Source organism: Phascolarctos cinereus, unplaced genomic scaffold (genome assembly GCF_003287225.1).
Source record: "Phascolarctos cinereus isolate Bilbo 61053 unplaced genomic scaffold, phaCin_HiC Scaffold_2;HRSCAF=192, whole genome shotgun sequence".
Classification (NCBI taxonomy): Eukaryota; Metazoa; Chordata; class Mammalia; order Diprotodontia; family Phascolarctidae; genus Phascolarctos; species Phascolarctos cinereus.
In genome coordinates this window covers 302564852-302691907 of record NW_027555625.1, presented here as the reverse complement: position 1 = coordinate 302691907, position 127056 = coordinate 302564852, and the positions used below count along the sequence as shown (strand labels likewise).

At 41.1% G+C, this 127056-nt stretch overlaps 2 protein-coding genes and 1 pseudogene across 6 annotated transcripts; 2 read left to right on the top strand and 1 right to left on the bottom strand.

Moving 5' to 3' along the window:
* Positions 1-11012: 11012 nt before the first annotated feature.
* On the bottom strand, positions 11013-36493 carry RBM18 (RNA binding motif protein 18). 4 transcript variants are annotated; one of them, XM_078150145.1, is made up of 7 exons: positions 36316-36406; positions 33849-33967; positions 26976-27066; positions 23675-23801; positions 21390-21476; positions 18719-18804; positions 11013-13198 (listed from the first exon to the last, which is right to left on the bottom strand). In XM_078150145.1, exons 2-7 carry the CDS (start codon positions 33925-33927, stop codon positions 13039-13041), a joined length of 630 nt encoding a protein of 209 aa, XP_078006271.1. In that variant the 5' UTR covers positions 33928-33967; positions 36316-36406; the 3' UTR covers positions 11013-13038. The 4 variants fall into 4 exon arrangements, with proteins under 4 accessions (XP_078006271.1, XP_020823279.1, XP_078006272.1 ...); XM_078150147.1 differs by lacking the exon at positions 11013-13198 and adding an exon at positions 18113-18195; XM_020967620.2 differs by lacking the exon at positions 26976-27066.
* Positions 36484-91920, top strand: MRRF (mitochondrial ribosome recycling factor). Of its 2 annotated transcripts, none has more exons than XM_020967618.2 (7): positions 36484-36559; positions 43504-43714; positions 45180-45335; positions 51292-51410; positions 61240-61331; positions 77601-77760; positions 91167-91920. In XM_020967618.2, the coding sequence occupies exons 2-7, from the start codon at positions 43531-43533 to the stop codon at positions 91242-91244; spliced, it is 789 nt and encodes a 262-aa protein (XP_020823277.1). In that variant the 5' UTR covers positions 36484-36559; positions 43504-43530; the 3' UTR covers positions 91245-91920. The 2 variants fall into 2 exon arrangements, with proteins under 2 accessions (XP_020823277.1, XP_020823278.1); XM_020967619.2 differs by lacking the exon at positions 36484-36559 and adding an exon at positions 36700-36780.
* A 24117-nt stretch (positions 91921-116037) lies between these two features.
* Positions 116038-116438, top strand: LOC110194987 (large ribosomal subunit protein P1 pseudogene; annotated as a pseudogene).
* Positions 116439-127056: the final 10618 nt, after the last annotated feature.

Sequence of the window (127056 nt, the reverse complement as noted above, 5' to 3'; positions counted from 1 at the left end):
TCAGGACTCACATCCAATGTGAGTTCAGGCCCAGGAGAACTCTTTGTTATCTTCACTCCCTAGAACCATCAGATCTCCAGTCTTTGGAGTAACAATTGAGGGAAGCTGATGTCACTGTACCTGGACTGCTGCTGTTTTCAGTCATCATAAGCCCCCTGCAGGACAGGTCCATAATCAACTGGCTATTTCCCCATACACGGCCGGCAAACTCCCACATCTTGTTTCCCAAATCCTTGTGGTTCCAGAGTCACCATCTACTAAGGTAAAAATCCTTTGGTTCCTGCCATCTCTCCCCATCTTCTGTAGTTATCAACTCTAGTCACCTCAGCCCTGCCCCTTCAAACACCATATTCTTCTCAGCTCCTCCATTAAAAAAAAGTACTGCTAACTTTTGTTTTACATCACCTTCATTTTCAAATACATACCTCTTCTTCTGCTACCCAGAGGACCCAGACAACTTGAAACAAAGAATAAAAAAGAAAGGAGAGGGTGAAACAGATCAGCAAAACTAACCAATTGTCAGCCTGATTTTACACTCTACTCAATATTCCACACCTGTGGTTCCCCAACTCTTCAAAGAAGGGAGGGAGGGAGGGAAGTATAATTCTCTTTTTTCTTCTTTGGGGCCAAGTTTGATGTTTCTTGTTCTTTCCATTTATGAAGCTGTAGTCATTGGGTATATTGTTTTCCTGTTTCTGCTAACTTTACTGAGTCTTTTTGTGCTTCTCTCTATTTTTCATATTTATACTTTCTTATAGCATAGTAATCATTTATCACTTCTTGCTCGATCTCCAGTCTGCATTACCTCTACATCAGCTGCCTTGGCCACTTAAGTATGATTCTGTCCTGAGGTATCCCTGCTGATTACAGGGCCCTGCCTGGGACCACCATATCTTAAGGAGACACAGTCACACTGCCCACTTCATTCCCCACCCCCAGTTTTCAGCTCCCCTTTATGTATTTTTCCTTTTTAGAATGTAAGCTCCTTGATAGTAGGGACTCTTGTTTTCTTGATTTCGAATCTCCAGTGCTTAGCACATCGTAAGATCATAATAAATGCTGTAGCATTAATAATCTGTATCTATCTCTATCTGTCTGTCTTTCTTTCTTTTAAAGTTTAATTTTATTTGTTACATTTTAAATTCTGAATTGTCTCCCTCCCCCCTAGTGGCCTAGAGAAGGCCACCACTTGACACAGATATATAAATATATGTAAAACCATACATACTATGCATACTTCTATTTCTCAGTTCTTTCTCTGGAGGTGGATAGCATTTTCCTTCATAGGTTCTTTGTAGTTGATTTGAATATTTATAATACTCAGAATAACTTGGTTGTTCACAGTTATTCTTTGAACAATATTGCTGTTACTGCATATATTGTTCTCTTGGTTCTGCTCATTTCACTCTTCATTATTTCATGCAGGTCTTTCTATATTTTTCTAAAATCAACTAGCTCATTATTTCTTACAGGCCAGTAATATTCCATCACAATCATATACCATAACTTCCTTCCTTCCTTCCTTCCTTCCTTCCTTCCTTCCTTCCTTCCTTCCTTCCTTCCTTCCTTCCTTCTCCAATCTCTCTCTCTCTCTCTCTCTTCTCTCTCTCTCTCTCTCTCTCTCTCTCTCTCTCTCTCTCTCTCTCTCCTACTACAAAAAATAAACTCTAAATATTTTGGTGTATATGGAACCTTTTCTTCTATCTTTGGTCTCCCAGAGGCATATGACTAGCAATGGGTTCTTTGGGTCAAAGGGTATAGACATTTTAGTCACTCTCTTAGGATAATTTCAAATTGCTTTCCAGAACAGTTAATCCAATTCACAGCTGTCTTCCCAACCTATACCCCCATTGTAAACAAACGCCCCTCCATCTAGGTCTCTTCATGTCACACTCTGTCTATCCATCTTCTGATCCTCATGGAAATATGGCTCCCTCTGAAAGATATTCTATCCCTGGACACCTTTTCCAGTGCTTCTTTGCTTATGTTCCCAGACATGCTGAGCCAGAAGGAAGAGTAGGCACATATTTTGTTCCACATTGCCAGTTTCGATCTGTTCCTTTGCCACTTTCATTCAACTCTTTCCCTCTGATACACATTCCATTTGTCAACATCATCTATCCCCAAACCTTGCCATAATTATTATTTACTGGCCTCCATACTACCTTTCCTTCATTCTTAAGGAGCTAGCTCAATCTTCTTCATTCCAATATCTGCTCTTATACTTGGAGGCTTTGATCTCTCTCTCTCTCTCTCTCTCTCTCTCTCTCTCTCTCTCTCTCTCTCTCTCTCTCTCTCTCTCTCTCTCTCTCTTTCTCTCTCCCCCTCCTCCATCTGAACATTCTAGTGTCGTAGTTCAACAGCTTCCTCAGGTCCCATGACCTACATTTAATCTACTCTAGCCACTCACAGGGATGGTTACATCTTAGATCTCACCATTATCCATAACTGTGCTACTTACTACCTGAATTACCCGCAATGCTGAAACTTTTCTAACCTCCTGCCTTCTCATTTATCTCTCTGCCTCATTCCTCTTAAATCTTTCACTGATTGCAATCTCCAGTTCCTCCATTCCTCTCATGAATCAGAGTCCACCACTTCTGCTTTGTTTTCACTGTACTTTCTTCAATCTTGGATCCTACCATTGACCAGCTCAACTATATACATCACCCTGAGTTTTAGTTTCCTTATCTGGAAAATGAAGGGATTAGACTAGATGTTCTAGGGTCTTTCCAGCTCTACATCTACGATCCTATCATCTATACTTGAGTTCCTCGATTCTTTGTTCTATCATTGCTCATACCTTGCCAAACACCAGCCTGGCGTTACCATCTATCAACTGCTTTCTCTGTTCCTATGTGTGTGCTGTTGAATTCACTGAAGAAATATTTGATCATCTTCCTGGGCCCACTATAAATTTTTCTAATCTAATCTTAATTTGCATCTCACTGATGCATAATCTTTCCATGACTTACTTTCTATCACACTACCCAAAGTAGTTATTCAAAACCTTCTAATTCAGGTAGCAAAGGAGCTAGCCATCCTCACCAGCTGTTGACCAACTACCCTCTATTGGGCAAACAAGCTGGCCTAGCTGAAAAAGCAAGGAACCCTGAGGGAGAGATAGGAAGCAGCTTGTGCTATAGGCCCTACCTTCTCAGCAGCCATGGCTACTGAAGACTGAAGGAAAAAAAGTCTAACCACTAAAGTCCTTGGAATTGTATCTATCAGTGGAAATGGTACTCAGAAAGACGCATTACCATATACTTTTTTTCTGTACCGTAAGGACCACAGGACCTTTCCATGTGACTTTCCATATGTCCCAATAGGGGCAGCTTGGTGGTACAACGGATAGAACATTGGGTCTAGAGTCAGAAGGACATGAGTTCAAATCCAGCCTCTGATGATTACTGCTGTGTGAATCTGGGAAGTTACTTTACCCCTCTGCCTCAGTCTCCTTGGCTGTAAAATAAGGGTAATAATAGCATCCACCTCCCAGAGTTGTGAGGCTCAAATGAGATAACAATTACAAAGCATTTAGCACAATGCCTGGCACATAGTACACACTACACAAACATTAGCTATTATTATTATTAAATGAAACTTCTAATATGTGTTGCCTCCTCCATTAGAATATGAATTCCTTAAGAGCAGAGACTCTTACTTTTCTATTTGTATTTCCAGAGCTTACCATCATGCTTTGCACATAGTAAGCACTTAATAAATGTGCATTCATTCATTTTCTTTTCTCTTAGAGTTTCCTGTACAACACATATCCCTTAGTTCTCAGCAGAGGACTTAGCCTCTTTACTGAGAAAATAGAGGCCATGCTCTTTGACCTTCCTCTTCTCCTATTCTTCACACCTCAAAATCTCTCCACCTTGTCCCTGATTCTTCCTTTGTTTTAGTTTCTAATAAAGAGGACTCTTCTTCTTGCTAAGGTCAACTTTATACTTTCACCATTGATCCTATTCCTTCCTTTCTCCTCCGGGAGCTGGACTTTTAAAATTATCCCCTCTCTCTTTCTCATCTTTAGTCTCTTATCTACAGTTGCCAACAAACATGTCCAGGATTCCCTCATCCCTAAAAATTCTTTATTTCACTCTGCTATGCCTTCACGTTAATCACTCTATACCTTATCTACCTTTCACTGACAAACTCTGAGGGAAAAAAATATCAAACTCTTAGCTCACTCTTTTTTTTTTAATAGGTTAGGCAATTGGGGTTAATGACTTTCCCAGGGTCACACAACTAGTAAGTCAAGTGTCTGAGGCTGGATTTGAACTCAGGTCCTCCTGACTTCAGGGCCAGTGCTCTATCTTATCCTACTCTTTTTTGTCTTCTTCTTACTTCTTAACCTCTTTAAATCTGGCTTTTCACCTCACCACTTGTCTGCAACTGCTTTCCCCAAGATTTCTAATATCTCACCTGCTAAATTCTGCATCTTTTTTTAAAAAAAAATCAGTTCCCACCTTTCTTGCCACACTGGCAGTTGTCAGTGTCAATCACCTCTGTCTCCTGGATACAATCGGCACCTTTGGCTTCTATGATACAGCAGTCTCTTTGCTCTTTTCCTATGTGACGATCCTTCTTCGTCTCTTCTGTTTCGTCATCCCCATCCTGCACCCTAACTGGAGGTATTTCTTAAGTCTCTGCATGCTCTTCTCTTTTTCTGCACCCTCTCACTAGTTGATCTCATTAGCTTCCATAGGTTTAATTATCATTGCAATACAAATCTGTCTATCCAGCACTAGTCTCTCTCTTTGAGTTTCATACCTACATCACTTGGCTGGTGGACCTTTCTTCATGGATGGCCCATAACAACTCGAGCCTAACATTTTCAAAATAGAACTTGTCATCTTGCCCCTGAAACCCATCGTTGCTTCAGTCTTCCTTATTTCTGTTGAGAGTGCCACTGTCTTTCTAGTCACTTAAGTTCTCAATCTCTCTGAGACATCCTTGACTTGCTTCCTTTTCTCTACTCCCCCCAAATCCCAACAGTTGCCAAATCTTGTCAATTCTATCTCCATAATATCTCCCACACATGTCCCTTTCTCTCTACTTACTCAGTTATTACCCTAGTTCAGGCCCACATTGGCTCTCATCTGGATTATTACAATGTATTCCTAATTGTGTTTTTCTCTTCTACAATCTATCCTCCACACAGCTGGCAAATTACTACTACTAAAATACATGCCTGACCATACCAGTCCTCTGTTCAATAATAATTATTAACATTTAATTTAAAATTCTTAAAACAGTTAACATGCATTATCTCATTTGACCCTCACAACAACCCTTGAGGTAGGTACTACAAAACATTACCTCCAATTTTCAGAAGAAGAAACTAAGATGTAGAGATTAATTGACTTGACATGGTCATGCTATCAGAAATAGTATCTGAACCTAGGTCTTCTTATGTCAATATTCAGCACCCTATTCCCTAATAATAGCTAGCATTCATATAATACTTTAAGGTTTATTAAACACGTTATAAATATTATCTTATTTTATCTTCATGGCAACCCTGAGAGGTAGATATTATAAACATCTCCATTTTACAGATGAAGAAACTGAGGCAGAGACAGTGATTTGTCCAGAGTCACACAGCTACTAGTTCTCTAAAGTCAGATTTGAGCTCAGGTTTTCCTTTCAGGATTTGAACTCAGGTCCTCCTGAATCCAGCGCCGGTGCTCTATCCACTGCGCCATCTAGCTGCCCCTTGGCAAAATTCTATAACAGATTCTTAACCACAAGGTTACTAAACATTGGGAAGAAGCAGTGAGCATAAAGAGTCAGCCTGGCTGACTGTGTTTATTGTGCCACTTAGCTGTTCACTATACCACTTGAGTGGGTCCATATCACATCTTCTCAGCTTGGTATTTAGAGTCCTTTATAACTGGATTCTTACCTTCTCTTTTAGACTTATTTTATTTTATTCCTCTCAACACATCATACATCTAGCTAAACTGGACCACTAGTTTATTTAACAAACTTGGCATTCCACCTCTCATTTCCAGGCCTTTGCTCAGGCTCTCCCTTCTTGCCTGGAATGCATTTATTTCACAGAATTACTCACAGATTGTAGAGTTTGAAGGGATCTCAGTAGCCATTCATTCCAATCCATAACCCTAAAAACATTCCTACAACACATTCAACAAATGTTCATCCATCTTTGATTAAAGGACTACAGTGAAGGAGAGCCCCATCTTCCAAAGGCAGCTCATTTCATTTATGGGTAGTTCTAAATAAATCATCAGAGCATTTTTCTTCAAGATCAAACCTAAATATGCTTTTTTGTAACTTCTCCTCATGGCTCCTAATTCTGTTTTCTGGAGCCAAACAAAATATGTATAATCCCTCTTCCATATGATGACGCTTCAAATATTTGGAGATAGCTATCATGTCCCCCTTAAGTTTTCTCTTTTCCAGGCTAAACAATTACTCAAACTGAGCCTCATTTGGTGTGGACTCAAGGACATTCACCATTCTTGTTCTTGGATCCTCTGGAGCTCATCAACTCTGGCACCTAGAACTAACATGATGCTCCAGGTGTGAACGGACCAGGACAGAGTACAGTAGGACTATCACCTCCTTTCTTGCAAGCTCTCCAGCTCAGTGTATTCCAAGCACAGTGTAGGTACAGTATTTAATAAATGCTTCCCAATTGCTTGATTCCCCTGACTTTCTAGTTTAGTAACTGTTCAAAAAAGGAGAGGAGGTTAGTGTGGCATGACCTGTTAAAGCCAGGCTGACTCTTTATGCTCACTGCTTCTTCCCAATGTTTAGTAACCTTGTGGTTAAGAATCTGTTATAGAATTTTGCCAAGGGGCAGCTAGATGGCGCAGTGGATAGAGCACCGGCCCTGGATTCAGGAGGACCTGAGTTCAAATCCGACCTCAGACACATAACGTATACTAGCTGTGTGACCCTGGGCAAGTCACTTAACCCCATTGCCTAGCCGGGAAAAAAAAAAGAATTTTGCCAAGAATTTGAAGTCAAGTTCATTGGCTATAGTTCATAATCTCTATTCTCTTTTTCTCTCTTTTAAAATGAAAATTAGGTACTAGTTTTTCTCCAACCCTGCAGTTGCTCACCTGTAGTTTAGGATCTTCCAGTTTTCATTGACAGTAGATCAGTGATTATATCCCCCAGTTCTTCCTATCTCCAATAAAATAGTTTATTTTTGCCAGGGCACTTGAATCTAGAAAAACTATCTTTGGACTATTTAAAGGCAAGAAGTTTTATTTGCAGTGCTGAACACATTGAGGGAGAAATTTCATTGTCATAAAGACCTTGATGCGGTAATTTCCCTAATGATGCAGTCAGTGGTGCCTCAGCCATAACTTCAAGTCTTAGACAGTTGTCTGCAGATGCTTAGAGGTTAAATGACTTACCTAAGATCATACAGTTAATGTGTCAGAGTCAGGACTTGGATCCAGGTTTTCCTAACTCCAAGGCCTGTCCATTAGGTGTATTTCCTTTCATCTGGTTGGATCTTAATAAAAACTTGTTGAACTGAACTGAATGAAGGGCAGATACATACTTACTACTGTGGCCTTACTAGCCTTAGATATGCCCTCCCTTTAGCTCTTTTTATTTTTGTCCTTTTTGGACTAAAGGAAAGGCATCTTCTTAGCATAAAAAAACACAATCACAGGAAGAATTGATCAGCTCTGTTGTCAGTTATCATGGTCCCTCCACTTTCAGCAATGTGGTCTGTATCTTCTTTGATCCTTCTTCTTCCCCCAATAAGGCATCAAACAGATCAACTTTCCTGGTCTGCCTCAGGTCTTTCTGGACCTTAGCAGTCCTAATGCCATTCTTACAGGATCAAGCCAGGCCTCTAGATTTCATTCTGTTTATCTACCACTGCTTCTGTCTCCTAAACATATCTTCAAAAAAAAAATCTAAGTTGCTTGGCAAGTTCTCTGTGTATCCATATCTGGTCTCTTCAGACAATTATTATTTTTCCTTCACATAGGAATTGTTTCTCTTTGTCTTCAGAATTTCCTTCTTAAAAGTTTCCTATCCTCCCTCATCTGACTTCTCTAGTATTTTGGTCCATGGAATCCCACTTGTCAATCCTCTTCTCAAACCTTTGAAAGCTGCTTTTCCCAAATCTTGAATGTATCACACACATTGCTTGGCTTTCTTGTCCTCTCTCACAAACTCCAGGAGAGACTGGTCAGTTCTCCATAAATTTTCCTTCATTTCCCCTCCAGCAACATTTCTCCTTGTTGATTTCACCGACTTTGGCAAGATGAAATTATTATTATTAAGGCTAGTCAAGAAGTGACTAGAGCTGCTCTGATTTGGGCAGTGGGAAAGCTCCAGCAGATGCCTGCATAATTGAACTCCTCCCCCCACCCCCATCACTACCCCTACTGTGTGCCAGAGGCTTGTAATATTTCCCAAACTCCTCATCTATTTCTTGATTTTGACCAGGTGGTCTGTAGCATATACAGATGACAAAGTTACTTTTGTTTCCTTCCATAGATTTTCACCTGAGTGGTCTTCATTATGCTTTCCCTCTCTGCTTCCTGGATTTCTTCATCTTTTTACTAGTTATCCTAACCCCATTACTTGTACTGCCTCTTGTGGTATATACCCACCCAGAACCATATTCCAGCCATGGGTTTCATCCTATAGAATCTTAGTTATCTACGAGGTCAAATCTGTCTTCTTGTTTCAGGATCTCTTCGATGCTTAACCTTTGGGTATTTGTGTCTGGACACTTCCTCCCTCCTTTTGCCTCTTAGAATCCTTGGCTTCCTTCAGGTTTAGCTCAGGTACCACTTCTTTTAGGAAACATTTCCTGGTGATTCTTTTTCAGTGCTCTTTTCTTCCTCAAATTTCCAATTCATCTGTGTATACATTGTACCTGCCAAAAGAATTCAAGCTCCTTCAGAGGAGAGACTTTTTCACTTTTGTCTTTTTATCTCCAGATCCTAGAACATAGAAGGTACTTGATGTTTATTCAAGTGAATTTCCACTGGCAACATCTTAGTACTATTCACATGACCTACTACACTGAAATTCTAAAAGGTTTTTTCCCACCTCCACAATTTTTATTTTGGCAGATCTTTCTTATCCATAGATCTGGTCATTTCATTACTGTGCTCAAACAACTTAGGTGACTCCTTTTTGCTTCCCCATTAAGGTTCAGATTCCTCAGCCTGACTCCACAATTTGGCACCATCTTCCCTTTCCAGCCTCACGTTCCCCTCCATATAGTCTACATCCCAGCAATACTGGTCAGCATTTTGCCTACTGTGTACCATCTTACACCTCCACGCGCCTTTATGCAGAGTGCTCCCTATGCCTGGAATGTCTTCTTTCTCTCTTCTCTTATTGGATTCCTACCCAACCTTTAAAGCTCATCTCAAACACTAAGCCTGCAAGCCTTTCTTGATCTGAGTCTAGAGCTAAGTCTTTACCCTTAGGCCTCACATAGCACTTAGCTTTGCATTCTTTAATGGGCTCATGTAATTTTGAGCACAATGGCAATCTGTATCGGTGTGTCTTCCCTTTACAAAGTCATAAGCTCCAAGAGGAAAGGGATCATTTTTATCTAAATTTATCACCTCCCACACTGTAGCTAGCACAGTACCCTTCACATAGTTACTTTAAAAATGTTTGCTGAAACAATTCTGAATGTTTGATCTGAAAAATGAAGACAATAGTACTTTTACTACCTTACAAAGTTAAAAAACACTTTGGATATTTTCAGGCACTATAGAAACAACCTGTCATTCAGAAAAGGGCCTTACACAGTGGATACTCATGCCCGAATTAATATTGGCACTACTACAATACTACTACTGTTAGGCTTAAATGTGATAAAAGAATTTGAAAAGTGCTTTGATAAAAGTTTTTGAAGAACCTTACCAGAAGATGATCAAGGCAACCACAATTCACAGGAGGCAGCCAAGAGATTTCCTTTTTAGCTACTGCTCCTAATCAAGGATTAGGTTGCATTGTGCAAAGGAACAAGTATGGTGCTCCAGCATAGTTTCAGCCCCACACATGGAACTTTTCTATGGTGAGGCCAAGATAGAAATAGAATCAATCCACTGAAGCTGCTAGGCAAGGTTGTTATGCCCGAGTATCAGTAATAAAGTTTTGTCCTCTACACTAGCAATCAGAACAGAATGGCAGAGCTAGAAGGAAACAGAATGTTAGATTACAATCCACAGAATGGGAGAGCTGCAGAGATCCCACTACTACAATACTACTACTATTAGGCTTAAATGTGATAAAAGAATTTGAAAAGGTCCCCACAACGTTGGGACCTAAAACTAAGTGTTCTTCCTTTGCAGCCTGGAAGTTATCTGTGTGTAACAGAAAGTAGGCAAAAGGGATCTCGTTTCTAGCATTCTTTTTTTTTTTTTTAGGCAATTGGGGTTAAGTGACTTGCTCAGGGATCACACAGCTAGTAAGTATTAAGTGTTTGGTCTGAGGCCAGATTTGAACTTAAGTCTTTCTGACTTCAGGGCTGGTGCTCTGTCCATTGTGCCACCTAGCTGCCCCTCATTTCTAGCATTCTTGACCAAGCAGGAGGTAGGGGAGACAGAACCCAGTACGGACTCAAGTCTGAATTTTGAGTCTAAATGTGTTGTGCTTCCAGCACCAGGGTCCCAGCTGTTAACACCAGTTAATACCAGTCCCATGTAGTATAACAGAAGGACCAGAGAATTTGAGATAGAGGATATGGGTTTGAACCCTGGCTCTGCTCAACATTTGTGTGACCTTGGCCAAGTCACTTAACCTCTGGGCCTCAGGTTCTTCATCTTTAAAATGAGGCTGGACTGACTAGATGATCTTTATGGTCCCTTTCCAGTCTTGTTCTCTTAGGAAGTGGTGGCAGTGGAAGCATTTGAGTTGAGCTTTAAAAGATAGGTAAGAATTTAAAAGGCATGGGAGATAGAATGGGAGTATTGGGGGTGGGGGAGACAACTTCAGTTTCACAATCTTGATTCCAGTGACCCAAGTGAAAAAGAAACTGTATCAACATTTTCTCGCATTTATTCACATAGAGAAATAAGAGTTGCTATAAATCATAACATTGCCTTCAATACAAATAAATAGCTCTGGTTTCTAAAGAAAACAGCTCTATATAATTCAAAGTCAAATATTCTCAAAATTCCTATTAAAAATAGAAGACCGGTTTGCACTAAGTCCTACTTCATCCCAAACCTGCTGGGGATACCATCCATAAGACAATGGCCAGGCAAGCCCTCCCATCTTTCTGAACAGAAAAGGATATCACTTGCACCAAAGAGGTGTCTTTATTAATTGCCAATACGTGCTACCCCTAAAGATAGCTCAAGAGAGACACTTAACCAGGAAGCAAACAAATAAACCCCGCCCCCATACACAAGGTTTTTCTAAATCCAATACTTCCTAAAGCTATACTATACCATGATGCAGTGAAATTGCCAAGCTTCATTTCTGATATTCAACAAATATAGGAAGGCTTATGTTGCTTTAGAGAAAGAGCATGCTTTATTACAAAGAAACAGAGGGAAGCTCTTGACCATAAAGTTAGGTGTCACCCAGAATAAATCAGTGACTTAGAGGAGTGAACAAGCTACCCAATGAAGCACTTGGCCAACATTTACCCTAAATAACTAAAATTGTGGTGGTAGAAACCCCATCCCCCATTGGCTTCAAGGTTACTTAACTTTCTATCTTTTACCATGAGGGCTTTTCAAAGCCAAATAAAATAGAAAACAAGCAGGTGGGTTCTATGTATGAAAATTAAGCATATTTGCCAGAAGAGGCTGCCCTCCTAGAAGGAGACTTCTTCTAAACTTAAAATAAAAAAACCCCAACCTGGATTATAGGCTGTGCTCTAGGTTTAAAGGGAAAAGTACAGCTTATTCAGACCAATACAATAAATTTTAAGTCATATGGCACTTCTTATCAAAGAAAATCCCTAAATTACTAGGCCAATGACTAAAATACCTATTATACAAACTCCCTACTCCTACTCCTTCCACTTTCTCTACCCCAACTCCCTTTCCCCACAATACAGTTTAATCTCTGCTACTGAATTAAAAGCAACAGATTAGGAGAAAGGGTGTTTGACAAGGGCTATCTTGGCCTTCTTGTTTGCTAAAAGAACTAATTCATTTTACTGCTCATGAAGATGGCCAAAATATAGTTCTGAAGAAGGTATCCTCATGCTATAAAACTCCCCTGGCAGACTTCTAATTTCTAAAAGTTTCTCACTAACATTCTTACAGGTTTATTAGTTCATTGTGCTAAACAATATTTTTAAAAAGGTGCATCCTTAGTTTGACAAAAGGTTTTCAAGACTGAATTGTTATCTTGGTGAAAAAAGATCAATGAGCTCTATAGATTTATCTTCTTTAAAATAGTTTTCAGACATCCACCATACCTTCCTATTTGGAATTTTAAATATAAGAAAAGGAATGTTGAAACAAATTAAGGACCTGCTCTCTCTGGCAAAGAATTTTTCCTTTTCATTCCTTATCTGAGGATTTCCATACTGTAAAACTTTGGGGACATTTCTGAACACAATTAAAAAACAGAACAACAAAAGTAGACTCTGGCCATCTTTCACCACCCACCCTGGCTGCTGCCCTTAGGTGTTGAAGGCATTTAGGCAAAGCAGAATACACATTTTTCCACCCCATCCCATTCCTACTTCTTTAGAAAATGACCACTTTGACAAATTTTGTTTTCCAGGTTAAAAAAGTCAGCTTCTCTTTGTCTCTTATACTGAATAACATTTTTGGACTCACAAAATGCAAACAGTTCAGTCAACTAGAGCATCCCTGTGTTAAAGTCAGAGCTCTGGACGCAATCCAATTTATTCTGGATGGTGTTCAATTCTATACATACTTTGGGCAAGGAATAGCCATAAGAAAAGTTTAAAATGCCATGTTACAAAACTCTAACGTTGTGATTGTGCTCTTGGATAGTACCATTTAAATCTACAAAGTACAAAGGCAGAGGATTTTAGGTGTATCAAGCAGCTTTCTTTGCTGATACAGCTCTTCCCAACCATCATCTTCGAGACTTCCAAGCAGTTCGGGAGTAAGGACTAGTCCTTTTTTTATCTGGTGGTTTAAAGTAGGAATAGACAGGGGCTGCTGAGTACTCAGCATCAGGGTTTTCGGCCATCATTTTCAGTTTGGCTTCGATTGCTTTTATCTTTGCACTGACACTGGAAAAAGAGCAAAGAGTTCGTGAGTCAGCGATGTAATGATAATAATAAGAGCTATGATTTCCATAATAACCCAAGCTTATAAAATGCTTTCATCACAGGAAGGATTAGCATTCCCATTTTACAGATGTCAAAAACTGAGGCAAAGAGAGATAAAGTGATGTGCCCAGGGTCAGGCATATAGAGAGAGGCGTAGTGTGCTGTAGTAAATAGAGAACTGGTTTCAGAGCTAAGAAAAACCTGGGTTCAAGTCCTACTTCTTAAACATGCTAGCTACTGGACCTCCAACAAGTCACTTACCCCTCAGTGATCTAAGCAGAGGAACTTCTTCCTCAAAGGGAACTCTCCATATGAATGAGATCATTACTTTAGTTCCTAGTCCCAAGAAGATACTGAGTGTCGGAGCTGAAGCCTCAACTCAGGTTTTGGTACTGCAACTCCAGTTTTCTTTTCACTTTACTCTGTTGCTTCTGCTATCTGGAAAAGGGGCTCAAATTTTACTGCTTCCTCTCAATGGAGAGTAAAGCACATGTGTAGAGGACAGGACTGAGTCTGAAATCCACAGACCCAGGATGGAGTACTGGTTTGGACATTTACTAGTTTCATAAACAAGATTAACTCATTTGTTTGTTCTAAGTCTCAGTTCTCGCTCTATAAAACAGAGATAATAATTTCTCTCTGACCTACCTCTTAATGTTGTGAGGAAATCCCTTTGTAAACTTCAAGTACTATAGAAATATGGTAGTTATTATAAGCAATGGAATTTTTTGATAGGAAGACTTTATATAGGTACATGTAAAACAAGATGTTATCAGAGTAGGAATACCGTACTTTGGACAGGGATAATGATACACCATGTTACTTGACCTGAGAGTCAGGAAAAATTGAAAATGTGGCCAGCAAAACAAGAGTTATCATGATATGATGATCAAAGGCAGAAACTGTTGATATGACATAGCAGAGTGAGATAGAATACCATTATCCTTTGCACCACTGTCAAAATAATATTCCCTATGAAGAGATGTGGCTGTCAGTCCTCTGCTTAAAAATCTTTAGTGCCTCCCTAGTAAAAGTCAAACCATTCTTCTTGGCATTCAAGCCCTCCACAATCTGGTGCCATCCCACATTTCTAGCTTTCTCCCTCCTCTCTGCCTTTTTATCCGTCCAAGCAAACTGGATAAGACTGTCCCTGGAACATTTCCTCTTCTCTCTTGCCTCAAGCTTTACTAATGCTACTGACTAAGCCTAATTCAAATGCCATGTTCTCCAGGAAGCCTCCTGTGATTTCCCATTAGCTAGCAACCTTTTACCATTCAGATCTTACATGAGATTTTCATATCTCTTTAATGAACTTATGTAATACTGCATATAACAAAATATTTATACTTAGAGGTGTAGATAGATGTGTATATGTAATATATTTTTACTATTATTTGCATAACATCCTATCTCCCTACTAGATGATAAACTTTATTATCTTAACTAGCATCTAGCAGTGTTCTGCACATAGGACCTATAAATATTTGTTGGATGAATTACTTTAATTGTCTTAAGATGGTCTCTTCCAGAGTCAACAAGCAAGTCAACATACTGGAGCCCCTCTGAAGAATTTCTAATTCATTTTCTCATCTTCCTGTGTGCCTGGCCACCTCTCCTCCTTTTGCTGTTAGCAGATTACTCCTATGTAAGAAACAGAGGAAGATCGTGTGGTGCTAACTTCTTGCAGTCTGTGGATTTCCTTCCAAATCTGGGACTCTGCTTCCCTGGATCTGACAAGTCAAAACACTATGCCTCATAATAAGCCTCTTTGGGATATCTGCCACTTCCATCCTTAGAGCTTGGGTCATACTCCTTCATTTCCACTTACTAAAAAAACTCTTTCTCTCTCTTCTTTCAAGGTCCAGCTCAGGTGCCACCTCCTCCAAGAAGCTTTCCTGTACTCACTAGGTTAAAATCACCTCTTCTTCCTCAAATTTGCTTAGAGCACTTTGTCGAACCTCTCCTCTTTATATTGATCACACTTACTCGTGCACATGTCATTATCATCCCTACTAGACTGTACGCTCTTTGTGTCATCCTAGGCAAATCACAGACATCCTAAGCTTCAGATTTTTATCTGTAACATGAGTATAATAATAATTATGCTACTTCCCATAGAGTTGTAAAGAAAGTGCTTTGTAAACTTTAAAGTGCTTTCTAAATGTGAGTCATTTATCCAGTACTTGGCCCTTAGCAGGTACTTAATACTGAACTTAATACTCTACAAATGCCAAGAGTTCTGGGAGAGACCAGAAAGACAATCTATTCATTGTCTTTGTTGAGCTTCCAAATGAGATACAGCTTAAGATAGAAACCGATCTTCAGCTCATATGAGCCTACATGGAGAGGAAATACAATCTTGTGAACTGAAAAAAAATCTTTGATATTATATAAATCTGTAATAGGTCTACAAAAATCCATGGACAATCATGGAATGTCATTTCCCTGGAACTTCTGCCACTTGGATACAAAGTGCAGGCAAATGATTCTCCATAAATAGACATGCATCTTAATGAGAGATAAAGTTGATGTTTTCTGTGTAGAAAAAAAATCATATGGTAACTACATATTAGTGTAATGTATGGATGATAACAGCTCACCCCGACATTGCTCTTTACAGTGACAAAGCACTTCCCTGGAAGTGGGAGATCTAGGACTCTTGATTCCTGGCACTGATCTTTCCCTCTCACCTTATTCCCTCCCTCTAAGGAAATCTAAAAGAAAGTAAACATGACTGGGAGATTGAAAAACAGGGGAGACATTTATGAGAATGATAGCCTGGGATAATGGGAAGGCCACTGGATTCAGAATCTCGGGACAGGGGTTGAATTCAAGTTCTGCTCCTTATTAACTACGTGATCTTAGGAACTCAATTTCCTTATATGTAAAATGAGCAACTTGGACAAATTCCATCAAGCTGTAAATTAATTCTATGATACTAGAATGCCTCACATTTACATAGCATTTTTATAGTTTATAATGTGCTTTTTGGGAAGCTAGTAAGTAGCAGAGCCAATACTCAAGTTCAGGGTTCTTTTCAGTATCAATCTGGCTGTTTCTCAAGAAACTAGAGACAAATTATTTTTAAAAAATTTGACAATACACAAGAAACCACTCTTTTTTAAACTTTGTATCCCTAATGTCTAGCACTACACATGAGGTGCTTAAGAATATTTCTGAATTGAATTATAACATAAAAGAGATGGTGTTCTACTTGGGGAACTTGTATACTGTAGGGAAATTTAAAATAAACACATGGGGCTAGGTGTTGGAAATACAAATACAAAGTAAGATAGTCCTTGCCCTCAAGGAGCTTACATTCTACTGGAGAGGGACAACATGACATAACATGATCTCAAATTAGTAAATATTTGAACACATATAGAATAAATACATGTAGAATGAATACAAAGTGATTTATCTTATGAGTAGAGGGGAGGGCACTAACAACTGGGGGAATGAGGAAAGGCCTTGGGAAGATGACATGCAGATGCATATGGGAGATGGGATGTGAAAAGACACAGAAATGGGATGAGGACAACAGCAAGTAATCCAGGATGAAGGAGTCAAGGATACTGCTGAAGTTATGAGCCTAGGTTACTGGAATAATTAGCAGTATGCTTCCGACAGAAAAAGGGAAGGCTGAAAGAAGGGTGGTCTTTAGGGAATTTTGGACATGTTGACTTTGAGATGTCTCCCGAACAATCAGTTTGAAATATCTGATAGCCAACTAATGAAGTGAAACTGAAATTCAGGGGGAACACTGGAGGAATTATTGATATAAAGATGGTATTTATGGCAATGGGAGCTAAAGAGGTCACCACCACAGAGAAGGTGGAGAGAGAAGAGTGGGAGGCAGAGCCTAGAGGAACACTTATGGTTAGGAGTGTGATATGGATGATGAACCAACAAAGGAGTTGGAAGAGTGGTTAAACGGGTAGGAGGAAAACCAGGAGAGTGGTGTCATGAAAACCCAGAAAGAAGAGAATATCCAGGGGGGCAGCTAGGTGGCATAGTGGATAAAGCACCAGCCCTGGATTCAGGAGGACCTGAGTTCAAACTTGGCCTCAGACACATAACACTCACTAGCTGTGTGATCCTGGGCAAATCACTTAACCCCACTGCCTAACCAAAAAAAAAAAAAAAAGAAGAAGAGCATATCCAGGAGGATGAGGTACTTAAAAGTTTCAAATAGCTTAAGAAGGATGAGGACTGGGAAAAGACCATCATACATAGCAATCAGGAGATCATTAGGAACACTGGAAAGAGAAGTTTCAGTCAAATGATGAGGTCTGAAACCAGGTTGCAAAAGGCTAACGAGTAAATGAAAGAATCACAGACATCTTTTTCTAAGAGTTTGGCTGAGAAACGGGAGTGAGGTATAGGATATGAAAATTTGAGGGGACAGTAGAGCCTAGTGAAGGTTTTTTTAAGGATGAGGGTGACCTGGGCATATTTGAAAGTAGCAGGAAAGGAACCAGTAGATAGAAGTTGAATATTTGGGGGGAGGGGTGTGATTGAAGTTGAAATTTGTTAAAGAAGAGGGTTTGGCTTTGGCAAAAAGAAGGGCCTCTTCTTTTTCAGAGCCTGGGGCAAGGAGGTGGGACTAGAAGACAATGTCAAGGGGTTTTGAGATCCTGAAAAGTGGATGAAAGGCTCTTGTTGAATGGCCTCAATTTTCTCAGCAAAATAAGAGGAAAGGTCCTTACCTGAGACAGAGATAGGGAGAAGAAAAGGTATGAGAAGTCTGAGGAGAGAAAAGGTTTGGAAAAGCTTTTGCAGGGAGTAAGGGAAGCTATTAGAAAGGAATAAATGGATTAACTTGCTTCAGTTAGGGCCCAGTTAAAGTTGGATAAAATACATTTAATAAGGTACCTAGTCAGCATGGTTGAGTGACTTCATCCAGTTCCAATTACAGCATGTGTGTAGGAGTAGAAGCAATGGAAGGCAGGAGAAAGCTAGGAATAAGGTATGACAAGGGATGAGAATTGATAGGACCCTGAGTTGAGGAATTTCAGAATAGAGGGCAGTATAGCATCAAATTAGCTAACTATAGGGTCATGGCTGGAGAGAGAGGGAAGAGAAAGTAGTAATGGGTAATAGATAGAAAAATTACTGAGGGGTGGAGGGATTAGTGGTTTAATGATAGGTTTTAGGACAGTCTAGAGTCAGAATGTGAGGCAACAGGAAGCTACTGAAGCTTCTTGAGCAGTGAAGTGACGAGCCCAGTCCTATGTCTTGGGACTATCAATTTTGTTTCTATGTGGAAGATGGATTGAGAGGGGAAAGAGTAGACACAAAGAGACCAATCTGGACATCTTTATATTCACCGAACAGTTACCAACATGGACAGGAGACAGTTCCTTCTTTTTGATGAGGTGGAAAGTTTACTTTGTCATGAACAAAGTCATGAACAAATATCAAAGACAGACTACAACATGGGGATGATATTTTGTAAAAATGTGAAATATAAAGCCTTACCTTAAGTTGGACTGAGTGGGTTCAGTGCTTGATGACGGCTCAAGACTGATTGGAAGGATTTTGTCATTCTTGTTATGATCATATCTCTGAAAGTAAGGAAAAAAAGGAATTATTTTAGCAATGATTAGCATATAATACTAATACTAATTAGCATGTATATAATGCTTCAAGGTTTGCAAAGCACTTGCACACATTATTTCATTTAAATCTCACAACTCTCTGAGGTATGTGCTATTATTAGCCTACTTTACAGGTAAAGAAACTGAGGCTGAGAGGCTAAGTCACTTGTCCAGGAGCACACAATTAGTGTCTGAGGTAGGATTTGAACTCAGTCTTCCTGACTCCAAGTCCAACAATTCATTTATTATGCCCACCTTGCTGCCTTTAATTTGAAGCCTAAAACTAAGAAGTTCCCAGCCCATATGCTAGTTAAATTTAAAATTCTTTCACATTTTGACTAGGTGCAAAACAATACACTGCTCTGGCTCCAAACCATTAAGTTTTAGAAACAAGACGAAAAGCTGATTTTGATATGGGCCGTCTTCTTTTGGCAGGAAGTTAGGAAGTTTTAGTTTCAGATTCACAGATGATACCAATAAACCAATATGGGCATCTCTTATACTCTATACTTAAATTCTAATTTTACTATTTCAACTTTAATATGCTGTTACACCTGGATTCTTTTCACATTCATTTTGTCTATTCACAGCTCACCTCAAAATCATGGTCACAAATATTATGCTTGGAATTTTACCTATGTTTGCTGAATCCTGAAGTCTCCACTGGTTTGAGATGTGTGGAGAGGAACAAGAAATAGGCCTGTAGTTACTGATCTAGAAAAAGTTCTACGGTGAAAGAGAAATCAGACCATCAGAGTTGAGAGGGACTTATAACAGAAAATACTTTGAGCTGGAAGGGACCTTACAATGTTACAACAGGAAAAGACCTTAGCACATAGATGCTGGAGCATACATTGTTACAGCTGGTAGGGATCTTATGACAAAAAATACGGGAACACAATATGAGCTCTTGGAAAGAATCTCAGAATATAGCATATTAGTGCTGGAGGTCTCCTAAGAGGTCATGGAGTCTCAATTTCACATTGTTTCTGGTCTGACCAGCACTTAACAGAGTCTCTTACATATAGCAGATGCTTAATAATACTTATTGAATTGAATTTTTATAGCTCGGGAAACCAGTTCCGAGGGAAATCTGATAGCAGAAGAACTTTCATATGAAAATAAGTAAAGTTTTCCCATGAATAGTAAACATAGCATGGTATAGTAGACAGTATGCTGGACTCAGGAGTCAGGAATACCTGGTTTAAATCTGGCCTTTGACATGTATGTGGCTTATATGACAGTGGGTAATTCACTCTCTGGGCCTCAGTTTTCTCATCTGTGCAATAAGGGGATTGGACTAAATGGCCTCTAAGGTCCTTTTCAGCTCTAAGTTTATGATCCTAAAATGTGAAACAGTAAACCAGGAGTCCTTGGAGCTTTTTGTTGTGGGGAGACAATGCAGAAAAAGCAATGCTATGAAGCAGTCTTTCAACTGAAACAGAGAAATGACAAATTCCCTTGTTAGCATTTTTTTAGTAGGATGCAGAACATGGACATAACCACTAGTCCAACAAATGTGCTCTAGTGAAGAGCACAATGTCTAGCCTCAAGGAGTTAAAATTCTATGAGAGGAGGGCAAGAACAACACACAGATAAGTAAATATGAAATATAACAATTTAAGGGACAAGGAGTGCGTGCACAAACAAATGGGTGATCAGGAAACACCTCATGTAGGGGATGGCGCTTGAGCTGAACCTAAAGGGAGGGGGCTAGTCCAAGGAGTGGAGGTTATGATAGCTGTCAGGGCACTGAAGGCACGGGAGACAGTTTGTGCTAAGGCACAAAGACGAGAGACCGAACGTTGTGTAAAGGGAACATCAGGGTCAGCTTGGCTGCAATATAGAGTATGTGGGAGAAAGGAACATGAAATCAGTCTAGAAAGATAGGTTAGAGATATTGTAAAAGCCCTTAAATGTCAAAGAGAGAAGTTTATATTTAAGCCTAGAACTAAAAGGGAGTCAGCGAAGCTTGTTGAGCAGGGGAGTGGAATGGTCATGTTGTTACCTCAGTTTTCTCATACATAAAATGGGGCTAACAATACTTGCTATAAATCCTGAAGTGCTATGGAAATGCAAGCTGTTATTATAATGTGCCCTCCTCACCCTTGTGAGGAGGCATAGTAAATATCATTATGCCTATTTAACAGATGACGGAACCAGGGCTCTGAGATGTGAACTGACTGGATCATGGCAAAAAGACAGTGTCTGAAATGGAATCTGAACCATATCTCCTGATTCCAAGTCTAGCTGTGCTTTCTGGGAGCCAGGTACGGTGCTAAGCACTGGGAATACAAATACAAGGAGAAACAAAGACAGTCCCTGCCCCCAGGAGCTGACATTATTAACATCAAGGACAAAAGCTTAATTAAGAGGTTAATGGTGTATTCCTAAATAGGAATGAATGGCTTGGGCCCTTTCTTTTTCTGCACCAATAACTGGCTAGATTGAATGGTAAAATCTGTCCTTGCTGTCCAAGTGCCTGACCATTGTTTTCAGTCTCCTACATCTGAGATGCTTATTATTTTTTGTTTCTATTGAATGGGATTCACCTTGACTTGGGCATGTGCCCACCGTACCACCAGCTTCTTAGATAGGGCCAGCTTGCCATTGAGACACTGGATCGCTTGCTCTGCTTCCTATACAGGAGAAAGACCCATGTTAGTAAATAAAGTGAATGTAGGTTTGGTTAGATCTATTATCATAGGGTGACTTCAATTTGGGGAGCTGAGGATGACCTGCTTTTAACAAGCAACTGACCAATGGCAAAATGATATAGTGGAGAGAACATTGACCTGGGACTCAGGGAACCTGGGATCTAGCCCAGGCTCCGCTGCAAACTTCCTTTGTGACCACAGGCAAGTCACACTGCCCCCACTCCACCCCCCGCGCCTCCCCCAGGCTTGAGTTTCCCCATCTGTAAAATGAAGGAATTGGATTAGTTTCTAAAGTTCTTTTCAGCAGTAACATTCCATATTCTAAGGTCTCTTTCAGCATTGAAAATCTAGGCTTCAAGGTTGCATCAAAAAACAAAAACAAATGCCATGCATTTTTATCATGAGGCCCTTCACAGACTATAGGCCAACATTTCCTAGGGGGCCAGGGAACTCTGTCATGGAGCTGGACCCATACTTTGCACTCTAGTAGTGCTTTCAGATTCTGTGGGAGTCAAGGAAACTCTGGGCAGGAAAAAGCAGGAGTCAGTCAAGGAGACTAGGCAAGAAGGTGGTTGTGTGAGTCAATCTTTGCACCTGGTTTTCAGAAACAAATGCTTTCAACTAATGAAAACACCCTTCCTTTTCAAGGAGCAAAGGAGTTGAAAGGAATTCCTGAACCTGGATATTAGCTGGCCTAGGTCACCCCCAGGAAACCTGGCTGTATGTTCCTGCTCTACCAAACATCCTTGCCCAATCTGTGTTGACCAAGTTAAGATCTGAAGGGCAATCAGCCAAGTGCCTATTCCATGTATGTACTGGGGATGAAAAATCTACTGAGTGAAGGGAAACTATCGAGAAAGGAGAGGTTATGATACAGCATCAGAAGAGTTTTTTTTTTGTTTATGTCCCAGTTCTGCCTTCCTGGGTGTCTGAAGTACTGTCCACCATCTGGAGTTGGCCAATGCTACTCCCTTCCTGCCCCATCACATAGCACACATGGCTAGACAGAGACCCAAGGGAAACTTTGTTTTTCATTTCTACTTCATAATGTGAATGGCTCCCGTGCTCTGCCTACTTCTATGCTATACTATTGTGCAGGTCCTTTGGGACATGGCAGAGGCATACTGTATTGAAAATACAGATATTAACGCTTTCATTGATCACTGATATGAAAGTAGTTTCATATCCACTGTCTCATTTTACAGTCCTAAGTAGTAGTAAACAGCAGTCAAAGTGGGTATTACCTCTATTTTATGGATGAGGGGCAAAGAGAGAAAGGGGCTTGGTCCTGGTCACATAGTTAAAGCAATGAGTCACAGAATGTATGGTTGGCACAACCCTGGAGTGGTCACCTAGTCTACCCTTCATTTTACACAAGGGGAAACTGACTCCTGGAAAGGGAAGATGACTTGCCCACCGTCTTGGGCTCTTACCTGAGTCCCAGATTTCCAGGTCAGAACTCTTTCCACTACACCACACTGTCAATAAGTCATGCAGTATGTCCTCTGAACACTGAGACAGTGCTCTCTCCAGCTTCCTTGCCAAAATGGTGGCCGTTTTCAGTGATTCCGAATCAAAGAAAGTACCCATCACATTCTAATATCTGGGAAAAGTCAAGAAGAGACCTAGAGTATACTCCTTTTTAGGAATAACTGCTAAAAGGTAAATTTTTTTTAGTTCAGCTCACTTAAAAAACTACTTAGCAAAGTCCCTTGTGCGGCAACATTGTAATGTGTAGTGTTTCTATTTGCAAAGTTCATGATCTAAGCTAGCCCTCTCAAAGGAATGATGATTTAACATAGTGGAAAAAAAGTATCATGGCTAAAATTAAGATTGTTTCTTGCTCTCCATATACTCACATTTGTGCATGTTTCTAGAGGGTTTAGGGGTAAGAAATGAATGATGAACCAATCATAGTACAATAAGGTTTGTGGGTGGCCCCCGACAGAGCTCTAATACCCCAAGGCCCAAAAGCAAAACTAGCTTTGTTGGCCAGCCCTCCAAGGGATGACTGAGACTGCCTCAACACTGGAAAAGACAGTTTTATGCCAAACACTAACACCCTCTGGCACTCAACTTGGAAAATAGGTCAGTAGCCTTAGACCTTGGTCTAAAACGTGCCCCTGCAGGAAGTGAATGAATTAGTTTCAATGAACACACTGGAGAGACAGCACAGGTACCTGTTTGGTTTCAAAGTTGACAAAACAGTACCCTCGGGGCTGTCCTTCCAAAGCACCAGATTTGTGGAAAAGAAAGTCAAATTGCTTTACTTTGCCAAATTTCTGAAGGAGTTTGAGGAGGTGATACCTGTTGAGAGAAGAATAACAGTCAGGGACAACATGCAAAGAATGTGTCACACTTTGGCTAGCTACTTATTATAAAATGGAAAAGGCCAAGGGGGCTGAGAGGAAGATCATTTACTCCACAGATGCTCAATTGTAACAACCTTAATCCACAGTGGAAGTCTGTTTCTGTAGTGCTTTCCTCATGACAAATCTTAGAAAGGTGGTGTGGGAATACAAAGAGGCTAGACTTCTGAGTCAGAAGACCTAGGTTCAAGCGTTGACTCTGCCACCTACTGCCTGTGTGACCTAGGGAAAATCATTTCAGTTTTCTGAGTCTCAATTTCCTCACAGAAAGGCATTTTCTAAATGCCTATTATGTGTCAGGTGCTGGGCTAAGACTGGAGATACAAAGACAGAAGTCCCAGGCCTCAAGGAGCTGACATTCTAACGGGGGAGACTGCCTGTACCCATAGAAGTAATAAAGAATAGATACAAAATGAATCCAACAGAGTTCATAGCAGGGGTTCACTAAAATGAGGGAGAAAGAACATGACTTAAAGGAAGAGTACGTGGGTTAAACTCCTGGCTGTTATCTACTATGTGTATAATTGTGAGCAAATCATTTCCCTTCTCCAGGTTTAGTTTCTCTCGTCTAGAAAATGAGATCTAGACAAAATGATTTCTAGTCCCTTTCAGCTATAAATGTTATGATTCTATGATTTTCCTTTATTATATAAATGACTATATAATCTTTAGCTCTGATATTTTGTAATTCTAGTCCAAGTATTATGCTTATTTTACTGACAAAGAAACTGAGACCCAGAAAGGTGTGGCCTTGAAGCCTTAACTTGAACCCACAACTTCTGATGCTACGTTCAGCCCTACCACACCCTTCTGACTCTTAACATTCCACACTCACCCAATGATGTCCTATTTTGTTTGGCAACCAAAGTTGTTTGCCTCTACTTGGAATCATGACTAAAATTATTGTAGTTCTAACATAAAAACAACCCCCTCCCCCACCCGCAACCAACAGCTGTCTGGCCTGCAAACTCCATTTGTTTTCCTTTTGGACAAGGACTCAAAAATAGTGTCGATTTATTTATTTTTAATTTCTTGGCAGTAGAGTGATATTTGTAAATAACTACAATACCACCAAGAACAAAACAAAACAAAACAGCTTCACTCTCCTACACCCCCACATACCCCTAGAAAGCTTTTCCCATCAGATAAGGACTCTTCTAAAAGTCCAACCACCATCAGTAGCATTTTCATAATGGCTTGAGTGCTATTCCCTGATGTGAATGAACACCAGGACAATGGTGAGCCTCAAACTGAGTGGCTGGCCTGGTGTCGAGCTAGGGAACAGTGCCAGTCCCTTTGAATCATCCCTGAACAATCAGCCAGATACATGGGCTGTTGAAGAGCTGAGATCATGGAGAGCCAATGAAGAAATTTAATCCAGACAAGGGTGTTCACCCCCAAGCTCCTGCTTGCCTCTTCTGCCCCTCACCCCCTCTCTCTGGACTCCTTACTCCAGAAACTGTTTGGTTTCTATAGAGCTTTTTAAGTTATTCAAACAGATGTGGCCTCAACAGGTTGCCTCGGCCAAGCTCAATTTCCACTTCCTGTCATCTGATGTCGAGGGTGAGACAAACCAACAGCTCTCCCATTTCCTTTTCCGTTGGTCTTCCTCCTGGCACCCTCCACGCTATTCAAACTGAGAGTCAAGGCTCTCTCTAAACAATGCTGTCCCTGGGATACTAAAAAGGTATCAGACCACATGCTAAATCTGTTATTACTGGGAATTCTACCCCATAGGGAGCTAGTAATGTTGTCATAGCCTCATTTATGTTCATATTTTTTTTTCTAGGCAAAACTCATCAAAAAAAAAAGGTTCTTAAGTAAGGGTCCCTTTAGGGAGGGTGGAAGATACAAAATGGAATTTTGTCCTTTGCATAATCTGACACTGACAGACATGAACAGCACATTTTCCTGCATTCCCAGGGGGCAAGGAGACATAACACAGGCCTGGTACTGGATTTCAAGCTCCCAAGGCACACTGCTGCTCCAGGTCACCTTTCCAGCCTAGTATAGTATTTCTTTTCACATTGTTCTACAATCTAGCCAATGAACAACAGTCTAGTTTCCAATCAGGCTTTGTATTATCTCTGTCTCTATGTATTCACATAGGCCATAGCCCATTCCTGGCACGCCATACCTCATCACCTCAAACTTTGGGGATTCTTTTCTTTTAACATTCCTCAGGTGCTTCCTCTTCTATGAAGCTTTCACTGATCCACTAGGATAGAAATGAGCTTCTTCTCCTCATTTTTTTCCTAGAGCACTTTCTATCAACCTCCTTCCCCCCTTACACTCACCTTTCTATTTTGCTTGTTTGTTTTCCTCAACTCACAAGTAGACCACAAACTACTAAGGGGACTATATCCATTTGGCCTTTGTTGGTCAGTACCTAATAAGGACTCTGCACATAGCAGGCACTTGAACATTCTCCGCTGAATTGAACCAGTATTAACCCATCCTCTTTTAGGGTACTTGGGAAAGGCGACACAACGAGTGAGCCCTCTTTTCTCAATTGCCCTTTCGATAGTACATGCTAGTGAGAATGTGGGAGCTAAGTTCCTATGAGGAAGGAAAGGGTTATTATACACACTAAGTATAAGTAGTGGTTTTACTCATTTTTCTAGAAAGGTAAATCGTATGTGGAGTTTGCAGACTTCACGGACAAGCTATAAAAGCCTCCAAAATGCCTTGGCTTTCAGCTACAGCCTCTATATATGACAACCATTCAAACCACTGCCTATCCAGTAACTCTCTATTTTGTGCCAGCAGTTGCATAGTCAGGTCAAAGCAGTTTTTTTTTTGTAGGTTTGTAACTGACCCAAGAGCTACTATAGGTGGGTCATCTTTTCTTTAGCTCTGTTCTGCTTAGTAGCAGGAAGGTAAGGTGACGGGCATTTCCTAGGAAATGAATTTTATTCTAATCAGAAAGAAACATGCCGACAGATTATTCTTTGAAAAGCTGTAACAAACACATTTTGCCCAAGGAGTAAGACCTTAAGAGTTCAGGAACATCTGTGAGGTCTATGTCTTTCAACTGCTCCAGGATCCTTTTCTTGTCTGATTATTTCTCGAAATTATCAGAACACTGGAACAAAAGGAATTAACTGTTTACCATTTAGCTTCCTGGAGATGGGGACTGCAAACCCTGATAGTGGACAAAGCCTGAAGAGGCTCATTCTCACATCTGCAAGCACTTCTATCTGCTGATGAAGTGGGGAGGGGGGAAGGGGAGAAGGAGAGCTCATTAGTCATCAGAAACTGGCTCCATTTAATGAACTGTGGTCATCACAGTATTTAGCTACAGAATTACAACAGAAGATAGCCCTGTGTCACCACCTTAGACAACGTTTCTCTCACCCTGTGGTGACAATATTGGCACTTTCTTAATATACAATTGTGGGGCTAGATGTAGAAGTTTCTGTGATATTGTACAACCTGGAAGCAGTCTTAGCCCACACAAATTCTCAAATGTTCTCTGGTCCAACCAAACTGGATTACTTGCTGATTCCAGAACACAAACCTATATATGTGCTTTTGGGCCTCAGTACCCCTCAATACCTGCCCCTTGAACCCCAATCGATGCTTGGTGACATTTTACTGTCCCCTTCAAGGCCTAACTCAAATGACACCTCCATGGTGTCTTCCTTGATTTCTCACAATGGAAGATGATTTTTCCCTCACGTGACTGATTTTATAGTACTCTGTATTCTATTTATATTATAATTTGTCTCATATCTATTCATATAGATGTCTCATCCTCCTTCCTATTAGAAAGTAACTGTGTCCTGTTTATTGTATTTCCCTTACAGTGTGTGGGTCCATAAACAGTCAATATCTTGGTGTAGTGGAAGGTTGCCAGGGCACAGAATGAGGATTTCTGGGTTCAAATTCACCATATTCTAGCTGCTAACCTGAGCAAGGCACAACATCACTGAACCACATTTTCCTCACGTAAGATAGGGATAATATGTGGTATAGGAGAAGAGTTTGGAGGTTAAGAATCAGAATACCTGGGTTTGAATCCTGGTCCTAAAACTGATTACTAGGTGACTTTGGGAAAGTTTACCTAAATTTCCCTGAGCTTCAGTTTCCTCACATATAATGGCCTCAGTTTCCGTCATTTCCTGAAGCTTTAAAATAAAATTTCAACCACACTAAATTTTTGGGATACTCTACGTACATACATTCACATAAATATAGACACACAAGGCAATAGATGACAAAGTCTGGGGGGAAGATAAAGTTGAGATACTGCATCTTTCTTCCTACTTTATTGTAGATTTGGAGGACTAGGGATATGTATATACTGTCAAACCCAGTTGTTAAAAAGAGATGCCCTGATGGGCAGAGGAGAGGGACCATAGGATCACAGGATCAAAGATTTAGAGCTAGAAGGCCAACTCCGTCACTTTATAGATGAAGAAATTAAGGTTCAGAGACGCAGGGTCACAAAAGTACTAAGTGGTAGGGGTAGCTTTTGAATTCAGGTCTTTCTGACTCTGAGACCAATGCTTTATCTATTATACTATCATGTTCAGAAATGAACAAAAGACATCAATAAAAATTTTAAAAATGTTATGGGAGGTCCCTGGGGTGGGTGGGTGTTTGTGGGTAGGAGGCAATTTTCTATATTGGACATCAAAGGTGGCTTCATAGAGGAGGTAGCATTTCAAAGAATTGTAGTTTAAAAGTGAGGTCTCTGAGGTCATTCAATCCCACTCAAAAGTGAAGCAATAAAAGTTCTCTACAACTGAAGTGTCAAATTAGGGGCCCTCAAAACTCCCTGACCTGGCCAAAACCAGATTAAAATGTGATAAGGAAATGTTTAACAAAATAAAAAAAAATACAATACAGCATAGATAATGTTAATTTGTGGTTTTCTAAGTCAATATGAAGGCTGCAGGGATCTGTTTCTATTTGGATTTGACACCATTGCTCTACAACATCCTCCAAATGTTATTCAACCATTACTTTTAAGCTTCCAGGAAAAGAATACTCCATTCTTCACGTGGAAGCCCACTCCAATTTCGAGCAGATCTGGTTATTAGTACGGTTTGTCCCTTTACTGGGCCCAAATCTACTTCCACTGTAATTTCTGCACACTGCTCCTAGTTCTGCTCCCTGGGGCTAAGCAAAACAACTATACTCCCTTGTCCATATGACTTGAGCTTTAAAAATATGGGTAGGATTTCAACAGAGCTTTTGAGGGTGGAGCTTAGGGGACTATCACAGCCATTTTACATGCCACAGTTTATAAGATATGCTAGAATAATGACAGGCAGGGAGCCAAAACTCAATGAGAAGGGGCATCTGTCATGGTTCATGTAAAAGAGGAGGAAGAGGTGTGGAAAAGATCAAGGATATGAGTAGGGAATCAAGATAAGAAGAGGATGTGGAAGGATAATACAGCAGGAATTAGCCAGTGATTTGTGGGTGACAAGGGAAAACTTCACGCAGGGCAAAACTGAGTATGAGGCTCAAAGAAAGTATCAGCAGGAAAAATCTGGGAATGAATGCATTAACTAGGCCAATCAGACCCCAAGTTGTACAGGTGACTAAGTAATTAATATTATCAGCTGGAAGGAAGGGGAACTAGGGTGCAAAGATGGGAAAGTGGCAAATCCGCATCATTGATGCTAGCTGAATTAATGGATGGGAACACTCAATGACTCAAGAGTACCACCTAACACAATCCTGGTTGGATATTACATTAACTGAACTAATAGGTCAATAAAGCACAAGAAGAAATAGCAACAGAGATGGAAAAATCAGATAAAAAGATTCAGTGCTGTAAGGAACCTTAGACATCATCTGGTCCAACCTTCTCATTTTACAGATGAAGAAACCGAGGCCCAAAAATGAGTCAAGAACTTGCCTAAGGTGAGAGGTCACAGTAAAGTATAGAGCTAAGATTAGAATCTGAGGTATCTGACTTCATATCTAGTATGCTTCCTATAGTACCATATTACATCTCTGCATCCATGTTAGGGTCTTGATAAATGAAGTTAAGCCACAAGACCAACTGACACTGAAACTACCATGGCTTTTACAGTGGTTTAGTGATAGCTAGGACTGATCAATTTTGAGCTAGGGCAAGTTACAAGAAGTAAAATCAGAAAGGCGGCATAGTGTAGTGGTAAACACAATGGTGTCTGAATCTTCTTTGAATTGAATCGGCATTTGATTCCTTCAAAGCTCAACTCAAGTGCCACCTCCTTCAAAAGGCTTTTCCCAATTCCCTCTGTTGTCAATACCCATTGCCCAATCAGGATCATGTTGTATTTCCCCGGCAGAATGCAATCTTCCTGAGGGCAGAGATTGTCTCACTTTTGTCTCTGTATCCCCAATGCATAGCATATAGGTGCTTAGTAAGTGCTAGCTGCATTCTCCTGTCATTACATAGTTGCTCTCCCCACCCTACCACCTCACCATTAATAGAAAACACAACTTCCTCATCTGTCTTATGAAACCCTCTTTAAAACAGAGCAATGTCACCTAAAACTTATGTTATCTAATCTCAGCTGGGTTCTCACTGTAGCAAGGCAATCCCTCTATTCCTCTCTAGTTGATCTCATCCCACTCAGCAAAGCAACTCTAAATTTTCTCTTCTCTCCTTAAGCCTTCCCATCCTCTCAACTGAGGACCTCAACTAATACTTCATCAAAGAACTGAGGCCATATGACATGATCTTTCTTTTCTCCCCATCTCACAACCACTTGAAATTAGACTGCGAGATCCCCAAGAGCAAGGGCTGTTTTTTGCCTTTCATCTTGTCCTCAGGATTAGCATAGCGCAAGGCACATAATAGGTGTTCAATAAATACTTGCTGATCTGACATTATCCCTCACTGTCTCCTCTTTTACTCCAGTCTTTGAGGAAGAAGTAGTCATTCTCCCTGCCAATGCTAACCCTTTTATACTTACTTTTGATTCTATTTCCTCTCTCTCTTTTTTTTTTTCTGATTGGTCCCCACTGGCATACCCACTCTTCTTTAATCTTTCCCTATCAACCAGTTCCTTCTTGTATGTCCCAAAATAGAACTCTTGCCCCCCTTAACCCACTCCTCTTTTGAACTTTCCTATTCCTGTCAATGGCATCATCCTTCCAAACACCTGGGATTCACAACCTTTGTGCCATCCTTGACTCTTCACTTTCATCTCAGCTATCCAACTAGTTTCCAAATCTTGCTTCTATCTCCATGACCTCTCGAAGTTAGTTGTCCCTTTCTCTACACTTCCACTGCCACCACCTTAATCCAGACCCTCACTACCTCTCTCCTGGAGTAGTGAAATAGCTTCCTAATTGGTCTCCTTGCCTCAAATCTTTCCCTACTCTAGCTATCCTTCACACAGTTGCCAAAGTAATTTCTTGAAGTGCAGGTCTGACCACCTTCTCACTCCACTGGTACCCTTTTCCATCGAGGACAAAATATACACATTCTGTATAAGCTCTTCATAACCTAGCTGCATTCTCTCTTTTCAGCCTCATGACATTACTCCACTCCACATACTTTAAAGTGAAGCCAAACTGGCTTTCCTGCTGTTCCTCACAGGTGACACTCTGTTTCCCATCTCTCTCTGCTCCCCCTCTGCTCCCCTCCACTCTTTGTTGTCCATGCCTTGAATGCTCTCCCTCCCTCACCTCCAGCTCTTAGAATCCTGGGTTTCCTTCTGCAGGAGGCCTTTTCTGATCTCTTCACCTTCTAATGCCTGCTCCAACCAGAGTTACTTTGTATGTGCTTTATCATATACTGATATCTGTGAAATGTTTGTCAATTGATATTTGAAAGACTGTTATGTGGTAGATGGATTAGCTTTGCTCTGTATGGCACCTGAGGGCACACTTGACTCAGTGGGTGGAAGTTGAGAAGGAGGTATGTAAATATGTTAGGACAAACTTCCAAAGTCAGAGTTATCCAGGGTTATCCAAAAGTTGAACGGACTGCTTCTGGAAGTGGTAGGTTCTCCCTAACTGGAGGACTTTAAGGAAGGTCTTAATAACCACTTGTTGCATGTATTGCCATGTGGATTCTTTTTCACCAAGGGATTGGACTAGATAGCTGCCGAGGTCCCTAAAAGCTCTAAAATTCTGTGGCTGAAATTGCTACAGAAATGAAAATGGATCCTGACCCATATTCAGTCACTTCCTAGCCATTTGTACCTTTGATTCTGGCTCAAATCCTGGCTGCAGTATGGCCCTCTTCTGTTTCACCCTTCTCCTCCTCCTACTCTCCTTACTGTGGGACCCTTTTCCAATGGGAGCTGTTTGTCCCTCAGAGTATGATCTGAACTCACCCCTCCTCCCCATTATCTATCATGACAACCAAAGGGTCCCTTATGGGGGAAAAAGTCTCCCTCTTTCTCAGTTTCCCCATCTGCAAAACAAGGGAATTGGAGCCTATCGTTTCTCAGGTCCTCTACAACACCTTGTATGTACACGAGCAAGTCATTTCTTATCCCCAGGTCTCAATTTCTTCCACTGTAAAACAAGGAAATTGGATTCTATGGTTTCCCAGGCCTTCTACAACTCTATGATCTAAGACTCTTTTCCAACTCTAACTTTTTAATGTTCTGTATTCTAACAGAATGTAATTTTATCCTTGTTCCATACACAACTATGAGGTAACAAGGCCCATTTCCACTTCATATAAAAGGAGCATTTCCTTTTGGAAATGATTTCATTACCTAGGGCATATTTCTGGAAGAATAGTTCACTTTAACTACAGAGTAATAAATATTCTTTTTTCCTGAGTAGCAGAACTAGGGAGAAAACCTTTAGAAAGAGTAACATAAAATTAAAAAAGAAAAGTTCAGTAATATAAAATAGATCACAAGAACACCAGTTGAAGTCATGTGTCCCAAACCAAACCATGCAAAAGATCTGTAACATATCCAAATTCTCTAAGACAATAAGGGCATCAAGAATGGAAAGAATAAGATACAAGGGTGAAAAATGTGTTAGTTTTTGAAGTTTACTGGCTTCAAAGACCTTCGGAAGTAAAGACTTTTCAAAGAATTAACAATTTGCCACAGTGTGCCAGTTGGGATGCATTGTGTGGTGTGGAAAGAACATTTTATTTGGTATCAGAAAACCTGGTTGTGAATTTTGACTCTGCTACTTACTAGTTGTGACCTGGGACAAGCCACTTCATCTCTTTAGGCCTCAGTTTCCTCATCTGTAAAATGAAAAGTTTGGACTAAATGACCTCTAAGGCTTATTTCCACTTTAAATCATAATGAACCTATAGTTTTAAGGATTCCTATCCTGCTGGCTTGCCACTGAAAACTCCAAATTTACACAAAGAGATAGGATTAATAAACATGCCAAATGTATATATTAAATCTTCAAAGCTGCTGGGGGCCAGGGGCGGGAGAAGAAGACGTACCCTCAGAAAACCAAAATGCTTATTTTTCTTCAAAAAAATTCATTAATATTTCTGCCTCTGCACCTTTACTCATGTTGTTCTCTCCATGTCTGGATTGCCCATTTCTTCCTTTTCCAGTTCCCCTCCCCTACTCCAATTCCAATTTTATATTCTATTTATACTTAGAAGAGTACAGCAAATGCCACATCTTCTAGGAAACCTTTCCAACTCTACCAGCTAGAAAGGATTTTTCTTTTATCAGATCTAGCATTTTATACTCTGCTTATGCACTTACCAGATTTGAGTATGTGGTGTTTTCACAGAATCACTGATTTAGAGCTGCAAGAAAGCTGCAAGAGTTGACCTAGTCCAACTCCCTCATTTTATAAATAAGGAAGCTGAGGCCCAGACATGTAAAATCTAGTGATTTATATCCACGTTTCATTTTCCCATTAGATGCAAACTCCTTCAGGGCAGAAACTGACTTATCTTTATGATTTCCCAGTGCCCAGCAGCGTGTTATGCACACAGCAGGCTCAAAACTCATTTATTCAATGAATATCCCTTCCTCACATTAATATCACCACTTATAGTTGTTGGGAGAAAGACATTTAGACTCACTCTGTGATCTTGGGGTCCAGGTTGCCAATCCATAGCCGATGCCCCTCTTGCAGGGAACCCTCTGAAAGGATAGATGCATTCTCCAGGGGAAGAGTTTTGGTTTCTGCCTCCATCAATCCCTGCAGAATTTCAGATCAAAGAAAGGGAGGATATTCAGTCAGGAAACTAAGATTGGGGGGAGGGTGGGGAAGGTGAAAGTGGGGTGGGGAGAAGGGAGGGTGAAGAGAGAGATAGACTCTTCTCTCCTGATCCGTTGGTAAGTCCCTCTAAGATTATTGTCATAGGAGCAAAGGATTTAGTCCTAGAAGGACTTTAAAGATCACAGGATCACTAATCTAAGCCTTGAAGGGATCTTAATAATCACTTAGTCCAACTCCTTTCTTTAAAGGAAGAGGCAACATAAGTCCAGAGCAGAAAAGTGATTAACTCAAGGTCACATAGTTTCAGAACTGGGATTTGAATCCTGGTCCTCTGACTCCGTATCAGTCTTCTTTTCACTATAACATACTGCTTTCAAAACAAGGTGGTAAGACCAGATGACTTCTTGAAGTTCCCTCTCAACTCTTAGGAGTTATGACTGACTGACTGATTGAGCTACTTCTAACCACAAGGCCTCAGCACTAATACCCCAGGGACAGCTCCTTTGTTAGCCCTGGCAAAGAAACTCCATATGAAGTACTGAGAGTGAATAGGTAGAATGTCAATAGAACTTATGGAGGCAGCTCAGTGCACTGGCCTGGAGTCAGGAAGACCTGAGTTCAAATTTGACCTCAGACACCTACTAGCTGTGTGGTCTAGGCAAGTTATTCTGTTTGCCTTAATCCGCTGAAGAAAGAAATGGCAAACTACTCCAGTATCTTTGCCAAGAAAACCCCATGGACAGCATAGTCCATGGGCTCACGAAGAGTCAGGCATGACTGAATAACAACAACAAATCAGACATGATTGAACAACTTAAGCTTGGTGTTTGGAGTAGGTTAGTTGGGCAGTTAATTTCAGTTCAACAAGTGTCACTTAAAACAAATGTGAAGGATTTGGCATGGGGATTTGGGGAAGCTTCTTCCAGATGAGACTGCATAATGGGGCATTTGAAGGGAAAATTAATCAACAAACATTTATTAAGTGTCTACTATTTCTCAGGCATTGTCCTAAGCACCAGGGCAAAAAACAGTCCCTGACCTTATATAGCTTACATTCTAACGACGAAGACAACATGTAAATAGCTACATACAAGACACACATAGAGTAGTTGGAGGATAACTTTATAGAAGAAAGCTCTACCAACTTGGGGGGGGGGGAAGGGACCAGGAAAGGCCTCCTGAAGAAAGTGGGCTTTTGAGTTAAGCCCATCGAAACCTTTAAGCTTTGAAAGAAGCCAGGGATTTAAGAGTTGGAGGTGAGGTGAAAGACCATTCCAGGAATTGAGGACAGCCAGTACCAAAGTACAGAGGTGGGAGATGGAATGTTGTGTTCCAGGAATAGCAAGAAGGCCAGTATGACTGGATTATAAAGTCTGTGGAGGGGAGTAAAGTGTATAAAGTCTGGAAAGACAGGAAGAGGCCAGGTTGTGAATAACTTTAAATGCTAAACAAGGTGTTTATACTTGATCCTAGAAATTAATAGGGGGTGTGTGTGTGTGTGTGTGTGTGTGTGTGTGTGTGTGACATAGTCACTCTTTCACCTAAGGAGAGATGGGGGAATGGCCTTGCTCTTTGCCCTTGCCTCAGTCCTTGAAATGTCCCATATGTTACCCAAGGCTGTACATCCTTCAAGATCACTGGAAACTTCCTGGTAGATGTGAGAACACATAGGCCACTTCTGGGAACTAAAAAGGTGATTGACACACCCCACATTTCAAGCAAGAAGGCTGTGGTTCTCAGCAGTATGTAAACTCTCCCCCCCCCCCCTTTATCCAAAGAGCCTTGCACCACTCCAGCCACAAAGCAGGCAATTAAACGTGACTGTGGACTTGAATTGGTTTATGGAAATCTTCGAAGAAATGTGGTGTTTACATTGGAGATGGATTTTTAAGGATGGTTAGAATTAAAAAAAAAAAGGATGATGTAAAAAGGGCCAAGACCATTCAGAGCAGTGTGCCATATTAGGGAGATTGGGAACAGCATTTGAAGGGTAGGAAAGTGTAGGAGAACACAGCAGTAATAAAGGCGGGGGTGGCACAGAGGTGGGGAGGGTGGAGAAAAGGTGTATATATAATAAATGCTTGGGGAACTGAACTGAAGAGAAGGGGAGGAGGTGAAGATGGAGTGGGAAAAGGAACTGCGTGTGGAATCCGCCATAAGGGGGTACAGGAGGGGCAGAGGACAGGGGGATAAGCCGAGGCGGGGTAGAAGTGTGGGGGAATAGGGCTGGCTGGCAAGGGGGCAAGGAGGAGCAGTCGGTATGGGAAGGGCAGGGGGAGGAGGTGGCTGACAACGAGCGGGGGAGCTCCCGGCGGGCCTCAACTCACCCTCTGGCCTCAGGCTTGATCTCCTCGGCTCCTCCCGCCGCAAGGCGGCTGCGGCTCGGGATTCCACCACCTGACTCCAACCGCCAGGCCTGGACCCGACCTCCCTTCTTCCCCTCTTTGACTTCGCCACAGCCACCAGAGATGCGCCTGCGCAAGCTGCGCCGCTTCGTGATGTCATAAGCCTGCGTTGATGACGTGCGACCAGCACCGAAGCCCGTTTCCCCGGCAGCGGAAGCCACAGCCGGTGAGTCCGAGCCACGGCTCACCTTTGCTTTTCGGCAGGTGGGATCGCGGCCGAGGCAGAGAGGCAGGGATGCGCTTGCAGGAGCCCAAGCCCCGAAAGGAGCGGGCTTCAGGGTCCAAAGCATTACGACTCCCAATCTCCCGGTCTTTCCCCCCCCCCCACCTCGACCCACAAGAGTTCGATTTGACCTTTGCTTGAGGGGCGGAGCTTGTCGCTCTAAAGTGAGGCTGGTAGTGTGGGCGGGGCTTCGCCTGAATAGACAAGACTCCTGGGCTGGGGGCGGGGCCTGTTATTTCAGATAGAGGCTGGGGCGGGGCCTGCTTGTTCTCTAGGGAGGGTCTAGGGAGAAGGGGGCGGTGTTTGTCACTCCGGAACTAGGCTGAAGGCTATAGGAGTGGGTTTTAATACTAATCCGTGACCTAGAGAAACGGTTCTCAAAACATTTTACACTCTTAAAAATTATTGAGGACCGAGAAGATCTTTTATTTATGTGGGTTATGTCTGTCGATACTTATTGTATTAGAAGTTAAAAGAAAATTTAAAAATATCTAATTCATTTCAAAACAGCAATAACAAACCCATTATGTATTAGCATAAGTAATATTAATGCAAAATATATTTTCCAAAACAAAAAAAAATCTAGTGAGAAGAATGGCATTGTTTTGCGTAGTTTCTGCAAATCTAATATCTGGCTTAATTGAAGACAGCTGGATTCTCATATCTGTCTCTGCCTTCAATCTGCCAGGATATGTTGTGGTTGTAGTATTTGAAGAAAATCTTGCTTCAAACAGATGCATAGTTGGAAAAAGGAAGAGCATTTTAATAGGAAAATAACATCTTAGTATTATTATAAAAATAGTTTTGACCTGGGAGACACCTTCCCCTCCAGGGGAACCACATTTTGAGAACCTCTGACCTAAAGCGCTGAAATCCAAGAAAGTTATAATTTTCTACCAGTCTCTAGTAAGGATCTTAGAATCATGTGATTGGTGCTGGAAATGAGACTCTCTCATTTAGTTAACATTAAATGCCTACTATGTGCTGAGCTCTGGGAATACTAAAAAAGAGGTTTAAAAGATAGTCCCTGCCCTCAAGGAGTTCACTGTCTAATGGAGGAAGCAATAGATATATATACAAGCAAGCTATGTGCAAGAGAAATAGGAAATAATTAGCAGAAGGAAGGCATTAGAATTAAGAGGGATTGGGAAAGGCTTCCTATCAAAGATGAGATTTTAGTTGAGACTTAAAGGAACCCAAGGAAGATAGTAGATGGAGATGAGGAAGGAGAACATTCTGGTGTAGGGGACAGCCCAAGAAAATGTGCACGTGTGAAAGATGGAATGTGTTGTTCAGCAAACAGTCAAGAGGCCAATGTCACTGAATTGAAGAGTACATGTTGGGAAGTAAGGTATAAGAAAACTGGAAAGATAGTAGGGGACTAGGATATAAAGAGCTTTGAACAGCAGGAAGAGGATTTTGTATTCGATGCTGAAGGTGATAGGGAGCTACTGGAGTTTATTGAGTAGTGATGGTTACATTGTTGGACCTGTGCTTCAGGAAAATCACTGAATGGAGGATGGATTGGAATAGGGAGAGACCACTGGGCAGACAGACCTACCAGCAGGCTATTGCAGTAATCCAGGTATGAGGTGACTAAGGGCCTTCACCGAAGTGGAGGAAAGTGTCAGAGAAAAGAAAGGGGTGAGAGATATGCAAAGGTGAAATCTGTAGACCTTGGCAACAAAATTGGATATAGGCAGTGAGAGATAGTGAAAAGCTTAGGCTGATTCCTAAGTTTCAAGCCTGAGGGACTAGGAGCATGATGGTTCCCTTTACAATAATAGAGAAAGTAGAAGGGAGGGAGAGTTTAGGTGGAAAGATTTCTGTTTTGGACATGTTGAGTTTAAGATGTTTCTGAATATCTAGTTTGAGATGTCTGAAAGGCAGTTGGAGGTGAAAGTCTGGAGGTCAACAGAGAGGTTGGTGCAGACTAGGTGGATCTGAGAATCATCAGCATAGGGGTAGTCATTAAATCCATAGGAGCTGATGAAATCACTAAGTGAAGTAGTATAGGGGAAGAAGAGAAGAGGACTCAGGATAGAACCTTGTGGGACACCTTTGGTTAGAGGGCGTGATCTGGAGGAGGATCCAGCAAAGGAGACTGAGAAGGAGCAGTCAGATAGGTAAAAGGAGAACCAGGAGAGAGTGGTGTCTGGAAAACCTAGAAAGAAGAGAGTATCAAGGAGAAGAGTGATTAATAGCGTCAAAAGCTATAGAGAGGTTAAAGTGAATGAAGACTGAGAAAAGGCTATTGGATTTTGGCCACCTCTTCATGTGAGACAAAGGTAAAGAAGGAGATTGTGACAGAAGGTCAGTATATGAGTGATAGGAGATGATGAAGAAGGGAGAAGAGGGAGCTCACAGTGAATGGCCTTAATTTTTTTCTGTAAAATATGAATCAGGGTTCTCAGTTGAGAGTGTGAGGAGGGGAAGCCATGGGGGTTTGAGGAGGGATGAAAAGGTTTGGAAGTCTCTGTGGAAAGTGGGGTAGTGAGTTGATAAGGCAGGTATGGAAGGATTATCTAGCAGCAGTGAGGGCCCAGTTGAAGATGTGTAACATAAATTTGTAGTGGACCCACTCAGATTGGTTGCATGATTCTTTTCACCTCTAGGGCTCATCCAGTTCAATCCCATCATTTAAATTATTAGAGAGGCAATGTAGTGCCAAGTGTGCTGGTCTGGGAGTCAGGAGAGATCTGGTTTGAAATTACGCCTCTGATACTTATTTGGTGTGTGGATAAGTTACTCAGGTAGTTACTTGGACCTTCCTTCACCTTAGCTTTCTCACCTGTGAAATGGAGATGATGATACCTACCCTACCTCTAGTTCTACAGTAATGTATGTAAAGTCCTTTGTAAACCTTAAAGTGATGTATTAGCTGTTATTATTGACCTTGTTGTCCAAAGCCGTATACTTTGACTCCAAATTCTTTGCTTTAGATAGCAGGGACCTTGGAGATAATGAAGTCTAGTACCCTCATTTTATATGTGGGGAGATTAAAGCCAATGGAGGTGATCATTTTTCATACTCCAACGTACCTTTGCAGACTTCTTATATGTTATTCATATGTTCATTCACTCTGCTGCAGCCAAACACATCTTGCTGTTCCTCAAAACTGCCTAGGCCAGACATCTTATTTCTTTTTTTTTTTTAAATGACCATCTATTTTAAAGCACTGTCAGAAACATAGATACATTTAAAACATTTTAAAGCATTGTCAGATACATAGAAACAATTTCAATCATACTGTTTACAAGGATGGTAGCCTTCTTTAAAGCATATTTTTTCTTTTTTAATTTTTTTTAATCCCCCTATTGTCAGAATTTCTCCCAGTATTTCTTCTCCACACCCTCAGAGAGGCATTCCACATAATAAATGATATTTATTATGGAGGGACAAAAATTGGCAAAGAAAAAAAATCAGCAAAACTGATTAGTATATAAAAACAAATCTGTAAATATGTTCAATATACCACTTCCATTGGCCTCCTACCTCTGCAACCAACCTAGGTTGAGTTGTCTTCTCAAATCTCTTCTTCAGATCCATTCAGAATGGATCCAAAAAGCCTTGTTGATATGAAATTGGCAGTGGTGCCCTGAGGACAGGGACTATTTCATTTTTGTCTTTTTTTTTTTTGGTTTGTTTTTTTTTTTTTGGCTAGGCAATGGGGTTAAGTGACTTGCCCAGGGTTCAGTGTCTGAGGCCGGATTTGAATTCAGGTCCGCCTAGCTCCAGGGCTGGTGCTGTATCCACTGTTCCACCTAGCTGCCTCTTATTTTTATCTTTGTAACTTCAGGGCCTAACAAAGTGCCTCTTGCCTAGGTAGGCATTTAATATTATTTTGTTGATTAGTCACGAACTTTTCCCCTCCAACGGACCCTGACTTACTTCCTTTACTGATTGCTCAGAAACTTAGAAAAACTACCATTAGCAGAGTCTTTCTGATGAGAACTTGTGTCTTAGTTGGGAACTAAAATTGGATAATCCTAATGATGCTCAGAAGACAACTTGATTGCCTGGGTTCTTTTGGCCACCTTGTTATTTGTCTCTTCCTGTTTTCTTAACTTATTGAACACTTCATTGGAAAATGAGGGAAAGGAAGAGGGTGAAACTTGAGTCAGGCAGTGATATAGGTCCACATCTGCCCTGTTGGGAAAAAGGATTAGGAGAGGAAGAAGAATGATTTAGGGATAACGATTTTAGAGATGAGTTTTTTGAAAGTTGGTCTTAATTTTTTTTAAATGTATAAAGAAAAGACTATGTGTAGCAAAATGGTAACAAGTTGAACTTTTTTGGAAGTGACACCTGGAAAGCAGAGAAGTATAATAGAAAGATCATTAGCTTATGGAATGGGAGGCATGGGATCTTGCCAAGTAGCTGTGAGGCCTTGGGTAAGCTTCTTCACTTATGTGGACTTCCATTTCTTTTAAAATACAAAGGGACTGAAGGGGATGATTCCGGCTCTAAATCTGTGAACCTAACCTCCTGTGTTCTGAGATCCCTTTCAGATGTGACATTTACTTTTTCTGACATTTTATGTCTAAGGGCATTTCCAGCTCTAAAGTTCTAATGTTCTATGTTCTGAGATCCCATTAGCTCTATTTTCCCCCCAAGATCCCTTCCAGATTTAACACTGTTTTTAAGGTTATTTCCATCTCTTATATTAAATTTCACAGGCTTTGAAGTTGGAAGGGACCTTAGAAATAATTTGAGAGGAAAACACTGAGGCTCAATGAAATGGCTTCCTTGTTCAGTGTTACACAGACAAGAAGTAGATAGCACAGCTGAGATTTGAGTCAAGGTGTTTAGACTCCTCAGCCAGTGCTTGTTCTGTTTTCTAAAATGTTATTACAGGGTCTCTTTTAATTCTGATACACTGTTTAAAAAAAAAACTCCTACAATTCTTTTTCTTTGCATGGGTAATTAAACACTGTTTTTAGTCTGCTATATAATAATGTGTCATTGTATACTCGACAAGCTAGTAACATTATTGGAATTCTGCTTTCAAATTTCTTGACTTATGTGCAATTAAAATCTTAGCCTTAAATGTTGGAGTAACGCAGGTTATTTATAGAGGCTATTTTCCGGTTCTCTTGTACCAGTTCTGCTTTTGGGCTCTGCTTTTTCTTTCAAAGGTTGTTTATTTCTAACCCAATTCTAGTTTGTATTGCTATACTGCATTCTATTATGATTCATAAATAGGGAGACCAGGAAGCTTGTCTCAAATTGAGCAGGCAGATTGTGGCACGTGGTAGATTAAAAATATTCAAACAATTTTTTTTTTACTAACATCTCCCCCCCAAAAAAAAAACCCACCCCTGCACATAATTAGAAGCCCATATATGGACATGGGTATGGGTTAACAGTGACCACATTTGGCAGAAGCCCAGATATAGAAAGCTCACCCAAAGCCAACCTTTTACATAGAGCTCTGCCAAAATAGAGCAGGGTTACTGCTAGTACCTGGTAATATAAATTCCCAACAGAATTTGGTCCTATTGGCTCCTTGTATAGCTGGGCAAGATCCTGCATCCTTTGTGCTAATTACTTTTACAAAACTCACGTGTTCATAGTAACAGGAGGAGAAACTATTCATGTTTAACTCATTAGTTTGCATTTCTGGAAAGGCCATGCAATTAAAAAAATATTTTTTAATTAATGGTGACTATTAAAAGCAGCGTGGCAGAGAGGATAGAGTGTTGGGCTTGAAATCAGGAGGACCTAGGGTCATATCGCGACTCTTGACTCTGGCTTTGTGAATCTGTGCGTGTTACTAAAATGTCTATGTTCCTCAGGCAGCAAGCTCTTAAGGACTTAGCTACTAAGTCATAGATGGATTGCCATCCAAGAATCTCCCACTCTGAAATCATAGATCTGTATGACTTGTACTTCACTTACACTGAAATATGAGGCTTTGAAAGAAAAAACCCCGGGGCATTATACAAAGTTCTAAATAGAAGGGACTTCAGAATATGACATGTTGGAACAGAGAATGTTAAAACTGAAAGTTACCTTAGAGATCATCTTACGGGTAAGGAGCCTTCAGCCCTGGGAAGGGGAATGGCTGTTAGGGGGACATAATTAGTGAGTGGCATAACCAGGACTCGAACCCAGGTTACCCAATTGTCATCCTTTTACACTGTATCACATTCCTTCTTTAGAGAGACTCATTTATTTTGAGAGGGTGTCTATAGATGAAAACTGGAACTAATTGGTAAAGATAGCAGACTCAGGGTGTTGGCTAATTTATTCATCTAAAACAGTGCCTTACACATAGCAGGTGCTCAAGAAATATTTGTCGAATGAACAAAATACCCACTAAGTTATATTATCTCCCTGCCTTCCCCAGCTGTGTGAGAGAGCCCCCTTTTCTCTCTGAAGCTATGAATACAGCATTGCTATTCAACAATTATGTAGTTCTATCACAGAGGTAGCTGCAGGCTGGAAAATCTTTGAGGGTTTAAAACTATAGAAATATAATGAGTAACTTGTGTTCACACAGAGGAGAATGGTATCTTCCAGAGCTCTAGCACCAGTAACATTAAAAGCCTCGGATCTGATCCATGCTTTAGACTCGCAGCAAAGAAAAGTACATTCTAATTTGTAATCAGTGCATATGGAGCAGAAGACAATTTTAATTAAAATCTGTCATGTAATTTTTCCCATCATTTTGTGCCTGTTGAGGGTTTTAAAAAAATCAGCTTAAAACCTAGCTCCTATAATCTGTACTCTCTGTTTACAGTACAGCATGGTTACAATTTTGTATATTTTTTCCACATAAGCATTTCATTATAGTCAACAAGGTTCAGGTTGCTGGAATGGCCTCTTACTTCAGTGTTCACTGCTTATTTCATATCTGTGAAAGGCTTTTCTTTCTTTCATAGGTGATTTCTCAAGGACTGTTTTGAACCATGGCTTTGGGACTAAGATGCTTTCGTTGGGTGCAGCCTGGATTTTGCAACTCTCTTTCAGTCTTGACAAGGCCTGTTTCACAAGTTAGGCTGAGGAATACGAGTGTGACCTGGAATGACTGCCGGCAATGTGGGGCCTATCTAACTGTGCCCATCCGACATTTTGCTACCAAGAAAGCCAAAGGTATGGAAACCATACCTTAATCCTCCTCCTCCTTCTCCTTCTTCTTCGTCTTTGTCTTCTTCTTCTTCTTTGTTTTCAGATACAGTCATAGAAATAACACAGAAGAACAGAGTTGGAAAGGACCATAGCTCATGATGATAATTATAGTTCATTATTTATAGAGTTAGAACAGAGTCTGTTAGAACTGAGAGAGACCTTAGCATATAAAATATTGGAGCAATAGAACATAGTATATTAAAATGGAAAGCAATCCTACAACACACAGTGTTAGAGTTGGAAGGGACCCTAAGCCACAGAATGTTAGAATAATCAAATACAGAACAGCTTTTATGTGAAGTCTCACATCTTAATAACAGCTAACATTTATATAGCCCTTACAATATGTGCCAGGCACTATGCCAAGAGCTTTACATTTATGATCCCATTTTATCCTCACAGTGACCCTTCGAGGTAGGTACTGTTGTTATCCCCTATTTTTACAGATGAGGAAACTGAGGTAAACATGATTAAGTGACTTGCCCAGGGTTACACAGCTAGTAAGTATCTGAGGCCAGATTTGAAGTCAGGTCTTCCTGACTCTGGGCCCATATCTGAACAAAAATCACCTCTAGATCATCCCTGACAAGAAATGAAATTTCTGTTGTACTTTGTTGTTTACTAAGTGTTTTCTTTACCAAAAATCCCTGGGAGGTGGGGAGGACGGTTATTTTATTTTATTTTATTTTATTTTTTTTACCTGGAGCTGTGGTTTTACTGGTATAGGGAGCTCTGTTATGTAAACTCACTGCTTCAACTAGTAGCCATCAGTAAATGTTTGGCAATTTAAAGTCCTAGAGAGTTCCCTGGGGCACTAAAAGGGGGAGTGCCATGTCCAGGGTCCCAGCCAGGAAGTGTCATTGGTGGGACTTGAATCCAGGTTTTCCCGACTCTGAGTTTGACTCTCTGTCTGCCATACCACAGTGCTTCTTGGGCAGGTTATTACCATCCTTATTTAGCAGGTAAAGAAACTGAGGCTCAGGGAGGGGAAATGATTTGCTTAATATATAGATATTAAGGGGCAGAGTTGAAACTCAGACTAGGTCTGAGGTCTCTCAAGGTCAATGGATTCTGAGCCCAGTCAACCAATTAACAAGCATTTATTAAGGGATTACTATATGTCAGGAACTGTTCTAAGCACTGAAGGTACAAAGAAAAAGCAAAATCAATTCCTGCCCTCAAGGAACTTACATTCTTTTTTTTTTTGTAAGGCAATTAGGGTTAAGTGACTTGCCCAGAGTCACACAGCTAGTGAGTGTTCTGTGTCTGAGGCCAGATTTGAACTCAGGTCCTCCTGACACCAGGGCCAGTGCTCTATCCACTGCACCACCTAGCTGCTCCAGAATTTACATTCTAAAGGAATAAAAGTCCAGTGTTTGTTGATGTTAGTGCTGCTGCCGCCTGTGTTCATTGTGTGTTTGATTCCTAGCCAAAGGTAAAGGGCATCCCCAACCCCGAGTCAACATTAATGCATCCTTGGTGGAGGACATAATCCGTCTGGAAGAGGTAAATGTGGAAATGAAGTCTGTGGTAGAAGCCCTTAAGGATAATTTCAACAAAAATCTCAATATAAGGACTTCTCCAGGTTAGTAACATATATATTGCTATCCATTATTATAATATGTTATTGCTGTAAATTGAATACATAAGGATAGGGACTAAACCTGTGGTTTCATTGATATAGGGAACTCTGGGATGAGAAAACTTTCTCCACCTTTGCAATTTCTAGTATTAGGGAGCTGCCCAGACCACTGAAAAGTTGAGTTACTTGACCCTACAACCAGTATGTTTCAGATATAAGATTTGAACTCAGGTTTTCTTGTCTCTGATGCCAGCTTTCTATCTGTTGTGCCACACAATATGTAATTAGAACCAGGAGCTTTGATCTGCATCCTCAGATTTCTTCTGGTTTATTATTTTTCATCACACACTGGGAGCTGAATGACTATAACCCTGAAATTTCCAACTAAAGAGTTTTTACATCCTGGGCTTGACCAGGAAGAATCCGTTTGGGTTAATAACTTCCTGAAAATGGCTTTTTTTAAGTGGGAAATGTCAGAAATGTCTATGAGAATGTTTGCAGATGTGACGAAGAGGCAAGTTGTCAGCTTACACGTCAGCAAGGCAGGAAAAATCCAATTTCCACTAAATGAGCCTTTTGGAAATTGTCATCAGCCTAGTGTAAGGCTCATTGGCATCTCTGGAGGTGAGGGAGTTTGGGCAGGAATCCCTCCTTCCATTCCCCTTCAGGATAGGCTGTTTTATATAAGAAATTTGAAAATATTTTAATACGTTGCTCTTGAGCAAACAAAGAGAAAAACATATGGTTCCATTTGTAAACATCATTATATACACACTGAGCTGTAAGATACAACCAGCATTAAGCAAGAAGACCATTCTTCTCCTTTGTCAACCTTTGTCAGCTGGGACATAGCTGTCTTTGCTGACAGGAGAGCATGCCATTCAGTCTCTTTAACTGTTTATTTTAACCCTGCTTATTGTTTTTGGTATGAAATGAATAAAAGGTGGCCCCTTCCCCTGGTGTGTTTTATCTGCTAACATTCTGTAGTTAAAACCAGAGAGCAAGTAGAGAAGGAGTTCTGGGAGAAATATGATACCTAAAATTGGCCAGTAAATTCTACTCCACTTGACCAGAAAAGATCTGCTGGACTGGCAGAGAGAGGCCATTGAGTGCAGTTTGTTAAATGTTAACCTCAGGGAATGTGAAGGACAGAAAAGAGGAGTAAGTGAGCAAGATCCTTGCTGGGGACCGATGAGAGGGAAAAAGTTTAACATGCTATGGATAGGCATTAAGGGGTGATAACTGTCGTCAATGTACACTAAAAACTACACTTGTTTGTATGGTACTTTAAAGTTTATAAAGTGCTTTCCTTTCACCAGACCTTTGAGGTAAGGGGACAAGGATTATTATCCCTGTCTGCAAGTGGGAAAATTAAGGTCTGTTGAAATTAAGTGACTTGTCACTGATGTCACAACTAGTTTGTGTTGGAGCTGGGACTTGAATCCAGGTCTTCTGACTCCAAATTCCTTAGTTTTCTCACCACACCATGCTGCTTAAAAAGACTTCCACCAAGATCACAGAAGTACTTTCTTTGGCAAAGAATCTCATGACAAATAAGCAGAGTGGAATTAAGATGTATCAGAAAGCATTTCTCCCTTTGTCTTCTTAATTTTCTGACTGATTTTTGTGTAGTAATAATAATAATAATAATGATAATAGCTCACACTGACACCAGCTTGACAGTTTATAGTTTTTTCCTCAAAGTACTCCTATGAGGTAAGATCATAGGTTTTAGAGCCAAAAGGAATCTTAAAAGATCATTCTCGACTCTCATTTTAGATGAGAAAATGAGTGCAAGAGAGGTGAATTGACTTACTCAAGATGACATAAAGCATTTGAACTCAAGCTCTGACTTACAGAGGGAACAATTCTGACGTACATGCATATTGGTCTCTTCAGACAACCAGTATGGGTGCACAGAGAACCTACTAATCAACTTAGATTTTAAAAAGTTTTTGAGAGGATAGATACAAGGACAGGTGATTAATACAGAGAATTAATGCAGAGTAAGAAATGAATGAATGAATGAATGAATGAATGAATGAATGAATGAAAAATTAGCAAGTTGCTTACTATGTGCTGAGTGCTGGAGATACAAATATAAAAGCAAAGATAGTCCCTGCCCTCAAGTCAAGTAAACCAGCATTTATTAAGCACCTACTATGGTCTACAGGACATCCAGTTCTTGATGTCTGATGAGCAGTTAGAGATGGGAAACTGGAGGTCAAGAGAGAGGAGATGAGGCTGGAGAAAGGTTATGGCTGGATAAATAGATCTGACAGTAGTCTGCATGGAGATGATAATTAAATCAGTGGGAGTTGATGACCAAGCAAAATCATATAGAGGGAAAAGAGGGTTCAGGACAAAGCTTTTATGAACTCTCACACTTATTGGGCATGGCCTGGATAAGGATCCAGCAAAGGAGAAAGAGGAGTGGCCGGATAGGAAGGAGGAAAACTAGAAGAGAGCAGTGTCATGAAAACCTAGAGCGAAGAGAGTGATCCACAGTGTCAAAGGCTGGCAGAGAGGTCAAGGAGAATGAGCATTTAGGAAAGGCCATTAGATGTTAGTCTGGGGGAGAAAAAACATCTAGGAGAGTGGTGGTCAGGGAGGGATATTTTGTTTTGAAAATGGCAGGAATGGGGAGTGGAGCCACAAAGGCTTTAGATGGACACATCCTGTTTAGGACCAGTGACAGAATTGATTTGATTATATTCTAGAACTGAACAGGAGAGGAGTAAAGGGTAGGCATTCAGTAGCATGACAGCTGATAGGCAGACAGCCAGGAAGTGACCTTATGGCACTGTAACAGCAGGTTTAGAGGTACCAAAGCTCAGAATGAGCTGATGATGCAGGCAAGGAAAAAATAAGGACATGAGTAAGTTGTTCTTGTTGTTGTTTTAAAAGTGATATTGGACAAAAGAGAAGAACCATTGCTTGGAGTGGATGGGACAAGGGTAACTGACTACCTAAAGAAAGTATAGTTGCCTAATTCTTATTTGGTTTGTTTTCTCTGCCAAGGAAAGTGATCTTTGCACTGGAGAAGGCAGGACAGAAATGACTTAAAAGATGTGAATAAAGAAATAATAAAGAAATAATTAGAGATGTTATCAGCCTTTAATGAATTCAGGACACCTGACCCAGATAAACTACCTCCTCCACTCCTGAAAGAACTAGCATATGTGATTTCTGAGCCACTGTTAATAATATTTGAATGACTTTGGAGAACAGGAAAGGGGCTGCAGGACTGGAGAAGGTTAGATGTTCCAGTTTTCAAAAAAGGGAAGAAAATGAAGTCTGTAAACCATAGGACAGTGACCTTAACTTCAATTCCTGGCAGATTTCTAGAACATTATTAGAGATAAGGTTAGCCAACATCTGTAAAAGAAAGATGTGATGCAGCCTTGCATCAAGAACACATCCTAGGCCTCATTACTTTTTTCAAAAGAGTTATTAATCTAGAACATTGAAGATGTAGCTGACCTTTTTTTTTTAACAAAACATTTGATAAAATCTTTCCTCCTGTTCTTGTGGAAAAGATGGGCAGAGGTAGACTAGAGAATAGTAAAGTTAGATTGAACTGGAGTTTGGTAGGTGACCAGACTCAAAGAGCAGCCCTTAGTGGTTCAGTGACAGCTTGGCAGGAGGTCTCCAGTGAAGTGCCACAGAGATCTGTGCTTCTCTTGGGGCTGTTTAACATTTGTATTAATGACTTGGATAAAGGCTTATATGACACAAAGCTTGGAGGATAGCTAACTCCCTGGATGACAGAGCCAGGATCCAAAAAGATCTCAACAGACTAGATCACTGGGCTGAACGTAATAAGATAAAATATAATAGGAATAAGTGTAAAGTCTTACATTTGGATTCAAAAAAGCAGACTTTCGAGGCAGCTAGGTGGTGCAGTGGATAGAGCACCATCTCTGGCATCAGGAAGACCAAAGTTCAGATTTGACCTTGGATACTTACTAACTGTGTGACCCAGGGCAAGTCACTTAACCCCAATTGCTTCAAAAAAAAAAAGAGTGGACTTTACAAGAACTGTGTGGAAGGAGTCATGGTTAGCAATTTGTCTGAAAAAGATCTAGGGGTTTTAGTGGATTGTAAGCTCAGTACAAGTCACTAGTGCTGTGTCATCAAGAAAAGCTAATTCAGTCTTGGGCTACATTAAGACAAGTTTCTGAGAAGACGAAGGTGATATCCTGCTGTATTCTGTTTTGATCAGACCACAACTAGAGTATCATGTTTGTTTCTTGGCATCACAATTTAGTAAGGTCAGTGATAAGCTGGAAGGGGTCCAGAGAAGGGCAGCCAGGATGGGTGAAAGGCCTGGAGCTTATGCTGTAAAAGGACTGGTTGAAAGAATGGGATAAGAACAGTCTCAGTGGAGGGGGAACATGACAGTTGTCTTCCAGGGTTTGAAGCATTGTCTTGTGGAAGAGAGTAGTTAGACTTGTTCTCTGTGACCACAGTAGTCAGAAGTAGGAGCAGTGGGTGGAAGATGAAGAGGCAGATTTAGGCTTGATACAAGGAGGATCTTCTTAACAATTAGAGCTATTCAGAAGTGGAATGGACTGTCTTGGAAGGGGTGCCTTCTCAAATAGAACATAGATAGCCAACTATTATACTGTGGTTGGTATTATTTGGCAGGTATGGGCTGGACTAGATAGCATCTGAAATTCCTTTTATCTCTGAAATTCTGTGATTCTGTATTTCCCAGTTCTGTACCTTCTACTACACCATGGGCACGTGCTTAGATAATTATCTCAATTTTACAGCTGAGGAAGCTAAGGGAGAAGTCAGTTGCTCACTATTCATAGGACTGGTGATGGCAGAGCTCTTGATTCTGAGTATGGCATTTTTTTGGTTTCACCATGATATTCAATTAGCCTAGTGGAATTGGAGCCCCTCAATGCATAGGGTACATTCAAACCCCTTTTCATCATCAGTCTATTGACCAGATTTTTTTTTCTCCTTCATTTCCTTTTATACTAGCAAAGTCCTTTGTCATGGCTAAACTCACTCAGAGTAGTGGTCCCCATTCTTTTGCTTTTGGTAGTTCAATTAAGCAGTTTCCAACAGACTTACATTTGATGAAAGCAACAATTTCAGATTACGTCTTCAGCTCAGATCATATGTCCCTGGCAAGGTATTGAATTATAATAACATAAGGGGACCAGAGTAGTCTAAAATTTAGTTGCATGTGACCTTTTATTTATTTTTGCTTTGTTCGGTTCTGAGTCACAAGAGATGTCAACAGCAAGTGATCCCTGCTATAAGTCTTGTAGTTGTATTTTGCACAGGAAATCAGGGAATTTGGAAAAACATTTTTTCTGGCTTTTGATTATAGATGTACTTCTATCAAAAAAAACCCTATCTTTGATGCTTTACAGCTGTGCCAGCAAAGTATAAGTTTGGGTAGGTCAATCCAAGGTAGAAGGACTTTGGGGATATGCTCAGTGACAGACGAAGGCTGGTGTCTGAGGACCAGTTAAAGTTTGGAGAGAAATCACCGGAAGGCTGGCCAAAATTGGAGAAACCATGATCTATGTTGGGGGAGAGAACCCCAGTCCTAATGGAATCACCAGTCTGTGAAGAACTAAAGTATAAATAATTGTGATGGTTTTTGACATTGTCAGGCTTTGCACTGGTATTTTCCAAAATTGAGCTTGGTGGTGACTCAGTACAGAGATCAGTTTCAAGTGGCAAAAATTCAGTTTAATTCAGACTTTTCTCTTGTCTGTTATGTTCAAAAAACTGTGCTGAATGCTAGGGGGGATACAAAGCTCAAATCAAAATAGTCCCTGCCTTTTAGGAGTTTATATTGGTTTTTTTTTCTTTTGGGGGGGGTGTGGAGAGGAGTGAGGGAAGGGGCTACAACATGTATAAAAGTAAGTGAAAATAAAGCCTACACCAAGTAATACAAGGTAATAGAGAAATGTGGAATGTTCTCTCTCAGGGTCCCTGGATCACATAACTGTGACAACTGGTGATGGGAAGTTTGCTCTAAATCAGATCGGCCAAATCTCCCTGAAATCGCCTCAGCTGATTTTAGTAAACATGACCAATTTCCCAGAGGTAAGATTGCATTGCTCAAAAGTTCCACACGGCCTGAAGGTGGAGTGGGGAGGAAGGCAGAAAGGCTGGGTCAAGAGGAGAAGGAAGCATTTCTTTCCCTGCCCCCACCATTTTCTCAGGGTCAAGTAGAAGACAGAGTAGAAAAAACATTTAGAGAAAATGTTAACCTGAATGGGTCGGGGGGAACAAAGAAAAATATTCTTGTTGCTGCTTGGTTTCCATTTGGTTGATTATAGGGCAGTGTAGTGGTGCGAAGTACATCATTAATTGTTGTTCAGTTGTGTCTAACTCTTCGTGACCAAATGGACCATACTGTCCATGGAGTTTTCTTGGCAAACTACTGGAGTGGTACTAAGGCAAACAGAAGTTAAATGACTTGCCCCAGGGTCATACAGCTAGTAAGTATCTGAGGCCAAATTTGAATTCACAAAGACTGACTCCAGGCCCAGCACTCTATTGAGTCCTCTAGCTGTCTCTGTATCATTAATACTGCCTTCTAACTGGACTAAATGGACCGTTTGAAAATAGAAAGAGGGCATGGGTCTTTTTGAGGCCAAGCAAGGAAACTGGCACTGACTATGGAGTCAGAAGACGTAGTTCTAAGTCCTAGCTCTGCTACTTACTAATTGTGCCTCTTTTGGCAAGTCCCTTCACTCTTTTAGGTCCCACTTTCCTTGTTTATAAAATGAGAGTTCCTTACACCTTCAGATTTCCCCTTTTTAGGTCTAAATTCTATAGAACTCTTTACTCCTTCACTCCCTAAATTCCATTGTCATCTCCACGGTATGAATCCAACCCATGTGGAACACCAGGCCCATTCATTATATAACATATTGAAAATCATAGATTCATAGAATTGGATGAGACCTTCGAACAGAGGTGTCAGCCTCCTCCCTGCCCCCATCCCCTTCTCCAACCAGATTAAAATGTAATTGGGAAATATTTAACGAAGTAAAGTATAGCATAGAGAAATGTTAATTTGTGGATTTCTAAGTCAGTATGGGGCTCACGGGGATCAGGTTTCTATTCAAGTTTGACACCACTGCCTTAGAGAATGTCTAATCTAAGCCATGCATTCGACTGAAGGGAGAATGAAAACACAAAGAGTTGGAAGTCATTTGCTCCATTGAGTTAGTAGCAGGGATAGGAATAAACCCAGAGTCTCCTGACTCCAAGACTTTCTACTACACCTTCTTACCTATACCTGTACCCTCCTCAATCTTTACTATGATGTGGGGTAGGAGAGTTAGTTTAAGAAAACAACCAAAAGTCACGTGGAGCCAAATCAGTTAAATAAGATATCTGCTCAAAATCAACAATTTGCAGGGGGGAATATAAGAAGACAGTTGTCCTATAATTGAAAAGGCCCTTAATTTGGAGCCAGAAGATGTGGATTTAAAATCTGGTTGTGCCTGTTTGCCATGTGACTTAGGACAAGGCACTTAACCTCTTAGTATAATCATATGTAAAATAAGAAGGTTGGACTAGATAATTTATATCATCCTCTCTGTGTTCTAAAACCCTTTTCTCTTCTTCCCTTTCCACCCTTTCCCCCACAAAAAAAAGTCCTCTAGGTAAAAAAAAAAAACACCCCAAGACATTTTGATTATAAATCAATGAATCTCATTTTCTTTTGTGAGTTATAATTTGGTTCTAAAGGCAGTTGTGATATCATTGGAACACGTGTCCAGCTTGTTGAGCCAGAGAACATTTGACAGGCTCAATTATAGAAGGAAGTTTCTATACCATTCCCCACCCTTTCCCACCCCAACCCCAAAGCCTTTGCTTGATGGCCACCCCTGGAGCCTATAAAACCAATGCTGCTGAAGAAGACATGGGAGGTGGAATATAATCCAGCACTTGTGTGGAGGTGAGCCTTTTCATGAGCACCATCTGCCCCTTTGAGACAAGAATATGAAGACTCAGAGGTGGTAACTATGTTCTATATCTGCTTCCTCTGGGCCCCTCAGCCATATCTAGCTAGTTTATTTTATACCAGCGATACTACAGAGCCAATTTAGGGAATGGCCTCCTAATTGCACAGCTTGAAGACCTCATCAGTGGGATTGCTTCACATTTCCAGCCACTTCTGTTATTAAATATAAAATGGCATTCACAAAAGAAGAACCTGATTGGCCACTGCAGGGTGATAGAAGGCAAGAAGAGGACCCATAGAAATTAAAGCGCTTAATTTTTTTTTGAAGTCAGACTGTCTTTATCTTTTCCTACTGCTGGATCACTCTCATTTTCTGCTCATTACAACTCGATGACTTTAGAAGCACTTGTGATGACTTGGAACAGAAGTTCATTGCCAAGGGCATCATGAGGAAATTTACTTGTTCCTTTTGTGATTCCTTTGTGTTGTCTGGTGTTATCTGGGGAACAGTATTGCTGTAACTAAACATTTCCTTCCTATAGCTTAGGAACAGTATATAAAGGACTGAACTCCCCAGCTTCAACATGCTGACCTATCCTCCATCTGTTGACTTCATTTCTTTTCAAATTCAAGGATGTTTGTTGATGCAACACAAATTTATATACACATAGCATCATAGAGTCAGAATTCATAGGATTTAGAGCTGAAAGAGACCTTCAAGGGCATCTGTCCCAGCCTTCTTATTTTACACAGGAGGACACTGAGGCCCAGAGCTGCTCGGTGATCTGCCCAAGTCACCCCAAATAGAAATAGAAGAGCTCGGATCCTCACTTACATCCTTTGATTCGAAACCCTGTGCTCTTTACAGTATGTGATGCTCATTAGAATTGGAAGGTACTTTTGAGATCATCTAATGCTAATTCTTTATTTTTCAAGGGAAAATTGAGGCCTAGAGAGGGGAAGTAATTCTCCCTAAGTCACACAGTGGGTTTGTGTCAGGATTGTGACTTGAATCCAGGTCTTGTGATTTTCAACCCTGCATTCTTTCCACTGCACCATGAAAACAAACAAACAAAAAAAAACCACCTCTTTTGCATTTGTTTAACATGTGTCTTGGCTGATAAATGATACAAGCTTGTAGCTGCCACGGACAGACTTGCCTGCAGCTAGAGTTAATGATGGGAAAAGAGAGGAATAGAAACCACAGCATGATTTTAACAAAACAAAGCAAGTAGGAAAAAAAAATACAATCAGTTCTTACCCTCTTGCTGCAATGAAATTAACTAGAAATAGTGGGAAAAGCACTGGATTTGGAGTCTGAAGACCTGGGTTCCAATCTCTGCTTAGCTGATCACTAGCTTGTGACCTTTGACATACTGCTTCACCTCACGGAACCTCATGATACTTGTACTGTTTGCTATAAGGGGTTGTGAGGAAAGTTCTTTGTAAACCTTTGAATGTTATCGAAACATGGGTGCACACATATACACAATGTGATAGAGCACTAGATTGAGTCAGGAAACCTGGGCTCTAGTCTTGACTCTGCTACTGATATACTGTGCTATATTGGGCAAGTCAGATTCCTTAACTCAGCCTCAGTTTCCTCCTCTGTCAAGTAAAACGTTTTCACTAGGTTTTTTCTGAAGTCTCCATCCAGCTCGATGACCCTAAGAGTTGGACAGACTTCAGACGACTTGAAATGAATGTCATCTGTTTAAGGTGGTGAAATCCCTGAGAGCTGTCCACCTGCACTGACCTGTGGAAGTCTGTGTGCAGTCTGCCTTCCTTTGGCGTGGGGTGGCTTGGGCTCATCACTCACCCTTGGCTGGAATACTACTCCACCAGCAGGTGTAGGCTGCCCCAGTGCCACACTTGGAGGTTTTTCAGCTTGGAAGGAGCTCCCAGCACTTACCATCTATTGTCATGACCTTCAGTAGAGCCCAGTTTTGCGTCTATACCGTGACGAGGCATTGGAGGAAGATTTTAGTGGAGGCTGTTGGTAAGAACTCCAGTAGACCCATGACCTCATCAGTTTGTGTCTTCCCTCTGCAGTACACATTGTCTCTCCTTAGCACTCTTACTCTGTGCGGTCCTTGTTCAAGTCTTTCCATGATTCCTCCCAGATGGATCCCACTAATGTGATCCATGAAACATATATGTAAGTAGGGACAAGAGCATTTAAATAGGGCAATACAGTGTGAGGGAATTTGGCTGAGAGTCAGAGGACCTATGTACTAGTCTCTGCCCTGCCATTTACTAGCTCTGTGACTTTGGGCAAATCACCTTCCCTGCCTATGTGTTAGTTTCCTCATATGTCAAACGTGGTACGGGCTAAATTCCTTCTAGCTGTGTGTGAATGTGATCAAATTCCAAGTATTATGTGTGTAAATGGTAAATTGTACTTTATGTGTGAAAAATGAGTTGTCCAAATACCATATTGTATAAAACCTTCCTCTTGCTCTTTGAAGGTACTGAGTTCTGCCACAATAGACTTAAAAACAATTTTCAAGAATATTTCAGTAAAACCATCTACATATTTTGCAATAAGTATCTTTCTCAAGTAGAAAGTTTTTTTTTATTGTTTTTCCCTGTTTGTGAAATCAGAGTACTTTCATTGGAGTATTGAAAACTGGAACCAGAAATGACAAGATTCACTTTATTTGGTGCTGCACAGATGAAGCATAAAGTCATCCATGTTTTTTAAGCCAGCATGTCAGAATCTTTAAAAACAATCATTGCTGCTATTTGCTTTTATGTTATAATTCTTTTTCAAAGTACCCCACTCTTCAGTTCTCACCATGTTCCCTGTCCTACACAGGAAAACACTTAAGCAAAGCCAGTTGACCCAGAAGCCACTTCTGATAGTATGTACAGCTTTTTGTACCCTTAGTCCTCCACTCCTCTGTTGAGAGGAGGAGAATCTGTTTCAGCATCTCTTCTCTGGAATCAAGATGGTCATTGAATTGAACCTAAATTTTAATGTTTTCATTGACATTATTATAAGCATTATGTGTCTTGTACTCCTGATTCAGTTTTCCTCTTTCTGCATCAGTTTACCCAAAGTCTTCCCATGCTTCCCTGAATTCCTCATATTTGTCATTTCTGCAGTGCAGTAGAATGCTAGTACATTCGTGTTCTACAGCTTGTTTAGGCATTCTCCAATCAATTGGTACCCACATTGTTTTCAGATTTTTGCTGCTACTACTACAAGAGCATTTGTTGAAAAGTGCTATCATGAGTATTTTTTTATGTGGAAATTTTCTGTCTTACCCTCTTTGGGATTTGTCCCAGCATTGGAATTGCTGGGTCAAAGGGTATTTACAGTTTAGTGGCTTTCCTCACACAATTCCAAGTGATTTTGTAGAACTTTGTAATAGCTCACAGCTCTGTCAGCTGTATTAATTTCCCTTTCTTTTCAGAGCCCTTCTAATATTGACTGTTTTTATTGTTTATCATCTTTGCCAATCTGATGGATAATGTGATGTGAAACCTCACAGATGTTAAAATATGCATTTTCCTTATTAATAGTGATTTGGAGCATTTTTTCCCTCTTAAAATGTTTTTGTTGATTTTTTTTGAACATTCCCCCACCCCAATATATCCCTCCTCCCAGAGAGCCATCTTCTATAGCAAAGAACAAAATAGAGAGGAAAAAAGCAATTCAGCAAAACTAACTAAGACATGGCATATGTGATGTTTTCACTTCTACAGCCCTCCACCTCTGCAAAGCAAAAAGCAATGTGCATTTTCTCATCTCTCTCTCTCTTTTTTTTTTTTGGCCAAATTTGGTCATCATAATTATATAGCATTCATTCTCGATTTGTTTTCTTTCCATTTTACATATTGTAGTCATTGTGTATATTATTTATCTGGTTGTGCTTACTTACATTTTATGCAAGTTTTCCCATGCTTTTCCACATTCTTCATATTTATCATTTTTACAGTGATGCAGTATTCCCTTACATTCATATGTCACGGTTTGTTTAGCCATTCCTTAGTCAGTGGGCATCTACCCTAATTCTTGTTTTTGCTGCTATGCAAAGTGCCACTATAAATATTTTGTTGCATGTGTGACCTTTGTCTCTTTTACTTTTGGGGGAGTATATGCCTAGCAGTGGGATCTCTGGGTCAAAGGATATGGACAGTTTAATCACTTTCCCAAACTACTTTCCAGAATGGTTGGCCCAATCATAGATAGCCCTACCAATAGTGTGTTCATGTACCTTATGGTTGATTGGAGTGTTTTTCATATGGTTGTTGATAGTAATAATTGATATAGCTCTTTAAGATTTGAAAAGCACTTTAAATACATTATCTCATTTGATTCTCACAACAACCTTGTGAGGTGAGTGCTACTGATATTATTCCCATTTTAAAAATGAGAAGTTGCCCTGAGAGTAAGTGTCTGGGGGTGGACTTCCAGCCTAGGGCTTTAGGCTTCTCTGAACCATACTTTTTGCAATTAATCTTTTGTAAACTGTTTATTCATATCCCTTGACCGCCATCTATTGGGAAATGACACTGGGGAGACTTTAAAAAAGAATAACCAGGGACATGAACACAATAATATAAAGAAAAGGAACTTCGAGAGATTTCAGAGCTCTGATTGACACAGTGATCAGTCATGACTTTAGAAAACTAAGAATGTAGCGGGCCAGAGTGCATCAGACATGACCCGTATGTTGGTGGGCTTTGTTTGACAGTATCTGTCATATTGTGAAGCTCCTCTTGGGAGGAGGATGTGTTAGTAAGTGGTGACAGAGGTGCAATAAAAAAAAGATAGGAAGGAACATCAATAAGAAATTAAAAATACACAGAAGGAAGCAAAAAAAAAATTCAGAGGAATTTTTTCCTATAAACAGAAGGGAAAATTTTGTTACTGCCTTGTTAAATAAAACAAAGTAACAGAAGTTCAAATACAATCTTTTTATGCTTTGTATATTGAAATGTTTGTTGATAATTGTTAAGTTCATAATAAAAAAGAAAAAGAGAACCAGAAGAAGGCTTTTAAGTTTGTTGGGTACATCCTTCATGGAGGCTTTAGAGAACAGACAGAGGCAAGAATTGTACAGGATAAGAAGGGTGGGAGAGTTGTTCTCTGTGCTGCTAAAGGGGGCATAAATACCAGTCATTAATCCATTAAAGTATAGAGGTATGTATGTCCAAATGGATGTTGTCCCTATAGAAGTAGCTCTCTTGGGATTGTCTGTCTGCCTATTCCAAGGTGTAGTCTCTGGCCTTGACTTTAGGGCCAAATTATGAGTCATGCAAAGAAATGAGTCATATTATTTTATAGTCGTATCCCAATTTTGACCCTAAGCAGAATAACTTGTGGAACACTTTAAGACTTCTGGAGCATTTTCTTCATAATAATGAGCCTGTGAGGTATTTTGTTGTTGTTCAGTTGTTACAGTTGTATCTGACTGTCTGTGACCCTGTTTGGGGTTTTCTTGGCAACAATACTGGAATGGTTTGCCATTTCCTTCTCCAGCTAATTTATAGGTGAACTGAGGCAAACAGGGTTAAGTGATTTGCCCAGGGTCTAATAAGTTTCTGATGCTGGATTTGAACTCGTGAAGATGAGTCTTCCTGTTTTGAAGAAGTCCAGTGCTATAGCCACTGTACCACCTAGCTATGGGGTATGAGCACAGCTGTTATCATTCTTATTTTACAGTTGAGAGAACTGAGGTTCAGGGATCCTGAACTTGTCCATGATCACACACTAAGAAGTGGGAGCCATTTTCAGAGCCTGACATCAGAGCTTGATCATTCATTTACCCACCTTATATGTACCAGATTTGTTCAAATGACTTTTGGCTGTTTACGTGTCAGATTCATCCCGTCACCACTACTCTTCATTCTGATCTAATACATTTGTTACTGGAAAGATTAGGAGGAGACGCAGGCAGCTTGGTGTAGTAGAGAGTGAATTGACCCAGGGACCAAGAAACTGGGGACCTTATCCCTCCTCTGCCATTAACTCACTTTGTGACCCTGTACAATTCACTCTCTTGAGTCTGTATTTTTTTCTTTAGTAAAATCAAGGGATTAGATCAAATAGTAATCTGGGACTTATGAGTTAGAAGGCAAAGATCTGCAACCATTGAGGATTTTCAACAGAATATACTGAAGACCCTGAGCCTAATTCTTTAAGAGACATTCTAAGACTGGCTTGAGCAATGGCAGCATATTTGGAATAAGTGTATAAGTTTAGAGAAAGGCAATGTCATATAGTGGAAAGAGTATTGGCCCAGGATTCTGAAGAGACCTGTATTTAGATCCTGGCTCTGGCTCTCACTTAATTTTTTATGAGGAGACTTTTTTGTAAATCTTAAAGTACTGTATAAATGTAAGTTATTATTATTATTGTTATATCTCCTAGGAGAACTACTTTGCTGGATAGAGCACTCATTCAGATGAGTAAACTTTGGTTTCTTTGTATTAAAAGGAAAAAAAAAACCTCAACAACAATAGTTAGTAAGTCCCCCTCACTTTATAGTCGCACCTTTTATAGAACCTGCACCTCGAATGGTGCTCTGCAGAAATTGGCCTTTAATGTTTCATGAATAAATGTTGATCATGGAAGAGAGTTGTTTTTGGAATGGAGGGGAGCAGATTTGATTTATTCTGTCCCCTTCCCAGCGAAAGGCATTTAACGTGAGCTTAGGAATATCTAGGGGAAGAGGAGCTGGACCTAGAATTAAGATATTGAGTGCTTCAGTAGGATTCTGGATGTGCTTGGCTGTTAGATTTAATTCCCAGAAAATGTTGTCAGTGAAGGCTGCTTTCATGAATTTTTCAGGCAGGTAATGAAAAGTTCTCAGTTTTGAGCTGCTCCTTAGTATGGCAGACCAGGTATAGTTGCAGTGTTGCTTAGGCAGGAGGAAAAGTTATTAAAGGAGCTATTCTGAGTCTCTACCCCAGCACCTGGAGTAGTGTATGAACATCTTAGAGAGGCAGATTTGGGCGTCCATAATGGAAAATTTCCCAAGAATAAGAGCTGTTCTGAACCAAAATGGGCTGGGAGGTAATGGGTTCTCCATATTTATGGAGCCTGAATAACCAATTGTTCACGATGCTATAGAGTTGGATTATCAGGGGTTCTTAACCTAGGGTCTGTAAACTTTTTTTTTAAACAATTGTGATAATTGTCTTTCAATATAATCAGTTTTCTTTGTAACCTTATCTGTTTTATGCATCTAAAAACATTTTTCTGAGAACGGGTCCTTAGGCTTCACCAGACTGCTAAAGGGGTCCATGACACAAAATGGGTTAAGAATCCCAGAACTAGATGATCTCTGCGATGCCTTTCCACTCCCAAGTTGCTGTAATTCTATGACACTTAGTAGAATATGACTGTTTCAGCCAGCCTCCAGAAGCCCTTTGACACAGGTCATCAGCCCTGAGGCTCAAACACAGAGTTCAAATACAGACATTCTCACCGTGCCCATGAACACACAAACAGCCATTTCATCACTCAGGAAAAGGAATGAGTATGTTTGGCATGAACACAGTCTAGCACCTAAGGAGTTAAATTGAATTAATCTTTCACAATCGGCACTGGGAGATTTCTAGTCAACTGGAATTTTTAACAGACAAAATCTTTCATCTGTCTTTACACCAATCTTTGTACAATCCAGCCCCCTCCCTGGAGGATTTATTGTGGTTTTGATCTGCATTGCCTCAAACCATTGAAATCTTTTCAAAGCAGCAGAGATTTTTTTTTCTTCTTGTTACTTTTTTTCTCTTGCAGTACTCTGGTACCAAGAGTGGACACAGTTTGCTATTCAGCCTGATCAAAGCAGTCTGCACCAATGTAACTTCCTGATCTTACGGGGAACAGAACTAAATGTTTCCATGTTCGGCTGAGATGGATCGCCAACTGTCGACAGAGCAGTTGCATCTGGCAATAATTATTTACTAATTCTACTCACCGTTTGATCTGGTTTGCAGTGTACAGCTGCAGCTATCAAGGCCATAAGAGAAAGTGGAATGAATCTGAATCCAGAAGTCGATGGGACAGTAATTCGGGTGCCAATTCCCAAGTAAGTTAAGTGACTCTCAGGTGAAATTCATACAGTTCAGCTGAATTCAGCAAATATTTATTAAGTGCAAGGCCTTATTCTCGACCTTGGGCATACAGAGATAGATGGACTGTCCATCATGGTTTTATCATTTATAGGATGTCAGAGATGGAAAGGATCTTAGGAAAAAATGTCAGAGGTTGAAGAAATTTTAGAACATACAGTATTAAGATCAGAAGATGTCTTTTAGAAACTGTCCCTTTATATATTATTTTATGCATGAGAAACAGGTCCAGAGATGTCAGGTGACTTGCCCAGAGTCAAGTTTCCTGTAAATTCAATAAACCTTTATTCAGTAGCCAGTATGTTAAAAGACACTGAGTGAATTGAATTGAATAGGACACAGACCTTGCTCTCTAATTGCTAATGTTAGTGTCAAATACACAAATACATTGATATAAGAGGGGATTGAGATAAGGTCAGAGGAATATTCTAGGCCACAGGGGTGGGGAACCTGTGGTCTCTAGGCCACATGTGGCCTTCTAGGTCCTTGGGTATGGCCTTTTGACTAAGTCCAAGTTTTACAGAACAAATCCTTTTATTAAGGGGATTTATTCTGTGAAGTTAGTATTCATTCAGAGGGCCACACTTGAGGACCTAAAGGGCCGTATGTGGCCTTGAGGCTGCAGGTTCTCCACCCTTGGTCAGACTGTGTGATCTTATAAGATCTGGTCTATGCCAAGTGCTATGAAAATCAAGGAGAAAGAAATCACAGTTGTGAAGCAACAGGGCTGTACATATGACTTGTTTTATATTATGTTGGAGTTGGAGTCAAGGTGAGTTGGGTTCCCATTCTACTAATGGCCCTTACTAGCCCTGTGGCACTGGGCAAGTCACTGAATATTTCTAAGCCTCATTTTCCTCATCTGTAAAGTATGGATAATAGCGTCCATATTCCAGGGTGGTTGGGAGCTTCAAAGGAGCTATTGTATATAAAGTGCTTTGTAAACCTTTAATGTCAGCTTTGTAAGGCATGTTAGGCATATTATCCATGCCTTACTGCCTTGTATGGGAATACCCTAGGACTCTGTTCTGGGCTCTTTACTCTCTTTACACATATTCTCTTCATGATCTCAGGTCTTACAGGTTCAACTATCAGATTATTTCCAAAATGACTTATCTAGCTCTCATCTTTCTTCTGAGCCTTAGTCTAGGTACAGGAGTGGTGAACCTTCGGTCTTGAGGCCACAAGTGACCCTCTAGGTCCTCAAGTGCAGCCCTTTGATAGTGAATCCAAACTTTACAGAATCCATAAAATCCTACCCCTGGACCTATGACTGTGTGCTGGACAGCTCCACCTGGATATCCCAAAGGCATCCAGACTCATTTCCAAAACTGAACTATTATCTGTCCCCTGAACCTAATCATCCTGTTTCTTCCAGTCACCAGGTTCTCAGCCTAAGCATTATCACTCAACTTTTCACTCTCACCCATTCCTCATGTATAATATATTGCTAAGTCTTGTCAATTCTAATTCTACAACATATCTCATATACATAATGGTATTTAAGCCCTTCTCTCCATACACCCCCATAGCTACCACACTTCAAATCCTTATCACTTCTCACATAGGCAATTGTAGTAGCCTCCCAATTAGTCTCCTTGGCATCCAGCCTCTCACCCTTTGCCCTCCCCAATCCATCTGCCACAGATGCTCTTTTGTTAGTCCAAAGGTACAGGTCTGACTATGTTGCTTCTGTACTCAGAAAGTTCCAGTGGTTCTACATTCCTTCTAGAATAAAATGCAAAGTTTTCTGTTTGGCTTTCAAAACCTTTTATAAGCTGACTCCACCCTACCTTTCAAGGATGATTTTAATTCACACCTTTCACATATTCTAGTACTGCCAAACTGACCTCTTTGCTTTCCTTCATATACAGTTCTCTGTCTCTTTCCTCCATGTCTTTTCACTGGATATCCTGCATGCTTGGAATATTCTCCTCACCTCTTAGAACACCTTGATCCCTCAAGGTTACACTCAAGTACCACCTTCTCAAAGTGGCATTTCTCAATTCCCCCAGTTGTTAGAGCCCTTCCCCCCCAATCACTTTGTATTTATTTTGTATATAATTCTTGTGGTTACTTATTTGTGAACATGTCATATCCTACCAGTATAAATATAAGCCTCTAGAGGACAAGGGCTCTCTCATTTTTCTGTTTGTATCCCTATATCTGGCCCAGTCCATAGTGCTTAATAAATGCTTGTGTTTTTTTTAATTAATTGATAGAATGCTTCAAAGAGAGAGCATCTTCTGAAAAGTGGAGCTGATTTTCAGTTCAGTTCAATGAAACAATTAGAGTGGAATGTAAGACCCTGTGGCAACTACAAATAAATACTCTTGCTGTCCTCAGAGAGGTTATAGTTTGTTTTGGAGGGTTGAGACAAGTATACAAATACATTTAATAACAAGGCAGAATGTAATAATAATAATAACTCATATTTGTATATAACCCTTGAAGACTTACCAAGCACTTTCCTCACAACAACCCTTTGAAGCAAGTAGCATAAGAATTATCATCTCCATTTACAGACAAAACCAAAGCTATGTGATTTACTCGTTATCACATAGCTAGAAAGTGACAGAGGCCTGGACTTGAACCTAGTTGTTCTGCTCCCAAGTTGGTTACTGTCTTATACCATTTGTGCTTCATAGAGTATGATCAATATCATAAGACAGTTAAAAATTTTTAAGAGGATTCAGTTTTATGCTGTTCTCCTTTGTCAGAGAAAAGAGGGATTATGTCCATGGGAAAGTCTGATAAAAGGGGAAGCGTGTGAGGATTTTAGCTGGTGGAATTGGGCAGGGCATTCCAGCTAGAGGGACCAGTGTAAGTAAATTCTTGTGAGTGGGAAAGCCTCAGCAAGTAGTACCCACATTGTTTGCATTCTTTGACCTCTGTCCAATGTTGATGACCATATTGGCCAGCTGCTAGCCTTTGTCCATTATGGATTAGACAGCAATTTATCAATGGATTCTTTACTTTAAGATCCTTGTGGTTGGAGCTCTTTCCATCTACGTGCCTGTCATTCCATCTGTTTTTATAAATAATCATAGTAGCTGGCTGTGGTGCAAAGCTAATTAGAACATTGTTTCTAGACTTCATGAGATTAAAGCAGGATTCCAGAATTCTTTCACTTTATGCACAAAAACCAGCTAATCAGGTTCTTTCTCCCCCCTCCCCAACATTTTGGCTTCTAAACAGATGCCTGAGTGCTCTCATATTAATATTGTTGCCAGGATTAGTAGCACATTGCCCTGGGATGAGCCTTCTATTAAGGAGGCAGGAGAAGCAGCTTTGAGCTGTGGCTTTGCCATTAACTAGCTGGCCGGTCAGTCTTGGTCCAGTCATTTATCTCCCTGGCCTTCATTTTCCTATTCTGAAAATGAGGGGTTAGAGCAGGAGTGGGGAACCTGCGACCTTGAGGCCACATATGGCCTTCTAGGTCCTCAAGTTCAGCCATTTGGCTGAATCCAAGCTTCACAGAACAGATCCCCTTAATAAAAGGATTTGTTCTATAAAACTTGGACTCAGTCAAAAGGCCACACCTGAGGACCTAGAAGGCAACATGTGGCCTCGAGGCTGTAGGTTCCCCACCCTTGGTTAGATTATATGGTCTTACAAGATTTCTTATAGCACTAACACTCTGTTTTCTATGTTCTGACATCTGATAGAACATTTATTAAATGCTTACTATGTGCCAGACATTGTCTTAAGTTCTATGGATGCAGATGTAAGCAAGTAAGACAGTTCCTGCCCTCAGTGAGCTGAATTCTAATGGGGGAAGTTAACCCAGAAGGGGAAGTTGGAAGGTGAGGCAGTGGGGGTGGGGGTGGGATGTGATACACCTACATGTGCTGTGGCACGATGTGGCAATAGTGAGGAAGTATTGGAGAGGACTGGTTCTGGGGGAGATAAGGCCAAATCTCACCTACCAGAGCCTGGTATTGCAGGGGAGGAGTCCAAAGTTTGTCTTGTGGAGGGTTGCAGGTAGCAGATGAAGATGTTGACTGTTGTGGAGATGGCTCGCAAGTCGTCCTGTAGTGTTATGGGCCCTTTCAATATCTCTACTCTGTGGCCAGTTCTCCACTATTTTATTTTAGAGCTCCTCTAACTTCAGTGTTCTGTGCTCTAAGCTCTGATATTCTCCAAGGTCTCTTGCAGCTCTGGCTGTCTGATATAATGAATTTGTTGTGAATGAATTTGTTACATTGTTGTAATAGATCCATCCTTTAATGCTGAGGCCCGCGCTCATAAGGATATTTTTATGTCAAAGGTCTAATTTGCACATTATGGAATTCTGCAGTCCCAGAAGAGTTCTTCATTCCTTTGGTGTGAACTATGTAACTTCATACTGAAGGACTGGGGAGTTTAACTACCATTTACAAAGGCATAGGAATCTGTTCTGTTATGTTAGAGTAGGCAATGGGAGTAATCCAAGAGAAAAATGACAGAGCAAACCTTTCTGCTTCTGTAGACTCCATTTTACATACTTTTTTCTCACTTTAACCGGGTAGGTGAGGGTCCTGAGGACATTACTGAATTATATGTTGGGGAGTTTTCCAGCTAGAAATTGATTTCTCAAAGGCAAGATAGCATGATTAAGAAAATTGATGTAAGAGTAAGGTGACCTAGGCTCTTACTCTAACTTTGCCCTAGCTCACTTGGTAACCGTATATAAAACATTGGTGTCTTTGTGTCAATTACCTCATCTGTAAAATCAGCATACTAGTACATGGTAACCTAGAAGAATAATTTGGGGGGGGGTAATAGAGATAATGTATTAAATGCTTTGAATTCCTAAGAAGGTAGAAACTATATAAACACAAGATATCAATATTATCCTTGAATCCATTTGATGGTATCTTTGAATTAGTGTGCCAACATACTTATAAACTTTAAATCACTATGCAGATGAGTTATTAAAGATAGATCTGTAGAATAGATCTTCACACAGATGATGTATTTTCTATACACATATATATTCTCCATAGGGGTCTTCCTCTGATGCCTTATTTTGCTGCCAGTGTGACCGTGGGATCTCACAGCCTTTGCCATTGGGAGCACAGGCTCTGATCGGTTCCACCAAGTTGGAAAGGCTTTTAGTATAGTCCTTTTGATAGTCATACGTGGGTGTCGTCGTCTGCCACTCGAGGACTGTCTCATGAGCAAAGAGGCTCATTGCCACAGAGTTGACCACCTGATGAGAGGTAGTGATTGGTGGTGTTGGAGTGTGTGTGTGTGTGTGTGTGTGTGTGTGTGTGTGTGTGTGTGTGTAAAAGTGGGAAAGGAGGTGGACCAGTCCTAGAGTCACACTGAGGGATAGTAAAATGGACACCCTAGGTACTCCATTGGCATTTGTGAACCAGAGGCAGGCCTTTGGTGTATTGGGTAGATCCTTTCTGGAAAATTTACAAAAACAATGACCAGTGTCACCCAGAATGAGATGCCTTGGATAGGTTGTGATCTGTACCAGTTAAGGGTACTTCCCACACAAATGAGACTGTTTTGAAGTATCCATAAATCTATTCCACAGCTCTACCTTTAATAACTCTTTTGTATAGTGATTTAAAGTTTACAAGTAAAGTGCTCACCTCATAATAAACTTGTGATGTAGATAGTACAAACACCATTGTCTCCATTTTACAGATGAAGGAACTGATACTGAGAATTAAAATGACTTCTCGTGCCCTCATTTGTCCTAGGTCTCTTTTCCTTTTCCCATTTGTTGGGAGTAGGTGGAGTTGAGCTCTGAATAAGAGGCCACCTCTGTCCTCTTCTCTCTGATATCTTCTTCCATTGCCTATCTAATTACTTTGAATTGGCGTACTTCATCTGGCCTCAGATATCCCAGACCATGTTTCAGCCTTCACATCTCATCCATCTCTCCTCTCAGGCCATCCACCTGGCTATTCATTTCTCCCTTCCCTAGCCACCACTCCCCTATTTGTGGTGTTTTCTCCTACTATATTATAAACTTATTGAAGGCAACAGGCATTTATTAAGCATTTACCATGTGCCAAGAACTGTGCTATGCACTTAAAAAATAGCTCATCTGATCCTCACAACAATCTTGTGAGGTAGGTGCTATTATTGTCATCCCCATTTTACAGTTGGGGAAACTGAGGCAGATGAGTTAAGTGACTTGTCTTGCCTAGGGTAACAAAGCTAGTAAGTCTCTGAGTCTGGATTTGAATTTAGGTTGTCTTGATTCTAGGTCTAGTGCTCTGTCTACCTAACTGACTTCCTTAAATTTAGGGACTGTCTCTTTTTGAATTGTGTCTCCAAGGCTTAGCACAGTGCCTGTCACATAAGTGCCTAATAAAAATTTTTTTTCATTCATTCAGCTCAGATTACTGAAGAGTAGTTTGATTTTTAATAAACATACAGTTTGTTCCTTGAATATGAACTTTAAGGAAATAAGGAATTTCTGGCAGGTAAATCCCAAACGAAAACAACTAATCCTATTTCTTGTAATGCCTTTGTTTCTTTGTTTGACAAGGAAAAGGTTGGTCCTTGGTCTTATTCTTGGTCCTATTGGACCTATTCTTTTAAAAAAAATCACCTCTGTGATTTGGTCCTATTGGTGCTGTTCTTTTAAAAATCCCCTCTGTCCCCTTTCCACTAAGGACTCTTTGAGCCTCAGTTGAGTTAATTACAGTCATTCCCCCTGTGCATTTGGAAATCAGTGTGCCTCTCTGAAGGAGGGGCCTGATGATCAAGAAAATTCCACCCAGAATCTTCTGTCTAGGACTTTTATACTCCCATTTGGTAGGTTACTGACCCTAAAGTTTCATATAGTATGATAAAAAAAAAAAACCCCAGTTGGTTAGAGTGAAAATAAATGCTTTCAAATTCTAGTTCTGCTCTTTGCCCCTGTGGGACCTTGGGAGAATCCCTATCTCTGCACCTCAGTTTCCCTAGAGGTGGTTGGACTAGATATATTCTAAAGTCCGTTTCCATTCTAAATCCTGTAATCTTGGCTGAAGTACTCTAGCTTAGATTCTGTCTTTTCAAAGCTATTTTCCTATCATCTGATGAGCCCCAAATGCTACTCTCCTCCATTTATGCGCCAGCTACTATATCTGCCTTGTGGTTGATTGTGCTAAAGGGATAGTGTGTCTGAATTACACATTCCAGGAAATATTGGTAATATCCTCTCTTACACACACGCATACTTGGAACTTTGGCATTCTTTAAAAAGAAAAATCAGTTAAGAATGACTCAAAGACCTCATTTTGGATTGAGAGCCCACAAGTTTCCTTTGAGCAACTGCGGCTGCTTATAGTGGAGTTTGCTACCTCTTTCGTTAGTACCCAGATACCAGCCATTGCTGCTCATTTCTGAGTAATTCATTCTGTCGGATGATTTTCCACAAAGAGTGCTTTTCTAAAGCAAGTATCTGGTGGGCTTCCCATCAATCCGCGGGACACTCGCTTCCTTCTATTTGGCCTTGCCACATCCAAAAGACAGCCATCATTTTCGAGAGAAGCTTCATGCATTTAAGCTCTAGAGAGGCCCACATGTTTCCATGGTTTGCCTTGTGTGTATAATTGCAGCACACTCCTAAGACAGGAGACCCAGTGTTTAGGCACCTGCTTGCTGATTGAAAGACACAAAGAGAAGCAATCAGTTTCGCAGACACACTTCTAAAGGAATTGAGCTTTCCACAGAAACTGGAGAGAAAGTTGTCACCAACACCTATGCAAAACGTTGCATAAATAAGAGGCCACTTCTGTCCTCTTCTCTCTGATATCTTCTTCCATCACCTAATAGACTGATTTAAAATGCGAAGAAAGTTGCCAGCAATCTTCCAGGTTAGATAGCATCATTAACGTGTCTAACCCCTCTGAGCATACACCCCTCCTGCTGCACTCAGATTGGAAGAGGGACAGGGACAACAGTGACTAATTACACATCTATACGGGCTCAGAATTTTCCAGTACCACTGATGGGGTCACAGCATTGTCACAGCACGGTTTTCTTACAGCAGGGCTGGACGCAGTAACCTTGATCAGACCACAGATGTAGTGCAGCGTTCAGTTCTGGCTGCCACAGTGTAGGAGGGCCATTGACAAGCCAGAGCCTGTCCAGACATTGGCTAGGTTGGGGGAGGAGACTGTAGACAATTCCGTACAAAGATTTATTGAAGGAACTGGAAGTGTTTAGCCTAGAGAAGAGAAGACTTGGGGAACAATATTGTCATCATCTTCAAGTATCTGAGGACTTGTCAAGACTTAATTTTCTTGGCCCTGGAAGGCAAAACCAGGACCAGTGGGGAAGAAGTTATAAGGAGACAGGTTTCAACTCAGTGAAATCTGGTAGGACTTCTTGTTCAGAACTGGAATGGGCTTCCTACACAATCCAGGAGTGTAATGAGTCCTACATCATTGGAGGGTCTTCAAACACAGGACAGATGACCACTTGTTGTGGATACTACCCCAGGTTGAGGTAAAAGTTGTTGACCTCTCGGGTCCCTTCTAACTCATTTCTTGTTTTTAGTATAAGGGAAAGAGTCATGGATTTTGAATCATGTTGAAATTTTCATTTTGCTACTTAGTAGTTGCGTGACCTTAGCCAGATTGCTTCCCCTCTCAGCCTCAGTTTTTTCATCTGTCAAATGAGAGGACTGGACTCCCTGACTTTTTAAGGTCCAAGAATTAGAGTTCTCCCATTCTAACTTATCATTGTTTTGGGGTACAAAGGTTACCAACCAAAGGTCCAATTACTTAAATGAGAGATGGCACTGGCATTTGTCAGACAGATGGGGATGCATGAGCTCTGTGACCTCAAACCAAGATGCATAGGAAATCAGGCCACACTGTACAAACAAAAACATTTCCTTCAATGCCTCAGAGCCCCAAGTCCCCAGGCTGCCCCCGCCTGATAACAATAAAGCTGGTGGAGTGTGCTCATGGCAGATTTGCCGTCCTGCTCTTCCCATCCCTGGGGAGGAGTTCTTTTCACAGAATCCTAGCAGGAAGATGGCTAGATTCACACTCCTATATTTTACCCTGCCCCTTAGAAGATCAGAGATGAAATACTGGAAAATCCCCTTCCCTAGAACAGCAGGACGTTCTTTTTCTCTGAAATCCATTTGTATCATTTCTTTTGCCAGGTCCCAGGCCTAGAAGGTTTAAACAGTTTAAACAGTTCTCATTTAATACATGGGATCATTTCAATACGTCTTTTAGGTTTGTAAACACCTTGCTCACAGGAGTTTTGTGATGTAGGGGGAGAATTTCATGAATTACCTAAGTTGGGTCTTGAAGGAAGAGAAATGTTACAACAGGTAGAGATGAAGGGGGCACATTTGCCAGAGAATAGAGGACAGCCCGCTCAAATGCAGGTGCAGGAGATAGCAAGATGAAATTGGGCCATTGTGAGCAGTGCAGTTTGGCAGGAATTTAAAGTACATGAAAGGGATATAATGTGAAATAAGATAGACTGGAATCAGATTGAGGAGGGCTTTGAATGCTAGAGCTAGAAGTTTGTATTTTATCCTGTAGGTAATAGGGAGCCTAATAAGATTGTTGGACTTAGAGTTGGAAAGGACCTTGGAAGAGAGATCATCTAGTCTGATTCTCTTATTTAACAGATGAGGAATTTTGAGACTCACAAAGTATATTTTTCAAAGAGTTAGGCAAGGAAAGGTTTCACTTTCATGAAAAAAAAAAGTGGATATATTGGTGTTCTGCTTCATTAGACTGAGCTCCTTGAGGACAGGTGCCATCTTTTGCCTTGTTATCACAGCCTAGAATACAGTAGGCACTTAATAAATGCTGGTTGACTTAATTCTATGAATTCCTGCCTCAGTAGCTAGAGTGCTTTAGAGAAGGGAAGGTATCCAGGCATTTTCAGATCTTAAGGGATGATGATTCATTTACAAAAGGATTTTCACTTTATAAAAAGCTTTGTAGCAAAGGTCTTAGAAATCTGGAAAGCACCAAGATTATTTAAGTATTGATTTATTATAGCTAGAGTTCTTAACCTTTTTTGTAATATGGACCCCTTCGGCAGTCTGGGAAACCTATAGACCCTTTCTCAGAATGATATTTGTTGCCTACATTCATAATTAAAGGAAATGCTAAATTTGTTAGAGGTTACTAAAAATAAAGATGTAGGTCAGGGACCCCTAGAAAGTAAGGGGTCTGTGGACTCTAGGTTAAGATCCCTTGCTTTGTAGACTTGTACCATCATGGTGGCACCATAAGCAGTGGAAAGAATACAAACACCAGGTTGGGATGTTAGAAGATTTAGGTCTTAATCCTGGTCTTCTACTTATTCACAGGTTGACCTTGGGCAAGTCATTGAACATTTTGTGGCCTATTTCCTTACCTGTAAAATAAAGGAACTAAGCTGGTTTTAAGGCCCCTTCCAGGGATGGCAAAGCTGACAGTGAGGTCTAGGATTGGAGAACCATAAATAAATCCCTGGAGCTGATTGAAGATCTGTTAGACATATAGATAATGCTTCTCTGGGACTTAAAGCAAGTCAGTAGGAAAAATAGAATCCTCGTTACAAAATGGGCACTAGAACAAAGCATAATAACACCCTGTGTTTGGGAAGTGCAGCATACTTTTCAGAGCACATGCATCACCTTGATCACTGAGTTGGGGATCAGGAGATCTTGGTTTCAATCCTCCAGTTCTGGCACTTAGTGATATGTTTTTGGGCAAGTCCTTCTCCAGTCTTCAGTTTCCTCCTCTGTACAATTGTCATGATAATTCTTAGCATGTTGCTTCAAAGAAGTATTTTGAGGAAAGTATTTGCTAGGCTGTAAGCCTCGTACAAATGACCTGTTTTTATCATTACACCAAATTTCAGTCTTTGGAGGCATATGAGTGACCCTGGGCTTTTGAAGGTTCTGGAAGAATCACCAAAGATGAAGCCCTCCTTGTCCTTTGTACCCAACTGAAAGGGATCTCTTTCATCTTAAATTTATTGTAGCATTTTGCCTTGATGGCTACCTTGAACCTGCTTACTTTTTTCCTTATATCATAGTTCTTTAATTGACTGGCTTCTGTCTTCTTAATAAAGAACCAGGATGAGGAGAGCAGAGATATATCTCCCTTGCCTAGGGGAGATATCTTCCTTAAATGTAGTAGATAACTTAGTAAATGTTTGCAAAATTGGGCTGAATTTGTATCTTAGCACCTGACGCAGCACTTTGCAATTTAATTTATTTGAACAAATATTTATTAAATGCTGTTTTGTACTGAATATTGTGATGGGAAAGATAAGAAGTATAAGTGCAGTCAATACCTAATGTATATTAGTTTTAATGTCATTGAAACTATGTCCTCCACCAGTGTTGTACTCCAGTATCTCATCACACAGAATTGATACTGGGTTCCTATAGACCCTGCCATTGGTATTAGGCAAACAATGGTAGGCCCCACCAAGCTGAAAAGGCTCTCGAGTATGGGTCTGATGAGGACTCTAGATATGTCTTTGTCTGAAGACCAAGTTATTAAGGTTGTAGAGGCTCATCCCCAGGTTGACTGTAAGGTAATGCCACTTTTGTCCCTAGCATTTCTCAAACACCATGTAGTAAGTTGCAGAGGAGTGGCTGTCTTGTCTTGTTGGAAGGACTACTCTCCTAGAACCCTGTAGTATTTAAGTATTATATCCCTTATGCCTGGCACAATTTAATTCAACATATACATTAATGTCTGCTGTATGTAAAGCACTGTGCCAGGTAGCAGGGGAGACACCAAGTTTGGGCACATAGTAGATGCTTGGTAGATGTTAATTGAATTGAATTGAAAACTCCTTGAAGTCGTTTCCCATAAATGTAATCAGAAAACCATTTAAAGTTGAATATACTACCTAATAGCTGTCTTTTGTAGTCATTACATCTGTGTGTGTTGCCTTCTTCTCCTTCATCACCTGCTAGATAGCTCTATGTACATTTGTCGCACTGATGTGTAAATAATAGGAAGCACTTATCTTACCATGGGGACTCTTGTCTGCCACGTGTTGGGAGTGGGGCGTGCCCTCTGCACATTGTTCCAAGGGATATATTCAAGGAGTCCAGGAAGGTGCCTGTCTTGGATATATCAGGAAGACCTAACCAGCAGAGTTTGTCTAAACAATGCCTCACCCTGTGGCCAGGGCCAAACCTGCTGAGTGGTTAAAACCTTTGCATTGTGTCCTGGGAGATCTCTGACCCTGACGGAAGGGGCTGCTGTATTCATCAGCTGGCACAAGGCCCAGCTGGAGGGTGGACCCTGCACTGTCTGTGGAGCCCTTCTGCACTAGGTGTGTGGAGTCCTTTGGAATGAGGGGGCTGTTAGCCCTGCTGCACCACCACACACCTGCGCTGGGCAGAGTACACCTGGACTGCTGCTTTTACTTCTAGGCAGCCTAGAACATTTGAGAAGGGACACTGACAACCTGGAGCACTTCCAGAGGAAGACAGCCAGCATGGGGAGAGGATCTGAGATGCTGAAATCACAGGCTGTAGAGCTGGAATTAACCTTAGAAATTTTCTAGGCCAGAACTCCCTTGTTTAAAGAGAAGAAACTGAGGCCCAGAGAAGTTAAATGAACTTTTATATAGTCTGTAGCTGAGCTGGGACTTGAGCTCAGGTCCTCTGATCCCAAATCCGATGCTCTTCCTCCTATACTATTCTGCTTCTCAGTTCACAGGATCATAGGACCACAGATTTAGAACTGGAGAGGACCTTAGAGACTATTGAATCCAAATCTTTCATTTTACAGATAAAGAAATTGTGGTCCATAGAGGTTAAATGACTTGCTGAGTGTTATGCAGCTAGTATCTGAAGCAGCATTTGAATTTGGGTCTTCCTAACTCCATTTTTGCTGCACTTTATCCTTCTAGCTGCCTCATTGAAAGCTCTAGGCCAGGAATGGTGGCCCACGCCTTTGGTTCCTGCTCTCGGGGAGGCTAAGGCTACTGATTTGCTTGAATGTAGGAGCTCTGAGTTGTAGTAGGGCTGAGCTAGTTGAAGGTCTGAACTAAGTCTGACACCAGTACAGTGAGTCCCCAACTTTGGAGAGCCATCAGGCTTAGTTCAGGGGTGAAGCCGCCCAGAGAGGAAACAGTATATTGAGGCTCTTGTGCCTATCATTGATAGAATTGAGCCTATAGATGACCACTACACTTCCAGCCTGGAACAGATGAGGAGACCCGATCTGGAAAGAAGTGAGAAGAAAAGATCTAGTGATGTTTAACCTGTAGAAAAGAACCTTGGGTTTGTAGATCTGGGACAGGGGGCAATGAAGAGTGACAGAGGAAGGTGTCGAATCCGTCTTCAGGGACTGTATAAATGACCCTCACAGGGAAGAAGGATCTGATTTTAACCCAAGGGGCAGAACTAGGAACAGTCAGGACCATGTTTAGTGCTCTTTGCACTGTACCACATTCCCTCCATCATGCGGCTATGGATCAACTCCTAATGGTACCTCAGAGCCTCAGGAACAGAAAAAAAAAAAGAGGTACATGAAAGATAAACCTGTAAATCCATTTCAGTCAGCATAATAAAAATCAGTATTTTGTGTAGATTTTTAGTTCCCTGAACAACCTGATGATACATTTTGTTTTTCAAAACTGAGGATACCTAGAAAAACTCCATTTACTTATAAGAATGATGGTTTCTTCAAAAACTCTCTAGTTCACATGGTAGCACAAATTTCCATGGTTCTTTACAAAGCACTTTCCTTACAACAACCCTTTGTAGTAGGTAATATAAGTATTATCATATACATTTTATAGATGAGAAACTGAAGTTCTGAGAAGTTCAACGACACACAACTGGTAAATATCCAAATATCTAGGACCTTTGAACCTAGGTCTTTTGATTTTCAGATCAGTTTCTCTTTCATTACATCAGGTTCTTTCCTGGCCTGTATTATAACAGAAAATAAATTTCAATAAATATGACTGATAAAATACTTTCTATACAATAAGTATATATCTATAAAGAATTATCTGCTATGAGCATCTTCCAAAAGTCATTTACATCTATTCTAACCTTTTTCAGACTGTTCATTTTCTACAGTTTATCAACTTAATCAATACTTGGATAGATGAGGTTCCTGAAATGCTGTGAGAGACAAATGTGTCTCTAGTGTCTAAGGGCACTGAACCCAGCAATTTATAATGATGGTTTCTTCCCTGGCAAGAGAAATGATGATACCTAGGGCCATCTTGCAACAAAATTGTGAAATATAGGTTACTTCAGTCCCTACAACCTTCCCTGTTTTTGCCATTTTACTCCTTCTGTGGGGCTCTGTGACTGATAAAGCTAGGTTAACAATCAATCATGATCAGCAGGTTGGAGACCATTATTAACTTATGCCTTGGTGAAAATTCAAGTTATGTGTGTCCTACTTCCAGGAGTATTTTCATTACCTCTAATTATGGAGTTGTAGTGGTGATGGTGATGGTGATGATGATGATGATGATTCTGATGTGATAATACTAGCTTTTTGGCATCTTACAGTATTGGAATTATATTTACAACCTTTATCTCATTGGAGCCTCACAAGCACCCTGAGAGGTAGTCAGCGCAAATAGTGTTTTTCCCAGAGATTAAATGACTTCCCCAAAGTCATGTAACTACCGAGTGGTAGAGCCAAATCTTCTAATTCCAAAGCCAAGACTCTTTGCCATATCTCAGTGGTCTGTGTTTAGAAGTTTAAGTGGCTTCCCACTGACAGATTATTCATGATGTTCTTTCTGGCATTGTGGTATGATTAGTTTGGGGGTTTGTTTGTTTTTTTTTTTTGGTGGATCAAGTTTCAGTTTCCATGTTCCTTCCCTGTTTCTTTTGCTATGCCAAAAAATAGAACCTAAAAGAAAATTATCGTTGTGATTTCCATTAATTGAATTGAAACTCATGAGGGCAACAAGGACCAGTCCAAATTCCTAAACTACTGACATGGTGGTTAGATCCCACTTCAGCTCTGGGATTCATATTTTTGACTTTGAAAGTATATTCTGCCTACAATCCTAAAGAATACTCATTTAGGCACAACTTAGGTGCCCAAATGTAAGTGATATATATACAAGGCCCTCTTCCCTTTCTCATGAACATTCTGACACAGAGTTCTCCTTGTACAGTACACTGCTTGCTCTTCAAAACGCTCCCTTTTCCATTGCTCCTTAAATTCCTTTAAACTTTTAACAACGACATTGAATGGGTTGTTTTAAGGAGGAAGAGGAAGAGTATGAAAACATAGGAGTAGCAGACAGGATAAGGAGACACCCACATCATAGCTCACAGAGAATCTTAAAAACTATAAATCTTAAATCCAGAAAGTTTACAGACCATAAGAATGTACAGTAAAATACTATTTAATGATAAGAATCAGGTGTTCTGGGAATAAAGGAAATCTGGACTGTAATCTAGTCAGGAGTCCAACTCTGCCCCTAAGTTGTGTGATTTTAGGAAACTAGCTTAACCTCCCTGAGTCTCAGCTTCTTCCTCTGTAAAATGGACTTAATTCATCACAGAAGGTGATTGTGAAGAAAGTCAAGTATAAGCTGTGAAGCAGCCCTGTAAATAAATAAACACTGCTATTGGTCTGGAGTGGTGATATCATTGGTATAGGTTACCCCCAGGGAGAAAACTCCATGCACCAAAGCAGATGGTGACACAGCCAGTATGTGTCTTGGGCAGGACTTGAACCCAGTTCTTCCTGATTCCAGGGTTGTTGTCTTCCACTACTTCTCCCCTCTTCTCTCACCCTGTCGAACTGCTATTATTACCTTATTCTAATTTGTCCCTGTTTTAAAGATGAATCATAGAACAATGAAGGGTTCAAAATACTCTCAAAGGTCACCCACACCCAGTCAACAATCTCTTCTGTCATATGAGAGATAGCCATCCAACCTCTGCTTGAAATGGAGGCTCAGAGAGGTTATGGGCCTTCTCCAGGGTGATGTAGCTCTTAGGACTTTACACCAGGGCCTGTGCAGCATGTGGCCTGTTTGCCACTTGTGGCCCACCAAAGGATTTTGGGCAGCCTGCAAAAAATGTATAGGATGTAAAACAAGCCTGCACAACATACTGCCATGGGCAGCTTTGACAAACCGCAAGTGGCCCCAGGCCTGCTTTATACTAACCCCAGGGTTTCTCTACAGAGGCATGATCAAGCTTTCTAACTGTTATTTTTCTCTTTTCAGCAGCACCTAAAATACAATAACAAATGTTTGGCTAATTTTTTTTTAATGTGACCCCTCCCCCCTTTTTTATTGATCAGAGTTACAAGGGAACACAGAGAAATGCTGGTCAAGCTTGCAAAACAGAACACAAACAAGTCTAAGGAGGCCCTGAGGAAAGTGCGGACAAATGCAATGAATAAACTGAAGAAATCCAAGGATACAGTGGCTGAAGATACAATTAAACTAATAGAAAAACAGGTAATTGCTATTTTCAGATCAGTATATAAATGTACATAAATTGTACATAACAGCTGCCGTAAATGCCCTGTGGGACAAGCAAGGCTGTAATAATTATAGGTCTCATTGTAGAGTGCTTTACATGTGGCAAAGTGCTGTCTTTGTACCATCCCAGTGAAGTCAGTAGTACAAATATTGTTCCTATTTTGTAGATGAGGATACAGGCCTGTAGAGGGGAAGTGACGTGCCCAAGGCAGGTACAAAGCCAGAACTAGAGTCAAGGCCGGAATGTGTGGGAAGGAGGATCATTGAGCTTTTGATCTGGGAGAGACCCAAGAGGTCATTTAGTGCTACCCTCCTGTTTTACTTCTGAGGAAACTGAGACTCTTAAACATTAAGTGACATTGTCAAGATCATACAGGCAGTAGGCAGCAGAGCTGCTAACTCCAAATTCAGTGCTCCTCACTTAGGACATGTTTCCTGGGCCTTCCAGCTGGAAGGAGTTTAGATTTGGGACCATCTGAGAGTTTTGAGGACAGCCATGGTTTAGGAGGAGTAATTGTGTGGCATTTATGCAGTGCTTTTTGCCTTACAATGAACCTTTCTCATAGCCATCCTGGGTGATGGCTGAGGAAACTGAGCCTTAGCATGGTGTCATACTTCCTAAGGGTCAGAGCCAGGACTTGAGCCCAGTTTCCCTGACTTTAGAGTCAAATCAAACAGCTTTTGTAGAAGGAATTAAGGAGGAGGTCATGGAAAGGGGTAGCTATGTTGACAACAGGGGTGCCCTGGGGAAGGTCCCTGGTGCCCCGAGTGTCCGATTTGCTGGTTGTTGGTAAGAGTTGGAGGTGGGAGATCCTGGAGGCTGGAACTCATGTCAGGGGTCTTGTACTCTTCCAGCACTGTAGTAAAGCACAGTGGATACTGGACCCACAATCAGGAGATAGAGCTAGGCTTAAATCCTAGCACTTAGACTAGATGTGAATATGAACAAGCCCCTTCAACTCTCTGAACCTCAGTTTCCTTATCAGTAAAATGAGGGAAATCATACTTGTATGAGATACAGCTCAGGCTTGTTGTGAAGAAAAGGTTTTGTAACCTTAAAGTGCTATAAAAATGTGAGTTGTTATTATTTCTACCAAATAGAGTCATCTGATGTCCCAGAGGTCTGTCCTTCCTTCCCTGCTTCTCCTTCCTTCCTTCCTTCCTTCCTCCCTTCCTTTCTCCCTTCCTTCTTTCCTTCCCCAGATGTACCTAGCATGTAGATTCTACTTCCTTTAACTCTTGCCTCATTCTTTCTTCTAGTTATTCAAGTGACACATGCTCAGAGACCATACCAGGCTCATAAAAGGAAGGTAGAAAGTGCTGTTGGGGCTGTAGAGCAGGCAGAAGCGAGGGCCTGAGCTGAACCCAGTGGGTTTCTGTGACATTTTGGGCAGGAGAAGGAAGGGCTCCTGCTGAGGTTTCCCAATCCCTTCTCTGCATCAGTAAATTGCTGCTGCTTTCCTGTGAGAAGCCTTGCAACGTTGGGGACTGGCAGACTTTCCTTACTTTTCCTGTGCTGTATTGGCCTCTTGCCTACAGTAGTAGCCACAGAGGCAAGAGAGCCACTTGGGTAAGAGAAAATGCTCCAAGAAGCTCGTCAGGGACTGGACCCATGTTCTGACTGACAAAGAAAACTCTTGGGTGAGAAAACTCCCTCTACTTCTCCAACATAGAGTCTTAGATAGTTGCCTCTTGCATTGGGAAGTTAAATGACTTGCCCAAAGTCAGAGGCAGAACTTGAACCTGGCTCTTCCTGGCTCAGGGCTCAGTTCTCTGTGTTGCTTTGTTGTCTATTGGATGTCATGTTAGAAATATAGAAATAGTGTTAAAATATTGCTGGAAAGAACTTCAGAACCCCAAATGTCAGGACATAGAACATAGACCTGGAGTGGGCTTTTGAATGTAGAACATTGACTATGGAATGACCTGGAAGGGGCCTGAAGGATGATCTGTGGTCTAGCACAAGCCCTGGTAGCACCTCCTAAGTTAGAAAGACAAAGCTCTATTTCCCCCAGCATTTAGCAGTATGTTGTTTTGCACGCAGCAAGTGTCTAATAAACGTCTGTTGTATTGCTTTATTATGAGTCTAGGCCTTACCTACCTACTGTTTGTGACTCTTTAAGCCAGTTTCCTCATTGATAAGGTGATGATTTCTGAGGTCCCTTCTAGCCTTCAGTCTATGATCGTCTATAATTGCATATTGCGAGACCAGTTTCTCCGTGTGGAGAGGCTTGCCACCACCACAGGGTTGGCCACTAGATAATTAATTTTTTGGCCAAGGCACTTCGGGAAGACAGCTACTAAATCATGGAGGAATTTTGATTTCTCTTGGTTATGGGGAATACCCACAAGGGTGAAATCATGGATCTTTTGAAGTATACCTTTGTTTATGGTTTCATTTCCTCCGTTTGTCATGTAAAACATTGAGTTGGAGTTTTTACTGATGAGACAGAGGCCAGCAATAATGCCATTAAAGGGCTAGGATCCTTTGTGGGGTGTTTTGAAATCTTTGCAGGGTATTTCAAATCCCTTTCCAAATCTACTTTATGTATGCACAAGTTTTAATATGAGGCTAATACTAGTTCATTTAACAGCCTGAATTTCAGTAGCACTTTATAGTTTTAAAAAATACATTTTCTTCACAGTAGCACTGAGGTAGGCAATATAAGGATTATTGTGTCCATTTTGCAGGTGAGCAAATTTTGACTCAGAGAATGGGTCTGACTTTTTTAAGATCCCACAGCAAGTTAGTGGAACAATCTGGGACTCCAACTCAGGTCTTCTCACTCTAGCCTAGTACTCTTTCCACTACCCTGTGTTGCCTTTCCAAATATTTTCTTCTATAGTATTTGACTTCCTTCACAATGGAGAGGTTGTCTTTACTTCTCTAGAAGAAGGGGTTAACTGTCTACTCTTGAGTTTATAGGAAAGAAAAGGTCCAATTCTAGACTTGTCCCCTGTAGGTTTAATTTCCCTCTCCTCCCTCCTTCCCTCCCAGTCTCCCCCAGCCCCTTGGCCTGGCAAAGCCATGCTGATTGAGGACTGAGGTCCTCCCCTCTCTAGCTCTGACATCTGCTGGCCTTCTGTTTTACCTTCGATCTGTCCTGCTGCTGAAACAGGCCTGCTAAACATGAAAGTACTTGGCAGCTACGGATGGCGTCTTCGGCCAAGAATCTTTCACTACAAACCTTTCAGAGAAGTGAAGCCACTCAGAAATAAACTAACCGTGCTGCCAGTAGGGACAGAGAAGAAGTTGAGTGCTGACTGCTGGGAAGTAGAGAAGGAGGAAAGCCATCGATTCAGGGTGCCAGGAACTTGCCTCAGGGCTACTCCTTCCCCTGACTCCCAGGCAGGCTTCAGGAAAGGTAGCCTTGAAGGCCAACCTGCTTTTGGAAGGGATTTCAACTGGTCCATTCCCCTTCTTCTTTGAAGCCCTGCCTTGTGACTGAGCCTAGGCCAGTCCAGAAAGGCCCGGGGGTTCTAGCACAGCCTGCACTGTACTGGAAAGAGGACTCAGTTCCCCCAAACCTCAGTTCTTGTCTTTTCCTGCCACTTAGCTATATCACTTTTCTTCTCTGGACCTCAGATTCCTCATCCATAAAATGTGGGGGATTAGATTAGATGTTCTCTGTGGTCCCTTATAGCCCTGTTCACAGAAACAGAATTTCAGAGTTGGAAGGGTCCTCCATGACTTTGTGGTCCCACAAAAAGAGTCTCCTCTCACGTTCCTTCTTTGAGCTTTCTTCCAGTTCTCCCTTTTCTGTTCCAAGCAGCTGTCCAGCCGCAACAGATCAGGGGCAGGTACTCTGGAGCAGGGCTGTCCCCCTTGCAGTCAGGGAGGGGAACTCGGGTTCCTGTCCCAGATGAGCCCATGGCCTGACTGTGTGTGGCACTGGACAAGTCCCTTCTTTCCTCTCTGCTTCACTTTCTCCATCTATAAAACAGGGATAGTGCTCCCTGCCCTGACTGTTTCATGAGGGTGTTATGAGGATAAGATGAGATAGTATTTGTGAAGATGCTTTGAAAAGTACACAGCACTATATACAGATGTGTTTTTGTATTCATTCTATAACCAACAATGAAGCTAAAACTGTGTTTTTTCTAGCCCCTAGAGCAGCATTCTATACTTTCTTGTTATTGTTCAGTTGTTTCCATCATTTCCGACTCTTTGTGACCCCATTTGGAGTTTTCTTCGCAAAGATGCTGGAGTGGTTTGCCATTTCCTTCTCCAGTTCATTTTACAGATGAGGAAACTGAGGCAAACATGGTTGAGTGACTTGCCCAGGGTCACACAGCTGGTAAGTGTCTGTGGCTGGATTTGAACTCATGTCTTCCTGACTCCTGGCCCAGTGCTCTATCTACTGTGTCACCTAGCTTCTCCAGTTAAGTACAGAGTACGTGCTTAATACATGTTTATGGAATTGGATGGGGATGGTGACTTGGCATAGGGAATCTCCTGAATGAGGAAACTTCTTCTATGTATAAGTATCTGTTATGTACCAGTCACTGTTAGGGGCTGGAGTTGATTTTGGTACAGAGATAATGACAGTGTGGTCCCTGCCATTTTGGCGTGATATGAAATAAATATGCAATGCCATAAAGTAAACTATGTTGTAGAACAAAATTGAATAAGAGCACCAAAGGTATTGAATTTGAAGTGTGGGAAAGATCAATTGTGATTATTATTATTATTAATAGCTAATATTTATATAATGCTTTAAGGTTTGTAAAGCACTTTACAAATATTATTTTATTTCATTTCATTATTTCATGTCCTTACAACAGCCTTGGAATTATTAGTATTATCATTATTATTCCCATTTTACAGATAAGGAAACTGAAGTTGAGGGAAGTTAAGTGACTTGCTTAGAGTCACACAGATAACTAAGTACCTGAAGCAGGATTTGAATTCAGGTCTTTATGAGTCCAGGTCCAACAACCTATCCACTGTGCCACTTAACAAAAGATGTTGGGGTGGGAGAGAATAGGTCAGGGAAAGCATGCTAGAGGAGGCAACTTTTAAGCTGGACCTTGAAGTAGAAGCTAGTATTCTTATTCTTGCTGTCTTCCTGGAACCCACCCCCGATACTGGCTTCTCTCAGAAACCTTAATTGAGCTCCCCTCTAGGGCACAACTTTCTTCCTCAGATCTCACAGAGCCTTCTGTTTATACTTTTTGATATATTTGTCATATCATATTATGTACTGTAGGCCTCACTCTGTGTGTATGGAAGCCACGTGAGGTAGAAGAAAGGATGCTGAAGGCCCGGGTTCAAATTGTATACCCCATTTTAGAGCTGTATGGTTGTGAGCGCATCCCATGGGGATAATAATACTGAATGCTGCCTCCTTCATGGGGTGACGAAAAAGCACTCTATAAACCTTAAAATGTCATAGACATATGAGCTGCCCCACCTCCTCCTGGATCGTAAGCTCCTGAATGCCAGAACTTTGCCATATCTAAACCTCATATCCCTGCCAGTGCCCACCATAGTGTTCTTTATACACTACAGCAGGCATTCAGCAAAATGGACTTGAATTGAATGTAGTTAATCTTTATTAAAAGGCAGATGGAGAAGTGGAACAGGAGAAAAAAAAGCAGAATTGCAAGCAAGCTGGCCATAGCACTCTCTGTCCTCAGGGTCTGGCACACAGGAGGCGTTCTGGAATATGGAAGGGGCAAAGGGAGGTGATGATTGGCTGAGGGAGTGTCCTCAGTCCCTGCATCTGCAGCTCTGCTGTCCTCTGAGTTGTTTCCTGCTTCACAACTCCTGCATGTTTTCTTGAGAGTTCTCCACGATGAAAGAGCATGGTTACTGAGGTGCTGAGAAGCATCTTATATTAGTAAAAGATTTGATGAGGAACCATATTCAACAATTCAATTAAATATTAAGCACTTTCTGTATAGAAAGCACAGTGTGGAATCCTTGGAAAAGTAAGCTATGGTCTCTGTTTTCAATAGAGCTTATAGTCTAGAAGGAGAATATGGAACACACACAAGTAACTGTAACATACAATAATCCAGTCAGTATATCACAGGGCAGCTAGGTGGCACAGTGTGATAGAGCACCAGCCCTGGATTCAGGAGGACCTAAGTTCAAAACCGACCTCAGACACATAACACTTACTAGCTGTGTGAGCCTGGGCAAGTCACTTAATCCCATTGCCTAGCCAAAAAGAAAAAAAAAGAGAAAAAGAATGGGAAGACCAGCCCGTATTTTGGGGCAGCTAGGTGGCGCAGTGGATAGAGCACTGGCCCTGAAGTCAGGAGGACCTGAGTTCAAATCTGACCTTAGACCAAACACTTGACACTTAATAGCTGTGTGACCCTGGGCAAGTCAATTAACCCCAATTGCCTAAAAAAAAAATTAAAGAAATAACAAAGTCAATATATCAGAAATCTGGAGACAAAATGCTGTGTGAAGTTTGAGATGGGGGAAGGTCATTACCATTTGAGGGTAGGGGGGTGGGGTAGAGGTGGGATAGGAAGGCTTTTTGAAGGAGGTGGCATTTAGGATCAAAGGAAGCTGAAGCCTGGAGGTAGGGTTGTGTGTATGTGTGACCATGAATATGCATATGTAAATGGACATACATTATCTGGGAGGCAGTATTATGCAGCAGAAAGAGTGTTGGCTTTGGAGTCAGAGGCCCTGGGCCTAAGTCTGGGCTCAACAACTTCTTGCCTATATGACTTTTGGGGAAGTCATACTCTCTGAGCCTCAGTTTCATTATCTGTCAAAATAGAGGATTCAATTAGATGATGTCTAATGCCCCTTCCGACTTTAAATCTGTCAACCTATAAATGATTTGCCCAAAGTCAGACAGGTAGTATTTGAATTCAGCTCTGAAGGATGGGTAAGAATCTGATAGGTGCAGGTCAGGGAGTGAATACAGGCGCCTCCCCAACACACACACACCTGCATCCCAGCCACAGGAGACAGCCTGAGCAAAGATATCGTACTGGGGAAATGCAGAGGTTTTTTGGGGAAACAAGGTAGCCCAGCCTGGCTGTAGCATAGAGTGGTGGAGGGGAGGTGAGGCTTGAAAGAGAGTGTGTGACACCAGATTTTTAAGGGGACTGCCCTGAATTTGTAGGGCCCTCATCCAGCTATAAATTTTAGCCTGTGATCTTTAAGGCCCTGTCTTCTAGAGCGCAGAGGTGATTCTTGAGTCTTTGAGGACCAGTCCAGTGAAACCAAAGTGCTGCTGGGTCATACCAGGCTGGAAAGGCTTCCATTGAGTTTTCCTTTGGCTGTGTCTCTCCTTTGAGAGCCAGCTCAGCTATGTTTGGAGGTATTCATCACCTGATTGGTTATAGGGTGACAAATTGTTTGTCCACAGCAACCTTCCTAGACTGTTTACCAAAGGGCTTACATCCACAGCAATGGAGGGAATGCCCACACTGATGATGAAATCATACATCTTTGCGTAAATAGCATTGTTGTTAGTAATAATGCTAACCTAGGAATTTGAGGCTAAGGCATTTAAACTTGGTAGGCGAAAGCTGAGCATCACAAATTTCTAATGTACTTGGTCTGCCAAATCGAGCTCTTTCAATACCTGAGACTGCAATAATGGTGACACCTGAGAAGTGTCCCTCAGTCCTTAAGGAAAGAGAGCCTGAAATCATCACTTTCACCAACAGCTCCAAGTTCTCCCCTACTTTGAGTATTTTGCATATTTTCAGCTTCAGAATCCTGGCCAAGAGTCCACACATAGCTTTGGAGTCAGATTCACAGGATCAGAGTTTTTAGAGCTAGAAGGAATCTTAGAGAGCATTTAATTCAACCTCTTTATTTGTAGAAAAGGTAACTGAGGCCTTGAGAAGTAAAATTACTTACCTAAGGTCATACAGGTAGTAACTAGCAGAGCTAGGGTTGGAGTCTGGGTTCCTGGAATTTAAGTCAGTATTCTTTCTACTGTTCTATATTCTAGGATTAACTTACATTGATATAGAATTTTCACAGTCACCTTTAAATTAGGTACTATGGGCACTATTAGCCCCATTTTACAGATGAGAAAACTGAAACTCCAAGAGCTTTAGTTACATGCCTATAGTCATACAGATAGGAAGAAGGAGAGGGAGAATGTCAGTCCAATTCTTCCTGATTCCAAGTCTAGTGATGTATCCACTGTACCAGGGTGCCTTCCCTCTCCCTATCCCAGGGGGAGGGTTCAGCGATTTGCTAACTGGGTATGCTGGCCTTTGGAGTTCCCTAGACCCCAGGGAATGAGTCTGCTATGTGAGATATTCCCTTTCAGGGAATATTAGGGAAAACATGTGCTGGTTTCAGGTCTTAAACTTTCGTCTTCAGCATATAACTAAATATTGGGAGAAAACAAGATGTTGGGTGGACTAGTAACATGGGGACAACAGGAAATATGTTCCTGGCTGGCCAAAAATTATATTATAAAATTTTAAAATAAAAAAGGGGTAATTTTGCAAGGCCAAAGAGGATCAGTCAAAATTCTGATCCATCTATCACTGGGTAATAATCTATTCCCTCTAGGATCTCAGATCTAATGAGGAAGATGATATGTAAATAACTATGCACATATAAGGTACATTCATAGTAGCAGGAAAGTAACTTTGGAGGAGAAGTCACAAATGGCTTGTACACTCACAGAAGTATATTGACTAGAATGGAATAAAGGAGTTTGTAACCCTATAGAATTTTCTCACCTTTTTTTAAAATTAATTAATTTTTAGTTTTCAGCATTCACTTCCACAAGATTTTGAGTTCTGAATTTTCTCCCCATCTCTCCCCTCCCCTCACCCTAAGAGTGTTCATTCTGATTACACCTTCCCCAAATCTGCCCTCCTTTCTATCACTCCTATCCGCTTATCCCCTTTGTCTTCTATTTTCCTGTAGGGAAAGATAGATTTCTGTATCCCATTGCCAGTATATCTTATTTCCCAGTTGCATGTGAAAACAATTTTTAACATTTGTTTTTAAAACTTTGAGTTCTAGTTTCTCTCCCTTCCTCCCTAGTCATGTTATGAAAGACTGTGTTTCTCTCCATCCTGTCTCACCCCCCCATTTATTCTGTTCTCTTCTTTGACTGTGTCCCTCCTCAAAAGTGTTTCCTTCTGATTACCTTCTTCCCCCAATCTACCCTCCCTATCATCCCCCTCTCTCTCATTCCTTTCCCCGATACTTTCCTGTAGGATAAGGTAGATTTCCATACCCAATTGAGTGTGTATGTTATTCCCTCCTTAAGCCAAATCTGATGAGAGTAAGGTTCACTCATTTCCTTTCATCATCTCCCCCTCATCCCTTCCACTGTAAAACCTTTTTCTTGCCTCTTTTATATGAGATAGTTTACCCCATTCTATCTCTCCCTTTCTCCTTCTCCCAGTACATTCCTCTCTCACTCCTTAATTTTGTTTTTTTAGATATCATCACTTCATCTTCAGTTCACCCTGTGTCTTCTGTCTACATATATATACACATTTATGCACATATGTATACACACATATATATATACACACACACACACACATATATGTGTATATATATATCCTCCAGCTACCCTAGTACTGAGAAAGGCCTCATGAGTTACGAATATCATCTTTCCATGTAAGAATGTAAACAATTCAACTTTAATAAGTTCCTTATGATTTCTCTTTCCTATTTACCTTTTCATGCTTCTCTTGAATCTTGTATTTGAAAGTCAGATTTTGTATTCAACTCTGGTCTTTTCATCAAGAATGCTTGAAAGTCCTTTATTTCATTGAATGTCTATTTTTTTTCTCCTGAAGGATTATACTCAGTTTTGCTGGGTAGGTGATTCTTGGTTTTAATCCTAGCTCCTTTGACCTACAGAATATCATATTTCAAGCCCTCTGATCCTTTAATGTAGAAGCTGCTAAATCTTATGTTATCCTGATTGTGTTTCCACAATACTTGAATTGTTTCTTTATGGCTGCTTGCAATATTTTCTTCTTGACCTGGGAACTCTAGAATTTGGCTATAATATTCCTAGGAGTATTCTTTTTGGGATCTCTTTCAGGAGGTGATTGGTGGATTCTTTCAATTTCTGCTTTACTCTCTGGTTCTAGAATATCAGGGCAGTTTTCCTTGATAATGCCTTGAAAGATGATGTCTAGGCTCTTTTTTTGGTCATGGCTTTCAGGTAGTTCAATAATTTTTAAATGATCTCTTCTGGATCTATTTTCCAGATCAGTTATTTTTCCAATGAGATATTTCACATTTTCTTCTATTTTCTTCATTGTTTTGGTTTTGTTTTATTGTTTCTTGATTTCTCATAAAATCATTAGCTTCCATTTGCTCCATTCTAATTTTTAAGGAATTATTTTCTTCAGTGAGCTTTTGGACCTCCTTTTCCATTTGTCCAGTTCTCCTTTTTAAGACATTCTTGTCCTCATTGGCTTTTTGGACCTCTTTTGCCATTTTGGTTAGGCTATTTTTTAAGGTGTATTTTCTTAAGTATTTTTTTGGGTCTCCTTTAGCAAGCTGTTGACTTGTTTTTCATAATTTTCTTGCATCACTCTCATTTCTCTTCCCAATTTTTGCTCTACTTCTCTTAATTGGTTTTCAAAATCCTTTTGAGCTCTTCCATAGCCTGACACCATTTCATATTTTTCTTGGAGGCTTTGGATGTAGGACCTTTGACTTTGTTGTCTTCTTCTAAGTGTATGTTTTGATTTTCCTTGTCACCAAAATGAGATTCTGTGATCTGAGTGTTTTTCCAGTGTTTGCTCATGTTCCCAGCCAATTACTTGACTTTTAAACTCTTTGTTAAGGTAAGGGTCTGCTTCCAGTGTGGAGAATGTACTGTCTCAAGCTTCAGAGGTTTTGTAAAGCTGTTTTCAGAGATACTTCTAGGGAGACAGCTATATGGCACAGTGGATAGAGCTCTGGCTTTGGAGTCAGGAGGACCTGACTTCAAATCCAGCTTCAGACACTTGACATTACTAGCTGTGTGACCCTGGGCAAGTCACTTAACACTGATTGCCCCACCAAAAAGCAAAAAACAAAAACAGAGATACTTCTAGGGACCTGTAAGTTTTCAGTTCTTCCAAAATGGTATGTTCAAAGGTGAGGTGTTTACTCCTTTCCTGGCCTGTGCTCTCGTCTGTGAGTGACCACAAATACTGTTTTCTGCCTTGAAACTGTGAGGAGGATTCCCTCTCCACTGCCTCCACATGTTCAGCCGCACCAGTGTTCCTCCTCACCCCAGGACTGTGACCCAGATCCAAGCAGAGGCAAAGACAATCCTGCCTCAGTGCCAGCAAAGAGATCCCTATAATCCCCTCTGATCAGCTTCTCGGTTCCCCCACCTCCGTGGGCCAAGAGCAGCGCTACTGTCACTGCCACTGCCACAGGGCTGCACCGGGGCTAGGGCCAGGACCACTGCTCCTCTCATCCGGGTCTGACAGACCTTTCCTACTGACTTCTAAGTTTTCTTTGGTGTTTGTGGGTTGAGAAGTCTGGAAACCGCCACAGCTGCCCGTAATTCAGTCCCCTGAGGCCTGCTCCAGGTTTTGGGGCCTTGTTTTTGCCTGTGCGGCCCATGCTGAACTGCACTCCTCTCCCAGCCTGGTGCAACAGACTTTCCCATCAACCATCCAGGTTGTCTTGGGCTGGAAATTTGTATCACTCTGTCTTTTTGTGGGTTCTGCTGCTCTAGAATCTGTTTAGTCATTTTTACAGGTATTTGGAGAGGTTTGAGGGAGAGCTCAAGTGAGTCCCTCCTTTTATTCCACCTTCTTGGCTCTGCCTCCCACCTTCTTTCTTTTATTTCCTTTCCTGGTAGAATCTGTTGCCCTCACTTCCCTTCTTCACCCTTTTCTTCCTACCCCTCCTTCTATTTCTCCTCCTTTCCCCTGTTTATATAATTTAGTTGATCATTCAGCAAACAATTATTAAGCACCTACTTTCTTCCATAGTCCTGTTCTAGGAGCTGGGAGAAATAGAAATGTTATATAAGACATGCTCTCTTTCCTTATAGAGCATGTAGGATAAGGTACACACACAGGAACTGTTAATGTATTGTATTTTATGTTAAGTGCAAAGTGCTATGGGAGGTCCAAGGGGATTTTTTTTTTACCTCTCAAAGTCATCACCTACGAAGGGGAATGAAAAAGGAATAACACGGTATGTGGTGGGTAAGGAGGGTACAGAAAATATAGTAGTGTAGTTGCTTGGATTATAGAATAGGTGGAGGGGAGTAATATGTAATAAGACTAGAAGGTTTAGGTGGCACCAGATTATGTGGTGCCCTCAAATGTCAGGCAAAAGATTTTGAAATTTACTTAATAGGTCATTTGGAGCCACTGAAGATTTTTGAGCAGAAGAATAACCTCATCAGATCTGTGCATACAGATGATTATATTGGCAGTAGTATGAAGGGTGTATTGAAGGAGAGAAAGAGTAGAGGTGGGAAGACTTGTTAGAAGGGTATTGTAGTCGTGTAGCCAGATGATAATAGAATAGAGCAGCAGTCCTCAAACTTTTGATCCCTTTATACTCTTAAAGATTATTGAGTCTCCCTTCCCAAGAACTTTTGCTTATATGGCTAAATATATTAATAATTACCATATTAGAAATTAAAATGTTTTAGTGTTATTATGAAAATAATTTTGAACTTACAGACCTCCCCCACCAAAAAAGAGATCTCCAAGAACCTTCAGGAGTCCCCAGATCACACTTTGAGAACCACTGGAACAGAGACTATGTCTACCTGGTAGAATCTCCTCTTCTTTCCTCTCTTCTCTCTAGGGGAAGGTGGGGACAAGGGTGGAGTGGGGTATGGGAAGTAACATGTCCTCTGGACCTTCTTAGCAACTATGTTCTTTTTTAAAAATTCAATTTTATTTTATTTTCAATTTCTAATTATTACCCTCTGCCTTCCCCCTCCCAATGCATTTAGAAGGCAGAAAACTAAAACTCATTACAAATATGTATAGTTATGCAAAACAAATTCCTGCATTAGCCATGTCCTGTCCAAAAAAAGAAAGAAAAAGGGGAAAAAAAATATGCTTCAGTCTGCACTCTGAATCCATCAGCTTTCTATCTGGAATAGATAGCATGTTTCATCAATGAGTCCTTGGGAATCGTGGTTGGTTATTGTGTAGATCGGAGTTATTACTTAAGTCTTTCAAACTTGATTATCCTTACAATCTTCAGCAGTCATTTTTTAAATGATGAGGCTTGATGCTCTCCACCAATCAGAGGGCATCGGCAGAAGGAGAAATAGGATTAGAAGAGATCTTTGGATGGGGTTGAATTTTCTTGTACTCATGTCATTATCATGAAGTGACACAGGTTGGTACAACATCACAGGGGCATTCTTGTATTAGAGCACTGAATTTGCCTTTTTTGGAATTCCTGACTCTCTTGTTGTGTCTCTCTACAGATTGGACAAATGGCAGATGACACAGTGGCTGAGATGGACAAGCACTTGGCATTGAAGACCAAGGAACTCTTGGGATAAGAAGGAAACTCCCAATGAGGCCAGCTGTGGGAAGTCTGCAGAAGCAACAATGCCCTAGGCTGCACTTTAGGGCCAAAGCTTTGGAGCATTGCAGTTGATTGGATTCTTCTCTCCTGTGCTTTTTGTATTACTCTTAGGAGATGTCCTTTTTGGATGTCTTATTCAAGCCAAAAGATTGTCTCCTGTCTCCAACCACATCAACTTGTATAGGACTGGACCATTATAACTCTTAGATGACCTTAATATGGAGTGGTTTTATGCTGGGCATGCCTCCACTAAGTAAATCCACTAAGTAAATACTTGTAGTTGTGAAATATACCCATGCCAGGCTCAGTTTCCTTCATTTGATGTTCCTAAGGGAGCAAGAATATTAGTAAATTATGACCCTCTGTCTCCTCTCTGTCTGTGACCTTCTGTCTCTCTTGAAGCACTACCTCAAGGAATCGTTAGTGTGCTTATTTTCTTCCTTTTGATTGAGAAAGTGGGTGCATTTTGTACTACTAATTGCTCCTGAGGTTGAACTCCGTGTTCACAGTTGGAAAACTTTACCTGTAATTGATAATCTGAAGCTAGGCCCCAATTTTAAATGCCTCTGTATTTTGCCTGTAGTGAGTTTTCATGGATGAGTTAGGTCTAAATAAAATGAAATGAATAAAAACAACCAACAGGGATGAAATCTTTCATTTCCATGTCTTCTCTTGATTTGAGACCCTTGTTCCAGTAACTTAAAAAACAAAAACAATTGGAGTGGCCCACCTTCAGAAATTCATTTAAGTTAGAAGCATGGAAATAGAAGATTTTAGAGCTGGAAGAGACCTTAGAAATAATATACGCAGAAATATTTCAAGACAGGTTAAGTGACTTGCCCAAGTTACTGAATCTTGTCAAAGGATAAAATTGCCTGGGAAAAAAGCAAGAGGTTCAAACTGGGAACAGAAATGTTAAATCTCAAAATCACCAAATGCTAGAACTGAAAGGGTCCTTAGAACATACAGTGTTGGAGCTGAAAAGGAACAGAACACACACAATGTTAGAGCAAAGAACATAGAGTGTAGAATTGTAAGGGAGGTTAGAATGCATTGAATTTTAGAACAGAACAAAATCTTAGAGCAACAAGGCACCTTAGAGGTTATCGAGTCCAGTCCCCTCAGTTTTAGAGGTGTAGGAACCAAGGCTCGAGAGATTAGGTGACTTGCCTAGGGTCACACAACTAAGATGTGTCTGAGGCAGGATTCAAATGCAAGTCACATCATGCTACCTTTCCAAGGAGCCCCACTAATCTTGGGGCAAGTATAATTTCTTCCCACAGTTCACATGATGGATGCTTTCTAGTCAGTGTCACAACTATAAGACATGTTCCTCCCAAAAGGACCTGATATTTTAGTGGCTTGCAAGCTCATATGGATCTGCTATTGTGATATGGTAGCCAAAAAGTCTAATGAAATCTTGCACTGCATTAAGAAAAGCACAGTGTGCAAAGTGAGGAAGGTGACAGTCTTGCTCTACTTTGCCTTGATCAGACCATGTCTGCGCTAATATGCCCAGTTCTAGGCACCACATTTCAGGAAGGAGAGTCTCTAGAGGAAGCTGATTGGGATTGTGAAAGGCTTTGAGATGTTGTCATATGCGCAGCTTCAAAGTACAGGGGGATTTTTGTTGTAGAGAAGGTCGAGGTGGGAATGGAGTAGAATAGTTGTCTTCAAGTATTTGAGGTGACATCATGTGGAAGACAGATTAGATTTGTTCTGTTTGAGGAAAATGATAAATGTTGGAGAGGATGTGGGAAAATTGGAATGCTAATACATTGTTGGTAGAATTGTGAAATGATCCAACCATTTTGGAGAACAATTTGGAACTATGCCCAAAGGGCTACAAAAATGTGCATACCCTTTGATCCAGCAATAGCACTTCTGGGGCTGTATCCCAAAGAGATCAAACAAATGGGAAAAGGACCCACATGTACAAAAATATACATAGCAGCTCTTTTTGTGGTGGCAAAGAATTGGAAATTGAGAGGATGCCCATCAATTGGGGGATGGCTGAGCAAGTTGTGGTATATGAATGTAATGGAATACTATTGTGCTATAAGAAATGATGGAACAGGCTGACTTCAGAAAAACCTGGAAAGACTTATATGGTCTGATGCTGAGTGAAGTGAGCAGAACCAAGAGGACTTTGTACACAATAACAGCCACGTTATGCAATGACTAAAATTGTTGACATTTCCAGAGGCCTCAGGATGGATAATGCTGTTCACATCCAAAGAAAGAACTATGGAAGTCGAATCACTATCACTTATTTTTACCTTCTGTTGAGTTTTGTTTCGTCTTTCTGATGGTTCCTCGTATTGGTTTTAATTTTTACTTACAACTTCACTAATGTGAAAATATGTTTAATGGGTATGTAAATGTAAAGCCAATATCAGAATGTGCGCCATCTTGGGGAGGGTGGGGGGGAGGAAAAGGGAGAAAAATGTTCAACTCAAAAGCATATGGAAAAAATAAAAAAATTAAAATAAAAAAAAAAGATTTGTTCTGTTTGGTAGGAGCAAGGGGGTAGAAGTAGCAGAGGGGCAAACTTAGGCTTGATGCAAGGAGGACCTTTGGGACAATTAGAGCTATTCCAGAGTCAAATGGGCTTCCATGAGTGGGAACAGATCTTGTCTGAGATCTTCAAGCAAATGCTCAATGTTACAGAGAGGGTTCCTGGTCGGGAATAGGTTGGATTCTTTGGCCTCTGAGGTCCCTTCCAACCTTGAGATTCTGCAATAACTGCCTCTAATTAGTGGCTGAAATAGCCCTCCAACAGCAAATATACTTCCACCAAATGCAGGATTTTTTTTTTAATAAACAGAGGAAATGATAAATTATGTAGTAACTCCACTCCAAAGGCATTTGGTTCTTAACAGCCGAGTCCTCTGTAGTCTTTAAATAAACAAAAACTTATTTTGTGAACAGACAGGAAAAAAATGAAAGATTTTCTATACTCGGGTTCCACATGTCAACAATTTCTCCCCTGTGTGTATTTTGGCCAGAGCTCTATATCATGATAAATGAATAAAGGAAAACCTCGAGCCCAAGGCAGTCCAGACAGCTCAGCAAATGGCTTTCAGCTGATTACTCTATTTTAGTTGACATTTATCAAATAGTTTCTTGGTCCCTCTCTGTGTCTGTGCTGCAGGGGTAGCAGAGACTGAAAGGCTTTACCTGCCCAAATATGCTGAGAAGTTCTGGAGCAAGTAATATGCTTTTATTAAAAGGGGAAAGGCTAGGTCAGAATGGAGAAGCAGTGTACTGTAACGTAAAGAACACTGAATGGGGTGGGGGGGTGGAGGTGTCAAAATATCCAGATCCAAGCTCCAGCTCCCTCTAATTAGCAGCATAGCCTTGAGTAAATCACTTACCCCTCTGGACTTCAATTTTCTTACTTGTAAAATGAGGGAGTTGTGCTCAGTTGTCTAATACTCTCTCTTCTAAGTTCTCTTACTTCCTGTTTTTTGTTCTGTCTTCTAAGGTCCTTTCCAGCTATACTATTCTTCATTCTAAGGCCTTTCCTTGCTCTTATATTCTTTGTTCTTTGTTCTAATATCCTGTGTTCTAAGATCTTTTCCAGCTCTAACATTCTAACACTCTAAGACAAACTCTTAGAGTTTAGATACTGGGTGTATGGAATACAGAGAGGCTATTAAAACAAAACAGATGCAGTAACCAGGGGCAGGGGCAGGGGGAGGAGGGCAGTGGGCCAAAATAGACAGTTTGACCTGAGTGGGCATTAGGCATTGAGTGGGTGAGCTGAAAAGTGATCACTGAAAAAAAAAATACAATAACCAATCAGGAAGGTTTTGCTGAGGGTACAGGAATCTCTGAATACATGGATTGAAAAGGAGTGGTCCCCTAGGCCTAGGTGGTGTCCCATAGCAGTGGTAGTGTAGGTTTTTGCTAAGGGACTCAAATCTATAAACCTATCCAGATGAAGATTTGGTGAAGGCTGCAAAAACTAAAGGGAAATAAATGAGCAGAAGGTGTTGATCCTGCCAAAAGAATTATGGGGAAGGAAGAGCTTTGACAAGTATACGAAGGAAGAGAAATTCTAAGAAGTAACCTTTGGGGACAAGATGAACAGTTGTTTCATTTTTTGCCATCTGTCATTAAGAGAATAAATAATGAAAAGGGAGAAGGACCAAAAGTAAGGTAGACCTTAGCCTTGAATTCAAAGACTGGTAAGAGTCAGTGTTGTAATGAAAAGTTCATTGGATTTGGAATCAAGATTTGGACATCAAATCTTGGCTCTGACACTCACTGCTAGTATGACCTTGAACAAGTCAGTTAACCTTTCTGTGCCTCAGTTTTCTCATCTGTGAAATGAGGGCATTGACCTCATGACAGAAAGTGATAGATGAGGTGCAGAATAAGGTACAAATTTTTGAACATGGCCAACATGTACATTTGTTTTGTTTGACTATAGTTTTGGTTTTGTTTTTTGTTATAAGAGAAGGTTAAATTTGGGGGAGTGGGGTGGGTTGAGAAGAATTTCATGAACAGAGGGTGCCTAGTGATGGTAAAACAGAAACCAAAAAAATGATAAGAGCATCAGAGAAGCATTTAATATAATGCATAGAAGAAAATAGAATGAGTTCAGAAGGAACATAGATGAGCAAGAGCTTTGGAACTAACATATTGAATTTATTATTTGCTGAAAACTCCAACCTATACATGACAGAGATTCACTTTTTTGTGTACATTTCTCTTTTTTTCATGTTTTGTATTTGGAAATGTCCATATTTGTTGATGTTTGTCGACTTTAGAATAACTATATGTGTGTATACATTACATATGTATGTACATGTATATACACACATGTATACATATATATTTTTTTAATGAGTAGTTGGACTAGCAGATCTTTGAGGCCCTTTCCAACTCTGAATTCTTTGATCTTCCAGAGTGGATTGATGGCTGTCATTCAAGATGGTAGCAGAGTGAATTGATAATAGCTCATTTAACAGTGCCATCCTCACAACTCTGTGTGAGGTAAGTAGTGCAGACATTATTGTTTCCATTTTTGCAAATTGGGAAATCAAGGTCCAGATCAGAGAAATAAAGACTATAGTCATATTATTTTATCCTCAGAAGAACTTTCCTGATTGGGTTTTTTGGAGGGCTATTATTGTTTTAATTGGTCATAATACTTAATAATATGTAATATGTTTTTACAATAATATTAAAACAATAACTAATATAATAATGGTAATTGTTTTGTTTTATTTTTCCTATTACTTCTTTTCTGTTCATTGACTCAGTGCCTAATGTCCACTCAGATCACACTGTCTGTTTTTCCCATTTCTTTTCCCTTTTTATTGTATCTGTTTAACTTTGCAGCATTCCATACACCTCCATACCCAAACCCAGGTCTTCTGATTTCAAGTCCATTGTTCTTTCTACTATACCCTGATGCCTTTCACTATGGCTTTTTCTAGACTCTATTTATTGCTAATACAAGCTGCAATGTAAACTTGTTTGTTATGACCCAAGTCAGTTGCTGGTTCATAGAGCTGGTTGCTGACATGATTGTTATCTCTTTCCAGATTGACATCTTTTACCTGGTACCAGTATTAGCTCTAATATTCTGTGTTTTGTCTTAATATTTTCTGTGTTAAGCTCCTTCTCTTCTGTGTTCTTAAATTTATCCTCTAATGCTTTATTTCTTTGATTGCTAACATTTTATGTTTTGATGAGTCTCATAGATAATACATGTGTCTCAGTTATTATAAGTGGAAACTCTCCTCCTTTAAACAATGTTTGGATTTGATCTCCTATAGCATCCAGGTATTAAAAGGTGCTACTGGGACTTAAGCAAATCAGCACCATGGCCAGCAGTCAGGCTAGTGCTGACAGAATCATATTAATAAGGAAAAAGTCCTGGGTTCAATCACTTCAGTTGGTGAATTAAAGTTGTTGCTCTGCATGCTACAAAAGGTAGTGGAGAGAGAGATGACACAAACAACATTATTGTGCCGAAGAAGGCCTGGATCTTCAAACTCTTTTACCAACAACCGTGTGACCTTGGATGAGTCATTGAACTTTTCTGGGCCTCAGTTTTCTCACCTGTAAAACGAGAGGCTTAGATCTAATAATATTGCAGGACCTTTACAGCTCTAACATGCTATTCTAAAGTATTTTCAGCTCATTCTATGTTCTAACATTCCTTCCAAATAGAACATTCTCAGGTCTAAGATTCTAGGTTCCTAGATTAATAGATTCTAAGTTTGTAGGGATCTTAGAGGACAACTAGCCAAAGCCTTTCATTTCACACATGAGGAAATTGAAGATCTGAGAGGTTAAATGACTTCCCTGAGTTCACACAGGGAGTTACTGGCAGGATGAGAATTCTAATCTAGGTCCTTTGCCTCCAAGTCCACTGATCTTTCCATGGCTGCTTCTCTGTTCTAACCTCCCTTCCAATTCTGACCTTTTATATATTTTTATATTCTGTGTTTTAATGTCCCTTTAAGCTCTAGCAATCTTTTAAATTTTCTAATAGGCTTTGTTTTAAGGTCTCTTCCAGCTGTATAAACCATGTTCTGTGTTATAACATAGTATGTTTTAAGGCTCTAACATTCTGTGGCCCTATGTGATACCCAAAGCACGTTTACAACTGGAACCTGAGGTGTTTCTGTGACACAGGGATCGTTCAGAGACATCCCCTCCCCCTGCTCTCCCTACCCAAGCCTGGCCTGCTGGGAACACAATCTTCCACGGAAACAGCAGGGGAAAAAAAAAAACCCTTAGGACTCTGGCAAGCTCTTGACATGGTTAAAAAACCAACATTGCTCTTCAAAATAGATGTGATTGGGCTCCTTGTGATCCAAAAGAGACACTAAGATTGCTTTGTGCAGGGATGAGCCATTCGCCTGATTGTGTGCTTCCCAGATTTGTATAAAACAGAATACGGATGGTGTGTCAGAGTTTACCGCTCACAGACATTTTCTGTGGCAAGCTCTGCAAAATGTATCAGTCCAATCTCTGCCTCCTATATTCAGTGTTGATTAGACACTATTTCTGCCTGGATTTTCAGAAAGCTCAAGTGCTTTTTTAATCACTACCGAGGCTCATTACTGCTCTGCAGTGACTCTCATGTCCTCCAGTTCTCCTTTCAGATTAGATTCTATAGTCAGATGAATATTGGATGATTTCATTACATACAAATGCAATCAACAGTTTTGCATAAATTTCTTCCCTTTTCTTGAGTTTCAATTGACCCCAGCACCCATGGCGGCAGGCGCAATACACATGTAAATGAGATGGATTTGCAGCAAAGACAGGAGCCTATAGAGATGGGTACAAACACAAACTCTAACTATGTTAGAGCTGAAAAGGATATTAGAACACAGACCATGGAATGCTGAAACTAGAAGGGGCCTTAAAACAGAATGTTAGAACATAGACCATAGAATGTTGAAGAACATAAAATATTAGAACACAGATTTCAAAGGCGGAAGGGACCTTAAAGAAGCTCTTCTAGATTATTTCTGATCCATCTTCCTCTTGACCTCCTATGGTTATAGGAAGTTCACATAGAAGGTATATTATCCTTCAGACTTTGGAACTCATTCCATGCTGGCCCAAAGTGTCAAACTCAGGGAGACCATCCTAGAGACATATCTCTTTTTCTGCTCATTCCCAGAAATATTCTGTTTTAAGGATAACGATCAGGGGTGTGCTGGTAAATGCTTAACTGGCTCTTTGAAAAGACAGAACACACTTTTAAGTCTAATCTAAATTATTAGCATTTGTCTCAATGACATTCTCAAGTCTAGACAGTCAACAACAAAATGATAAATCATGCCCTGATTTGTGGCATTTGCCAATTTCCAAGGTGTTTAACAACCGGCTCAAGACTGGCACACCTCCGAGGATTATCATAGGGCTGTAGACTTGCAAGCAGAAGGGACCTCAGAGGCCATCTAGGCCCACTATCTCATTTTACAGATGCAGAGACTAAAAGTCCAGGGCAAGGGTAAGTGAATTGCCGAAGGTCACACAGACCATAAGCATCTGAGGTAGGATTTGAGTTTCGGTCTTCTGATGCCGGAAGTCAGAGGATGATCTTTTCTTCCGCTTTACCAGTAAGCCCTTGAGCTATGTCCTGGCAGCTCAGGCCCCTCACATGACTTTTCCACTGGGCTGATTTGCCCAGCCTTGAGAGTACATTGTCCTGTACCCTCTCCTTCACCCTCTGTGAGCTAAAGAATTGTCAAGAGTGGGATTTCTGAAGCATTGAGACTTAAGATAGAGCAGCCCCAAGCTCCAAGCGCCAAGATGGCTAATAGCCTTCGAGGCCTTGTTCCAATGAGTGGTAGCCTGGCTACCTTGCTGGGTCTTGTGCCCAGGCAGGCAGATGCTTACAAGCTTTTGGAGGATGCTAATGAGCACGCACGTGCATATGGCTACAGACACAGCAGCCTGGCAGAGGATGCCTGTTCCTTTGTTATCTCTGAGAGGCATCACAGCAAAGAGTGCTGCTAGATGAGGAGACCTGGGTTTGAGTTTGGTCTCTGCACTTCCTCATGGCATGACCTGTGCCAAGTTATTTCATTCCCCTGAGCCTCAGTTTCCCTTCCTGTAAGAGAAGGATAATCATCCCCTACTGTGGCTCCTTCATAGGGTCGTTGTGAGAATCAAATGAGGTAATGTATGCAAAGCATTTGTAAACTAAAGCTTACACACAGACACTTATGAATTATTACCATTATGACCAGTTTATTCTCAATGTAAAGTTAAGACAACAAACAATCTTAGTTCCAGGGCCACCATATCATATCTCTCCACCGGCAGATCCAAGTTCCAGTCTCAGCTTTGCCGCTAAGTCTTTGTATGTTCTTGGGAAAGTCACATTTCGTCTCTGGGCCTCAGTTTCTTGCTTTGTAAAATTGGGAAGTTAGGCTAGATCACCTCTAAGGGTCGTTCTGCCTCCCATATCCTCTGTTTTAACATTCTATTTATTCTAAGGTTCCTTTGAGTTCTAACATTCTGTGTTCGAAGTTTCCTTCCGAATCAAACGTTCTGTGTTCTGTATTCTAACATTCTATTGTTCTAAGCTCTCTTCCAGCACCAATAAAGAAATACCCCGTGATTATGCAGTGAGGGCTACCACCACAGTCCAAATTCTCTTCCTCTTTCAGTTTCCATCCCTCCTTCCCACTTAGTGACTTTTTTTTTGCTCCCTCTCCCTTCTTTATGTCTCTGACTGCTTCTCTTTCTTTCTCTCTGTCTCAGCCTCCTTTGTTTGCCTGCCTAACTGCCTGTCTCTCTAGCTCTCTCTGCTGTATCTGTGGCTGAGTGAGAGCTGACCTCCCCCCTCTGCAGGTCTAAGTGGCCTTTAAGAAGAGGGGAATGGGGGGTGGGTAAGGCTCTGAACTTCGAGGAGCCCCATTGCAGTGACCTCCCCGCTGGCTGGAGTAGAGCCCCCCTGGCCATCCATCTTCCAGTAATGTGAGTTTCTCCTCTTCCCCTGGGATGGCGTAGGGGGAGGGGAAAGGCTTCTAGAAAGCCATCACTCTTTCTCTCTTCATGAACCCATTTTATTACTGTTCCCAGAGTTTGACTGGGATACATCAGCGCTGAGGTCACCAGAGAGGAGTTTCTATGGGGGAGGAGGGAAGTGGGGAGAACAGCTTTCCACATGGAGGATCTTTTCTGTGGTGCCTCAGGCAAACAGACATTTATTTCTTTATCCTCCCTGTCTTGTTCTTTGGTGAGGCCCATACTCTCTGTGTGACCTGAAACTGCCCTGTTTCCTTTTCCCAGGTTCCTCTTGCCCAGGGCTCCCCATCCTGAGGACAGCCTGGGATGTGTGTGACCCAGGGTATCACAGAATATCAGAATGAGACAAAATCTTAGAGACCATTTAGTGCAGTGTGCTGGGTTTGGAATTGGAAGACCGTGGTTCAAATCCTACTCCTGTTAAATATCACTAGTATAATCTTAAGCAACTCAATTCACCAACTTGGGCCTCAGTTTCCTTATCTGTCAAATGAAGAGGTTGGACAAGAAGATCTTTCAGGTTCTTGCCCTCTCAGATGTTAGAACTTAGTTTCAAGGAAGAAAATTGACTTGCCTAAGGTCCCACAGTGACTGAGTAACAGAGCTAGCCTCTTGACTCATATCCCAGTGCTCTGGCCCACTGTACCACACACAATGCCTCTCAGGCCAGGCCTACCTCCTTGCCCATCCCCAACTTCAGAGAATAAGCATTGCTCTCTTACACTCACTGATAAGGAAATGAGCATTTATTAAGTGCTGGTATCAGGTGCTTTAAAAATACCATCTTACAAAAAAAAATTAAAAGAAAACAAAAAAAATTAAAAAATAATAAATTAAATTTAAAAAAATTTTTTTTAAATACCATCTTACTTGACCCTCACAACAACCCTGGGAAGTAGGGGCTGTTATTATCCCCATTTTCTAGATGAGGACACAGGCTAGGGTCACACAGCTAGTATATGTCTGTGGCTGGATCTGAACTCAGGTCTTCCTTCCTTCCCTGCACTTTATCCACCAAACCTCCTAGCTGCCTCTAGGTAAGGATGATCCTGATGTTATTGCAAGGCCATCCACCATCTGCCCACTTTGCTTTTCAGGCTTTACTGCTTACTATTCTCTTATGTATACTTACCACTCAAGGCTAAACCAACCAGCACTCTCCACTCCCTCTTTTTTCCTCGCCTTCACTCTCCCCCGCCAGGGTTTTCTGCCTTTGAACCCTACTGTTTTCTCTACCTGATCTGTCCTTCTTCACCTCATTCCATCCATGCACTCTACCTATCTATCCTTCAAGATCCAGCTGTTATGTCCCTTTTTCTTCCTCCTCAGGTGCCTCATACCCCTTTTTGTACATATCACATTTCTATCATAGTTATGTGTATCCCTTCCTCTCCACACCTCTCTTTCCCCCTCGCTGCTAGACTGTGGCTTCTGCAGGGCAGCAGCTGTGTATTCTCCTTTAGTGTCCACCATATATCCAAGCACAGAGCTAAATACATAGAAGATACTAATTCTTGTTAAATGAATGGGTAAATCAGCCCTGAAATTCCCCAATAGTAAGCAACTCAAGAACAAGGATCTTATCTTCTAATTTTCTGAGGCTCTGTGATCTTGGACAAGTCACTTCTTTGTACTGGGGCTCAGATTCCATGCTGGAAAATGCCAGAGGTTGATTAGAGATGATTTTGAGGTTCCTTCTTGCTCTGTCTTTCTACATTCTATTATTCTATGCTGTGAGGGCCATTTCAGCTCCAATATTCTACCTTTTATGGTCTCTTCCAGCTTGAAAACTCTTGACAATAGCATTGGACTCTGTAGGATTGTTTGCTAATTAACTTCTCTGGAGTTCCTTCCCTCCTTGACTAAGGTCTTGACAGAGAATCAGTGGCAGCTTGAGCTGGCCTTCTAGGGAAGTGGTTAATTTCCAATTTCCTGTACTTCTCCCAGAGCCTAGAGAACTGGAGCGCAGGCAGAATTAGGCAGTATGAAGAGACAGTTTAGGATAAGGCCTAGGATAGGGCCCAGCCTTAGAGCTTGATTAAATTAATCCCTGAGGTATTCTGTTCTAGGGAAGACCAAGTTAAGTCTGAGAGCCTGAAATCAAATATAAGGTTGTAGAAAAATCCAAGAGGGGCTGGTTTCCCTTTCAAGGGAGAAAACTACATTTGTTCACTGATAGGATTAGAAATAGGGCCAACTTTGGATTACTTTTGATGCTACTGGAGATGGGGGCCATTTGTGCGAATAATTGGAAATGGCGGGTTTCTATCTGGCCTCTCCAAGAGCAGAGGCTCAGTGGGAGCCCAAAAGTCCATTCCCCAAGGACAGTAGATTTGGTTCCATAACTTCCTGAACTACTTTTGATCTTATATCACTGGGCCACAGAGAGATTTCTGGGCAGGCAAATACTGTCTTCCTGGTGGGTTTAAAAGGCATACACCTGCACAAGACCAGAGAGAGTGTTTGCTTCCTGACTAAAGGCAGGAGGAGGGATAAAATGATGTCCCTGGATATCCCTGTTGACCCTTGGAGTGGTATGACTATTGGAGGCTGGTGAGATAATAATAATTCACATTTATATGGCGCTTTTAGTGCTGTCTACACAATGTCAGGACCAGCTCTGGAAGCTGAGAGAAATCAATAGCCTTGTCCATGATTGTATAACTAGTAAGCATCTGAGGCAGGATTTGAACACACATTCTTCTGCCACTCACCCCTAATCCCCAGGAAGACTCACATTCTATCTATTGTGCTATATACTACCTCTTTAGGACAAGGGTATAAAAGGGAGCACTTCCCAAGGTCTTCTAAATAATTCCATTGGATGAAGGGCAGCATGGCATAATAGAGTGAGCTTTGGCTCCAAACCTGGCCACTTAACTACCTGCAAGTCATTCATTATTCTCTCTGGGCCCCAGTTTCCTCATCTGTAAAATGAGGCCATTGGATATGATAAACTAAAGTTTTAAATCTTTGATCCTATGACTTCTAAAGACTCAGCCAAAATTTTATCTCATTTTGAAGCAAAATTGATGGACTCATAGAATGTTGAGTTCTTAGATCACAGGATATTAGAATATGGGAAGTAGGAACTGGGAGGGACCTTAGAAAAGAGATAGTTAGAGTTTGAAGGGGCCTAAGTGATAATTATTCTAGACCTGGCTTGTGTCATGGACTCCATTGGAAGTCTGGTGCCTGTCAGCCCCTTCCCAGAATCATGTTTTTCAAATGCACAAAATAAGGTATATAGCGTTACAAAAGCAACTAATTATGTTGAAATACAGTGACCAGAAGTTAAAAAAAAGGAAACAAAACAAAACAAAACAAATTCATGACCTCCAGGTTAAGTATCTTTAATCTAGATTCTAGGTCAATATGCTCATTTTTCAGAAAGAAAAACTGAGGCCCAGAGAGGGCAAATGACTTGGAATAGAATAAGCACAGACTAAGCCTTTACTGTATGCCAAACACTTTAAAAATATTATCCCATTTGATCCTAACACCAACTCTACAAAGTAAGTGCTATTACCATCTTTTAAAATTGAGGAAACTGAGGCAAAGATTAAGGGACTTGCCCAGAGTCACACAGCTAATAAGTGTCTGAGGCTGGATTTGAACTCAAGTCTTCCTGACTCAAGGTACAGCATTCTCTACGCTGTGCCTCCTAGCTGCCTCCTCCAAGTTCATATAATAGACTAATGGAACAAACTAATTCTGGCTTCAATCTTGGCTTATTTTGTTGTTGTTTGGTTATTTTCAATCACATCTAATTCTTTCTGACCCCATTTGGGATTTTCTTGGCAAAAATACTGAAGTGGTTTGCCATTTCCTTCTCTAGCTCATTTTACAGATGAGGAAACTGAGGAAAAGATTTTTTAAGTGTCTTGCCCAGTGTCACACAGCTAGTAAGTGTTTGAGGTCAGATTTGAACTTAAGAAGATGAGTCTTGCTGATTCCATGCCCAGTTCTATCCACCATGCTACATAGCTGCGCATTAGCTTATTAGGCAAATTCTAATTCATAGGAAAAGATTCTTCATGGGGAAGCTGATGGGTATTGTCAAGCATCCTCAAGTCTCCCAAGATTTGTCAGATGTTTTCTGGATTCATAAGGCTCCATTAAGAGAGTCTTCTAGAAGGAGAGAGAGAAGAGGGATTCTGAAGATGCGCTTAGTTGACTGAGAGGAAAGTACAGGGTGTCCCAGGGAGAAACAGTGACCCCACAGAGGTGGGAATCATTACATCAGACAGACCCTAGCTTTAGGACGAGATTCTCTTCTGGTCCTCCGTCCAGGGCCCCCTCCTAACTACTGCTCACCTGGGAAAGGAGGCAAAGAGGTCTGGCAGCTAGACACTTCATGCTCTAATCTTCTTAAGTGTTTTTTAATTAATGGGAACAAAACTCTTTCCAATTAGGAGCCACATGGGAAGTTGGCAGGGGGGAGGGGGAGCGATCTTCTTGGTAGGTTTAGGTACATTAGACAGAAACCACTTGTCCTAAGAGTTGGGTATGTTGCTCACTCCCTACCCCCACCCCCACCCCAGCCTGGGGGACACTTGAACACTCAAGCAATTTCTATAAAATAAACTATATAATCAGGTAAATAAGTCCATAAGGTAGATTGTTCCCTTCCAGCTGCTCATGTCCCCTGTCGGTAACCTGTCTAATCTCAGGGTAATGCAACATGTGTCCAATTATGGCTGGATCTCCTTTGAGAGTGGTTTGGGGAGAAGGCCAGTGTAGGGGGTTGGTGGGGGAGGGGAGCCTTGGAAACAGAATTAAAACATTTAAACTGTCAATCCGAATCCTTGAAAGGCCTGATTACCTGGGCTGGGAGGAGAACTGGTTTGGTTTGGTGTCTGCTACAATTTCCTGGCCTCCGGCATTGACACTCAATGACTCCTTCCTTCCAGGGAGGAAGCCTTCTGGCTACCTGAGACCTGGGGTCCATGGCGGGTGGAGTAAGGTCTGTCCCTCTGAACCCAAAGCCAAATCCCCCTCCTTCCAGCCTAGCTCACTATGTCTGATTTGCCAGCAGGCTGAGTAATTTTCATATGTGTGTGTGTGTGTGTGTGTGTGTGTATACACATACATACACATACATATATATACATATATACATATATACATGTGAAGGCATGTATGATCAATGTGTAGCATCATGGAATAGTAGAAAGAGCACAGGATTTGGAATCAGGAACTGGATTCAAATTCCATTTCTACTACTTATCAGATGTATGACTGAGCAAGTCACTTAACAGTTTCCCTATCTGTAAGACTGGCATAATAATACATTCTCTACTTAGGTCCTCCTCATTTGTGAGGATTAAAAATAGCCATGAATGAACTGGTGATCACCTTGTAGGCAGGTATGTTGAAAGAGCTTGGTGGGGATGTATAGCCTGGAGGAGAGGAGATATAGGGAGGACAGAATCAGTATCTACAAGTATTTGAAGGGCTATCATGGGTTTTATCACCTCAGGATTGTTGCAGTAGCCTTCTGGTTAGTCTCCCATCTTCAAGTGTCTCCCTTTTGTAACCCATCCTCCACTCAGCTGTCAGTGATCTTCCTAAAGTTCAGTTGTGTCCATGTCACCCCGCTACTTAGTATTGTCCACTGGCTCTCTATTACTTCCAGGATTAAATGTAAAATCCCATTTGGCTTTTGAAGTCCCTCATAATCTGATCCTCTTCCTACCTTTCCAGTCTTCTTAAACTTTTCTTTCCTCCATGTACTCTGTGATCCAGTGACCCCAGCCTCCTGGATGTTTCTGCACACAATACTCCATCCCCTGGCTTTTCTAACTGTCCCTTATTGGAATGCTTTCCCTCTTCATCTCTGCCTCTAGGTTTCCCTGGCTTTCTTCAGGTCTCAGCTCAAACACCCACCTCCTGCTAGGCTTTCCAATTCCCCCCTAATCTCAATACCAGTGCCTTCCTCTTGAGATTACTTCCATTTGCCCTGTATATATCTTGTACATACATAGTTGTTTGCATGTTGTCTTCCCCTATGAGACTGTGAGCCTCTTGAGGGCAGGGATTGTTTTGTGCCTTTCTTTTTATCCCCAGTGCTTAGCACAGTGCCTGGCATAGATTAAAGACTTAATTGACTTGATTTTCTTGGCCCAGAAGAGCAGAATTAGAAGAAATGGGGAGAAGTTGCAGAGAGGCACATTTGGGCTTGATATAATGAAAACCTTTCTAATAAGAGCTCTCTAAAAGTGGAATGAAATGCCTTGGCAGGTAGTGAGCTCCCCTTTTTTAGATCTTCCAAGGGAGGCTGGAGAACCAGTTGTCTGGAATGTTGGGGAAAGGATTTCTACTCAGATATGGGCCACACTGTACAATGTCAGGGATCTCTTTCAGTTTTCAGCTTTTGTAATTCTACAGTTCTGATAATGGAAGCGAAAGTATCAAGTAAACTGTAATATGAGATGTAAATATATTATTCGTCCATTGTTATAATCTGTAGCATGAACTGTATGTGAAAGGGATTTTTTTTTCTTTTGGTAATTGACATATCTGTAAATTGAATGTGATATATATTAACAGTGTATATGTGTGTGATCCATGGAAAACGGATTTATATGCACTTGATACAATTTTATGGGGATTTGGATATGTGACCCATGAGCATAATGGATGTAAAATAAATGTGTTGGGGGTAGGTGTTTGCATATTATACAACTACATGGGCTGTAGGCAAGTGTAAAATTGTAACAAAATTATGTAAGAGAGCTGCCTAAGGATATATTTTGGGTGTCAGGACATATCTGTGATATATTTTCATGAGTGAATGAATGTGATAGATGGGATATATTGTACATAAACATGAGATGGATGGATGTATTTGATATATGCACACGGGTGAACACTATTCATAAGCTAGTGAGATGTATGTTTATGTGATATATACACAAATGTATAGAGACTATATGTGTAGGCTTGTTAGGCAGTAAAAGAGTAGCCTGCCTGGTCCTCATGAGAGAGAGAGAGAGAGAGAGAGAGAGAGAGAGAGAGAGAGAGAGAGAGAGAGAGAGAGTATAAATGAGACTCTCAGGGTTTTAGCCTGATGATGCTAGGCCCACAAGCCTCGTTCTCGTTCTGATTCTTACTCACAGCCCTGAGGCTTTGTGGGAAGGGCAGATAGAGGCAAATGTTGACTTGGCCTCCCATAAACTATACCTGAACAGCATAATGGAAAAAAAAAATTTGGAGTCACAAGTCCTGAGTTTAAGTCTCAATTCTGTCATTAACTCCATATTGAAAGTTACTTCTCTCTGGATTTTAGTTTTTTCTTATGTAAAATGTGCAGGTTGGAAGAGCTGATCTTAAAGGTTCCTTCCCACTCTAAAATCTGATGACCAGAGGTTGCAGACAAGCAGATTCTGTGAGAGGAACTCCCCACCCCTACCCCCATCACATGTGGTTAGGCCCACATTCCCCATCTTTGCCTCTTTCCTCCCTCCACCCTCCTTCCCCACCCAGCTGTCCTTGGGCCCTGGCCAGGTTTCCTCACTTCTTCCCCACCCCCCCACCCCCACCAGCCAGAGGCCTTTGGGTCTCATTGGGCAAACATTCCCCTCTAAGGCTATTGTTTCTGACCTGTTGGCTGGAGACAGGAGCTGAACAGGAGAGGAGGGAAGCGTGGTGGTTGGGCAGGTCTGGCCAGATGAGGACCTTCTGCCCCTAGAGAGACAGTGCAGGCCAGGCAGGGGGACCTGGGAGGGCTGAAGATTCCTTAGGCCAGGCAGCAGGAGGAAATGCAGCATTGTTCACTTGGGGGGTGGGGGGAGACAGGGAGGGGAAGTGTGGCTTCCTTCCAGGGAGTTCCCTCTGCCCCGTTGGACATAAAAGGAGATAGTCGGGGGAGCTGGCCCAAGGCCGCTGGGGCTCTGGGGCGGCTGCCTTTCAGGGAGGAAGCCCGACCCTGATCCTCAGCTAGCATCTCCATCCTTTTTATTCACCTCCTCCCTCATCCCCTACCAGTTCCCCAAACATTTAGGTCATAGCAGGGAGAGGAGGAGTGGCTTCCTCCCTCAGCTGAGTAGGCCACTTGGAACCCAGGTCATTAATCAATTACAGGCCTCTCTCTTTAATCTGCCCAAATCATGGTAAAGTGGTAAAAAACCACTACTCTTGGAGACTGAAGACCCAAGTTGGAGTCTGGGTTCTGACTCTAGCTAGGTGTGTGACCTAGTGCAAGGCAGTTTACTACTCTGGGCCTAAGTTTCAGATTTCATCTAATGAAGATAACAATAGCTATACTAACCACCTAGTATCAGAGGATTCAGAGTTACAAAGGATCTTAGAGTTCATTGGGTCCAACTCCTATATTTTGCAAATGAGTCAACAAACCCAGTGACTTACCCAAGGCACAGGTCTTCTGACCTTACATCTACTGGTTTTTCCAATATGTTGAAGCAGTTTCCCACTTGTTATTTTGAGGAAAGCACTTGGTAAGGCTCTGAAGTGCTAGAGAAATATGAGCCATTATTACCTTTGTGAGGATACACATGAGGCTGAGCTCAAATTTTCCATTGAACCATATAGGAAATTAATGATAGTCACAATCATTCCTTATGTTTGTATAGTACTTTATGGTTATAAAGTACAGTCCCATATATTGTCTTATTTCATCCTCATAATGGTAGTGGCTGTTGTCCTTTGTGCTCGAAGAGGACCAAAATGACATCACTATGTTGGGGTCAAGGTACAGTGTGTCCAACTGTGGCTGGTCAGACAACAAATATGAGCCCAGAGAGCTCTACTATGGGTTGGGCACAAATAGTCCATATGAACACTTGGAGTGGCGATATCTCTAAATTTGCACATCTCATATTTCTTTTGAACTACTGTAATTCTGCTTTGCTCATAGAGCACAGTACCTTCTTTGAAGAGGGCACGCCATGCTGAGTGGTCCTGTGCCAATGTCTCCCATGTCTCACAGCTGATTCCAAAGTTCTTCAGAGAGACCTTGAGAGTATCCTTGTATTACTTCTTCTGCCCTCCATGTAAGAACTTGCCTCACATAAGTTCTCCATAAAATAGTTTTTTAGGCAAATGTACATCTGGCATTTGAACAACGTGGTCAGTCCCCTGGAGTTGTGCTCTCTGTCCTATGAGGAAAACCCTTCAGGATCATTATCCCCATTTTACAGATGAGGAAACAAAGGCTCAGAGAGCTTGAGGGATGTATCTAAGGTCACATGGCTAGCAAATGATAGAGTTGCAAATAGAAACCAACCTGTTTAGTTTCCCCTTTGGTGATCTTTCCATTGTACTCTTGGTTAGGATTGCAGGGTAGGGAGGGGTGGATAGGGTGGAAACTGGCAGGGGTGAGTGGGGGAAATGGAGTGTGGAGTTGAACCTACTCAACAGAACCAGCTGTTTCCAAGGAGGACTTTTGCAGCATACCTTTTCTCAAATTAGTCTGGAAATTGCAAATGCCTCATTTATCACTGCAGCAGGCCTAAAAGGACCTCTGTCAACTGATTTCAAGAACTTTAGCAGAAATTATTGTCAGACTTTTTCCAGATTGTCTGTCTAGGCAATATTTCCTATCTCTGAGCCCTAGCTTCCTTATCTATCAAATGGGTATAGTCATATACTAAGTGAGTAGGGATTATTTCATTGTTTGTTTCTTTTTTGAGACTGGGTCTCCTTATCCTACCCAGGCTGAAAATACAATGGTTTCTCATAAACCTAATCTCAGTATTGATTGGCATGGACACCTGGACCTGCTCTGTTTCTGATCTGGATTGATTTGACCCTCTTTATGCAGCCTGGTTACCCTTTCCAAACAATCTATCTACTTATTGCACTGCTGCTCAAAGCTCCAGAACTCAAGCAATCCACCATCCTCAGCCTTCCCTAGTAGAAGGGATTATAGACATACATCACCACTCCTGGACATTCTTTGGATTTGTAAATCCAGTGCATAAGACAATGCCTGGCATATAATAGATGCTTATTAAGGATTATAGGTCAGTTGATTAAAAAAAAACCTTAGAGGTTAAACAAAAAAGAAATGGGAGGCATTATAATTAATGTACTCATTCATTTATTCAGTAGACATTTCTTCAATGCTGCTGGTCTTCCACTCTAAGATTATCTTGCATCCATTTTGCATGTGTCTTATGTGTGGTCATTCAGGAACATGTCTCCTTCTTTGGGATGTTATCTTCTTGATGTCCAGGACTGTGTTTTTTGCCTTTCTTTGTATCTGAAGTGCTCAGTTCAGTGCTTGGTCCCTTAGTTAAGTGCCTAATAAATGCTTGTTGATTGAGTGAGAGGATATGACAAAGAGGCAAGGTTCTTAAGGAGTTCAGAGGAAGGAGAGATCATGTCTACCTAGGAGGTGATCAGGGAAGATTTCCTAGAAAACTGGTATCTTCTGTATTGGTCTTAAAGGATAGGTTGAGTTTCAGCAGTTATATTATAGTTGGAGAAAATGGCATCAGCACACAGGATTGGGAAACAGGGGATATATTGGTGGGCAGAGTGGCTACAAGGTTTCTAGTTTAGCACATGTTAGCTTGAAGCTGAGTAGTGGGAGATAAGACTGAAGAGAGAGTCTTGGGTCATATCATGGAGGGCTATGAATGTCAGGCTGAAGATATTGGACTTTATTTAGTAGGTAGTAGGGAGCCATTGAAGATTCTTGAGCTGAGGAGTATATTCTCAGAGTACATATTAGAAGCCAAATCTGTTGGCTCAGGCAGGATAGGTAGGAGTCATAAGGCAGATAGAGCAGTTAGGAGAATATTATAATGGTCTAAAATGTCAAAGATTACAAGGGACTCTAATTTCCTAAATCAGTCCTGGCTGGCTGTTACTGGCAACATTTTCTTAGCATTTTGTTAGTAAGTTGCTTTATAAAATTGAAAGTAATAACACCTTAAGTTTTTAAAAGTTTTATTGATACCTCTTTACATCATAGTCATTTTCAGATATTCCATCCCCATAAATCTTCCCTTGGGGCAGGAGGGAGACCAGCTGATACATTGATTATGTCTGACAAGGTAAGCAACATTGCCCATCCATAATGCCTAACCACACCACTGAAAGGAAGGAGCTATATTTCTTCATCTCCAGGGCAAAGATCGACCGTTGTAGTTACTTAGCATTCAGCTTTGTTTTATTGCTTTTCCATTTTCCATTGTTGTAGCTATTACGTATATTGTTTTCCTGATTCTGCTTACTTCATTCTCTATCAATTCACACAAATAGTTCCATGTTTTTCTGAATCTTTTATATTCATAATTTCTTATGGCACAATAATATTCCTTTATGTACCGCAATTTGTTCAGCTTTCCCCCAACCAGTAGGTACCCATTTTATTTCTAGTCATTTGCTACTACAGAAAGTGTTCCTATGAATATATTGGAATATAAAGGACTTTTTTTTTTCTGTTCTTGACCTCCTTGAGGTGGGGATACTTGGGTCAAGGAATATGAACAGTTTTTTGTGACTTTCTTAGTTAATTCCAAATTGTTTTCCAGAATGGTTCAATCAATTTGCAGCTCCGTCAATAGCACTGTGCTTCTCTTCTCACAACCCCTCCAACAATGACTATGAAAAGATATAGATTCAAATTTCATTTCTAAAGCCTCATAACTCTGTGACCCTCTCTTTGACTTCTTCTATAAAATAAAGAATAATCCTAGTGTTAACTATCTCATAGAGTTGCTGTGATGAAAATATTTTGTAAAACTTGAAAGATATCTTTACATGTATATCCAAATGGTTTTTAACAATAACAACATTAATAAATTCCTCCTCTGATGCCTCATAGTGTGGAGATTACTCCAACTCTTGATTCTATCATTGGAGAACAAGTTTTGGCTGGAAAGGCTTTGAGCATGGGCTATGGGTGGGTTTCTGTTGTCCAGGGTTCAACGTAGATAAGTAGAGAAAAACTTATCAGTAGAAGGTGTTAGATTTTTTTTGCAGCTTGGTAGTGTAGTGGTTAGAGTGAAGGACTTAAAGTCAGTAAGAACTGAGTTGATATCTTGCCTCAGACGCTTAAACTGTGTGATCCTGGACAAATCACTTCCTGTTTTTCTCAGTTTCCTCATCTATAAAATGAGAATAGTAATAACACCCACCTCACAGGGTTGCTGTGAGGATCAAATGAGTTACCATGTACAAAGTACTTTATAAACCTTAAAATTCTGTATAAGTGCTTCTTCTTCTTCTTCTTCTTCTTCTTCTTCTTCTTCTTCTTCTTCTTCTTCTTCATCTTCTTCTTCTACTTCTTCTTCTTCTTCTTTTCTTCTTCTTCTTCTTCTTCTTCTTCTTCTTCTCCTCCTCCTCCTCCTCCTCCTTCTCTTTTCCTCCTTTTCCTCCTCCTCTTCCTCCTTCTTCTTCAGGTGATGATAATGGCATGTAGGGGGTGCAGTCTACACCCCTGAAAGGAACACCTTCATGGATGAAATCTAAGATACTTTGAAGGACTGAAATAATTTTGGTGTGGTACAGACTTTTCACTAATTCATACTGGTTTCCCCTGGTAGTCAGAAGTATTGAAGCCCATAATTATTAATAACAGTATTAAAATATTAATGCACAATGTATCAGCACTTAGAGGGACACCTATTGCATCAGAAAGATTTAGTTAAATATCTCAGCAATGCAGAGGTGATTATAATGTACTTGGCTTGGTCTGTATAGTCTGAGGGCATTAATATGTAATTAACAAGAGAAATAGAACTAAGAAAATAGCAACCCCTGTGGTTTCCATAGCACCATTCCATCCAGGATTTCAAAGTGCTTTTGTATTATCAACTCATCATGGAGGAAGGAAAAAGGACTAGGCTGAGTCTCCCCAGTTAGTGCTGAAGTCAAATAACTTAGAATTCTAGAATGTCAGATCTGAAAGGGCTATAAGAAAACAGAATGCAAAATATAAAATATTTGAGGGGGAAGGGACTTTAGAACACAGAATATTAGAACATAGACTATTAGAGCATGAAGAGACTTTAAAAGGATATCTGGAGGGGCCCTTAGGACACAAAATGTCTGAACTTACAATTCAAACCTGAGAACCTGAGGATCCTGAGAACATAAAATTATTAGAAGATAGAATGTGGAATGAATACTAGAGCTGGAAGGGACCTCAGAGGCCCCTTAAGTCCAACTCCCTCATATTATAGCTGGGAATACTGAAGAAATTATTGGGTCATAGAGCAAATTGGGTGGGGACCTCCTGAAAAGACTTGAAAAACTTCTTGTTCCCCCAAATCTCTCCCCCTTTCCACCAGGCCATAACAGTTAAAACAACTTCAGGAGAATTTTGGGGAGCTTATCCAGGGCCCTCCAGGGCTCAGCCTTGGTGTACATATTAGGCACTGTTCCCCCATATCCTCCTTCCCCCACCCCAAGCCAAGGAACCCTATACCAGGGTAGTAATTGACATCAGATGCTTTTGTGACCTATGGAATCCACCCAAGGAGCCTGGAACCATTTATTGTCTGGAAGCAAAACCTCTGGCCCTCTATCCATCTCTCTACCACCACCACCACCATCACTACTACCACCAACACTCCCTCCCTCCCTCCCTCCCTCCCTCTTTGCTCCCTCTCTTCTCTAGGTGGTTTGGGCAGGAGGTCCCTACCTCCTTGCCTCCCAAGCTAAACTTGGCCTGCCCCAGAGCCAGGAGGCTGAGCCTGATGAATATGATTGCTGAAAAGCTCCTTCCTGAATTCCCCTTTCCTGGGGATAGGGTTACAAGTTACCAGACTTCCTGTCCAGCCTGGCCTTTTCATTTTGGATCGGTTGCCTTTTCAAATGCTGTCTGTCAAGTCTTCTCATTCATACCAGCAGCCCCCAGCCCTGGGATGGTCAGGGGAGAGGAGAAAGCAGACCACAGCTGAGGTCCTGAGGACTGAGCATCACCCCCACCCCAGGGTCCCTTCAGAGCTGGCTGGCTGTGGGTACCACAGGCTCCAATCAGAGTTTCCACTCAGCTCCACCATTCTATAGTTGAACATTTCTTACATTTATGACATTCTGGATTCTCATGTTCTATGTTATGTATGCACTGAACGAACCTTTATTCTGACCATAATTGCCTCTGACTTGGGCCAGGTCGGTATGGGGTGACCTTCCAGCCCCTTCTTGATCTTAGGACACTTTCTCTTTCCAACTGGAGCTGAGCAGCTGGGAGAGCTGAGCAGAATGGTGGGAGGGGAAGGAGCTGGCTGGCCAGTGGTGGCGGCAGCAGCGGCATCAGTAACAGCAGCAGCTTCGGCAGCCCCTTTGTACTGGGAAGAAGGGACTGTAATGGCCTCAATTATGGGCAATCAGGATGCATTGGGGCGGGCTGTGGAAGTACTCAAAGAGAGGATGTTTTGCTTGAATCCAGAGAAATTGAGCGATTCTGACTCGGGGATTCAGGTGCCCAAAGTTTGGCTTTTTGTCTTTGTCCTGGACAAAGCCCTACTAATGAGAAAGAGGCAGGGCCTGCACCCCCATCCTCCCCCTCCTGCGCACCTTTACATAGCTCCCATGGTTCCTTTAGCCCCCAGTCCCAATTCATAATTCATGATACAGCCATGATCCTTCCCAGCATGGTCCCCTCTCAATCTAGTTCAGTTAACTCCTAGAGCTCTGATGCCCAGACCCTATGGCTGTATCTCCTCCCATCCCATGATTTTTCCATTGCACCCCATTCCCAAGTCTACCCTTAGAGAGTCCAGCCCTTGTCCCAATCCCAACACATATACATGTACACATGCAAACCAAAGTACTCAATAGGGGACTGAGCCCTGAGAATGCCAAGGTGGTTCTAAGAGCCAAGGATGTCAGGGTTCCAGCCCTAGTAGCTAGCCAACCAGGTTCATTCGATGGGTTGATGGGATGAACTCTTCCTGAGTTCAAATCCGGCTTCAGACACTTACTAGCTGTGTGACCTTGGGCAAGTCACTCAACCCTGTTGGCCCCAGTTTCCTCACCTGTAAAATGAACCGGAGAAGGAAATGGCAGTATCTTTGCCCAGAATACTCCACATGTGGTCACAAAGAGTCAGACATGACTGAAAAATAATTGAACAACAACAAAGGTCCTTTCTAGTTTTAAAGCTATGATTCTGTAAACCTAATTTCAGGCTCCCAAATGAGCAGTGGAAAGGAGACTGGTGCTCTTCAGTTATCCGTAAGGTGCTTGGTTCTTCTTCAGAAGCTAAGGCCGCATTGGGGTGACTCCTCACTTCATCCGGCTACTAACACCACTACAAACAAGTCTCTCCTCATCCTTCTGCTGAAATGGCCATCTCCAAGCTTGCTTGCATCTACTCTGCCCTCATCCTTCACGACTACGATGTTACAGTCATGGAGGATAAAATCAATGCCCTCATTAAAGCAGCAGGTGTAAATGTTGAACCATTCTGGCCAGTATTATTTGCAAAGGCCCTGTCCAGTGTCAACATTGCAAATCTCATCTGCAATGTAGGAGTTGGTGGACCTGCTCCAGCAGCTGGTAGTGCTGCCCCTGCTGGAGGGGCAGCTCCTGCTAGCACAGCTGCCCCAGCTGAGGAGAAGAAGAAAGAGGAAGCAAAAAAAGAAGAATCCGAGGAGTCCGATGATGACATGGGCTTTGTTCTGTTTGACTAAATATTTTTTGTAAGATTAAATAAAAAGCTTAACTCAAAAAGAAAGAAAGAAAGAAAGAAAGAAAAGAAAGAAAGAAAGAAAGAAAGAAAGAAAGAAAGAAAGGAAGGAAGGAAGGAAGGAAGGAAGGAAGGAAGGAAGGAAGGAAGGAAGAAAGAAAGAAAGAAAGAAAGAAAGAAAGAAAGAAAGAAAGAAAGAAAGAAAGAAAGAAAGAAAGAAAGAAAGAAAGAAAGAAAGAAAGAAAGAAAGAAAGAAGAAAGAAAAGAAAGAAAGAAAGAAAGAAAGAAGACTGGCTTTGGAGTCAGGAACCTGGGCTTGATTCTTGGCAATATCACTTACTAGCTGCATGATCCAGGTGACTTATCCTCTGTAGGACTTGGTTAGATTATTCGTATGATGAGGGGGTTGAACTTGGCTTACAGCTTTAATGATCTATTATCTTCCTAACTCTAAATGTGATATACATGGACAATGGTCCCACAGGATGCTCAGGCTTGGATGGATTGTTGATGGGGATATCTACATTGATGAGATCACAGCTTCATCCGATCATCTTCCTAACAATAATTATCTAAAATCATTATTCAAACATGGAAAGATTTGCTTCAGGGAATAAATTCCCCTTTTCAGGGGGTCTTCAAGCTGGATGATCACTGGTCAGGAATGTTGTACAGGGTACAAGTTGGACAAAATGACCTTTGAGGTCTTTTCTGGTACTAAGGTTCTGTAATTGTCTTCAGCCCTTCTCTTATCCAGGCCCTTTTCCTGAGCCTGAGGCAAAGCCCTGATTTCCTCAGAACCACTGGGGCACCTGTGGGGAGCTGATGGGTTCTTGGGGGAAGAGGAGGTATTGGAAGCTACACAGTGGGTGAGAGAGCTGGACACTGATCGGCTCCCTTTCATCTGGAGTCTGATTTCCTGGTTTGGTGGCTGTGTGCTGCCACCATGTGGCCACTTGAGGGATTAGCATTGGGGCAAGATCTAAGCTGAGAGGAGTCATTTTGTAATCATTTTTCCAAGAGCTCCCCAGCTGCTCTGATAATGGAGACGAGCTGGCGGGGAGAACGTAGGGAGATATTTGACAGTATATCCAATGAAGTTTTCCTGGTGCCCTCCTAGTGGAGGCCATTGGCACAAGGGGTGTGTGCAGAGTGTGTGGTGGAGAGGAGGAGGGTGTACCCTCCTTTGTAGGCACCCAGAGTAACCACATTCTGGAATTTCACACATACATGATAGTTGGCTCAAGATCCTCAGAAAATTTCTGGCAACTGTAAGCATCCAATCCGTATTGCCTATTAACCTCTAAGGTAAAATTGAAATCTTCCAATCTGAGGTCTATTGTTACTAATTTGGCTCAAAGATGCAATTTCAATACATACTATCTATTAACAAGTATAGTTTCATAGGTGGCTAGGTGGCACAATGTATAGAGTACTGGGCCTAGATTCAGGAAGGCTCATCTTTCTGAGTTGAAATCTGAGCTCAGACTCTTAATAGTTAGATGACCCTGCGCAAGTCACTTAACTAAGTTTCCTCCTAGTATCTTTGCCAAGAAAACCCTGCAACAGTTTCACAATGTGCATAGGCCAAGGTGAAATAACCTTAGATAAAGTTCACTCTTTAAGCAAACTTGTAAGGTCCCTCCTCCCACTTCCACGGCTTTGACTGGGTGTGGTCCTCAAACCTCAGTACTTTGGAATCTCATCATAATTCTGTCAGCAGGACTGATAAGATTTTATGACCCTGCCCCAATTGACAGTCCTAAAACTTCACAGATAAGGACAATTTAAGAAGTCTTTGCTGCTTTTCCCCCCAAACACTAAGTTATTATTATTATTGTTATCATCCATTTTAGAGCAAAATATATGCAATTAAATATTTGACAGTTTCCAAACATTTTGACCACATTCTTTAGCAGCTAAATTCATATCTAGCAGCATCCAGATTAAGAGAGAAGTTACTTTTCTAATAGCATTTCTGATACAGTGGTTTTACAAATTTCATAATATGAGAAAATTTTTTGAGAAATACAATAATAATATATACGATATCATGTATTTAAAACATGAAACAAACTTTATTACCAGTAAGATGACATCAATTCAGTTCAATGCATTTCCAAATTATTTTACATAGAAAATAATTTATTTTATTGGTTTTCAAATTCTGTACTGATTGCATTCAAGAACAATATAGAGTACTTACATTTACCAATGTGTATATAGTGCTTAGTATGTGCCAGGCTTTGTACTAGGCACTTTACAGTTATTTTGTCATTTTATCCTCACAAAAAACCTAAGAGGTTCATGCTATTATTAGCCCCTTTACAGATTAGGAAACATTGGTAAACAGAGGTAAACTTGGCTAATGTCACATAGTTAATAAATTTCTGAAACTGAGCTCAGGATTTTCTGATCCATGCATTTTCCCAGCACATGGCTTTAATGCCAAATAGTAAATATATTTTGCATTAAGTTCTGATTTACCACAATTATCCTAATAGGAGAACACATCTCACTTTAAATGAGACCACATTATGGTTTAGTTTCAGGACATACCTCAACCAAATAAAATCTGGATTTATAATCACTAAGGTAACATTCAAAATCTCAATTTTCCCAGGGGCCATTAGCTGCCAGCACCTCAAATTTTAGAGCCCACTGTTTTCAGTTAGTTCATGTTAAAAAAAACAACAACAAAAAACCAAATTAGTTAAGCAGAAGAACCAAGTTCAAGCTGTGACTAGCTCAGATGCATCCCAACTATGTGACTGGGCTAATAAGACTGTAAAATCAGGATATCTCATACTGTTATGACAACCAGTGTTATGAATCTAAAGGTGCTATAGAAACTTGAAGGAAGGCACCTTTGGCCTAAGGCTTAGTCTCAGGGGCACTTCTAACACCTAACTCCTTCCCACCCCTAATCCCTCACCTTTCCAGAGGCCTGGGGCCTCTTGTAGAAGGGGAGCTAGGTGGCAGTAGGTACCACATTGAACTTGGAGTTAGGAAAGCCTGAGTTCAAATCCAACCTCAGATGCTTATTAGCTGTTTGATCCTGGGTAAGGATCTGTACTCAGTTTCCTCATCTGTAAAATGGGGATTGATTAGCACCTATCCCCAGGGTTGTTGTGAAACTAAGATGAGATGTATTTGTAAAGTACTTTGCAAACCTTAAAGCACTATATAAGTGCTAGTTTATTGTTATAATTATTATTATTAAAACCAGTCAGACCTCAACCAGACAGAATGTTAAAGCTCGAAAAGGTCTTAGAATATGGAGTGTTAGAGCTGAAAGGTGCCTTAGAAACCATCTGAGGAGTCCAATCCCCTCATTTTATAGATGAGGAAACAGACTGGAGAAAGAAAATTATTATATTCTTAAATTAAAATTATTATTATTATTGTACCCATGATCTTGCAGCTAGTAAATAGTAGAACCAGGATCTAGACCTTCCTATTCCAAGTTCAGTGTTCTTTCCACTCTGCCCTTCCTGTGACCTCTCTGGCACTGCCCAGGGAAGGAGGGGGCTTCAGGTTAGGGGGAGGGTGGTTGGGGAAAGAGAAAGGAAAACCAGGTTGAGGTCAGAGGGAGAGAGGGAAAAGGAGGGAAGGGGAAAGGGTGAAGGCTGAGCCAGGGTTTCTCTCAGCAGGAAGGAGATGGGGTATAAGACAAGGACCCAGAGGCTACTCAGAGACTGGATGGAGGATTTTAGGAACACCTTAACTGTTTACTCAGATAAAAGGCTCTGACTGGGGTTTAGTGGGGTGGTGGTGGTGGTGAGACGTGGTGACTTCCCTCATTAGGAAAAGGCTATGTTCTGGGATAGGGAACAAGTAGATTTTGTCCTATGGGCAACAGGCATCTGTTCTATTTGCTGTTAAGGCCTGGGTATGGATGGTGATAAGGGTCATTTCTCTTGTGGAAGGGCAAGGACCAGGACCCACAGTGGGTTCAAACTCATGTGATCTCAAAGCAGGGAGAACCTTCTCTAATATAGGGAGAAGAAGACCCCCGGATCAGGAATTACTAGACCACAAGATCATATGGATTTTTAAAGTTTGAAGAGAACTTCAAGCAGGGGTTCTTAATCTTGTTTATGTCATGGACTTCCCCTCTTTTGCATTCTGGTGAAACTTATGGTCACTTTCCCAGAATGTCTATATATGGATAAAATAAAATGTATTGAATTACAAAGGGAAACAATTCTATTTAAATGTAATTATAAAAATCTTAAAAAAAAAAAAGAAAGAAATTCAAGCACTCCAGGTTAAGAACCCCTTCTTTGGAGATAATCTAGTTCAAACACTCCCTCCACCCCCTATTTCCTTACCTAAGGAAACAGAAGCACAGAAAAATAAAGCCTGTTCTAGGTAACATAGGTAGCCAATTAAGAAGGCATAATGCCAAGCCATGTCTTCATCTCATGCTTTTTACATTGTACCAAACATAAATTATTAGACTTGGAGGGGTCTTTAAAGGAAACTGAGACAGAGAGAGAGGTAGTGATGTACTCCAGGTCACACAGGTAAATAAACAGCTGAGCTGAGATCTGGGGCCAGGGATTTTGGGTGAATTCAGTGTTTTTTCCATTATTCTATACTATTTCAGGCTGAAACTTGGGTTCTTATTTGTTCCACCTATTTTGACACATAACCTTAAGCAAGTGCCTTTCTGGGCCTTCCCTTTTCTAGTCACTTCCCCTTTCTGGGCTTCAGTCTCCCTCTCTGCAAAGCAGAGGAGGAATTGGGGGTTTGTATTTAAGAATCTAAAAGGTTGCCTACTATTCTAAGATTCTGCCAGTTTGGGGGACACAGTTATTGCAGGAACCAGGCAGGAAAAAGGAAGAGTCTGGAGTCCTGAGGGTTCTAAGGGAGTTGAGAGTAATCTGATAGAGAAGAGTTGAGGTTACTGATTCTCCCCATCCACCACCCAGTTGCCCGGCTTCTAGCTGACCACCCAGGCCACATTCATGTGCTTCTGCTTTCTATTTTAAGACTTCTCAAAGTTCTGAAGAAGTCCTAGAGTACAGCTCATTCCCTGTTCTTCCAGCTACAGGGAATGAGTGGAAGTAGGGCTGTCAACCAGAGCTCAGAGGATATGGGTTCAAATCTTGGCTCTGCTATTTACTACCTGTCTGTCCTTGGCCAAATTCCTTAAAGTCTCTGAGTCTTAGTTTCCTCATCTCTAAAGTAAAGGGGGCGGACTAGATAGTCTCCATAGTTCCTTCTAACTCTTAGTCCTAAATCCCAGCTCTTTAGGGAGCCTAGGAGTCCTTCCAGAGCAGCCTCATTCATTGTAGCAGAAGGGAAAGTGGTTAGGCCATCCACTCAATCAGACTGTGTTTTTTAAGCACCTCCTAGGTCTAGGCCAATGGTGTCAAACTCAGATAGAAACAGATTTCTACAGGTCACATGTTGACTTAGAAAACTACAAATTAACAGTATCTCTGCTGTATCGTATTTTTACTTTGATAAATATTTCCCAATTACATTTTAATCAGGTTCAGACACATGTGAGTTTGACACCTCTGGTCTAGGTACTGTGCTTGGTGCTGAAATACAAAGACAAAAAGAAAACAATTCTTGCCCTCAAGAAGCTTACATTCCACAGGGGGAGACAATACACATATATATCTAAAACATATACACCATAAATATAAGATAAATTTTGGGGAGAAAGAGAGCATTAGTGGCTCAGTTAGGGGATCATGGGGCATTGGGAAAGGAGTCTCTGCCAAGGATGGGGCAGAGGGTTGTTAGGATTAAGTTGTGAGAAGGATTGGGAAGTATTTCTCCAATTAGCTCATGTTCTTGCTCCACTGAATATTAACCTAGGCCTAGGGGGTGGGGTGGAGGTGGAGGAAGGTTCTAGTTGGAGCTCTTGACAGACCTAGTTTCTGAAAGGGTGAGGAATGTGGCCCCATCCCAAGGGTGGGGCAGCCTGGGTCTTGCCATACAGCCCAGGGTACTGAGCTTATGGTAAGGGGGTAAGTGGATAGGTGTGGCTGTAATGGTGGGGAGAAAGGGAGAACACAGACAATTCTTTAGCAGCAAAGACCCTCCCTCAAGTCACATTTCTGAAGGGGGGGGTGCCTAGTGAGGGGAAATGTCCTCAGTTCTCCCATGCCCAGTTAGTTCTCCAGTTTCTGAACCCAGAGAAATCCTACATCTGTCCCTGTTCTACTCCCTGGCTGGTGAGTTATTTTCCCAGAACAATGAGGTCGCCCCACCCTTTGCTTTCCTAAGCTCAGGGGACAATGGGCCTTCTACCCCTCCTTCTTTCCAGGGCCAACTGGCTGTGAACAGCCCTGGGTCCAGGTAGCTACAGGTCCTGGCTTATCTGAGCAGACAGTCCCAGCCTTTCCCTTAGGGCCCAGGGAATATCTGATGACTGGATAAATTAGGTGACTTAAAATTCAGTACCTTCCTCCACCTACAATTTTCCCCTCCAAACTCCCTGAAATCCCACCATTAGCTATCCATTCTTTTGTGGTATCACTGTAGCCCGATATAGGTGAGATAGAAGGAAACCAATACTTACATATTTTCAAGGCATTTTAAGGTTTACAAAGCACTTTCATCACAACTCTGAGTTGAGGAGTACATACAGTAAGTAGTAATTTTGTAGATAAGATAGGCAATCAGAGAGGCTATGTGACTTTCTCATAATCACAAAGTAGGTAAGTGTTAGAATCATGATTCAAACACAGCTCTCCTAATCACAATTTCAGTGTTCCTTTTGACTATATTGCCTCTCCTTCCTGGTTGAGTTATTGTGAGATTTTGGAATGGAACATAGAGGGAGGTCTTGGACCTCCCTTGGATGGGGTTGGGATCTGGACCCCAGAAAGGAAAAACCTTGGACTTTCCCACATAGCCAAACCTCTGGCATTCCCCCACCACTTCCCACCCTTATTCCTATCTCTGCTCCATTCTTCCTTGGCCACGTGGTCTAGGTCCCTGGCCTTGTATTACCTCACAGTTCCTGAAGACTACTTGGCCACTCCTAGATCCCTCCCATAGTCTTTCTGTATATAAGGTCCATCTTGTCTCCATTAAGGTGCTCAGATTCTTATAATCTAGCCAATAGCTCACTAATGTTCAGAGTCTGCCCAATATGAAGGATGTTCTAATAAACCCTGTCTTTGGCTGAAAGAAGACTTGGATGGAATTATTTCGGGCAGGACCTGCATGTCATGATTTTGGGGTCCCAGCACCCCTATACCCCTAGACCTCAACAGTAAGAGGATTTCTTCCCAGGAAAAAATGGAGTGGATGATGTGTGTGTATAATGGGGAACAGCCAAGGTCAGAGAACCCTATATTCTACCACAAAGTGGGAGACTATTCATAGTGGAACTGACTAGCTGCTCATTCCTTGTCTTCTTGCTACCACAGAGGGCTTTATGTTTTCTCTTGTGGTTATATCCTTTGGGATATAGCTAGCTCTCTCCCAAACTCCATCATGGTCATTCATCTGTCACATATTTAGAGTCAGTCTCAAGAGAACTGTAAATTCATTAATTATAGACAGAGAAGGTAGAGACAGGGTATTGACAGAGAAGTTAGGGCTAAGAGCCCCATAGCCTGGACTGTCTAAGTTGGAGGTCTAAGTGCTATTGTACTCACTGGTCCTTGTCACTGCCTGCTGCTGCTCCTGCTGCCAGGAGTCCTCACCTTGGGAATTTATAAGTCTAATGGTCACTGGAGTTTTCAGGAGAAGGTACAAAGTGCTAGAATCTACTTGAGAAACTTAATCCTAACCCTTCCCTTCCAACACTGAGGGAAACCAAGGAGGACTTCATTAGGGATGTTCAGGGATTAGGTCTACCTGAGGCATTCACCAATTAGGTGTGTACTAAGTACTAAGGACACTAAGGTGTCCAAGGAACCTCTCCATGCACTCTGGCTTGTTAGAGATGATAAAGAATTGGTCTTCAGGATAGAAGAAATAACTGAAAAGGAAATCAGAAAGGAAGAGATTCTGAGGTTGCAGACAGGAATTGAAACCACTGTCATGGGGTTGACAAGTAGAAGAATGTGGCGGATAAGAATGGGAAGAAGATGAGACTGTGAGCCACTGAAACTATACAATAGGTATGAGGCTTATCCCAAGAAGGACAAAATTGGACTTTCTGAGTCCTTATACTCTAGGGGCCATTTTGGAGGGTCCATAGGCCTGACTTGATTGATTAGAAGGTATGTTATCTTCTGAGGGTACACTTCTGAGATTGATAGAAATTCTGGTAAGACCTCCCTAACTTGCCAAATGCAATTCACTACTGCTGCTTGGAGGGAGAGGTGGAGGTGGAAGAGGGACTAGGGAGAGAGAGAGAAAGAGAGGGAGAGGAAGAGAGAAAAGAAGGAGAGGTTGGAGAAAGTCTTAAGTAGTTAAATAGTGTTGGCAATTCCACTCCACTCCATTCAATGAGTAATTAGCACATCCATGTAATGACCAGATTTTCAGAAGTAAATATGATAGGAAATGTGAATCTGCTGTCATCCAGTCATCCAGTTCTTGTATGCCTCTTATAGTGGGAGCAAGTTGCTACTCTGGGTGGTATTTTAGAGTCTCTTTTTCATCATGCCCACAGGTAGAGCTAATTAATGAGAGATCCATCCTTAAGATATCAGCCTCCTAGCATTCCTGGTCTGCTAGGGCCCCTGCTGTTCACTTTGACTTCCTTGGGTCTACCTTGCCTCCCCAAGAAGTAGGAAGAAGGAACAGTTGCCTTCTAATGCAGACCTTAACCTGGGGTCCATGGATCCATGTGGCTAGATTTCAAGGGGTCTGGAAACTTGGGGGAAAAAAATCACTTCTTCATTTTCACTAACCTTTGGTTTTCTTGGTTGTTCTATGTATTTTATTTTGTGCATTTAAAAATATTTTTCTGAAGAGTCCATAGGCTTCTTCAGACTTCCAAAGGGCCCCATGGTACCCAAAATGGTTAAGAAGCTTTGCTTTCTGAAACTCATTGAAGATTTCTTTTCTTACTTGAACCCAGGTTACCTCAGGAGAAACAAAACAGGGCTGACCACCTCACCTAAAAGCGCAGGAGAGGCCTCAGCTTAGCCCTAGAACAAAGACCAAATGCAGGAAATAAAGCTGGAAAGAGGAGTAAACCAAAGAAAATAAAAACTAGCATAAAATCTAAAGATTCCCTAAATGGAGGAATGAGTAGCTTTGTAACTACTCTAAGCAGAGAGTAAAAAAAACCCGAACAAATAAACAAACAAAACATCAATACCTAGCAAAAAATGAAGCCAGAGATAAAAAATGAAATAACTCTTTTGGAGGAAAAACTTGAAAGATTAAGTAGCTTAGAAAAGAAAGTGGAAACCTTATTAAAGCAACAGATTCCTTAAAAACTAGAGCAGAACAAGCAGGAATCAGTGACTCTGTGAAACAGCAATAAATAAAACAAAATCAAAAGACTGAAAAAAATAGGGGGGAAATGTAAATTACCAAAAACAATTGACTTGAAAACAGGTCAGAGAAAGATAATTTAAGAATCATTGAACTCCTTGAAAGCCATTATTAGAAAAAAGACTGGATCCTATATTTCTAGGTTAATAAACATCTATTAAACACCTACTGTGCATCAGGTACTGTGTGCTAAGTGCTGGGGATACAAACACAGAAAAAGAAAAACAGACCTTTCCCTCAAGAAAGAGCCTCTAATGGGGTGGGGCAGGAAGAGGGGATGTATAGGAAAAGAGAAGCTACCTGACTTGAGGGCATGGTAGAGAAGCCAGTCAGAGAAGTCCCAAAATAGTGCAGCCAGTTGAGAAATGAGATGTCATGAATGAAAATTTCCCAGATCCTATTCCCCAATTGATAAATGGTCAAAGGATAGGAACAGGCAGTTTTCTGGTGAAGAAATCAAAGCTATCTATAGTCATATGAAGAAATCCTCCAAAACACTTTTGATTAGAGAAATGAAAATTGAAACAACTGTGAGGTACTGCCTCATATCTATTAGGTTGGCAGAAAAGGAAAATGATAAATGTTGGAGAGAATGTGAGAAATTTGGGACACTAATGCACTATTGGTGGAGTTGTAAACTGATCCAATCATTCTGGAGGGCAATTTGAAACTATACCCAAAGGCAACCAAACTGTGCATACCCTTCAATCCAGTGATATCACTACCAGGTCTTTATCCCAAAGACATCATACAAAGGGATAAAACCTACATGCACAAATATATTAATAGCAGCTCTTTTGTGGTGGCAAAAAAAAGTAGAAATTGAGGGGATGGCCATCAATTGAGAAATTGTTGGACAAGCTGTGGTATATGAATGTAGTGGAATACTATTATTGTGCTATAAGAAATGATGAGCAGGTGGATTTCAGAAAAACCTGGAAAGACTTATTCAAACTGATGCAAAGTGAAATAAGCAGAACCAGGAGAACATTGTACACTCTAACAGCAACATTATGTGATGAATAACTATGAATGACTTAGCTCCTCTTGGCAGTACAATGACCCAAAACAATTCTGAAGGACTCATGATGGAAAATGCTATCCACATCCAGAGAAAGAACTCTAAATGCAAATCAAAGCATACTATTTTCATTTTCCTTATTTTTTTTGTGTTTTTTTTCTCCTTTTGGTAAGTTGCTTCTTTTACAGCATGACTAAGATGGAAATATAT

Coding starts and splice junctions, on each gene's coding strand:
- MRRF (XM_020967618.2), top strand. CDS start 43,531: ATGGCTTTGGGACTAAGATGCTTTCGTTGGGTGCAGCCTGGATTTTGC. Junction 43,715..45,179: donor TGCTACCAAGAAAGCCAAAG/GTATGGAAACCA, acceptor TTTGATTCCTAG/CCAAAGGTAAAGGGCATCCC. Junction 51,411..61,239: donor ACATGACCAATTTCCCAGAG/GTAAGATTGCAT, acceptor TCTGGTTTGCAG/TGTACAGCTGCAGCTATCAA.
- RBM18 (XM_078150145.1), bottom strand. CDS start 33,927: ATGCATCTATCCTTTCAGAGGGTTCCCTGCAAGAGGGGCATCGGCTAT. Junction 18,805..21,389: donor GGGCACATGCCCAAGTCAAG/GTGAATCCCATT, acceptor CCTTACTTTCAG/AGATATGATCATAACAAGAA. Junction 13,199..18,718: donor CCCACTCAGTCCAACTTAAG/GTAAGGCTTTAT, acceptor CTCTTTTTCCAG/TGTCAGTGCAAAGATAAAAG.